The sequence below is a fragment of the Hyperolius riggenbachi genome, chromosome 3, assembly GCF_040937935.1.
Source record: "Hyperolius riggenbachi isolate aHypRig1 chromosome 3, aHypRig1.pri, whole genome shotgun sequence".
Classification (NCBI taxonomy): Eukaryota; Metazoa; Chordata; class Amphibia; order Anura; family Hyperoliidae; genus Hyperolius; species Hyperolius riggenbachi.
Window position 1 is genome coordinate 471,978,493 of NC_090648.1, and position 144,179 is coordinate 472,122,671.

Below are 144,179 nucleotides of genomic sequence, written 5' to 3' on the forward strand. Positions count from 1 at the left end.
TCCCATTCCAATCATTAGATTACTGGTGTCCTATGGGGACTGGTAAAGTATATTCAGGAATGGTGAGGGGTAACAATAACAATGACATTTCTATAGTGCTTTTCTCCTATAGGAATCAAAGCACTTAGGCTCTCTCAGATCCAGTAATTGGTAGTAAGATGAAGTATTTAACACTAATAAAATTATAAGTCTGGATGTAAACATGTCCAGGGATGGAGCTGTCCTGATCTGCTGAGGTGAGGAGTGCCATAATGTAGGAGGCAGCATGACAGAAGGCTCCAGGACCAAAAGCTTTCAGGTGGACTCTGAGTATGACTAGATTATTAGAACCTGTGGATCTGAGATTGGAGGGAATGCTTTGCAGCTGCAACATTTCTTTCCTGTATCCAGGGCCCAGATTATGTAGTAAATGTCAGTAGGCCGATCTAGAATAGGATCCTCTATTTTATAGGTAGCCAGTGAAGGGAGTGCAGGAACGGTTTTATGTGGCAGTGATGAGGTTGGTTAGTTAGCAGTCTGGCAGCAGTATTCTGTATCAGCTGTAGGCTGAACAAGTCCTTGTTTGGAAGGCCAGTGTAGAGGGGTATATTGGTTTCATATCATTATACAGTCCTGCCATAGTTGTGGGGAAAGATGTATTGTGTCTGGGGATGAGGGGGTGGTCTGGGGAAAATTGTCATTAGGCATTATGGACCCTGTTACATGCAAGTCTCCTCTTCCCCCAAAGCTGCACATTCCTCTCTGGTTGCCTCTTCCGGGTGGGCATCTTTCGTTGTGCTGCCAGCTCTTTTTTGCACCCCATTTTCAGGAGACATTCTCTTCTTAACCATACGTATAAACCAGAAGATTAGGAAAACGGTTGGAGCTCTGATGCCTAATATGAGGCCCAGGAAGGTGTTTCTGGAAAAGGGAAGACACAGAAAGTAGCGTTACCATCTGCAATCGAAAAACTTAGCATTGTGTATCTTAGGTCCCTCCATCCATACACCACCTAATCAGATTTAGGAATCCATATTTTGGGGTCTGCTTAACCCTTTAGCAGCAAATTTATTTAGAGGCTTGCAAGTGCTCCAGGCCAATTTATTTTAACACATTTTTTAATGTCTTATTTGTTACATTACCGTGCTTCTAAATAGTACTGCTGTAATGTGTATTTATAGCCACTTGTCACTAGGGGCAGCATGAGACAATAACATAGGTCTTCTGCTTTCAGTTTCTATATCTTTTCTGCTAGTAGAGCTCTCTCTACTAGCAGAAAAGATATAGAAACTGAAAGCAGCAGAGATCAAAGCATTCCAAGAATTTACGAGTTTTGCCAACTGAGATCAAAAGCAGTGCACTTCTCTCAAACGAGATAACTCTAATAAAGTTGCTAATGGGTTAAAGGGAACCCGAGGCGATGTTAAAGACAAAAATTAGATACTTTTCTAAGAAGAGTACTGTATACTATATTAGAGTATTCTAGTACTATATACTAGTACTATATACTAGTATTCAATATAAGCAAGTTACAGTATTTATTTAATTGAAGCAGAGTAGAAAAGAGCTGTGCACCGATGGGTTAATGCTGAATTAGCTTAATTCGTAGGGTACATCAAACAATGGCAACAAAAAGGGAAAAGGAAGGCCAGACAGCTGTTTCACAGGAAACACCCGCTTCGTCAGAGGCTAAAAGGACATTTTGGCCTCTGACAAAGTGGATGTTCCCCGTGAAATGGCTGTAACACCGCCCTTTTCCCTTTTTGTTGCCTTTGTTTGGCACACCTTAATGATTAAACTACTTCAGCATTAACCCATCAACTCTTTTCTACTCTGGTTCAATTGGATTGCTGCACTGCTGTGAGTACGATGGAGTTAGTGAATCCGGAGTGAGTCTGCCAGTCTGTGTTTGGTGCCAGTCACATGTGTCTAGCTTTCATTTTAAAGCGGATTGAAACCCAGCATTTCTTCTTTGCTCTAATAGATTATTTACAGCATATTATATACAACCAGCATTTTTTTTTACTAGAACAGCATTCAAAGGGTTAAACACAGGCCTTAGAAGTTCCCCTGCAGGGAAATCTGGACGAATTGGAAATAGAGATAATGTTAACTTGTGTTTAACTGTATCACGTGAGAAATGTAAACAAACCATTCCCTGACACTGCAAACTCTCCCGAAGACAGTGAGACAATCAGAAAACATCAGGAAGAATTTCTGCTTACGTTAGAAGATGAATAAAGCAGTTATGAATAAAATGCAAAGTCAGCTTTCAGAGCAAAAAAAGTGTACTTTGGGAATGTATCATTTCTAAATGAAGAATACTTATGCACAAAAGCAAATATGATAACCGTATGGCATATAAAAAGTAGGAAAACATTTTTATTGAATAGTATGCCAGGGTTTTATACTACTTTAAGTTATTTATTGTGTGCTGATATAGTAAGTGCTGACATTTTCATTTCATTCATTTTCGGTGCTTGAAGCGGAATATAACCCAGAATTTCTTCTTTGCTCTAAAAGATTATTTACAGCATATAATATACTAACAATGGTTTTTTTTTTTTTTTTTTTAGTAAAACCGCATTCACAGGGTTACATCACAGGGCTGACTTTCTTCTGCAGGGAGAACCCACATCTGAACTGCTGTTAAGCTTATCTTGTGTACACATTTTTTTTTTTGTATTAAAAAGCTTTATTGAGCATATCAACAAATATACAAAGCTTTTGAAAGCAGAACAGATAAAACATAAGGTATAAGCATACCAACTAAACATCAAGAAAATATGGGGGAGCATCTAGAGGACATAGTGTAGATAGTTGGGCCGTCCGGCCTGGGAAATGGGGTACTCGGAACCTCCTTCTGAGATCCCAGGGGTCAGTCCATCCTACCTGTTTTGGTGTAAGATTATATTGCTCCCTCTAACACATACATAAAACTTAAAAAAAAAAGAAAAAACCACATACATAAAAATAAGAAACAGGATAAAAAGAAAGAATGAACTATCAAGATACATTCCTGCATAAGGTATTTGGTTACAAGAGTCCTGAATAAATCCAAACCTGAACATCATACTATAATGAATGAACACATATGTCCGAGGGAAATTAAGCACTCCTATATGTTTTCCAGGATTCCCAAATGAGATCAAATCTTGCCATATTTTCAATGCTATAAAAATAAACCCGATCCATTATCATCATTAGGTCCAGACGTTGGGTAACCAGTGATAACTCTAGTTCTGTGGTTTTCCATTTGAAGGCTATTGACCACTGAGCGGCTAGTAGCATGTATCTATATAAAGGTCTAAATCTGCCTGGCACATCATCATTAAAAGTATACAACAGGGCCTGGGAGGCGGATAACGAAACCGGAAAGCCAAACACTTCTCGGATCATGGTTTTCCATGAGTTCCAGAACCGCTGTGCTCTGGGGCAGTCCCAAAAGACATGCAGTATCGTTCCTTCCAATCCACATCCTCTAAAACAAGTCGATGGGACCGAGGGATATATTTTATGAATTTTTGCCGGGGTGTAATACCAGCGAAATAAGATCTTGAGTGCCGTGTCTTTGACCATATTAGATTTGACTACACCAGAGACAGCGGTCCGGATATAAGACCAATCTGTTGGCTCAAATTGAGTACCTAAGTCGCGCTCCCAAGCTCTCATATATGTCAGTTTATTCTCACTGTCACAACCTATCAGCTGGGCATATAAAGATGAGATTAATCCTTTTTGTCGTGAAGATCCAAAATAGAGTGACTCAAACAGTGAGGGTTCAAACTCTGGGGGTGAAGAAAAGATGGAAGAGAAGTAATGTTTTATCTGACAAAAACGAAAAACCTCCTCTGGGGGGGCATTTTGACTAAATCTGAGCATATTAAAGGTAACTGGAACATCTCTAATCCAAAATTTATTGGCAGTTGAACGGCCTTTATCTCTCCACCAGGAAAACAACTGTGGGTTCCTAAAAGCCGGAATAAAGCGAGGATTTCCAAAGATGGAGATCCTGGAGGAGGGAAAGGTCATAAGCTTATATGATGAGGCAATCGAGATCCATAGCTTAGTCAGTGACGAAACAATCCTGTTCCTGCCAGCAAGAGTTGATGTATCTCTTTTAGTTACAACCGTGACCAAAGTAGATAGGTAGAATGGGAAAATTGTGGTAGATTCAAATTGGTACCAGGTGGGAGGGTTAGATTTTATTCCCCAATCTAAGATTTGACTGAGCTTAGAGGCTAAGTAATAATGCCATAGGCTGGGTAAGCCGATACCACCCTGTAAAGGGGGTCTGTACAGGACTTGTGCTCGAATTCTGGCTGGTTTGCCGTCCCAAATAAACTTGTTAATTTGTGACTGTATGCTAGATAATGATTTTTTAGTAATAGTTATTGGGAGCATGCGAAACAAATATAACAATTTGGGGAGAATAATCATTTTACATGCTACACATCAGCCTAGCCATGAAACCTTAAATGAGGACCATGTTTTCAGGAGTTGAGTAATATTATTGACTGTATATGAGAAGTTAGTTCCATATAAATCCCCATAGCTGGGTGTAAGAAAGACTCCCAAGTATTTAAATTTAGTTTTACTCCATTTGAACCCGTAAGTAGAGTCTAACCATTTAATTGTATGTGGATAGAGATTAATCGGGAGGGCTGTAGATTTAGCGGGATTTACCTTAAGGCCAGAAAATTTTGCGAATTTATCCAATATTTGGAATAAATTGGGCATGGTTGTTATAAGTCTAGTCAAGAACAGGAGAGCATCGTCAGCATACAGAGTTAATTTGATGTTGTCGATTCCATAACCATGGATGTCAGGATGTCGTCTAATCGCCACTGCCAGAGGCTCTAAAGCAAGAGCGAATAGCAATGGGGAGAGAGGGCAACCCTGACGGGTTCCACGTTTGAGCTGAACAGGAGCGGATGATGCGCCAGGGATGCGGATCACTGTTGATGGGGAGTCATACAATGCGGAAACTGCTGTAATTATAGGGCCAGTTAGGCCAAAGCTTTCCAAAGCAGCGGTCAGATACTGCCAACCCACTGAATCGAATGCCTTGCTAATGTCTAAACCCAACATCATAAATCTAGAGTTTTTGAGTTCAGCATCCTGTAATATGTTAACAGCTAGCCTAACATTATCAGAGCCTTGCCTACCTGGGATGAAGCCAGTTTGAGTGGGAGCGACGAGACCGTGCACCATGGAGCCTAATCTTGTAGCCAGGATTTTAGCAAAAAGTTTGATGTCATTGTTAAGGATAGATATAGGTCTGAAACCTGCCGGGGTAGAGTGATCAGTATCCGGTTTAGGAATCAGGGTCATATTGGCCAATAGCATATCTGAGGGGAGTTTTTCACCTTGGAGAACAGCATTAAACATAGAGGTCAGAGGGTGCAATAGTGTGTCAGCAAATTTTTTATAATATAAGGGTGAAAACCCGTCAGGGCCCGGGGCAGTAGAGGATTTAAGCAGCTTAATTGATGCTAATACTTCTATGGGGGTGATCGGAGCATTAAGAGTATGCAACTGATCTGGTGAAAGGGAGGGCAACTGCAGAGTATCCAACCATGCTTTAAGTTCCATATTGTTAGTTAATATATCGGTTCCTAGTAAATTTTTATAATAGTCCTCAAATATTTTTAAGACTTTGGGAGGTAGTACCTCCTCTCTGCCTCCAGGGCTTTTTAATTTATAGACATGTGGGGGTTTATAGTATTGGTTTAATTTACGTGCGAACTGAGTAGAAGGGTTATTGCCTCGGAGGAGAAACTTTGCTTTGGAAAACTTCAACGCTTTAGCATGAGAGTTGTCTAGTATAGAGTTCAATTCGGTTCTTTTCAGATTAATTTCATGTAAAATTTCTCTAATTGTTGTGCCATAATGCCGTTTATATAGTAAATCTAGCTCGGCAGTTAGTACCTGAATTCTTTGTGATTTTAGTTTTTTTGCCCGTGCTGCTTTTGCCATAAAGATACCTCTCAGAACTGGTTTATGTGCTGCCCATCTTAGGATAGGGGAGGTGTTATCCTTATTATTAAACAAAAAATATTCCTCCAACTCTCCCACCACGGCTTGTCTATCTGAATCCTCAGCCAAAAGAGAGTCGTTAAGTCTCCAGTTGCCGGGATTGAAGGGTATACCGAAACCAGTTAAGGAGGACTGAACCATATGATGGTCAGACCAGCTACAGGTGATAATATCTGTGGAGGTAGAGTTGGAGGCAATTATTGGGGACAAGTAAATATAGTCTAAGCGGGCATAGGATTGGCGAGGGTGAGAAAAAAAGGTATATTGCCTACAGCCGATGTTATGGGCTCTCCATATATCTATTACTTTATTTCTGGAAAGAAAGCTAGTAAGTTTTCTCGGGAAAGTTTGTGCGAAAGGGGATTGAACCGATCTATCCAGAAGTGGGTTAGCTACCGCGTTGAAGTCTCCTGCAACTATCAAGTGTGTTGAGGATAATCTATCCAGTTGGGATGATAAAAGTTGTAAGAAGGCAGTTTTAGAGGCATTGGAAGCATAACAATTAATCAGTGTAACAGCTTTACCCTCCAGAATACCTTTAAGAATTAAGATTCTGCCCTCCGGGTCCATGAAGGAATCAATATGTGTAAATGAGACTGAGTTATGGAACACTATTGCAACTCCTCTAGCTTTTTTGGTAAATGAGGCATAATAGGCCTTGTTATATGCCCGGTGCAAAAAAGTGGGTGGTTTAGAGTTAATAAAATGCGTCTCTTGTAAAAACAACAAAAATCTATTAACCCTTCGCACACTCACATGCAAATGTTCACACAATTGCATTCACAGATTCACTCATCCAGGCACAACTGTTATCCCTACAGCTAAATTAAAAGCCAGGGTTTTAGTTCACAGAAGAATGCATTCTTATGCTTAATCACCTATACTGCGCAGAAGTACCCAGGTAAACATAGGTGTCCTAACTCTGGCCCTGTAACATGCATAGTGCAGACATGCAAACACATTCATTGCATCAAACCTATCAATGGATTAGGAGCACACGTCCTAACTTCCTCTCCTGGGAAAGACAGTGCATCTTACCAATCGCACAAGGGAGCTAATGTTATGTGTCCATGTGCACAATGCGCATACACCAGCATAAGCTGTCTGCATGCTGACAAACATACAGGGGAAGGGGGAGTGCACCGAATTGGACCCTAGCCACAGGGGTCAATGATAAGAATAAACATACATATATCCAGGCACATCGCCTCTAGTTAGGACATTAAATAAATTATTAGGGAAAGGGAGGTGCTGAAGGGGGTGTGGCTAGAAAACAGCAAAAATCTATTAACCCTTCGCACACTCACATGCAAATGTTCACACAATTGCATTCACAGATTCACTCATCCAGGCACAACTGTTATCCCTACAGCTAAATTAAAAGCCAGGGTTTTAGTTCACAGAAGAATGCATTCTTATGCTTAATCACCTATACTGCGCAGAAGTACCCAGGTAAACATAGGTGTCCTAACTCTGGCCCTGTAACATGCATAGTGCAGACATGCAAACACATTCATTGCATCAAACCTATCAATGGATTAGGAGCACACGTCCTAACTTCCTCTCCTGGGAAAGACAGTGCATCTTACCAATCGCACAAGGGAGCTAATGTTATGTGTCCATGTGCACAATGCGCATACACCAGCATAAGCTGTCTGCATGCTGACAAACATACAGGGGAAGGGGGAGTGCACCGAATTGGACCCTAGCCACAGGGGTCAATGATAAGAATAAACATACATATATCCAGGCACATCGCCTCTAGTTAGGACATTAAATAAATTATTAGGGAAAGGGAGGTGCTGAAGGGGGTGTGGCTAGAAAACAGCAAAAATCTATTAACCCTTCGCACACTCACATGCAAATGTTCACACAATTGCATTCACAGATTCACTCATCCAGGCACAACTGTTATCCCTACAGCTAAATTAAAAGCCAGGGTTTTAGTTCACAGAAGAATGCATTCTTATGCTTAATCACCTATACTGCGCAGAAGTACCCAGGTAAACATAGGTGTCCTAACTCTGGCCCTGTAACATGCATAGTGCAGACATGCAAACACATTCATTGCATCAAACCTATCAATGGATTAGGAGCACACGTCCTAACTTCCTCTCCTGGGAAAGACAGTGCATCTTACCAATCGCACAAGGGAGCTAATGTTATGTGTCCATGTGCACAATGCGCATACACCAGCATAAGCTGTCTGCATGCTGACAAACATACAGGGGAAGGGGGAGTGCACCGAATTGGACCCTAGCCACAGGGGTCAATGATAAGAATAAACATACATATATCCAGGCACATCGCCTCTAGTTAGGACATTAAATAAATTATTAGGGAAAGGGAGGTGCTGAAGGGGGTGTGGCTAGAAAACAGCAAAAATCTATTAACCCTTCGCACACTCACATGCAAATGTTCACACAATTGCATTCACAGATTCACTCATCCAGGCACAACTGTTATCCCTACAGCTAAATTAAAAGCCAGGGTTTTAGTTCACAGAAGAATGCATTCTTATGCTTAATCACCTATACTGCGCAGAAGTACCCAGGTAAACATAGGTGTCCTAACTCTGGCCCTGTAACATGCATAGTGCAGACATGCAAACACATTCATTGCATCAAACCTATCAATGGATTAGGAGCACACGTCCTAACTTCCTCTCCTGGGAAAGACAGTGCATCTTACCAATCGCACAAGGGAGCTAATGTTATGTGTCCATGTGCACAATGCGCATACACCAGCATAAGCTGTCTGCATGCTGACAAACATACAGGGGAAGGGGGAGTGCACCGAATTGGACCCTAGCCACAGGGGTCAATGATAAGAATAAACATACATATATCCAGGCACATCGCCTCTAGTTAGGACATTAAATAAATTATTAGGGAAAGGGAGGTGCTGAAGGGGGTGTGGCTAGAAAACAGCAAAAATCTATTAACCCTTCGCACACTCACATGCAAATGTTCGCACTATGCATGTTACAGGGCCAGAGTTAGGACACCTATGTTTACCTGGGTACTTCTGCGCAGTATAGGTGATTAAGCATAAGAATGCATTCTTCTGTGAACTAAAACCCTGGCTTTTAATTTAGCTGTAGGGATAACAGTTGTGCCTGGATGAGTGAATCTGTGAATGCAATTGTGTGAACATTTGCATGTGAGTGTGCGAAGGGTTAATAGATTTTTGCTGTTTTCTAGCCACACCCCCTTCAGCACCTCCCTTTCCCTAATAATTTATTTAATGTCCTAACTAGAGGCGATGTGCCTGGATATATGTATGTTTATTCTTATCATTGACCCCTGTGGCTAGGGTCCAATTCGGTGCACTCCCCCTTCCCCTGTATGTTTGTCAGCATGCAGACAGCTTATGCTGGTGTATGCGCATTGTGCACATGGACACATAACATTAGCTCCCTTGTGCGATTGGTAAGATGCACTGTCTTTCCCAGGAGAGGAAGTTAGGACGTGTGCTCCTAATCCATTGATAGGTTTGATGCAATGAATGTGTTTGCATGTCTGCACTATGCATGTTACAGGGCCAGAGTTAGGACACCTATGTTTACCTGGGTACTTCTGCGCAGTATAGGTGATTAAGCATAAGAATGCATTCTTCTGTGAACTAAAACCCTGGCTTTTAATTTAGCTGTAGGGATAACAGTTGTGCCTGGATGAGTGAATCTGTGAATGCAATTGTGTGAACATTTGCATGTGAGTGTGCGAAGGGTTAATAGATTTTTGCTGTTTTCTAGCCACACCCCCTTCAGCACCTCCCTTTCCCTAATAATTTATTTAATGTCCTAACTAGAGGCGATGTGCCTGGATATATGTATGTTTATTCTTATCATTGACCCCTGTGGCTAGGGTCCAATTCGGTGCACTCCCCCTTCCCCTGTATGTTTGTCAGCATGCAGACAGCTTATGCTGGTGTATGCGCATTGTGCACATGGACACATAACATTAGCTCCCTTGTGCGATTGGTAAGATGCACTGTCTTTCCCAGGAGAGGAAGTTAGGACGTGTGCTCCTAATCCATTGATAGGTTTGATGCAATGAATGTGTTTGCATGTCTGCACTATGCATGTTACAGGGCCAGAGTTAGGACACCTATGTTTACCTGGGTACTTCTGCGCAGTATAGGTGATTAAGCATAAGAATGCATTCTTCTGTGAACTAAAACCCTGGCTTTTAATTTAGCTGTAGGGATAACAGTTGTGCCTGGATGAGTGAATCTGTGAATGCAATTGTGTGAACATTTGCATGTGAGTGTGCGAAGGGTTAATAGATTTTTGCTGTTTTCTAGCCACACCCCCTTCAGCACCTCCCTTTCCCTAATAATTTATTTAATGTCCTAACTAGAGGCGATGTGCCTGGATATATGTATGTTTATTCTTATCATTGACCCCTGTGGCTAGGGTCCAATTCGGTGCACTCCCCCTTCCCCTGTATGTTTGTCAGCATGCAGACAGCTTATGCTGGTGTATGCGCATTGTGCACATGGACACATAACATTAGCTCCCTTGTGCGATTGGTAAGATGCACTGTCTTTCCCAGGAGAGGAAGTTAGGACGTGTGCTCCTAATCCATTGATAGGTTTGATGCAATGAATGTGTTTGCATGTCTGCACTATGCATGTTACAGGGCCAGAGTTAGGACACCTATGTTTACCTGGGTACTTCTGCGCAGTATAGGTGATTAAGCATAAGAATGCATTCTTCTGTGAACTAAAACCCTGGCTTTTAATTTAGCTGTAGGGATAACAGTTGTGCCTGGATGAGTGAATCTGTGAATGCAATTGTGTGAACATTTGCATGTGAGTGTGCGAAGGGTTAATAGATTTTTGCTGTTTTCTAGCCACACCCCCTTCAGCACCTCCCTTTCCCTAATAATTTATTTAATGTCCTAACTAGAGGCGATGTGCCTGGATATATGTATGTTTATTCTTGTAAAAACAAGACTGAGGCTTTCAGACTCTGATAATGTTGGAATGCTTTTCTACGTTTGACTGGCTCATTTAACCCCTGGACATTATGTGTTATCATATTGAACATTCTAGGCATGAGAGAACTGTAACGATGAAAAATACAGCATTTACACTTAGTGGCTCATGGTCTTTATGAATAGACAGGACTCCTGTGGAATGAAAAGAGAGATTCGAATATCCTAAGATTGCAGGAACATAACTACTTAAACCAAACATATAAAACAGACATAAAATCAACATTATCTCTGGGCAATCACTCCTAACTGTCCCACGACTAGTAGGCCCAGAAACTCTCAGTGGCTTAACCCGGACCACACTGAGAGGGGGGGTAATACCCGTATCACTAAACCCAAATTGGGTAAAGAACAGTTAAAGTGGTGCAGCGGTGAAGGACCGTTTCCCTGCCATTTTAAGTATTAGAGCGCCAAGAGCGGGGAGTGTTGTTCAATGGTTGTTTACGATATTTCTCCAATTGGGCGAGAGTGACTTGTAGGCCTAGTGAGTTTAAAAGAGAAACTCCTTGCTCCAGTGTAGCTATGACGTGGATTTTGCCGTCACGGGAAAGTAAAAGCTTAGTGGGGAAACCCCACTTATACTGCAACTGTTGCTCTCTGAGAAAGGCTGTTAGAGGAGCCAGGGACCTGCGCCTTTGTAAAGTGAACTGCGACAAGTCAGTAAAGACTTTGATGTTGCTGTATGGAGCCGGAAGTTGCGAATTCTGGTGCATGTAAGAGGAAAAGGCATCTTTAACATGGTAAAACTGAAAGCATGCTATAGTATCTCTGGGAATCCTTTCAGGTAGAAAGGCGGGCTTAGGCAGTCTGTGAGCCCGTTCGATTGTGTATTCAATGCTGGAAAACTGAGGTACTGCTGACCTGACCATTTCTATCAAGTAGCTTTTCAATTGTGCGCTGTTTATCGATTCATCGATACCCCTAAATTTAAGATTACAGCGGCGATTACGGTCCTCTAGGTCAACAATCTTCAACTGCGTAGCCTCATTAGCTGAGTCATGTCGTTCAAGCTCAGTGACAGTCTTATTGTGTTCCTCAATTAACATGGAGACACTGTCTTCAGTAAGTGACACACGAGCTCCCAGATCATCATGAAACTGTTGCATAGAATTTGCTATAGTCAGTATCTTGTTTGACATGGAGGTTTCCAGAGCAATCATCATATCCTTAAGAAAAGCACGGTCCACTGGCTGGTTGGAGTCAGGGATCTCTGCAAATGCACTGCTGTGGCCTGTGACTGCTGTGAGAAGGGAGAGAGCTTCTGCCTGTGAGTCTGCCGGGCCTGACAGCCTGGGCTTAGATTTGGCTGGGCTAAGAAAGGTGGGGGAGGGTACCCCCTGTTCAGAGGACTCTGAGGCTGATGGACTGCGGGGCAGGGCCACATTGGATGCCTGCTTTGCGGGTATTTGTGAGGCCCCTCCGCGGCTGGATGCGGAATTTTGTACGCTTGCCGCCTGTTTATTGCTATGGGATGCGTTCGTCATGCGAACTGGCAATGCGGACTTACGCGTCCCGGAGGAGCCGGCGCCATCTTGCTCTCCATGCGGCCCAGACCTTCTCCGTTTGAACATGTCGGGGATGCGTTGTGGACGCTGGGTATCCTGCTGTGAGGTGCTGGAGGCTTCCATCTCCTCCTCCGCTGGGGTTTGGGACTGAATTTCCCCGTCTGGCATGCTGTGTGATGTCGCTTTAGCTGGCTGGGATCAGGAGCTCTTCACACTGCTGCCATCCACGCTGAGCTCCGGCCACGCCCCCCGTACACATTCTTTACTTGATACATTTATGTAAACATTCTCTGGCTGTGCAGGACTTCAGCTGATGAGTCCTGGGGTGAAACACAGGTCAGAAATCACTGGTGCTGCATTCACAACAGAATTACAACAGTTATGAATAAAATGCACCAGCAGCTTTAAAAATAAATTAACTGAACTTTGGGAAGTTATCATATTTGCTTTTGTGCACAAGTATTATTATTCATTTAGATATTATAACTGTATGGGTTATAAAAAGTAGGAAAACACATTTTTGTTGAAAATTTTGTCAGAGTTTTAAACCGCTTTAAAGACTGGGTTCCACGGCTCCCCCAAGGTTAATATACTCTCAAACTCTATATACATACCATGAACTCTGTATTCAATGTTAAAATACAGAGTGGGGTATAGTACTGTATTAGCTTAGCCTATTTTTTCTCAAGCAACCAGAAAGCACACTTATCCTGCATCAGCCAATCCCGCTAGTGTAAAATAACCGAGACTCTACTGTAGTTATGTTACCAAGTGTCCCTCAGAGGCGCTCATATAGCTCATATAGGCGCTCAGATAGCTCACAACTGTCCCTTTTTCAGAGAGACCATGTGCACCTTTCGCCTGCAAGTAAAATGCAGCCAAATAGCAGTGTCTGTAACATCACAGGTGTCATTGATTTGCATATGGTGGTGCCACCTGGTGGGAGGAAAACTGCAACATGTCACCTTTGTGACTGTATAGGGGGGGGGGGGGGGGGGGGGCTCTTCACTGCTGGTACAGAATGCCACTAAGCACCCGACCGGTGAATGGGAGCAGCTGTCAAGCAGCCAGCGAATCAACAACCTTTAGCATCCCATATGAAAGAGGACCAAAGCCTGCTACACACATCCAATTTTGATGGGCCAATGAAGGGCCAATTTTACCACTGTAATGTCCTATTAGAGCTTACCTGCACGGTCTGTTCATAGTAGTTATTATCTGTTGGCCTGCATACTACACGGAGGTGGTAAAGTTGATCAGTGATCAGCCAATCAAAATGGGATGTGTAGGCACCCTAAACCTCTTCAGTGCCCCCAGTTAAGCCTGCTACATACTTTCAATTGTGATTGGCCAATCACATACCAATTTTACCAGAGAATGAGTGTCAACCGATATTGAACATTATGAGCAGCTTGTGTAGGTAAACCCTCATACTACGTGGAGGTGGTAAAATTGGTCAGTGATTGGCCAATCATAATTGAATGTGTATGCCAGGCTTTAGAATTGAGTGAGATGGTCAAATTTATGCAAATAATTCCAGATTGCCAGCAACTTGGTGTTGTGCCACTCATACTCACCTACTGCTGTTTTTGACTGGCCCGCTTCCCAGCTGCATGAAATTTGCATGCAAGCTGGATTTATTTGCATCTGATTGGCAGCAGCATTTGAGTGTAATAGAATAGTGAATGTTATGGCCAGAACCCGAAGTCTGGCAACATCCGAGTTCTGGCCGGTCAAAATGCGAAGTGGCCGTGCCCCGGCGGCCAATGTTAGAAATAAAAAGATTCCCGGCCGCATAAATGCATTTGGTGGCCGGCTCCAACGCAACGTTGGCAGCCGGGGGACACGCGTGTCCCTCAGAGTCATTCGTAGCAGCAGGGAATCCTGCCGTTCATTCCTGCGGAGCGGGTGCTGGCAGTCTGGCAGAAGCGATGTCTGCAGCCTTCCCGCTCTGCTTCCCTGCCGCTACGAACGACTCTGAGGACACGTGTGTCCCCTTGCTGCCAAAGTTGCATAGGAGAGGGGCAGAGGGAGGAGGCAGAGCCGAAGAGGCGGCTTCATCTGATAACATTGCCACCAGAGGAATTAATTCAATTACCCCATCGGATACATTTGGGCGCAGCGAGGCGGCCACCAAAAGCATTTATGTGGTCGGGAATCTTTTTATTTCTAACATTGGCCACAGGTACACGACCACTTCACGTTTTGACCGTCCAGAACCCGCAGTGGCCAGACTTCAGGTTCTGGCTGTAAAACAGATCTATATCGCGGGTCCTTGGAACTGCTCACCGGAAGGATTCGGCATCGTACATCCGACAAGCCCCTCTCCCTCCGCAGAACTTTGTCCCCCATTTCAGGCACGTTTTGTCTATCAGAGCGCCAGAGTAAACCGGTGCTGGAATCCCACCTGTAGAATGGAGAATAGAACAGATGAGCAGCCAGCAGCCTTATAGCCTAGAAGTCATAAAATAGGTAATAATTAATCATACACACCCAGCGCTCTCACCAGTAACATATAGACACCCATCGCCAGTGACTTCAGCTCCGGACCGACCACCCTGCAATACAGGAAGTAGTATTGGTAGAATTAGCATATGACTCATCTGTAAAAGGAACCCAAAAGCCAGTGGCATAGCTAAGGAGCTTTAGGCCCCAGTCCAAGTTTTACATTGGGTGTCCGCAGAAACTTTTCCGGGGGGAGGGGGGTTCGGCAAAAATGAGGGGGGCGGGAGTGAGAGTGAGTGAGAGAGTGAGTGAGTGAGTGAGAGAGAGAGCAGAAAGGCAGAGAGAGAGAGAGAGAGAGAGAGAGAGAGGGAGAGAGAGAGCAGAAAGGCAGAGAGAGAGAGAGAGAGAGAGAGAGAGAGAGAGAGAGGGAGAGAGAGAGCAGAAAGGCAGAGAGAGAGAGAGAGAGAGAGAGAGAGAGAGAGAGAGAGAGAGACACTGGCTGGGGGGAGGCAGCAGCTGGCCAGGTGGGCGGCACATGCCCCATTTTGCCCAACGTACGGACGCGCGTGCCAAGCAATCTATACAATTGATACAGCGCACCAAATCCTGCCAAGGACATCCACAGTGTCAGAGGTGCAAGAAGGGGGTGGGGAACAGTTTGTTAATGATTACTACTGTTCAACGCATCTATAGAAGTGATCATTACCAGCACAGGACAAATAGAGGGCAAATACTGTGATTAAGAGAGGGCCCCGATGCAGTCGCAACTTGTGCATCCCCTATTGCTACACCACTGCCAACAGCCCTCTACTAAAAACACTGCAGGGTACAATGGGTGTATGCTCTAAACTGCAATAAGCAGAATAACACAGCTAAAGTTTTAGAGCCTGCTTCCACTGATGCACGCCGGCAACTGCAGTAATGCAAAAACGCATCCGAATAGGCTGTGTTTCACCATCCAACTTTACGCACAATGGGCTTGATGCACAAAAGGGTGCTAACTTAGTTAGCACGCCTAAAGCCCTTTAGGGCGAGCAAAGTTTAGCGCTGCCTGTAGAGCGCGAAACGTCGCACCAGGTGCGCCTAAAACGTTACACCGAATGCGCCGGAAATGCCACAGTGTGTGATGTTTCGGACGCACCCGGTGCAACGTTTTAGGCGCACCCGGTGCGACGTTTCACTCGCTACGGGCAGCACTAAACTTTGCGCGTAATCAATAAAAGCTTTAGGTGTGCTAACTGAGTTAGCACCCTTTTGTGAATCGAGCCCATTGAGTAGAGTGTATTGTATTGCATGTACTGTATTGCACTACGCTCTACTCAATGGGCTTGATTCACTAAACCGTGATAGCTCAAATATCACACCTTATCAGAGACATCACACCTCATCAAAGTTAGCACACCTTATCAAAGGTAACACACCTTATCAGAGTAGTATAGCAAGCGCTACGAACCCGCAGGGGCTCAGGGCAGGATGAGTGCCATTGTCAATTAGCAGGCATAAGTTCGTAGCGCTCGCTATGCTACTCTAATAAGGAGTGTTAACTTTTATAAGGTGTGATATCTTTGATAAGGTGTGATATTTTAGTTATCACGGTTTAGTGAATCAAGCCCATTGTGCAGTAAGACTACAAAGGATATTCTGCTTACCGCAGTTTAGTGTATACACATCTACAGTATATTGCCTTATTAAAGCAGAAGGTAATTATATGTAATTGTTACTCAGTGTCCATGAGGCTGAATCCAAAATGCATCACGGAATCTGTAATCTGAGAGCTCACCAGTGGAGTCCCCAGAGGAACAGAAGACACAGATACCAGGAGAACAACAACAACGCAGGGACGAAGCAGTAAATTTGGGCACATGCGGCAAGTGCACTAATTGGGCGCCGCCATAGGCAGCAATGTATTTTATTGATATTAGGACATCCGAGCAGAAATTTGGGAGCTAGCGCCCATTATATATCAGACACTGCGAGCACCCAAATTGAGATATTTCTATAGGCGCCAATGGCAGCATCCGAGAATTTGCATGTTTTTTCTCCTTTGTGGAAGGGTGTGTGCGTATGTGTGCGGGTGGGGGAGGCTTGGGATTTAGGCAAGTAGTGTTTTGCGGGGGGGGGGGGGGGTGTTAGGTTTAGGCATTAGGCAAGTAGTGTGGATGGGTAGGGAAAGGTTCAGGCAGGTAGTGTGTGCGGGGGGGGAGAGGGTTAGGTTTAGGCAGGTAGTGTGTGCGGGGGGTTAGGTTTAGGCAGGGCCGGAGCTACCATAGAAAAAAATTGGCAATTGCCCCAGAGCCTGTAGGGGCCCCCAAGTTGTCCCTCCATCATCTTAACTGTTGCTCCCCAGGGACTCTGCAGAGTCTAAGTTAGGAGGTGGTTGGGGGAGGGTCAGCAGCCAGCTCATGGGTCCAGGAGGCAAGTTTGGCTGCAACAAAGGGCCTCTAATGACGCTTTTTGGTCAGGGGGTGTCTGTTGGGGGGCCCAGGCTAATTTTGCCCTAGGGCCCAATTGTTACTTGAACCGGCCCTGGGTTTAGGCATTAGGCAGGTAGTGTGTGCAGGGAGTGTGTTGGGGGTTAGGTTTAGGCATTAGATAGGAGGTGTGTGTGGGGGGGGTTAAGTTTAGGAATTAGGCAAGTAGTGTGTGCGGGGTGGGGTTAGGTTTAGGCAATAGGCAGGTAGTGTGTGTGAGGAGGTTAGGTTTAGGCATTAGGCAGGTATTCTGTGCGGGGGGGGGGGGGGGGAGGGGAGGGGTTAAGTTTAGGAATTAGGCAAGTAGTGTGTGTGGGGTGTGGCAGGGGGGGGGGGGGGGGTAGGTTTAGGCATTAGGCAGGTAGTGTGTAGGGGGGTTAGGTTTAGGCATTAGACATGTAGTGTGTGCGGGAGGGGAGGTTTAGGCATTAAGCAGATAGGCCTGGTGCACACCAAAAACCGCTAGCAGATCCGCAAAATGCTAGCAGATTTTGAAACGCTTTTTTTCTTCTTTTTCTGTAGCGTTTCAGCTAGCATTTTGCGGTTTTGTGAAGCGTTTTTGGTGTAGTAGATTTCATGTATTGTTACAGTAAAGCTGTTACTGAAGCTACTGTAACAAAAAAACCCTGGCAAACCGCTCTGCAGTGCCGTTTTCCAGAGCGGTTTGCGTTTTTCCTATACTTAACATTGAGGCAGAAACGCATCCGCAATCCAAAATCTGCAGCAGCCCGGGAGTATGCGTTTCTGCAAAACGCCTCCCGCTCTGGTGTGCACCAGCCCATTGAAATACATTACCCAAGCGGATCCACACCCGCAAGCGGATCGCAAACCGCAGCAGAACCGCTCTGGTGTGCACTAGGCCGTAGTGTGTGCGGGGGGTTGCTAGGTTTAGGCATTAGGCAGGTAGTGTATGTGTGGGGTTAGGCATTAGGCAGGTAGTGTGTGTGTGGGGGGGGGGGGTAGGGTTTGGCATTAGGCAGGTAGTGTGTGAGGGGGGGGTGGGTTTGGTCTAGGCATTCGGCAGGTCAGTGTGTGCATGCAGGTGGGGAGCGGGTGGGTGAGTGAATGATACCCAAGTATTTTTTAAATATCAACAGATCACCTCTGCGTAGATAGAACCTTTATACTGTAACACTGTAACATCAAAGCCGTTGAAACTTGCAGACTCACCAGAGGACAACAACATGGAATCCAGATGTTCCTAGAGCAAACACAAACGTTGAGAAGAACTGCAAGATGACGTAATATAAAAACATCCTTGAGCAGCTGTCCCCACGAGGACACATCCCCAGCTTTACAGAGGAATTCATAGAGGCAAAGCCCATTGCTTCAGCACAGGAGCAATTGTGATGGATCTGGAAGCACACAAAACAGAAATGTTGATTTCAAAGTGACAAAGCTGTGATACCCGTCTAGTTTATATAACGGACATTTTGTTCATATAGCTCCATTTGGTGATGTATAAATCATTTCAGTTAGAAGAAGGCCACAAAATGTGTACGTGTTCAGGGACACTGGCTGTTCTTGAGCATGTCCTAATAGTAGATTTACCGTTATTTTGCAATGTCCTAGCTTCCTTGACTTTTAGTGGAAAAGAGGCCCCAAGGACAGATTTAGACAAGTGATGTGTTGTCCAGACTGGACCACTTCCCCTTGTGACCTTAAACAGAAGGTTGAGTAAGAGAACAGTGGGTGGTGAAACTCATTATAATATGGGTGGAGAGTTCTAAGAATTAAATGTTAACTGCTTCATGTCTGCACTGATTATTGAACTGTGATTGGTTTTTGTAACACTGATGGACATCCTGAACTGCCCAGAGGCATGTATATTTTTGCATAACTGTAACTGATAAAAGTCATTGTAACTAGTGAAATTGTAGCATTTGTCTCCTACACATGCCTCATCAACAAGCTTCTTGATGAAAATAAACGAGCCGTCCTTTTAAGAGGTGTGCCTTGAGTCATTACTGTCAGTATATTGCTTTGACAGTTTTGGTGGAGAATGACGGGCACAATAGAACTATAAATTGACTTTGTGGCACATCTCTGAAGGGATCCTTTTGATTTTGGGAGAGCGGAGACCGGACTAGCATCAGCTCAGGGGTCCAAGTATTGGATCTTCACAGCGCTGTAAAAGGTGAGCTTTATTACCTTAAATCTGATATTGCACCCCTGTGCTGCGTGCGAATTCATCCTCTGCTCGGCCGATATCTGATATGGATCTCCTTCTGACGGCTTCCTCCTAGTCCTAGAATGTGGTATGTTCTGGTATGTTTTATAATTTTTTTTGTGTGCATACCATGTCTTTTTGTTAACTAGCTTGCTGCTTGAAAAATATAGAGAATAAGCATAAGTGATATATTACTGTACTGCAGTTTCTGATGTAAATGTGTGAATGACTCATGCCATTATTTGTGTTCTAAGCATCGCCTCAGGATACATACTGTTGAGACACTTCGGACATCCCTAACAGAACTTTAGAGTAAAATAGGATTCTTAATTGGTATCGCTGACTATCAGTAATGTTAGTAAATTAACATATAGGGACACGAGGTGTTCTCGGCAGAGTGTAATCTGAAAATAAGGTCAAACTGTGTTGTTCTTATCAAGTTTCTGTTGCATATAGTGAAAGTATTTTGTTGGTCAAGATATAGGTGCTTACACTTAGTGCTGATCATTGTGTTCACCAGTATATGTTGGTGGGTTGTTTTCTCCTTTCCATTGGTCACCTTAATAGCATAAAATATCAGTGATACATCGCGGTGGAAGGCATTTAGCCAGCTAGTCACTGCGGTGCGCTGGGATGATGAATGGAGAGGAGGAGAGTGAATTTACCAGCTTTGTGTCCGGCTTGTACAACACTGTATAAGAAATTTTACACATGTCCTGAGTGCCTAACACCGTTACGAAAAATATCTAGTATTGTTGGTTATTTGGTCAGAGGAAGAATAACCTGTGGTATCCCAAACACCTTTCTAGATAAACGTAAGCCAGTTGTGATAGAATCTTACAAGCCACCTGGCTCGCTGCAGCCACCAGTCAGCTATACATTTCCTTTGTATTCAGCACCCTGGGAGTGCAGCGAATTAGGCATTAAATTTCGGCCAGTGCTGAATGCACCCTGGAACCTATCCAATCCTCAGATACCAGGGGAACAGGCACAGGACTCAGAAAGCTCAGCGGAATCTGACGAGTTTGAGAGTCTGCCAATAATTGCTCCCTGCCACCGCCCTATCCCACAGGTGCAGGAAAGTGTTGAGCGCTATCTGAGGGTTAGACGGGCTCAAATAATTCAAAAACCCGAAAATCTGTAAATATGAACTCTACATAAATTACTCTGCATAAATTACTGGCTAAACTGGTGATGCCACTGGCAGGTTTCTTCCTTTGACTAAATGACCATAGAATATACGCCCTATTCTGAACAAGGCTGTGGTGTGTGGACTTATGGGTTTGCTGTTGCAGCCTGCGCTGTGGTGTTTCTAGTGGTTGCCTGGTGTTATTGTCGCTGGAGGGAGTTGTGTTGTCCTGATTTGGTTGAAGTATACGGAACCAGGGCTGAGTCAGAGAGAGCATTGAGGTTCGGTTTTGGTATCAGGGCATCAGGAGAGCAAACTCAGTGCCACTTCAGAGAAAAGCCCAATCAGTTAGACTCGGTCAGTTGCCATTCAATAGAGATTGTAGATGGTGGTGTCGAGGTTAGTCCATCGGGAGGGGACCCTCTATCAGACCAAGCCAGTGAAGGGTCCACTCAGCCAGATCTAAGTGTTTGTCACCCGCACAATTATTGCAGTTTGGATTTCACAGGGTTGGCAATGTTCACCAGACCAATGCCTACTGGGCAACAGTAAAGGATCGGGTGACCAGTTGGGCAGCAAGGACAAACATAACTGTTTGCCAGACCACGTGAGACAGTGTGACTATTGTGACTCCCTCTACTGTGTGCTGGAGTGAGCACAATATTGCCAGACCACGTGAGACAGTGATTATTGTGACTCCCTCTACTGTGTGCTAGGAGTGAGCACAATATTGCTGAATAACAAACATAAAACCTTGCTGTTTGCCAGACCACGTGAGACAGTGTGACTATTGTGACTCCCTCTACTGTGTGCTGGAGTGAGCACAATATTGCCAGACCACGTGAGACAGTGATTATTGTGACTCCCTCTACTGTGTGCTAGGAGTGAGCACAATATTGCTGAATAACAAACATAAAACCTTGCTGTTTGCCAGACCACGTGAGACAGTGTGACTATTGTGACTCCCTCTACTGTGTGCTGGAGTGAGCACAATATTGCCAGACCACGTGAGACAGTGATTATTGTGACTCCCTCTACTGTGTGCTAGGAGTGAGCACAATATTGCTGAATAACAAACATAAAACCTTGCTGTTTGCCAGACCACGTGAGACAGTGTGACTATTGTGACTCCCTCTACTGTGTGCTGGAGTGAGCACAATGTTGCCAGACCACGTGAGACAGTGATTATTGTGACTCCCTCTACTGTGTGCTGGAGTGAGCACAATATTGCTGAATAACAAACATAAAACCTTGCTGTTTGCCAGACCACGTGAGACAGTGTGACTATTGTGACTCCCTCTACTGTGTGCTGGAGTGAGCACAATATTGCCAGACCACGTGAGACAGTGATTATTGTGACTCCCTCTACTGTGTGCTGGAGTGAGCACAATATTGCTGAATAACAAACATAAAACCTTGCTGTTTGCCAGACCACGTGAGACAGTGTGACTATTGTGACTCCCTCTACTGTGTGCTGGAGTGAGCACAATGTTGCCAGACCACGTGAGACAGTGTGACTATTGTGACTCCCTCTACTATGTGCTGGAGTGAGCACAATAGTGCTGAATAACATCAGTAAAACCTTGCTGACCCTTGTGAAAATCAACAGAGGGGTGACGGGATTGGCTGACTCCAGTGTGCTTAGTGGTTCACACGGTAGCAACAGGGAGAGAACCTGTTGCTCAAGTTGCTCCCAGGCGAAACCAGAGATTGGCCATCTCTGGTGTGAGAATTGCTTGGAATTCAAGGGGAACACATAGTCCATATTATGGGGAATTCAATTGCTCAGAAGCGAGCGTCAAATCGCGGTGAGCCGCAGCATTTGACGCCGCGAGAAGAGATGTGTAGCAAGTATGGACCGTGGGTCTCCCGATACTTGGAGGACTGGGAGCGATGGACTAACCAGAAATATGCCAGAAAGGGAACTTTTAAACCAAAGGTGTGGGAAAATTTGTGGGATGTCCATAGGGTAAGGATGACTCGCCCAAACGAGCGAGAAGCATGGAGTAGGTGGATGATGGAGGCGATTCGCCGATCCGAAGACGTCACCATCATGACAGTAAAACAATCAGGCGCAGGAGGGTCACCACAGCTAGAAGATGAGGAGACTGAAGACACTGATGTGCTGGATATGGGAGCACATCAGGCTTGGACAGCACTTATGTCCAGGTCTTCTCGTAGGCGGACTGATAAGGCCGTGTCTCGGCATGTGAAATATAGAGCTGCTGCAGAAGCTCTTGATGACAGTGCTGACACACGGCCACCAGTTGATCTCACTGGGAAAGAGGAAGTACAGGCACACAGCGACAACGGACAGCTAACGCAGACCTCATTAGAGACAACACACAATAGCAGTGACAGGCTGGCCCACATACTACCTGACTCAAGAGAGACTTATATTTGGACTCAACTGCAGTGTAGTCCAACAGGCCACCTGGTACACACATAATGAGAAAGTTAGACTTAATGCATATGCAAGCACCCTGGTGTTGCACGTACAAACAGATGCTAGAAATAAGAAATTTGAGCATATCACTCCAAAAGAAGGTGTAACAGTACAACAGTATATGATGAGGATCATGAGAGAAGCCTGTACATCAGACATTGAGGGTCACTATATTATTGACACAGCACATTGGGCATCTAACCAATCTCTTGTCTTTAATGGACCAAACCCGTGGAAATGGGAAGTACTGTGTAACGGAATAGACACACCAAAGGTAAATGAATGGATGTATGGGGTTCCCATGTCTGAAGGATTGAGAGGATTGTATCACACCACAGACTGGAAAGACCCTCATGGCTATGAGTTAGATTTGGATTTAAACTTGGATGGACCATTTGTTTGGCCTTTCTGCGATGAGTCAGATGAAGGATGCTGGACTTTTACCCAATCTGTCCAGTTGAACAGAGAAAGTCCAGTCCCTGGTGTGAACAATCCATCAATAAATAAACGAGGGTGGTATACATGGGAAGGGAGAGGCCAGGTATGTGCAACTATAGTCCGGGTGGAAAGAGAAAAGGATGTTGTGGTCCCTGTAAAAATGAATCCAAATATATGTAAAGTCCCAGCTGTCAAAATAGCAGACCTAATAGTCCCTCAACTGGCCTCACCTTGGGCAGTATTGTTGGATACAAAGTTTGTTTTGTACACGTGGAGAGTAACATTAACTGATTTTAGGGTAGATATGTGGGACAGGAGGTGTGGTGTATATATTAAAAATCAGATCTACATGTTGAAAGGATGGTTGGAATCGGGGTATAGTCACCATAAGTCTAAAAGGGATTTGATGGATAAAGCTCTGGGGCGGGAGGTCTTGGTCTAGGGGCCTTGAATACTATGGATTTAGAAGTATTAAGAAATAAACTTGGAGGGCTGGCTCAACATGTAGGGGAGGGAGTGAAAACTCAGTTAGATATAAATCATGTGTTAGAAAATCTACAACATGATCACATTGATGCTACAGCCTCACTGTCAGAGGTAATGAAGCAGAAATTTAAAGGGTTAGTAGCAGGTCTGGTTAAACAGCAGGAAGAAGTCCAATTAGCATTGTCTTGTACACAGGTTCAATCTGAACTATCACAGGATCTAAAGCTAATGATAACCTCACTGCATGCTGGTCACTTTCCCATAAATTTGCGTAGACAAGCTGAGAGATCTGTTCCTAAATTTGCAATGACGCATGAAAAATGGTGGCTTACTCAATTCCATGGGTGTCAAAACCTCACATGCACTATTTCTTCTTTAGTGCCAGTTGCAGGTGAGGAGCATCAAGCTTATACAGTGGTAAATTTGGGTTCTGTTTTGTCAGCAGGTGTAGTTTTGCTTCCCAGAGTAAACCATGACATAATGATTTATGAAGAAGGTGAGCCCAGGTTGTTAGACACAGATGGGTGTTGGAGAAAGGAAAATGTACTGTTATGTCAAGGACAGCAAAACAGGATTATAAGGCAACAATGTTGGGATGAGGAAGGATCATGCTTGATGGATGCAAAAGAGAAGATGCCGAGCCGGATGAAGTACCTAGGACAGGGTTATTGGTGCTGGTATCAAATGGAGAATGCCACCTCTTATGCAGTATATACATTCAATTGTACTCAGAGTGGAACACTGACCAGAGGGGTGTACTGTACCACTGGCCCAGTCCTGGGAGTTGATCTGGCACAGCAGAAGGGACGTACACCCATAACACCTGAAAAAAGACTAGACATCAAGCCTGATACACCTGTCCGTTTACAAAAAATTCCTTTAGGATTTGGAGCAGAATTGAAAGGATGGTTATTGGATTTTGGGAGGGAAGATGAGATCATAAAAACACTCAGAGCTTCAGAAAGGCAAGCAACAGTGCGTTTGGAGCACGATCGTGAGAAACTAGTACAAGTCTCACATGCTCTAGAACAAGATGCTAAAGTATCATGGTGGGAAAGTCTATTTGGGTATAGTCCAAAAGCAAGTGCCTTTCTGAACCTCATGCTCCATCCAGTAGTGGTGCTCATTGTCCTTACATGTTTACTATACATTTTCCAGGTACTTGTGTTTTGTAAAATCAAAAGATTAGGTGCTAAAATGAGTAAGAAACAACAGAAACCCAGGGATGTTTTGGTGGTAGTTTCACAAGGTGAAGAATATATCTAAATGTTATATGGGTAGTTTAAACTTTCTCATGTTCCCTTAGTTAAAAGGAAGTGCATGGAAATGAGTAAATGGAAGTAGTAGACGCCCTCCATGAAAGGAGAGAACCATATAACCTAGGTATGAATGAAACCAATATAATCAATACAGGCTTATCCTGAACTATGCAGCTGGTGGTCAGACTACCAGGTGAGGGGCGGGAGAAGTCTGTCATGGATGAAAGGGTAGGTTTGTTAGGTATTGTAATTCCCTACTAAATCAACTTATTATTGTGATTTAATTACTACTATACTTACTTGGTGTTATACTTTATAATAATCATACAAACATATATATATATAAACAAAATAAGAGATTAAAAGGGACGGCATTTGCAACGTGTAAAAAAAAAAAAAAAAAAAAAAAAAAAAAAAATCACATGCCTCTCAATGAGTTAATTTCCTTCTTTATGCATTATTGTTGTATCTCCCTATGGTTCTACCCTTCTACCTCAACAAGACATATTGTGCCTCAGCTTATCACCAAGAAGACACTTATGGATCAAGGTCTGTGGTATGAACTCTACCTCCTGATTTAAAATCTACCTCATGTTCATAATGTTCTACAATAAAAGGCAAAGAGGTCCTAAGGGTGCAAGGGAAGAAAGACCCCAGCTGGGAAAGACAAAGATGGATGAATCCTTAGTAAAACATCGCTCTACGATTGCATCACTACAGATCAATACAAGAGCACTCTTGTCCTGACATCATCACCTGCTGTACTTGAAAGGATCAAAGGAATCTACTTGATACATCCTGGCAGGAACCATAATAAACGTTCCACCAGAATGCACCGCCTTAAGAGGAGTTTTTAGCCAAAAGGTGGCTCTGACTAAGGTGAAGAGGATGCACTGCCTTAAGATGAGTTCTTAGCCAAAAAGGTGGCTCTTATTAAGGTGAAGAGGATGGCACTACAACATATGTACCACAGAGCCAGAGGTGATATAGCTGGAGGCCCTGACTACAAGAATACTGTGATAAAAACTTTTTAATATGAGTAGTTCACAGGGATGAACTAGAGGAGGGAGTGACAAAGCTGTGATACCCGTCTAGTTTATATAACGGACATTTTGTTCATATAGCTCCATTTGGTGATGTATAAATCATTTCAGTTAGAAGAAGGCCACAAAATGTGTACGTGTTCAGGGACACTGGCTGTTCTTGAGCATGTCCTAATAGTAGATTTACCGTTATTTTGCAATGTCCTAGCTTCCTTGACTTTTAGTGGAAAAGAGGCCCCAAGGACAGATTTAGACAAGTGATGTGTTGTCCAGACTGGACCACTTCCCCTTGTGACCTTAAACAGAAGGTTGAGTAAGAGAACAGTGGGTGGTGAAACTCATTATAATATGGGTGGAGAGTTCTAAGAATTAAATGTTAACTGCTTCATGTCTGCACTGATTATTGAACTGTGATTGGTTTTTGTAACACTGATGGACATCCTGAACTGCCCAGAGGCATGTATATTTTTGCATAACTGTAACTGATAAAAGTCATTGTAACTAGTGAAATTGTAGCATTTGTCTCCTACACATGCCTCATCAACAAGCTTCTTGATGAAAATAAACGAGCCGTCCTTTTAAGAGGTGTGCCTTGAGTCATTACTGTCAGTATATTGCTTTGACAAAAGCCTAGCCAGAATTTAAATCCTGAAATGAACAGGGGAGGCAGTCCTGGACAATAAGACATTTTTACTAAAAACAAAACAAAAAAAACCCCTGCATTCAGGCCCAGATTTACATCACAGGAGTCTATAGGCACAGATGTCCTGGCACGTAAGATTTCATCCTCCATGAACATCAGCCAAATTCACTGCGCTCCTCAATCAAATGGCCCACACTACGGGGGTTACACTGATCAACCCTGGAAAGAGTTAAAAATCGCACATAGTGCTCAATACTGCTTAGGTAATAAAACACCTACACCACATCTATGCACTCCACCGGGATGTGCCCTTTGAATGGGATTCACAATTGTACACCCCCCTCTGGGTACGCAGTCACCATCACGCCACTTGTGCTTCTGATTATCAGTACTCAAGGTACTCCTTATGTCACCCTCTGGTCATAGATCCAACTCGGCGATCATGGCCGGATTTCCGCACAGGCCACCTAGGCCGGTTCCTAGGGCGGAAACCTGCCGACAATAGAGCTGGGGCGGGTGTCACACACAGGCAGCAGATCAGCTGTTGAGCTGTCTGCTGCCGCACTGTCCTCCAGTTCCTGCGTGGTACTAGTGCACAGAGAAAAGAGCGCCCTGCCTCTCCTCTCTCTCACTCTGAGGGGCGGGGCTGAGCCAGCAGCAGACCGGGAGATTTGAGCGAAGGAAGAAGATTAATTCACAGACAAGTAAGCTATTTTTTGCGTGGAGGAGGCACTGCTGACAGCGTCAGGGACAGGGAGTTAGTTATGTGATTGCACTGTCTGCAGCGAGGATTACTTGTAGCGTCAGAGGGGGGAGATCATGATGTGTGTCTGTGCATATTACAGGCATTTTCCTCACTTGCAGCACGGCTGCCTATTGCTAAACTTCGGTGGAGAGAGTGACCAGCTGTCTAACGTCTCCCCCCTCTTCTTTTCTCTTCTCCCCCCTCCCTTCCACAGCAATTAACCGTTCATTCCCTGACTGGTTTCTTTGTTACTTTTTTTTTTTGGTCTTCTGGGCACAGATGAGAGAGAGAGAGAGGACACTATCCTATCCTTCGCTGACATCTTCTATAGCACCTTACAGGTTACATAGGCATATCCCTGACTGTCCTCAGAGGAGCTCACACTCTAATCCTACCATAGTCATAATCTAATGTCCTACCATATTATTATTATGTATTTATATAGCACTGACATCTCCTGCAGCACATTACAGAGCACATAGTCATGTCACTGCCTGTCCTCAGAGGAGCTCACACTCTAATCCTACCATAGTCAGTCTAATATCCTACTATATTATTATTATTATGTATTTATATAGCACTGACATCTCCTGCAGCACATTACAGAGCACATAGTCATGTCACTGACTGTCCTCAGAGGAGCTCACACTCTAATCCTACCATCGTCATAGTCTAATGTCCTACCATATTATTATTATGTATTTATATAGCACTGACATCTTCTGCAGCACATTACAGAGCACATAGTCATGTCACTGACTGTCCTCAGAGGAGCTCACAATCTAATCCTACCATAGTCATAGTCTAATGTCCTACCATATTATTAGTATGTATTTATATAGCACTGACATCTTCTGCAGCACTGTACAGAGTACATAGTCATGCCACTGACTGTCCTCAGAGGAGCTCACAATCTAATCCTACCATAGTCATAGCCTAATGTCCTACCATATTATTATGTATTAATATAGCACTGACATATTCTGCAGCACTGTACAGAGTACATAGTCATGCCACTGACTGTCCTCAGAGGAGCTCACACTCTAATCCTACCATAGTCATAGTCTAATGTCCTACCATATTATTATTATGTATTTATATTGCACTGACATCTTCTGCAGCACTGTACAGAGTACATAGTCATGTTACAGACTGTCCTCAAAGAAGCTCACAATCTAATCCTACCATAGTCATAGTCTAATGTCCTACGATATTATTAGTATGTATTTATATAGCACTGACATCTTCTGCAGCACATTACAGAGTACATAGTCATGTCACTGCCTGTCCTCAGAGGATCTCACAATCTAATCCTACCATAGTCATAGTCTAATGTCCTACCATATTATTAGTATGTATTTATATAGCACTGACATCTTCTGCAGCACATTACAGAGTACATAGTCATGTCACTGCCTGTCCTCAGAGGAGCTCACAATCTAATCCTACCATAGTCATAGTCTAATGTCCTACCATATTATTAGTATGTATTTATATAGCACTGACATATTATGCAGCACTGTACAGAGTACATAGTCATGCCACTGACTGTCCTCAGAGGAGCTCACACTCTAATCCTACCACAGTCACAGTCTAATGTCCTACCATATTATTATTATGTATTTATATAGCACTGACATCTTCTGCAGCACCTTACAGGGTACATAGGCATATCACTGACTGTCCTCAGAGGAGCTCACAATCTAATCCTACCATAGTCATAGTCTAATGTCCTACCATATTATTATTATGTATTTATATAGCACTGACATCTTCTGCAGCACATTACAGAGCACATACTCATGTCACTGACTGTCCTCAGAGGAGCTCACACTCTAATCCTACCATAGTCATAGTCTAATGTCCTACCATATTATTAGTATGTATTTATATAGCACTGACATCTTCCGCAGCACCTTACAGGGTACATAGGCATATCACTGACTGTCCTCAGAGGAGCTCACAATCTAATCCCTACCACCGTCATGGTCTAATGTCCTACTATATTGTTATTATTATGTATTTATATAGCACTGACATCTGCAGCACATTACAGAGTACATAGTCATGTCAATGACTAATCTCACAGGAGCTCACACTCTAATCCTACCATAGTCTGGTGTCCTCCCATATTATTAGTATGTATTTATATAGTGTTGACATGTTCTTCAGCACATTACAGAGTACATAGTTGTGTCGCTGACCATCCTCAGTCAGTTTAATCACTATAATCTTTTAATCAGTAACCCTAACCTAATACTTAATGTTATCCCTTTTCCCATAACCCTATTCTCAAATTTACTAGCCTCACCCTAAATTGCCAAAAGCCCTAGCTATTAATTTCCCCTAAAGTTTTTTTTTCATCAATTCCATACTGAAATATCCTGATCCTGCAGAATTTCTAACTTCTGTCCTTTCCTATGTCCGATAACCCTATCCGTGGCCATTAACGATACAATTCTCCAGATAATATTGATCAAAAATGATTATTCGAAACCACTAATGGAAAAGGAATTTGATCAGATTCATGGAAAAATTAATGGAACAACTTTGTCAATCTTGAATAGCAGCTTTCTTTCCATTTGTGGTCCTGAATGATTGTTTTTTGATCGCTATTAAGATTGAATTGGACTATCAATCATCGAGAGAATTGTATTAAATGCTACCTTAACCCCGCTGTTGTCATGGGGCAGCTGGAGGTAGTGGGCCTTGGGCAGTAAAAAGTACAAATCCGGCCCTGTCGGCGATACAGTAGAAAAAGTTGTTTATTACAATAAAAATCCGTTTTAAAAACAAAGTACAGGCTAAAAAGCGCTATGAGGATCAGAGTCCAGTATGACAGCAAGCAGCAGCGGCTGCACCGTGGTATACAGCCTGCTATTGCCGTGCCTTGCTTCCCCTCTTAGTAGACGTCAGACGAGTCACCAGGCTCCTCCCCTATGCGTTTCGACATAAATGACTCATCAGGGGGCTGGTGACACGCTCTCCTGACGTGAATTAAAAGATACAGTCCCACTCCGCCTCCCTCTGCCCGTGTCTCGCCCCCCCCCCCCCCCCCCCCGGCTTGTCACTAGGCAATGGCGAGCTGCGGACTGTGTAACACGGATAGATCAGCCCAGGGCCGGGCCGAGGCATAGGCTGGAGATGCTCCAGTCTCAGGGCGCAGTGTAGGAGGGGGCGCAGAATTCATTCAGCTGTCATTCCTAATTGTGTTTGAAGCAGAAAGAAATAAGAAAAGTGGATACATGGCAGTGACTGCAAGCCAGATAACTAGATATTAAGGTGTTGGGGAGGTTGTGGGCAATGTGGCACCTCTTAGTCTATAGCAATCAGTGTGTGATGGCTGGGGTGGCAGGGATGGAGGGGCGCACTTTGGTGTCTCAGCCTTGGGTGCTGGAGGACCTTGTCCCAGCTCTGGATCAGCCTTACACATCATATATACAAACTCAGTCCAAATTATTGCGGGCCCATAAAGAAACAGTGCAGAACTTTACAACCCCTGTAATACACTATCCATTACTGTGCTTATACGCACCAATTTACTAAGTGTGCATCATCTTATACTCCTAAATCGAATAAATTTATCCCCCTACCATCACCTCCCCATCTATCCCCCATTATAATTTTCCACATCATACCGCCTATCCTATTGCTACCTAACAGCTAATGGTACACTCAAACCTTTTAGGGCCCATTTCCACTATCGCGGATTCGCATGCGTTTTTCGCATGTAAATTCGCATAGCAATACAAGTGAATGGGACTGTTTCCACTTGTCAGGATTCCTTTGCGTTTTTCTGTGCAAAAAAATTTGCATGGCAGAGCCATCAGAATTCGCATACCGCATACCGCTATGCGAATTGCATACAATGGCCTCGATTCATAAAGCATTCCCGCATTCGGAAATGCTGAAAACGGCTCACTTTACCGACCACACAGCAAAATCTGTATTCATAAAGGCTTTTTCCGCATGAAAAGCCGACATTCGCGAGCAGAGTGATAAATCACCGCCTTGCGCGGTGATTATCATAGCAAAAATAACAAGTAGTCAATTCATAAAGATTAGAGGTAGCGGTATGCGGACGGGTATTACCGCTACCTCTGATGTGGCGAGAAGCGTGCGGAATACAGTGCAGTGAATGGGACAGACCTCCCAAGCAGCTGCAGAGAGAACACCGCACGGAGGGACTGCGCCTGCTTCTCCTGTTTCCGCATGTCTCCCGACAGCCTTACGCCTGCCTACAGCGGAATATCTCCGCACGCCTGTCACAACTAGCAACATTTTTATGAATTACCACCCTGAAGGCGGAAATACCGACAGCGGTGTTTCCCCGCTCGACTTTACCTTACCGACAGCACTTTTATGAATCGCGGCCATTGTATGGAATAGGAAATTCGCATGCGGTTTGGGTATGCGAATTTTCATGCGAATTCGCATAAAAACAATGGAAAAATCACACCAGCACTGCCATGGTTAAATTCGCATACATAGTCATCCATGTGAATTCGCATTAAAATTCGCATGGAACCGCATGCGAAATTCGCATCCGCATGCAAATTTTTACCGAGGCGATTCGCACCGCACAAGTGGAAATGCAGCCTAAGTATATAGTGTGAACCTTCCCATATAAATTGTGCCAGCAACATAAATTGTGCATTGCTCCACATAAATTACACCCCTGTATATCCCCCTTTATACTTATACTACCTTGCGCTTATAACGGCGCATCCAATTCACCCTCACCATATGATTTGCGCCCAAAGGGTCGCATAAATAAAAGTGCAACTAACATTACAAATAGTGTGAAATAACACCCCCAAATGGTGTAGGAGTGATTGGTGTGATACCACCCCAGACCACAATCCCAACTGGACTTAGGAAAGGCATCTTTATACCCCTATAGCTACGCACCCAAATACCACTCACCATATTATCATGTCAAAAAGAGCGCATATATTATAGTGCAACTACCACTCATAATGAGCAAACACCACCCCTAATTGTGAATCACACCCTCAGGTGAACAGTGCAATCCACCCCAGGCCTCACTTGTCTCGGAGTAAGGCATCATATACCCCACCACCTGTCATGTTCTTATATTACCCACCATATTCATTGTTTGATCCCCTCTAGTGTGTTATGATCTTTTCAATCGGTGTGACCTTAAGAGTGTTAGGATCACACTTGTGGACTTCCGCAAAATATGCGGAGACACTATGATTCTTATAACCTTTGCGTATATTATATATATGCTGATAAATCAGTTTTTTTAAAGGCCTGGTAGTCCTACCTATGTACTGTTTGTTACATTCACACGTAACAATAGCAGGCATGGGGAGGAGCCAGGTGACGCGCCTGACGTCTAGTGAGGGGGAAGCGAGGCACGGCAATAGCAGGCTGTATACCGCGGTGCAGCCGCTGCTGCTTGCTGTCATACTGGACGCTGATCCTCATAGTGCTTTTTAGCCTGTACTTTGTTTTTAAACGGATTTTATTGTAATAAACAACTTTTTTCTACTGGATCGCTGAGTTGGATCTATAACCAGAGGGTGACATAAGGAGTACCTTGAGTACTGATAAGCAGAAGCACAAGTGGCGTGATGGTGACTGCATACCCAGAGGGCGGTGTACAATTGTGATCACCATTCAAAGGGCACATACCGGTGGAGTGCATAGATGTGGTGAAGGCGTTTTATTACCAAAGCAGTATTGAGCACTATGTGCGATTTTTAACTCTTTCCAGGGCTGATCAGTGTAACCCATGTAGTGGGGGCCATTTGATTGGGGAGCGCAGTGAATTTGGCTGGTATTGGTACAACAAAGAGACAGTGACTTTGTATTAACTGCGAACCCCTGGTGATAGACTGGATCCATCTGGAGCACAATCTCTTTTCCTTGGATATCCTCCATGAACATACAAACCCCCACCAAACTGAAGTACCCTCAATGTTAAGTAGCTAGAGGTGCCCTCTAGTGTTAGTTACCTAGAGGAACCTCAGTATTAAGTAGCTAGAGGTGCCACTGACTGAAGGGTGATCTCTCCAGTGGAAGGCCAAGAGCAGGGTGAGTAACCTCTCATTTACACCATCATCAGGACTCTGCATAGGTAAGGCAGGAGGGAGGTGCTTGGGGAGGGGAGTGAGCCGCCTTTCCGTCATCTGGTGCCTGTAGGAACATGCCTACACTGCCTTATGGTAAATTCAGCCCTGCCTGCATTAACTGATGCATGATGAAAGAAGTTGCATGAAGATGTAATATGTTGCTCCTCTTGCTTGATTGGTTCCTCATCCATACACACCAAAGGCCTTCAGCTGATTTTGTCCAAACAGTAAATGTAGGAGTCAGGCTGAAATTAAGTATCCCAACTTCCCTGCAGCTGTATCTCCTATTATCATCTGATTTCTGTCTTACACTGCCTTCATTTCTCCACTTCCCTCACTTGTAGAGACTGACGTATGGGAGTGTAGAGGTCCTGTATGTTAATAGTTATCTGCTCAGAGTTTTTCGGCAATGCATTTCCAACGTCCCATGTTTTTTCTCTCTTTTTTTCCTGATTGAGTCCTAACTGGATTAGCTCCATCCTGGTTTCAGGTGTTTGATTCAGCCACCACTGACCAGAAAGATGAGCAGGGCTGCCAGGCAAGTGGTATTGTAACTCCTAAAGTCCTGCAGTATTTATGTTTATGCACTTGAAAAAACAGGCTAATAACGGTGCATTACATCAGCAGTAAACTACTACCACCATATCACTGTATTATAACCTAGTAATACAGTTCAGTGCCTTGGTGAGGGTGATCGTGACATGCAAACCCTGTCCCTAGCACATAATGCTCACTAGATATCAGTATAAGCAAGCTTTGTACATCATCCGTCAATTGTGTTATATCCTTGCAGCTGGAAGGGAAATATTTACAAAGAAAAGCTAGATCATAGCCAGAGATGGCCCGAACCTCCGATTTAAGGTTTGCGAATCCTGCTCTCGAACCTCCGCAAACATTCGCGAACTTGCGAACGTTCATGAACCGCCATAGACTTCAATGGGGAGGTGAACTTGAAAAATTAGAAAAAAATTAAGCTTGCAAGAAAAGTCATGGAAAACATGTTTCAAAGCATCAAACACCTGGAGGGAGACATGGTTAAGTGGGAAAGACTTCAAAAGTCCTGGAATTTTTTTTAGTTTTCACGCAAAGCAGTGTTTTAAGGGCAGAAATTACATTCAATGCTGAATTGCAGGCCTAAACTACTGCCTCTGTATACATCAATCAGGGAATATAATTCTTCCACCCTCCTCCTTCTTCCTCCGCCCTTCCTCTCTCTTGCTCACTCTCTCTCTCGGATTTTGTCTTCCAGGGATTTGAAGGCTGTCAAAAGCAAGCTCACATACACTGGCCTGGAATCAAACCCAGGTCAACTGCTTGGAAGGCAGCTATGCTCACCACTATACCACCATTGGCTGGGAATCGAATCCAGGTCAACTAACATTACAGGCTGAAGCCAGCCATTTCACTCATCTCTTCAACTACAAGAAAGGCCTGGGAGTAGTCTTAGCTACCGTAATATCTATGTTACGGCAGGGCCCTTATTCCAGAGAGGAGAGAGAGAGAGGAGAGAGAGAGAGAGGAGAGAGAGAGAGGAGAGAGGAGAGAGGAGAGAGGAGAGAGAGAGGGAGAGGGAGAGGGAGAGGAAGAGGAAGAGGAAGAGAGAGAGAGCGAGAGAGAGAGAGAGAAATAACCACAAGAACAAGATTAGCTGTCCAAAGAGCTGTTGTGGGGTGCTATTTTAGGAATAACAATCAGCCAGGAGCAAGCTAGCAAGCTTACAAGAGCCTAACTAATCTTTCCCTATGAGAGACTGCCAGCAGCTTTCCCTTCACTAATTACTACAGGGATACGAATGACTATAATGGCCGGCGCTGCCTGCCTTATATAAGGGGTGGGGTGGCTGCAGGAGATAGTGTAGCCTGATTGGCTACAACGGGCCTGCTGACTGTTATGTAGAGGGTCAAAGTTGACCCTAATGGTGCACTATGGGGGCGAATCGAACTTCCACCCAAAGTTTGCCTGGAACCGTTCGCTGGCGAACCGTTCGGGCCATCTCCAATCATAGCGTACCAAACATATTTAATTAGAAAAGCATGCAGCCGGCACCATCCAAATGTACTTAATGCTCTTTTATTGATAGCTCATAGATCCAGAACCATCACAATAAACACAACGTTTCTGGGCATAGCCCCTTTATCAAGTAAGTGACAGTATGGTGTATTCACAGTATTCATCACAATATATACCCCCCCACTCAATTCAAATTGACCAATCCTGGGCTGGAGCGGACAACCAGCCAATCATATCTCAAAGATCACAAACGGACCCTGTGGAGAACTTCTCTAAATACAGAGGAGCCAATAGAAAATGAGAGCCACTAACCTGTGTGAGTAAACAGTACTAGCAAGATCAAACTCCACGCCAGGCCAGACGCCGACGAAACATATTTAATTAAAAATTTTAAACAGATGTGCACTCACAAATGTATGTTGGTATATGGCCATCTCTTAAAGTAAAAACATGCAAAAGAGAGAGCGCTCTGAGTGACAAATAAATAAGAGCATCCACCCTGCCAAGGACAGGTCTCACCTGTTCAGAAATGGCTGCTCGTAGGACACAGCCTCTGATAGCGTTTGTCCCTTTAGGGGCCAGGGACCAGGCTCACGATCCAGCTCCAGGCGGGGAATCCGGAGGGCCACCAGGGAGTCACGGTCTCAGTTTGGACACTTCCAGGGAGGCTGTAGGCAGGCCAAACGTTAGATCCTGGCGCACGCTCACCTTGCGAGACCAAACGGGAGTGAGCGGTGTCTATGCGATGTCAGTAGCATACTGAGTAGTATTGTGCGGCTAGCAGATATAACCGCTGACTTGCCGCAAATAAAATAGAGAGTGGTGAGGTAGTAAGGTATGAAAGGGGGGCTTATTTATTAGTAAAAACAACGCGTTTCTCAGAGAAAACGTTCTCTGTTTCATCAGGCTAATATAAAACAAGATGGCGGCATCTCTTTTTATAGGAAATGCTAAACATTGGTTCTTTGGGATTGGCCAATCCACATTACATGGGAAGTACTATGCAATCTTATGTAACGTGCCAGAGCACCTACGTCATCTATCTACTAACCTGTCCTTGCAATTTGTTCTACATAGGAAGGACTTCCCAAAAATATCAAACGCTACTGACATCAGATAGACGCCTGGAGCTGGATCGTGAGCCTGGTCCCTGGCCCCTAAAGGGACAAACGCTATCAGAGGCTGTGTCCTACGAGCAGCCATTTCTGAACAGGTGAGACCTGTCCTTGGCAGGGTGGATGCTCTTATTTGTCACTCAGAGCGCTCTCTCTTTTGCATGTTTTTACTTTCTCTAGTGGATACTGAGAGCTGCCTAAGGAGGATTGCCAGATCGCACCAACAGGGAACTGTCTACATTCCCGATTTGCATCTCTCAAAGTAGGCGCCCTCCTATTTCTCAAAGTAGGTGGCCTCTTATAAGAAAAATTACAGGGACTCTTAAATTCTTTAACCTCAGGAAAGCTAACTGTTATTAGATGCCAGTGTTTCACTATCCTAGCAATATTATTGCTCCCTGTGTTAAATCTGGTCACTAATGTAATCCAACCTGTCATATCTCTATGGGAACCATGATATTTCCTCTGTCAAGTACTGATCCTATCCTGGGCCCTATCTATAACCTCTAATGGGTAACCTCTCTGAAGAAATGCATTGTTCATATTATCAGGTCTTTTCTCTCTTGGTGTCTGGTCCATCACAATTGTCTGGAAGCTGACGTATTGGCACGGACCTCTCCGTAGCCTCCAGATAAAAACTCCCGAAATGCAACAGAAAGTTGACATCAGTAGGCTTGGTATGGAGTTCAGTAGCCAACCTATCATCTTGTCTCATGACCATTGTATCCAGGAAGCAGATCTGTTCCATAGAACTATGTAATGTCAGTTTGATGTCAGTGCATCTGGACATAACCTCAGTAACAAAGGCATCAAGGGTCAAATGTGGCAACGCCCAGATGCAAAGAAACATCATTAATATATCTATACCATTAAAGGGCATATTTTTGAAACTACTGATTCGATAAACGTACATCTCCTCATAAACACCCATGTAGATGTTTGCTTAGGATGGAGCCACATTCGACCCCATTGCCGCCCCCCTTATTTGCATATAGAACTGATCGTCAAATCAAAAACAGTTATTTCTAAGTCCCACCTCAAGCAATGTGCATACAAAGCTGTTCTGTGCACAGGGAAAAACTGATGCTGTCTCCAACATATATCTAACTGCCTCTATGCCCCCATTGTGTGGGATGGAGATATAGAGGCTCTCCACGTGCAAAGTGATGAGGAGGTAGTAGTCTGCTTGCATATTCTGGATGACATTAAGGAACATTTGGGTGTCTCGCAGGAAAGATTTTGGTGAGATCACAGATGGTCTTACAAGTCTGTCAGGATATTTAGCTAGTGGGGTAAGAACCAAGATCATGTCGGCTACGATGGGACAGCCCGGTGGATTGCCCAGTCTTGGATTTTAGGACATATGTATAGCACAGGGGTTATAGGATATGGTTGAATCAAGTAAATTACCAGTTTATCATCAATCACACCCTCAGTCAAAGCTGAAGACACAATATGCAATGTTCTCCCTTGTATGTCTTGTATGAAAGAGGATGGACTGTGCGGCCACTCCTGTCAGGTCTGACTGACTCCACACCATTGAATACAGCCAGCGCCACTGTGACTGAATGTGTGTCAAGCAGAGGGGCTCAGGGGATGGTGTGGGACATTGGGAGAGCCTTACTACTTTGGTTTAGTATTATTGTGCATTGCTGGGGGGTAAGGTCCCCCACCACTTGTTGGAACTACTGCGTATTTTGGAGGGGGGTGGGGCTTTTTAAATTTGAGCATCCTCCCCCACCTTCAGGACAACCTGCATGGCCCTGTAGACAAGGCCATTTTTTTTTATTTTTTTTGCCCCTAGGCCAAGTATGTTGGGGCTCTCCTTCAATGTGTAGCCCCCTCTTCCATGTTTAACATCTATGTTCTGCAGCCCCTCTCTTTCATGTACCTTAGATATCAGCTTCTGTTATCATGTGTTTCTCCCCATTTTCAGCCAACTATTTCATTTGTAGCAACCCCTATTTCATGTCCAGGTGCCCCCTTGGGCTGCAGCCACCCAAGGCCTGGGCCTTTGTGGCCTTTTCAGAAATCCAGCCCTGAATATAGAACATTTCCACAAACCTTCAAGCACCACTGTACAGAAGATATAGTGAGCTTCAATAATTGGCTGGTAGAGGAGAAAATCCAGCTCTAGACCTGACCATGCAGCCTCTATCACCCACAGTTAACACAGAGCCGAGGACATCTATGCAAAGGATTATGGGAATTGGCTTTATTCTTTAGCTTACCATGGCTTTTCCAGCACCTGAAGAAGATGTGCAGCCTGCCAAGCATGCCGACATATAGGTGATTCCATTCTCTCCACACACCGGATCCCACTGGTTGGTGGAACATTGGCAATGTAAGTTGCAGGAGGAGAAGAAGTTACCTTCATGAAATGCCTGTACTTTACTCCTGAAATGAAAGGGGAAAGCAGGATGTTACATACCAATACAGATTACCAATGCTGAAAACCAGGCCAGGATTGGGGGTGGGCAGTAGAGGCACCTGCCTTGGTGCATCTCAAAGAGGGCAGTGTAGGAGGTGGTACATTATCCTCATGTTGTTGTCTGATCCAGAAACTTCATTGGTGATAAAGTGCTTATCACCATTACCACAATGAGCTATACTAGGGTTGGGCTTCAGACTGCCCTGCTGGCCACATCTTCTTAGTGACCTGGTGGTATATTACATAATAACATGAGCCGGGTCATGTGGGAAAGGCTCCCCTGTGAGGATGAACATGGGAACGCACTGACTCTATGCTGGCAAAAACATTTCAGGGGCAACTATAAAGTTGGGGGTAAAGGAAGGGGGGGCTGCAGTGCTTTGGGGGCCTTGGGTTGGTGGGGAAATTTGAGAGCAACAAAGAGGCCTCTAATACCATTGAGTGGGGGGGAAGGTCTGTCAGGGAAGGGCGGTCTGTCAGGGGGCCTCCAGGTTAATTCAGCCCAAGGGCCCCATTGTAACTCCAGCTGGCCCTTCTGTTTATTCCTGAGGAATCAAGAACTTATCCAGTTGTGAACCACTGGTTTTACCAGTTGCTGAGTTGTTGCAGTATCAAACTCAGCCAGCGGAAGTGCCCCAGAACCACCCAGGTCCCACACTTGGTTATCCTCTCAGTTGGCCCGCTAGCACTTCTGCCCCTCATTCCCCATTATACCCTGGGAAAATCTCAGGCTTGCTAAGTAGTGAACCACAAGAGCAGCTGACTTTTACACTTCAGTCTCCTACAAATCAGGTGAGTGGTCTGTTCCGTAACAGGGAAGTTCTGTGGGTTTGCTGTATGCAATCGGAAGTCTCACCTAACCGGCACTCCTGAGGGATAACAGGGACCTCTTTTGGGGGGCTTTATGTGGGTGCTGGCAGGCAGTAAAATACTTATGGAGGCTTCAGTGATGCATAGCAGCTTCCCTTTATCTCCTTGTGGGCTCTGAGCCGCTTCCGGCATCTGTGTACGGAAGCTGGAGTGTCACATGACCTGATGCAGGTCAGCTGACACGCTGGCTTCCGTGCACTGGGGAATCTGGAAAGCCGCTTCAAGCTCGTGGGGAGATAGAGGGAGACTATTAGCCATTGCTGGAGCCTCGGTAAGTATTTGCTGTGGCGGGAGGTTTGTGCTATTTCGGCCGGTTGCACAAGCAAGCTGCAAGTACATGTAACCGGCATCAGGAGATGCCCACCACAGCCGGATACCAGGGACTTTGCTGTACTTCCTACTACAATTATATATTGTACATTATGTAAGCTGTACAGGATGGGGGGTTGGGTGGGGTTACTTGGCTTTCTTGCATTGGGAGCTAGAGAACTAGGGATGAGTGTGAAAATCTCTTTCTCATTGAAATTGACATTTTCAACTGCTGCAAAATTTGCGCAAAAAGAATGGATTTTCACTGGCTTACCGCCAGGGAGGTTAAAAGTAAAAGTACCGACTAATGAGGTAAATTACTAACTTGTGCAGTAAACACACCAATAAATCTCAATTCACTAAGATTAATGCATTCGGAACAACAAGTGAGCCTGGAGCTGTTGGTAACTAACAATCAGACGTTCAGTAAAATAAACAGGCAATGGAGCTAATAAGAGGCCCACCCAGTCCTACTCCTCAAACCATTGGTGCCAATATACTGCTGTGTGGGACATCAGAAAGTAAAAAAAAAAAAAAAGATGCAGGAGAAGGGCACATCCACAGAGGCTTTCCTTCAGAATATCCCACAGGTGTCAAACTTCAAGGCCCACAGACCAAATGCAGCCCTTGTGATAATCACAATTGGCAGTGGCAATACTAAATGGTAGGACATACACTCCCAATATCTCGAAAAAAAATATCCAATTTAAATAATTGTATCAAAGTTTATTCCAAAAAATAGACCATTAAAAATATATAAAAAATACATGGGATGGCCACCCCGTCACGATACATCCACTCAGACCACCTCACCACACAACAAACACACGCCGGCATCTATCGGTGATGGTCTAACTGACTAGTTGGTACAGGTATTGTGCAAGCTCATAAAGTCCACTGTTGTAAGCACTTCAAATGCAAAATGGTAAGGAACAAAGGAGAGGGCCAGTTGCATGCGAAAGGCATGCAGTGCACAGAAATATGGCAGCCAGCAAGCAGAGTCAAGCAGTGTTAAAATTAAGCCTCTTTGTAGGTATTGCAATGGCCAAGCAAGTCAGACAGCATATAGTCCATCCAGTGAAACGGCAGATCTGTAAGCACTGATACCAGATCGCTATAAGCACAGGACATTAATACTTGTTGAATGTAAGATAAATCTCAGAGTTTCTCATCACTGAGGCATATCCGCAGAACACTGCAAGCTTGATGACCATGACAGATATATAAGGCAATTCATCTCACCATATCCTTGGATACAGGCAGTGCATCTTCCCATGCTTACTCATGGCCCAGGATACTCCTTCTGTGAGTGCTCTTAGTCAGAACCATGTGTAAAATAATCCAAGGCTGGTAGGGAGTAGTGTTAGCCTTCCCAGGTCCGTAGCCATTACCGTGGCCGCACAGTGTGTGTGTAGCAGAGTGGTGGACGAGAGCTGTTGGAGTGGGCCTCAGCGTGGATCCAGAGCAGGGGTCGGGAAGGCGTGGCGTCCCATGCGTCAGGCAAACAGCTTCCCCAAATGCAGCCCACCTTGCCATTTAATGTGGCCTTAAGAGCTTAAAATGTCCATCATTGTAAGCAGTAAATGAATGAAATGAATGACAGCACACTCCATTCCCATACAAAGGAGTACACTGGTGACAGTTTTCTGGTTGAAACATTGACAGTTTGCAGTGGGGTCCAACAACAACCCACAAGACCCCACAGAGAAATAAGTCACACAACTTAGGCTATGTTTGAAATTTTGGCCCCTTGTGTAATTCAGTTTGACACCCCTCCTGTATCCCTTCAGACGTGAATGTTTACATTATGGACTGATACAGAGAATCAGAGGGACTAGAGGAGCCATGTAGTCTAAAGGGATGCCTTTTACTATTGTAGCTACCAGAAGCAGCAACTTGCAAATGAATGTCTCATAGCAGACCACCTGCACCAGAAGAACCATCGCAATTCGGGCCAGAAGTGAGAGATCATCAGCATAGCAGAGCAGAGCACAGCTCACTGCCAAGACTCACTCTTCAGCTAGTTAGACGTCTACTTTTTACCCAACAGGTTAGTGAAGGCATGTTTTTAATAAATTACCAAACTATTACTGCATGTGTGAAAATCTTAGTGAATGGTTAGTGAATTTGAAAAAAAACTGAATGCAGTATTCTACCAACTTATTATTTTTTACCTAACAGGTCTTAGTGAATTTAAGCCATAGCTGCAATATGTCATTCAAATGAATAGAATGAAAATTATCAGCTTGCCCGTTGTAGGTGATGGTGATGCCGGCCACGTCGTTATTCTCACAGCTAATGATGAATACCATCAGGAACACGAGAAGGGCGATGATTGTTGTGATGAATGACATTTTAGATGCGGACAGTAAACCAAATTTATATTTCTTCATGATGAGCCCTCCAAGGAAGATGCCGAGAGCTGTCGCTGGTATGGTGGTCACACCTGTAGGGGACAAGATCTAACTGTTACAACAACAGGAGCCTATAGGCACAGTTACAACACAGAAGCCTATAGGCACAGATGTCCTGGCACCCTAGACTTTGTCCTTCATAAACCTACAATTCCCCAGCAAACTGCATCCCAAGCGTCCTGGCTGGCCCCTTATTTCTCTTGCCTGTCAGGTAGATGCAGATGCCCCTTAGTATTGGGTAGTTAGAGCTGTCCTCAGTATTAAGTATATTCACCTGAAGAACATCAAAAATCAAGCACCTCATCCCCCCATAAGATCTGCCAACCTCAGTCCATGCCTTCATTACATCCCGACTGGACTATTGTAATGCTCTCTAGACTGACCATCCAAGCAAGGACTTGTACCACCTGCAGCATATACAGAATACCGCTGCTTTGACATACTACAAATCTTTAAGCAAACTAATTTTTCTCTAGGATATATCATAATGGTACATGGTAGGCTAGCTTCAGCATGTAGTGTTGGTGTGGGTATAGTGGTGAAGTGAGCTACCTACCACGCACTCAGACCTGGGTTCTATTCCTGGCCGATGTGAGTTGGCTTTTGACATACTACAAATCCTTAAGCAAGCTCATTTTTCTCTTGGATATATCATAATGGTACATGCTAGGCTGGCTTCAGCATGTAGTGTTGGTGGTGGTATAGTGGTGAAGTGAGCTACCTACCACGCACTCAGACCTGGGTTCAATTCCCGGCCAAGGTATGTAAGCTGGCTTTTGACATACTACAATTCCCTGGAAGACAAGACCCTCCTCCCTTCGGGAGGAGGGAGAGAGATAAGGAATAACAATCAGCTAGGAACAAGCCTACAAGAGCCTACTAAACTCTCCCTAGCAGAGTCTGTCAGCAGCTGTCCCTTAACTAATTACTGTAGGCAGAGGAGTGAGTAAATCGACAGGAAAACCTTGCCTTTTATAAGAGGGGGGGGGGGCTCCAGGAGTAAGTGTAGTTTGATTGGCGACCATGTGCCTGCTGACTGTGATGTAGAGGGTCAAAGTTGTGCTCAATGGAGCATTATGTGGCGATTCGAACTTCCGCAAAAGTCTGCCTTCGCCGGCGAACGCGAACCACCCTAAGTTCGCCTGGAACCGTTCGGGCCATCTCTACTCAGCGATCATTCCCCTATTGTGTTTGAGACAAATCAGAAAAGGGGATACATGGCAGTGACTGCAAGTCAGAAAAGTTATAGCTGAATGCTTTGGAGGAGCTTGATATGTGAAAATTGCTGTGCTTTTTAAAAAGACAAACTCTGGTAGAGAAGTGGTTAATTTAAATACATCAATAAATCAAGTTTAAAGAATACCGCAAGTGATATGTGGGACAAGATGAGATAAACTTGTACACATATTACCAATTTTTTCATTACAAGCAGAGCCAGGACAAGGTCCTCCAGCACCTGAGGCTGAGACAACAAAGTGTGCCCCTCCATCCCTGCCACCCCAGCCTGATTGCTATTAGAGTAAGATGCGCCCCAGGGCCTCCAACCACCTGCAGCACCTGAATCTCTAGTTTATCGCTACTTATTATATATAAATGATCTATATATTGTTTCGGTTTGCTTTTTGGAGGGACAAACCAGACTTTCTCTGGGTGATACGCTTGCTATGAATAAAACGATTTCCTATGCATTTTTAACAGAAGAAGATTTTTTTTTTTTTCTAAAGTAATTATTTCTTCGTTTTCAGCCATTATATTTTGAAAATAAAAAGTGCTACTGTAGATAAAACCCACACATTTGATTTGCTGATTCGTCCTGGTTACTACAACATTTTAATTAATATTTTATGGTGACAATATTTTATTTGGAAATAAAGGTGTATTTATTCCATTTATGTTTGTTTATACTATATCATTGATTACAAGCCCTTTGCAAAAATGACATACATAATAAAAAATAAAAAAAAAACAAGGTAACCAGTAATGTTTAGGTTTTTTTTTCTCTCTCTCTTTTTTTTTTTTTTTTTTTTTTTTACAAATGTTTTATTTTGGTAACTGGGGGGGGGGGGGGGGAGGTGAGGGTAGAAGGGGTTAATAACTATAGGGGATTTATGTATTTTAAATGTATTTTAACTTTTAGTCAACTGGATGTTCCCACACTTTATGTGAACAGTACACAGGAAGTGAGTAGGTGTTCGTTTTTACTTGTATGAAAAGGAAGTACATATATTAAGTACAGATTCACTGCTAAAATAATTGTGCATTATTTTACTACAGATGTATTGTTTCTACAGTATATTGTGCATTGAGGAGTCTGGGCACGGAGAGAAAAAGCTTTCTATTCTCTGCACAATTGTTCTAATGACTGCGTCGGGGGAGGGGGGGGGTTGGCAAAGGGGGCCCCATCCAAATTTTCACAGGGGGGCCCAGTGATTTCTAGTTACGCCCCTGAAAGCATACCCAAAGTTACATGTAACATGATGAGATAAACATATCCACATATAGTACTAGCCCATGCATGGGCAAACTTGGCCCTCCAGCTGTTAAGGAACTACAAATACCACAATGCATTTGCCTTTATGAGTCATGACTGTGGCTGTAAGACTCCTGCAATGCATTGTGGGACTTGTAGTTCCTTAACAGCTGGAGGGCCAAGTTTGCCCATGCCTGTACTAGCCCTACTAAGAAATTATCTTAGGTTCCTTTCTGTTTTCCAGTACAGCAAGAGTTAAAAAACAACAACTTTGTTATCTGTACAAAAGAGCTTGTCAAATTCAGTCTGGTTTCCAGAAAAGTACTTAGAAGCTAAAAGACTTCTTGATATCTGTCAGGGAAAAGAGATCATACTGTAATTTGTTTACTACAGGAAGGTTCAAAGGGTTATTACTTCTGATCTTTTTTTTTTTTTTTTTTTTCAGCTTAAAAGTCAGAAATTTGAAACTGCAGTCTGTGACACTGAGGCAATCTTAGAAATTAAGCTATAAAGCGGAAAATACAAATACAGTATGAGTCTCTTTTCTACACTACTTATGTTCCATTTATCACCCGTTCTACAGACACAATTCAATAGCCCATGCAGGTGTGCTCATAAATTTACATACCCTGGCAGAATTTATGAATTCTTAACCATTTTTCATAGAATATGTATGTTAAAGTAAACCTCCGGACTAAAAATCGACTCAGCAGCACTGAAAGGGCCTGGTGTTTCTTTCACAGTTTCACAGCATCAGAACTTTGTTTCCCTTATAGAAGCCTCATTTTTAGCTGCACAGAAGAAAACTGCCCGGGTTTTTTTTCCCCTGATGCTGTGCAAAGTATGATGGGATTTCTGATATTGTTCTCGTTCTGCTGTTTTGGTGCAATTTTTTTTGTTTTTACATTTTGAATTTGACATTTGAAGCCTAGCGTGTGCAGCTGGGAGGGGAGATCAGGACACAGGACAGTTGGAACTGTGTCTCATGCTCCCTGTCACCTCCTTTCAACCCAAAAGATGGCTGCCCCCATGAATCACAAACATTTGCCTGTTCTTTTAAAACAGGGCGAGTAAGAGATTATATTACTTATCTATTCTAATTAACATAACTAATGTAACTTGATGACAGTATGTTTGTTTAGGCTGAAGTTCCCCTTTAACACAGACTTTTTTTCACTCATGGTTAGTAGTTGGCTGAAGTCATTTATTGTCAAATAACTTTGTTTGCACTTTTTAAATCATAATCACTACACAAACTTCCCAATTGACCCTGATCAAAAGTTTACATACCCTGGAGATCGGGGCTGATAAGATGCACACAACTTGACGCAAACGGGTTTTAATGGCAGTTAAAGGTAACCACCTTCACATGTGATCTGTTTGGTTGTAATTAGTGTGTAAAAGGTCAACAAGTTTCTGGACTCCTGACAGACCTGTGCATCTTTCATTCAGTTCTGCACTGATGGTTTTGGGATTTTAAGTCATGGGGAAAGCAAAATAAATGTCAAAGGATCTGCTTGAAAAGTTAGTCACGCCATATCACAGAAACACAGTTTGACAGTAAATGGCTTCTTGATCCCTTGGTAGATCTGGGTGTGGACTGGACTCCCTGGTGAAAGCTAATTTGCAGTGTGAGCAGTGGGACTGCCCATTTTGTTTGGATTTATTGTGCTTTCCCCATGACTTAGAATCCAATAAAAATCAGTGCAGCACTGGATGAAAGATGGAAAGGTCTGTCAGGAGTCCAGAAACTCATTGACCATTTATACACACCCACTAATTACAACCAAACAGGTCACAGGTGAAGATGGTTACCTTTAATTGCCATTAAAACCCATTTGTGTCAAGTTGTGTGCATGTAATAGAGCTTTCACGCAAGAGTGCTAACCATTAAAGAGACTCTGAAGCGAGAATAAATCTCACTTCAGAGCTCATAGTTAAACCGCCGCTATCGCGCCGCTAAACGGGGGTCCCTTCACCCCCAAACCCACCCCCGCAACACTTGGTCGCTCCTGGAGGCAGGGCTAACGGCTGCAGCCCTGCCTCCAGTCGCGTCTATCAGCGGCGCATCGCCACCTCTCCCCCGCCCCTCTCAGTGAAGGAAGACTGAGAAGGGCGGGGGAGAGGCGGAGATACGCGCTGACAGACGCCGTGGGGCAGGGCTTCGGCGGTTAGCCCTGCCCCAACCAGGAAGCGCTCCCCGCTGCACCGAGGGGATTTGGGGGTGAAGGGTTTAGCGGCGCGATAGCGGCGGTTTAGCAGGGGCACACATGCCCCTGCTATCTATGAGGTCTGAAGCGAGATTTATTCTCGCTTCAGACTCTCTTTAAGGCCCCGTATTGCTGTATGTATGTATTGCTCCTATAATTGTATGGGATTTCCTATGACATAACTATGTACTCTGTGAAGTGCTATAATAATAATGGGAAACAGCTTCAGTATATATCTATGGAATGCTGTGGAGCTGTGTCTGCCCACCTACCAGTGATGAAAGTGGCCCTTGTGATGGACTGGCCATACTGCTGCTCCATAAATTTGGCTTGGTAGGTGAGGAACCCCATGAAGCTGTTCACCTGCAGAAGCGTCACACACAACAACAGGAGGTAGAGCCGGTTACATAGCAGTGTCTTCAGGGCCAGGAAAAATCCTGAGAGAGGAGAACAGCAAAGGTTAAAGTGGATCTGAGATAAACTTTTACTCATTGCATAATTGTGCACCTTACATATATAGTTTATAGGGCATTCTTCACGCCAAAAGGGGGTTGAGAGGGGAGGGGAGAGGAGTGGAGTTTTCACAGGCTGAGAGGTGGAGATGCAGAGCAGCTTGCCTGTGTGACAAGAGAATATGGCTGCTCTCATTGTATCACCGGAAGAAATAATCATATACTGTTGATGCTGTTTGCAGCTAGATTTACTGTGTAAACGATCTAAACTTTGGAAAAGATATAGACAAGTTACTTGTTATAGTTTTTCATCTCTGATCCGCTTTAACCACTTCCCTTCTAACGGTTTTGCCTCTTCTGTACCAGAGCGATTTTCACCTTTTAACGGTCCTTCCATTCATTCGCCTATAACTTTATTACTACTTATCACAATAAAACACTCTACATCTTGTTTTGTTTCTTTTTTTGCCACCAATAAAACTTTTTTTGGCTGGTACGTTTCTGCCAAGTATTATTTTATTGTAAATGCATTTTAACAGGAAAAATAAGAAAACATGGAAAAAAAATCACTATTTCTCAGTTTTCAGCCATTATAGTTTTAAAATACTGGTAATACATGCTGCCAAATTAAAACCCACACATTGGCTATTATTCATAAAGCATTTCCGCATGCGGAAATGCTGAAAACAGCCGACTTTACCGAGCACATAGCAAAATCTCCATTCATAAAGGCTTTTTCCGCATGAAAAGCTGACATTACCGAGCAGAGCGATAAATCACTGCCTTGTGCGGTGATTATTGTAAAAAAATGTAACAAAATGTCAATTCATAAATATTACCGCAAGCGGTATGAGGACGGGAAATACCGCTCCCTTGGATGTGGTAAGCCCATGCTGAATTTATGGAGACACAGACCTCCCAGGCAGCTGCAGTAGAGCGGAAAACAAAGTATGGTGCCAATATTTAATTTGGAAATAAAGGTAAATTTTTTTCAATTTTGAGTCCATCACTAATTACAAGCCCATGATTTTATAAATAACATTAATATTCCCTTTCCGTCCCTTTTTCCACCCTTATAAAACCAAGGAACAGAGAAATCCGTACCTCCCGCGCTACCGCCGCTGTCCGCGCTCTTGCCGCTTGTGCGCACGCTGCCGCCGCTCGTGCGCGCCGCTTCCCGCTCGCCCGGAGAACACTGAACGGGGAAATCCATTCCCGTTCGTTGATCTAAGCCCCCGCTATTTTCCCATTAAAACACATTTAGATTAAAATAATTCTTGGCATAATGTCCCACCTAAAGAAAGCCTAATTGGTGGTGAAATAAACAAGATGTAGTTCATTTCATTGCGATAAGTAATAATAAAGTTAAAGACGAATGAATGGAAGGAGCGCTGAAAGGTGAAAATTGCTCTGGTGTTTCAGGGGTAAAACCCCTCGGTGGGGTAGTGGTTAAAAAAGTTCAGTCCCTAAAGTAACTATTTAAAAAAAAAAAATTGTCATTTTTTTTATTTTTATATGCATATTATTTGGGTACAATGGGAAAGTGTGTGAGGGAAGAAGTTAATTTTAAATGTATATAAGGGTCTTTTTATTAAAATAAATGACTGTAGGTGTAATTTTACTATTTGGCCACAAGATGTCCTCTCGCATTATTTTCTATTCACGTACTATAGGTACGTAAAAAGGAAGTAATGCGTTCACATGTTACTTTGGTGGTTACAATGATCGCGGTGTCTGGTGCCGGCGATCATTGGCGCGGGGGCTTAGATCACTGTGTTCCCATTCATTCAACTCCCCTCTATGGGGTGGCGGCAAGTACCAGCACGGTTGCGCGCGTGGGAGCGAGCGGCAGCCATCCGCCACAATAGACAAATATCGACGCCCTTGTGCAGGAATTGAAGTCCTGTGGGGCATAGATATACCATCCACACCGGAGTAATTGGTTAAAAAGACTCTGTAACAACATTTCCAGCCTTATTTCTTGTATCCTATAAGTACCTATACCTGTTCTAATGTGCTCTGGTTTACTGCAGCCTTTTCTAGTTGCACTGTTTCTGTAATATATCTAATCTTCCTTTGTCAAGGTTTGTCGGCCCAGAGAGGAATGCACTGCCTTCTGCTGTGATAGGGAGAAGTTATGCACACCTCCCCCATGCCCCCTGCAGGCACTGTGTGTGTGCTTTGTTTATCCCTCACAGACAGGTCTCTGCTCTCAGCCAGGGTGTCTGACCTTGTGAACAACTGTGAGTGCAGAAAGATAAGTTCAAAGCCCAGACAAGCAGCTAAGGCAACAAGTGGGAGAAACATTACAGCAGTAAAATCACGTTTGAGAGGAGCCACTGCAAACAGGCACCTGCTCTGGTGTATTTCCTGTTTGGCGGCCATCTTCATTGTTTACAAAAACAATGAATAAAACAGTGATTTTATCAAAAAGAAAGCAGCAGGAGCAGCGAAAATGTCACAGAGGGGGCTAAGAGAAGACAACAAACAGACTGGCACTTGTATTTATGTAAGATTTTCACAGTACAGATTCTCTTTACTGTACTGTACCGAACGGTTCCACCGGAAGTTCGCCTGGAACAGTTCGGGCCATCTCTACTTACTGTAAGTAACAGCAACATAGTAGAAAAGTAATGTATGGCTGATTTTACTATTGAAGAAATATACTTCTTATTTGTATGTGTTTATACTGTATTTTACATTTTAAGATTTTTGTGACAGAGGTCCTTTAAGAAGCAAGTTAAATGCATCATTGTTTCTTCTGTCCATAAACAATTCCATGCTATGTCTAAGTCCACCACGCTTCCTCCTTATAGGCTTCATCCACAATTGGGTGCTTTTATGCTATTTGTTGCGTTTTGCTGATCGCTGGGGATGAGCAAAACGCTGCAGCACATGTAATCCTATGGGACTACTCACTAACTTGCGATTTCTGCTGTTCCATAACATGCTGCATTCTGCATTTTTGGAGCAAATTGCATTGGAATTCTAATTCACTAGAATAAAGAACCGCTGGTGTATAGCAAACCTATAGCCTTAAATTTTACACAGCCACATCAACCCCACATGTAGACAGCCTGTTTTGGACTTTTGGTCCTCATCAGTACATGGCAGGGATTGATATGACTGTATGGGATAGGGCTTGGACCAGTACAACAGAGTAACCAAGCAGCTCGGGAATTATTGCAGGTTTCCGTCTGTTTTAAGAAGGCAAATTACACCAAGCATTGCTTTTTAGTAGGAGGGCTTTTTCTGTCTCTTTTTTGTCCCCTATACATTCCTAATGGTTTGGGTCACCCAGAGCTGCTTGGTTACTCTGTTGTACTGGTCCAAGTCCTATCCCATACAGCCATATCAATCCCTGCCATGTACTGATCAGTGATGAGGAACAAAAGTCCAAAACAGGCTGTCTACATGTTGGGTTGATGTGGCTCTGTAAAATGTAAGGCTATAGGCTTGCTATACACCAGCGGTTCTGGATGCTCGCCTGGCTTACAGGGGCATAAAGAGATAATTTGCATATTCAGTAGTGGTGCATTGTGGGTAACCACACATGTTAACTTATAGCTGAATTATTGCAAGTTTCCTGCTGTTTTAAGAAGGCAAATCACACCAAGCATTGCTCATTAGTAGGAGGGCTTTTTGGTCTCTTTTATCCCCCTATACATTCCTAGTGGTTTAGGTCACCCCGAGCTGCTTGGTAACTGTTTTATTCGAATAAGAATCACAAACGGCAATTGTGGAAAAATAGCTGAATGTCTTCATTCAAAATTACAATCGCTTGGCAATTGTGATTTGCGTTTCCAAGAGTGAACGTGTCCATAAACTTTTTTACCATTATTAGAATTCGGCGCCTTCTAGCAGTGGACTACTGCAAATTTCCTAACTGACTCGGGGCTGAATATTGGGCAAACCTGCCATCCTTACTTTATAAATAGATCCTGCCTTTCACACTATGGGCTTGCTTTACAAAAGCGTGATAATCCCTATCACACCCACACTATACGTTGTACGTGGTTTACTGCGCACAAAGGTTTACGCGATATGACAAAGGTTGTCACGCGTTAACGTTTGTGCGCTAAAGTGCGGGTTTGCATTTGTGAATCAAGCCCTATGAATGTTGCATTGTGATACCATTGCAATGCAGCGGTGCTGAAAAGTCACATCATGTGTTAGACTGACTATACAGCAAAGCATACGGTATAATGAAAAGTTCACTGCCACTGTAAATGCACAAGGTGCCCGAATAACGCATCGGCCGGGACACACCACACCGCACTCAATGTGAAACCAACAGGGCCACCATCAGAACTTTTTGGGCCCCATACTGGGCAAACCTACTGTGTCCCCTCCCCTCTATCTTTATCTCAATCTTTGAAGGCCTGAACACACTAATGTCCGTTCATCCACTTTTCACGTGCTCCCATGGCTGGAAGTATTCTGTGTATGCTCAATACTGTATCTGCACTTGCTTAGAACACATATAGGGGTAGGATGGAGGAGGCACGCGGCCCAGAACAATGCATGTGCAGTGCCCTGCAAGCCAGCTGGATTGTGCAGACTTCACAGGAGCACAATGGATCAGACTGGAAGGGTATAGAGGGTGCTGACTGTCTACAAGGTGCTGGAAGGGGCCCCAGATCAGTAAAAACCCTTTTCTCCCGTTTGTCTCGGGTTTACTTTATTTACTAACTGACTAAAGTAATTCTTGGATGAGCCTTCCGGCACCTCTCACCACTATAATGGGTAGCCAGAAGGACTGACACTGTCAGACACAGACTTCAGCTGGGGCCAGTGTGTGGCACTTTCTCGGGCCTCAGATTCAATTTGGCCCCATACAGCAATCCCACCTGTGATGCCCTGAAGGCGGCCCTGGAAAGCAACATAGGAATCTCATTGCAATGGACACAGCATAAAAGGACCCTTGGGGGGTAATCTGGAAGATTCAGTATTATTTTCTTTTTTTTTCCAATTTGGATACACATATTTAGAATTAATACCTTCTTTTGATTGGTTGGGTCTCACCTCTCACTGTTGCCTTTTTCTGAGGTTCCAACTTTTCCTTGTCCTTGAAGGTCAGCAAGTCCGGGGCGCTCTGCTCATCCTTTTTCTCCAAAGTCTTAGGCAGGAACCAGAAGGGAATTGCCGCCAACAAGTTGAGCATCCCGGCCAATAGGAAGCCCATCCACCAAGCTCCAACCCAACGGGTGTCTTGCAGAGTGATGGTGATCGTATCTGGAAGAGGGAAATGCATGGTCTTTGGCCTAACAATCTATGTAGTTTAGATTTAGTCAACCTCTACCGGCATTTTAGAAAAAAAAATTGTTCCTGAGCAGAAATGCTCAGGAACAATTTTTATTTCTAAAATGCCGGTAGAGGTTGACTAAATCTAAACTTCTGTAATCTAAACACATATGCAACCTAATGTTAGTCTGGGTAGAGCAGACTTTCTCAACCAAGGTTCCATGGATCTCCAGGGTTCCTTGAGGACCTTGTAGGGCATTCTTCCTTCCAGTGAGGGAGGTTTCAGGAGTAGAATAGTTTGGATAATGGGGTGAGAAAATTGTAACTCTATCTCCTATGTGACAAAGGGCAGCTTAAAATAAAAGGGTTGGAGCCCCCACTGTAATATAGTCACTAAAATGGGGAATGGGGCACAAAAATGACAAGCTCTTTCTGTGTTTTAGAGACAGGATTATTAATAGCACTATAATAAAGGGTAGTTTGACCACTTTACATTCCAGGGTTTTTACCCCGTAAAGTGACACTGAAGCATGATATAATGAATTGTATGTGTTGTACTTATAATTAATAGAACATTAGTAGCAAAGAAAATAGTAATATTTTTTTTCAGATACATAGCTTTTTATAACATTGCATAATTCTATCATATTTGCAATTACCAGCCACATATTTATGTATTTTTACAATCAGAGCTCTGACAGTTATTTATTTAATTGAAAATCAATAATTTCACCATAGTGCCCCTTTAAACTGTAAAACAAGCAGTGCTAATGACCCTTTTAACTTCCCAGCAGTAAAACTCTTATCTAAATCTTTCTCTGACCTTTTCTTTGATGTATAAGTGCTCCAGAAAACAGCACTGGGTTGGAGTGCTCAGAGAAGCTCTTTTGCATAGATAACAACAGACGTTTCTTAACTATTCCTGTACTGGAAACAATACAAGAATAATTTATTTGCTACTAAAGCTCTATTTCTTAGCTGTACTCGACACAGACAAGACACAGAACATTTATAATCGCACTTTCTCCTGGCGGACTCAAACCGCCAGAGCTGCAGCCACTAGGACGCGCTCTATAGGCAGTAGCGGTGTTAGGGAGTCTTGCCCAAGGTCTCCTACTGAATAGGTGCTGGCTTACTGAACAGGCAGAGCCTTTTCAGACCCCACTACAACACATATAATTCATTGGCTCATAAGTTTATTTTCACTTCCGTGTCATAACGCTTCAGATTTGGAGGCTCTTTTTTCTCTGTGGTTGCTTTATGTTTTATTATCCACCTGGTTTCCCTTCCTTATCAGTCCCTATGTCACTAAAACAGGTAAGTAATTTTGGTGTTAGACTCCATAAACTCACCCATATTCACAAATCCAACATCGACGTAGAACTTTGAAAAATAAGAGCCCATCATGAATCCCACCATTGGTCCGATCAGCCCCACGGTGTGAAGACAGGCTGCATGGAGAGGAAGAAATGGCACTGATGATTTCCCCACAGTACTGTGTGATGTACTTGTACTTATAAACCCCTGCACACTGAATTAACAGAAGAGCCATTTACTGCTGGCAAAGTGAAGCAAGTAGAACCAGGCAAAATATCAATCACAGACCATACATGGAGAAGTCCTGCAATTTTCTACATAACTCCCATAGCCAAATACATAGGCAACAATTCATTGTGATAAGAATTGTACTTGTAAAATTAATTCTTTCCATATGGCATGGACATGTTCCAAGACGACAATGCCAGTATTCATCATGCTCACACATGGATTGGCCACCACAGAGTCCAGACCTTAACCCCATTGAGAATCTTTGAAAAGTGCTGGTGAAGAATTTGCACAGCAGTCCAACTCTCCCATCATCTCTACAAGATGTTGGTGAAAAATTAATACAACTCTGGATGGAAGTAAATGTTGGGACATTGCAGAAGCTCATCAAAGTTTTGCCACAGTGAATGCGTGATGTCATCAAACCTAAAGATGGTCCAGTGACATATAAGAGCGTGACCTTTTTCTTTGAAAGGCAATATACAGCTAGAGATGTTCACTTGGATTCCACGGAAATGGAATTTCTGCAAAAATCAGAAAATGGAAATCGTATTTTGGTGGAAATACCGCATTATCGCAATGCGGTCATTTCAGCCCAATCACAGAACTCGGAAGCATGTGACCAATCAGAGAATGCAGAGTCAACTCAGAAGTAATTGGCTCATCAGAAAATGCCCCCCAAAAAAGACTCCTTGGAAAACAGAATCAGAAAACAGAAATCCGCAGAATCCGTAACCAGGATGGGCGAAAATTGGAATTTTCTCAGAATCAGAAATCGGCATTTCCAGCCATCCTTTTGTATAAAGATAAAGAAGGGGATCCGCCAATTCATGTGTGTTAAAACGGCATCTTTAGGGCTGATTCACAACAACGTTTTGCTGGCATTAAATGTGGAATTTTAACAGTAACGTTTTTAGGCATCTACTGCATTCCTATGCAAGTGAATGGGAGTGTTTAGCAGGAGCTTTTGCAGGCTTTCATGAAAGCCTGTCAGTAGATCATGGTGTGTCTCATCTCATCTTATCTCAAAAGCAACATGCAGCTTCTATAAGTTGTTTGCTGTTGCTGGTGTTGCATTTGAAAAGCCAGAAAAAGCCATTGAAAGCCAAAAAATCCAGCCCTTTCTCTACACCCACTTCCTGCCACCAAAAGCCCCGAAAGCCACCAAAAGCCCAGAAAATGCAAAGCACTTTTGAAAGCCATTAAAAGCCTTCAAAAGACTTTAAAAGTTTAGCAGTTAAATGCTGGCATTCTTGAAAAAGAAAACACAGTGTTTGAACGAGACGCTGAGCAGAAGCTCAGCAGAAGCCCACGTGAACTAGCCCTTATTCGTAGAAAAGTTGAAACAGCTGCATCTGTGTATGTTCTGTGGCCTGTTTCAAGTTTTCTACAAATAATGCCAGTGACACACATGTGAGTTGGTGGACCCCTCCTTTTCCTTTGTATTCAAATTGTGGCCGATTTGGATCAGGACCAGTGATTTATACACAGGGGCATTAGGACTCCTTTCTCCATCCCTATGTATAGCCTCCAGGCCCAGATTTATATCACAGGAGCTCAAGGGCACAGATGTCCTGGCACTCTAGATTTCGCCCTCCATGAACTTACAAACACCCGCACTGCAAATGTGCTGGCTGGCCCAGCTGTCACTTCTCCCATACTTCCCTTGCCTGTCATAGGTAAGGAGATTTGGGCGCATGAGACAAGTGGACAAAAAGGGCGCCCCATTCACTCCCATTATAAATATCGTTTAATGGGCGCCGAACAGGGAAAAAAGGGTGCCAGAGATTATTAACGTTTTACAAACGGCGCCCGGAGATTTTTAATGTTTTATAACTGTGCTTGTGATGATTTAACTTTACAAAATGACCCCGTGACGAATAACGTTTATAAAAATACTAAACATACTGTATTTATCCTATTTAATTAAAACATTATTTAACATTTTAACCCTTACTGTTTGTAAAACATTATTATTCACAAAATAAAGCGATCAGTACCTAACGTAAATTGCAATATATTTTTTACAATCACCATTTGTAAAAAACATTTCTAAAACATTATTATCCACTCAAAAAAATTATTTACATTTTTGTATTTAATTTTTTTATTTATTAATGTTTGTAAAACATTATTATCCATAGGGGGTCTTAGGTTTAGGTACCACCAGGGGGGTCTTAGGTTTAGGCACCACCAGGGGGGTCTTAGGTTTAGGTACCACCAGGGGGGGGTCTTAGGTTTAGGCACCCCCAGGGGGGTCTTAGGTTTAGGCACCCCCAGGGGGGTCTTAGGTTTAGGCACCACCAGGGGGTCTTAGGTTTAGGCACCACCAGGGGGTCTAGGGATAGGTACAGGGAGGGTTCTGTGTGAGAGTAGGGTTAGGTATAGTTTTAGTACAATTTTAATAATACTAATCAACAGTTATTATGAATGTACTTATATTACTATCATTGTTATAAACAATATTTTCACATTTTATTATAATAATAAACGATAAATCAAGATTATTCATAACAATATATAATTATAATGTTTAAACAAATATTACTGTTTTTTTAACAAACGTAATTATAAGTTTCAGTTTACAAACAGGGAAGATTAACGGTTGAAGAATTGCCGATTTCATACACATTATTTAATGATTTATAAATTGTTAAAACACTATTTGTAAACGAAATTCTATACAATATTTTTTATAAACGATAATGCTGCTTATCGTTTACACCACGCGCCCTTTTTTCCCCCCGACGCCCTTTTTTGATGTACGCAGCTACAGGTGTTCCTTAGTATTAGGTATCCAGAGGTCCCCTCAGTATTAAGTAGCTAGTGGTGCCCTCGACTGCAGAGAGATCTTGTCAGTGAATTGCTGAGAGCTGTGTGAGTAACCTCTCATTTATGCTCTGCTCAGGATTCTACATAGTGAAGGAAGGAGGGAGGGAGACACTAGGGAGGGAGCTGAGCCACCTTTCCATAATCAGGTGCCTGTAGGAACGTAATAAATAAAAATATGTTTCTTAACTAAGTATAAACTGGCCAGTTTATAACTAGGCCAGGCTTTCCTAACCAGGGTTCCTTGAGTAATCTGCAGGGGTTTCTTGGAATTTTCCCCCATCGTGGCTGAAGTATAATAGAGCACAATATAATAGGGGGTACTGTAACAAGAAGCACCCAGTTGGGGGTCAGAATAATAATGAGCACATTAATAAAAAGCACTAGGATAAGGAGACAGTATAATGAGTGGTAGTGTAATAGTGGGTAGTGACACAGCCTCAACTACTTTTAAAGGGAACCAGAGAGGAATGGCTTATTAAAATAGAAAAAGCTTTTATACATACCTGGGGCTTCTTCCAGCCCCATAAGCCTGGATCGCTCCCACGCCGCCATCCTCCGCTTCCTGAAACCGCCGGTACCGGGCCCGTCACTTCCGGCGGACGCGGACAATTGTCCGCATCACAGGTGCTCCCTCCATACCCGTACGCATGAGGCTGCGCAGTAGGTAGCCTCATGTGTACTACTATAGAGGGAGCTCCGTGTGATGCGGCGAATCGGTGGCGTCCGCCGGCCGACTCACGGCAATGACGGGACCCGGTACCGGCGGATCCAGGCGGAAGAGGACGGCAGTGTGGGAGCGATCCATGCGTATGGGGCTGGAGGAAGCCCCAGGTATGTATAAAACCCTTTTTTTTCCTCTCTGGTTCCCTTTAAAGACCATGGGCTTGATTCACAAAGCGGTGCTAACCTACTTAGCACATCTAAAGTCTTTAGACGTGCTAACCAGGGTGCTAAGTAGGTTAGCACCAGATTTCTCAATCAGATCTCGCACAAAGTTTTGTGCGCAAAGTTTTGTCCCATAGGCTTTAATGGGCACTTCACTGTGTGCAGTGCGCGCATAAAGTTTTATACGCATAAAGTTTTACGCGCGAAAAGCTCGTTTAGACGTGCTAAGGGGGTTTTCACAGGCGTGCTAACAGTTAGCACCGCTTTGTGAATCAAGCCCTTGCCTCCTGAAAAATAAATGCAGGGGATCCTTGTGATTCAAAAGTTATTTGCAGGGTTCCTCCAGGGTAAAAGGATGAGAAAGGCTGAACTAGACAATGATTTAATTTTTTTTTTAAGCGGTGCAGGGAAGGCAAAGAAGGTTGCTTCTCACACAGCATCAGTCTATAGTGCTGTGACAGCGCTCCTCTTCTTTTCTACAATTTAAACATAGAAAAAACAATCGCACATAGTGCATTACTGTGAATCACAAAGTACAGTTCCCCACACGTGCATAAGTGCTCAATTGTGCATCACTCGTGGTCTCTACAGCCCCTCCACACTAGCAGCTCACCAGATTGACACCACCTCACAGTCCAGGTGGGTCTAGCGCTTAGCCTATAGAGCGGCCAACTCCAATGACACTTCCACGATAGTTTAGTTCACAATTGGATGATCCATATTTAATGACAAGTTCCACATGAAAAACATATAAGAACACACATAGCATAAAACCGTTGGGCTAAAAGTTATGGCCTGCGCAATATCAGCGCACTCACTTGTGTAGGAAGATAACAGGCATTTCAGGCATTGCAGCCTAGCAATAAAGCTTCTCTGCTGGCGGTGTCGGCGTCCCGAACTTCCCCGCTCCTCGTGGCAGCCTGTCTCCTGACCTTCCAGATCTCAGTGACGTCAACGCTCCTGGTCACGCCCGACGCGTTTCGTCCAATGGACTCATCAGGGGCTGACGTCACTAGGGCGCTGACGTCTTTTATACTGAGGGCTAGCTCTATTGTGTAGTCTATGGGTGCCTAGGCATCCACTACTTCCTTATTATGCCGTCATCAGTGGCCGTCTGGAACACGGCCCTATCTGATGACTAAAACCTGTGATGAGGGTTAATGCCATCTTGTGGCCAGATTACTAACTTCCACCCTTTTGGCTGAAGAAAATCTTACAGTCTAAAACAGTGCCATCTTGTGGCCATTTAGCTAACTTATTAAAGCTAGGTTTGCCAGTATATCAACTCTTGATTGAACATAAGGGTGGAACACCCTTGTTTAAGAATATATTTTATGGGGGGCGTGGCTAGCCATGGAGCTGTGAGGACGCAGACTTCTCCAGCTCTCCTGACACCGCCGAAAACTGCAGCAATCCTGCTTTCTAAGTGCGCACCTCCTGATCTCCCGTGGTCCCTACGACAGAGGGGAACACCGGGGCCTCACAAGATGGGGAAATCGGACACCCAGAGACCTGACGGACCGGCGGAGCGGCTGGCGAGATTCGCCCACGGAGCTTCCCAAGATGGCGCCGACGGCCAGGCGGCCGAAAGGATCAGTGGGGGAGCGGCTGGAAGCTCACAGTCCCGCAGGCAGCGGCAGCTCACGGACACGGCGGGGACCTCTCCTCCCGGTAAGGCGCATGTCACTCCTGCCTCAGACCCAGCGTCCCCAAGAGCACAGAGCGGCAACTACAGCCCAGCTCATGCACCTAATACAGGCCCCGGCTCACATCATCAGCCGCAGGCCGCGGCTGGCCTCTCGGATAAGGCCAAGGCCACGAACACTCCTCTCCCCGCCCGAGGGAAGCCCCAGAAAGGGAACTATAGTCCTGAGGGTGGGATGACTGTAGCCCAAATACATCATGCTGATCCAGCGGCCCTTACAACAGGAGAATCGCAACATGCTATCCCTCCCTCCCCGGTGACAGAGAGGGAACAAAACGGAAACACCCCTGTCTCTCCGGAATCCGTCTCCCTAGTTAAAAACACTGACACAGCAGAGGAACCTACAAGGGCAGAAATCATGGCAGCGATAGTAGCCTTACAGCTATCAGTGACCAGCAGGCTAGACTCCATACAAGCCGATCTATCTTTTGTCAAACATGACTTGTCTAAGGTCAAAGACCGCACAACTGCAGTTGAACGCAGAGTCTCAGACCTAGAGGATACTGTAGCCCCTTTACAACAACGCATGCAAGGGGTGTCTTCTACTTCGCAAGATAACTCTGCCAAACTAGATGACCTTGAAAACAGGGCACGCCGATGCAATCTCAGGCTGGTTGGGGTTCCAGAAAAAGCTGAGGGCTCTTGTCCAGAATCCTTTTTTGAAGCATGGTTTAAAGAATCGCTCCCTGATCTTCGGCCTTCACAGGTATTCATCATCGAGCGGGCCCACAGAGTTCCTGGCGGTTCACCTAAACCCGGGGCCTCACCACGCCCGATAGTCATGAAATTCCTTAATTACAGGGATAAGTTTGAAATCTTGAGAGCGGCCAGAAACCAGCCGGATTTATTTATTGACGGGACCAAAGTTTCTATTTACCAGGACTTTTCCCTAGAAGTACAAAAAAAGAGAGCCACTTTTATTCATGTCAAGAAAAGACTGCGCGACAAGCAGCTGCAGTACAGCATGCTATTTCCAGCTAAATTGAAAGTTCTGCATAATGGCAAAGCCCATTTTTTCTTTGCTCCAACTGAGGTCTCACAATGGATGGATGCACAAGGGTTTGCTAACTGATTAGACAAGCTACCATGTTGTTCTGACTCTACAACAAGTTTAGGAACTAGGACTGTGCTCTTTTTGGATGCACCAGCTCGGGTCCTATCCTTAAAGCGGCACTTTTATCATTCAACGATATGGAGTGGTATGCTCCTCTGTTCAGTTTGGTTTTTGCTACTGCAGTTGTAAATTCATTATTTGTTCATTTCTCGCTGTCAGTCGCAGTGCAGCCACCAGAAGACACTTGTAATGTTTTTGAGTACTTTTTCATCGGGTGGCTCTCTGCCGCTGTTAATAATACAGTAATTTCTGGTTAAAAACAAATGTATAATGCATTTCTCCCATCATACCCTCCATGTAGGGCATATAATATGATACATAAGGCTCCACAAGGCTCCTAGGCAGCACATTGTAATTAACAATAACACATTTAGTTTGCATGACTCTAAGCACTGTTAATATCCTTCTGTACGCGGGTCAGGAGGGCTGGCCACAATTCTTACCCGTGTTCAGTAAGTTCGGGGAATGATACTTCCTGGTGTTTGGGGCAGGGAGTGGGGTGGGTTAGGGGTTAAGGGGCTTGTTGGTTGGGGTAAAAAAGGGAAGGGTGCATGGTCCACACTTTGTAACACACTCAGACACAACGATATGGTTGCTCATGTAATCGCTGGTACCTCCACGATATGTTTTCACCTTGACTATGGCTAATTTACGTATAATTTCTTGGAATGTCAGGGGTCTCAATAACAACATAAAACGAAGACTAGTATTTGACCACCTGAAAAAATTAAGTCCTCATATCATCTGTCTACAAGAGACACACCTTACAGGTGGGAAGGTACTTTCTCTCAAAAAGCCGTGGGTGTCCAGCTACCATGTGTCCCATTTCTCTACCTTCTCCAGAGGCACCGCAATTTTAATTTCTAAATCTTTCCCGGGCACGGTGCAGGGTGTCCAGGTGGACAGGAGCGGCTGTTTCACAATAGTTACTATCAATCTAGAAGGCAAAATTTACACCCTGGTTTCATTATATGTTCCCCCACCTTTTAACGTTGCGGTGCTTGACCACCTGGCCACTAAGCTTCGTAGCTGTATGGACAATCCTGTCCTCATAATTGGGGATTTTAACGCGGTCCTTGACCCAGTCAAGGACAAATTAAGCAAAAGTTCACGGGCCTTCCCACATTTTACAGATTGGATATCCAGATATGCCCTTACAGACATCTGGCGCTGGAGATATCCAGACGGCAGAGAGTACTCCTGCTATTCAGATCAACACAAATCCATGTCACGTATAGACATGTGCCTGGGGACCCAAGACATACTCCCCCTGGTCGAAGACATTAGATACCTACCTCACGGCATATCTGACCACTCTCCCTTGCTATGTGAACTTCATTGCCTTAACACCCAAAGCAACAATTGCTGGAGAATGGGCGCGTGGTGGCTGGAGGACCTAACAGTTCTAAACCCCTGTGTAGAAGCTATGGGTAACTTCTGGGTAGAAAATTTAAGCTCAGCAGAATTTGGGGTATGCTGGGACGCAAGTAAAGCGGTCCTACGGGGCGCCTTTAGAGCATCTCTCTCAATTATCAGACAGAATAACCTGGCTACTAGTTATATGACAGAATCCAGGTTAATGGAGGCTAAACAGCGATTACTGGCGGCACATGACGATCAATCATACGGGGAATGGGCATCAGCCCGCAGGCTCCATGAGCTTGCACTTCTGAGGCGCACAAAGCGTAAGGATGTCATTTCGAAACAACAATCATTTGAATTCGGTAATAAATGTAGTAAGACCCTGGCATATATGTTGAGGACATCTGAAGGATCTGTGGCTATACCCAGAATCCTATCAGGCACAGGCAAGTTATGCACGTCCTCGGCAGATATGGCAGGAGCATTTTATGATTTTTACAGTGATTTATATACCAGTAGGTTTGATGGCAATCTAACCTCCATTAAGGAATTCTTAGATGCCGTTGAGCTCCCGAAACTAACGCAGGAAGCAGCGTTGGCTCTGGATGCGCCTATCTCAGAGGAAGAAATACTCATAGCCATAACGGGCCTGAAGAAGGGTAAAACGCCCGGACCTGACGGTATTCCGTCAGAATGGTATCTTAAAAGTAGAGCAGTGTCGGTCCCTAAACTGGCAACGCTATACGCGCAATCCTTGGAGAGGGGCACATTTCCACCAACCCTGTACGAAACACTAATTATTCTTCTCCCTAAGCCAAACAAAAACTTAGAACTCTGCGAATCTTATAGGCCCATCTCATTAATCAATGCAGATGCCAAGATTCTAGCTAAAGTCCTGGCGAATAGATTGATCCAAGTTATTCCTTCACTTGTGCATGGGGACCAAACGGGCTTTATCCCGGGCAGATCTACTAAAACAAACATCAGAAGGTTGTTTTCTAACATCCAATACCCCCACAAAAACGCAGGCTCTAGAGTAATCTTATCCCTAGACACGCACAAGGCCTTCGACTCCGTGGAGTGGCCTTACTTGCAAGAAGTCTTAGCAAAACTAGGATTTGGGGTAAAATTCAGGAAATGGTTCAATGTCCTTTACGCAGACCCTAGCGCAAAAATTAGAGTCAATTCACACATCTCCAATTCTTTCAAAATCAGGAGGGGGACGCGGCAGGGGTGTCCTTTATCGCCACTGCTGTTTGCCCTAGCCATGGAGCCCTTAGCGGAACATGTCCGCACATCCACTGCCCTGTCCGGCCTTATAGTAAACAGTATGGAGGAACGAGTTTCTCTATACGCGGACGATGTTTTACTTTATTTAGCAGATCCAGGTCTCTCCTTGGTGGAGGTCTTCCGCATTTATAACATTTTTGGTAAAATCTCCGGCCTTCGAGTAAATTGGACTAAATCTGCTTTATTCCCGCTAGACTTAAACGCTAAACAGCACATTGACCCTTCCTCAAAACTAGAGGTAGTCGACACCTTCAAATACCTAGGAGTCACGGTGACCAGGGATTTAAATAACTACAGCTCTGCTAATATTCTTCCCCTCATGGTCAGCATAGATTCTAAATTTAACTTATGGAGCAAGCTCCCATTAAATGTAGCCGGTAGAGTAGCAATTCTCAAAATGATAGTCGCCCCCAAGCTACTATATGTCACCCAGATGGCCCCATTAACAATCCCCAAAAGTTTCTTCAAAAAACTAGACATTAAAATTAGCAAATTCATATGGGGAAGTTCAGCACCTAGACTAGCCCTAGCTACTTTAAGACTTCCATCCGCACTGGGGGGTTTAGCTTTACCAGACTTTTACCTATACTATTTAGCAGCTCAACTAACGTATATAAAGCGCTGGATGAGTTCTGACAGATCCGATGCCTCGCTGAATCTGGAAGCGGATATGGCCACTTCGTACGAAGCTCTGGGTAATGTAATCTATAGGGGGGTGGCCCCTCACTCAGAAGGTACCCTACTTATTAAATCCTCTGTTAAATTATACAAAGCGGCCATCAAAATAATCCCCAAAAAGGAGAACACAGTTTCTCCTAGCACCCCTCTTTGGATCAATCCTAATTTGCCGGAACTATATAACTTCAGTAACGTCCAATTTTGGTTTAAGCACGGAATCAAATACATCAACCATATTTATAATGACGGGACCTTTAAATCCTTTGTGCGCCTCAGAAACGAATGCGGTCTCCCAAGGGGCTCACTCTTTCAATACTTCCAACTTAGGGATGCGGTTAGAACTCAATGGGGCACATCTGGGGTACGGATTGAACCTTCGGAATTGGAACTTCTCATGTTAAACAAAGACACTACTAAGCAAATCTCTAATCTCTACTCTATCCTGTCTTCCAAAGGGGGTTTCCAAAGGTATGAAGCTGCCAAACTTAAATGGCAGTTGGATACCTACAACTTCGAGGAATCAGATTGGGGGGAATTTGAAATTTATTATATGTCATCAGTTATTAGTACGCAAGATAAACTAATACAGCTCAAGTGGTTTCATCAGGCATACTACACCCCGCTTAGATTAGCCAAACTGGGATCTAATACCAGCTCAGCATGCTTTAAATGCGGTCATCAGAAAGCTGATTTTATCCACTGTGTATGGGAATGCTCACACATTCAGGTGTTCTGGAAATCCGTTGCTTCCCTACTTTCTAGGGTTATGGGCCGGCCAGTAGAGATGTCCTTTAAGGCCATGATGCTTAGCATCATTGACAATGCCACTTGCAGCGCACACAAGAAAAAATTTATACGCATAGTTCTTTTTTATGCCAGGAAATGTATTATGTTTAAATGGAAACAACCCATCACCCCTCAGCTGTCTGACCTTACAAGACTGGTTAATCTCAACCTCCCATTATATAACTTAACTTACCAGACTAGGGGCCAGATTGGGAAGTTCGACAAAATTTGGGGGGCCTGGGTGGAGGCCAATGACACGGTAATACCAAACCTGGACATAAACGTCAGTGTCTCGGATGTGTATTTGTAGAGCCTATCAGATAGTGAGTAAAAGCGCCAGTTCAATTGTGTAAGTCAAATTGCTGAAATGTGTCAGGGCCTACTGGTTACCAAAACAGTCTCTCGCTGTAATGCACAATGTATGTATGTAAGACCATGTCATGTACTTGTAATTTATGTGACTAACAAGTGTGGATCTAAGGGGGGGGGGGGGGGGAGGGGTAGGGATTATTTCATGTTTGTAATGTTTATAAAAATTTTCAATAAAAAATCTCTTTTAAAAAAAAAAGAATATATTTTATATTTTAAAAAGTCCCAATGTTCCAGTTTTTTCTTGTTTTTTCTGGTTCAATGATTTTCATTATCTTTTTCATTCGGAATAAAAAATCTTGTTAATAAAAACCAAAAACTAAAAACTAAAAAGGACACATTTAAGATTTAATAGAAATCAACTCCTCCATCCTGCCTATTAATTTCAACATGGGGGACTGGTTAAAAGTGGCCACTATCACCATCCCTATAATACTCAAGGGGTCGACAAAGCCCAGATGAAAGGGGGCTTTGCACAAGGAGCTCAATATCTTTGCTTCTATTACTTACATGTTTCCATTAAGGATCTTCTACTTGAGGCACCTTGTTGTTTAATTGGGCAATAGCTGTTTATTCCTGGGCTGTTTTGGTTAAAGAATCATTTGATATCTCAGTAAGGTTTCCAAATGCAAAATTGTGACGGCAGCCTTCTTTGTGGTTGCGGGCGAAACATTTGTAAAAAATATACATATATTTTTGGCCATCAGCAAATCAATCCCATAAATTAAAGAGGAATGTTTTTATTTATTTGTGAATCACGCTGTACATCACACCAGTAAGGCTCAGTGGAATGGCCAAGGAATTTAAATATCACACTTTCCATGGGTGCATTGGGTTCAAATCTGGGAACCTAAGGATCCTCATGCTTACCTAAGTAGAGGGCTGTGTTCCCAGCACTGGTGAAATCATCAATGTATGCAATGCCCAGCGGGGCGATGGGCGTCTCCCCGATCCCACGCAGCATGTTTCCGATGAAGAGATAAATCCACATGTAGCTGTCATTATTATCCTTTGCACACGCTGAAAACATAACGTAAGAAGGAGATGTCACTGTTCACCAGTCACCACTAACTCGTATTTTAGTTAAGGAAATGTGTAGTAACAGAAGTGGGGTTCCACATTTCACATCAAACTCACAGTCCCTTAAAGAGAACCAGAGGCCCCAGGAAAAAGATTCTATACATACCTGGGGCTTCCTCCAGCCCCATACGCACGGATCGCTCCCACGCCGCCGTCCTTTGCTGCCTGGATCTGCCGATACCGGGTCGCGTCATGGCCACCAGTCCGCCGGCAGACGCAGCCAATTGTCCGCATCACACGGGGCTCCCTCCATATACGTACGCGTGAGGCGGCTTACTGCGCAGCCGCATGCGTACTGGTATGGAGGGAGCCCCTGTGATGCGGACAATTGGCCGCGTCCGCCGGAAGTGACGGGACCTGGTACCGCCGATCCAGGAAGCAGAGGATGGCGGCGTGGGAGCGATCCAGGCTCATGGGGCTGGAAGAAGCCCCAGGTATGTATAAAAGCTTGTTCTTTTTTTTTAGCACCGTTCCTCTCTGGTTCCCTTTAAAGAGACACTGAAGCAAAAAAATTAAATATGATATAATGAAATGGTTGTGTACTATGAATAATTACTAGAAGATTAGCAACAAAGAAAATATTCTCATATTTTTATTTTCAGGTATATAGTGTTTTTTCTAACATTGCAGCATTCTATAATATGTGCAAATTACACAACACTCAGCATTCAAAATGATTCTTTCAGAGCAGTCTGTGAACTAATGACCTCTCCTCTGGCAGAGAAAAATAAATTTGTTCACTAACAGTTGAGATAATAAAAGTCAGAAGACAGCCCTCTCCAGGACTTTGAAAGTTGTAGAGCTTAATGGCTTTTTTTCCATAGAGATAACAACTGGAGTTTCTTAACTCTTACTGTACTGGAAACAATTAGACTGATGTATCTGATCTTAATGTTTTATTTCTTAGCTGTACTACACATACAAATCATAATATCATAAAAAAAAATTTCACTTCAGTGTCTCTTTAAGACCAATATGCATCTATAACTTAGGATGCCTTAAATTATTCTTCCCTAAAATGAAGGGATGTGCGAGGAAGGGTGGGAGCAAGCTGTGGCAGAAGTCTTAACCACTTCCACCTGTGGGTTGTTTTTACCTTAAGGACGGAAGCAATTTTCCTCTGTAGTGTTCCTCCCATTCATTCACCAATTACTTTATTACTACTTCTGACACCTAAATTATCTTTTTTTTTTCTCACAAATTAAGCTTTTTGGGGTGATACTTTTTTTCAGAAATTACTTTATTTCCTATGCATTTTATAGAGAAGTACAAGAAAAAAAAATTGAAAAAAATACACCATTTCTCCAATGCCATCCCCTATAGTTTTATAATAAACAATGCTACTACAGATAATACCCACACATTTTATTTGCCCATTTGTCCTGGCTATCATAACATTTAAATCATGTTCCTAGTACAATGTTTGGTGTTAATATATTATTTGGGAATAATAGCCCTTAGGTAACTATTTATGTATTTTTTAAACTGACATTTTTTTTTAAACATGTATTTATGTTTGGTAGCAATGGGGAAGAGGAGGGGGTAATATGGTTTTATCAAACTGTGTTCCCATTCATTGATCACCGGGCTAACAGAAGGTGGTAGTAGCGCACGCAATCATGCGTGGGGCCAGCGGGAGTTAGTGTAGTCTATCTGGATGGATATATCTATCCAAATAGAGTTAAGTGGTTAATTTTACATTTTGGCAACTAGATGCCACTACACACTATCCTCGAAGTTAACTTTACATTTGTACTTTTACTTTTATGAATCAACATGCCTTGTGATTCGAGGCATGTTGATTCATTCTCAGAGGTTTCAGTTGGCTTTGGGAACATATGTTCTCCTTTACCAATCGATCCCCTGTAAGTGCCACCAGGAATGAGCGGCAGGAGCATGTGCATGTGCGTGCACCCACCGCAACAACACGGGACGCATCCAGATAGACTAGCGCGGCTCCTATAAGGATGACTATACTCGTCCAGATAGGATTAAGAGGTTAAAAATGTGAATTGTAACAGCTTAATGTACAGGGAGGGCCATTTATATGGATACACCTTATCTATGAATACACCCCATACACCACACCATACCCTACATTTTTTTGTTCCAACAGTCTTGGAGTGATCTATCCAATGTGGGTTAGTGTCAGACCAATAGCGGTGGTTTTGTTTGTTAACTTCACCATTCACATACAATGGTGTATCCATATACCGTATTTTTCAGGATGAAAAAGTCCCTGCATCTTATATTCCAAAGGCAGGGAATCCCCGACCCGCCGCTACGTCGGGGACTCCTTGCCTTGTCCCCGTGTGGTCTGCCGGCCCCCAGCATGTCTCCGTTCCCCTTGTCAGTGCTACCCCTGTATAGGAATTGTTAGTGGCAAAGCGGCTCACCTTCCTCCAGCGTCGGCAATCGGCTTCCCCTAATGACGGGTTATGTTAATGACTCATTGAGTCATGGGGAATGACTCATTGAATCTTTAACATGAGTCATCACTAGGGGGAGCCGCGCAGTACGCAAGATGACTGCAGATCGCCGCCGCTGGAGGTAGCTGAGCCGCTCTGCCGCTATTGATTCTTTTACAGGTGTAGCGCTGACAAGATGGAGGCGGAGAGGACCACCCAGCGCTGGAATCCATAGGGAGGTGAGTCCCTCTGCATTTATTATTACCCGAGGGAGCGGAGACATGTGGGGGGAGGGGGGCGAGTGAAGACATGCAGGGAGGAGGGGGAGTGGGCTGGAGTGGAGACATGCTGGGAGGGGGCTGGAGCAGAGATATGGGGGGGGGGGGGGAAGAGGGCTGGAGCAGAGACATGGGGGGGCTGGAGCGGAGACTTGGGGAGGGGAGGGAAGGGGCTGGGGGCTACAGCAGACACAGAGAGGAGGACAACATGGGGGCTAAATTGCGCATGGAAACACACAGAGGAGCAGGAGGGGACACAGACACACATAGGAGGGGACACAGGGAGTGGAGAACCACACAGATGGGCTGAAGGGGACACACACACAGGACAGGAGGGGACACATGGGGTCAGGAGGACCACACAGGGGGGCAGGAGTGGACACAGGGGGACTGGAGGACCACACAGGGGGCCAGAAGGGGACACAGTGAATATAGGAGGACAATGGGGGAGGACATGTACAAGACGCTCCTAGAACATGGACGCACCAGGTTTAGTATATATTTTTTTTTCCCGATTTTTGCCCTCTAAACCTAGGTGCGTCTTATATTCCGGAGCGTCTTATATTCCGAAAAATACGATAAATGGACATATTAAAGGGACTCCGAGCAGTGCAGTAACTATGGAAAGATGCATACCATTTTGAAGCTCGCTTTCTCCTGTTTCCAACAATATATAAACCGCCACCCTACACCTTTTAGTTTTCGCTATTTTCGCGATCGAAATCACAAAAATAACGAAAACTAAAAAGGCTTGGGCGGCGGTTTATGTGTCGTTGGAAAGAGGAGAGAGAGAGCTTCAAAATGATATCCATCTTTCCATAGTTACTTGTATTACACAGGACGACTTTTCCCCAAAGTCGGCAGCTCCATTCAGATGCCGACTTTGGGGAAAAGTCGTCCTCTGTAATACAAGCAACTATGGAAAGATGCATACCATTTTGAAGCTCTCTTTCTCCTCTTTCCAACAACACAAACTGCCATCCTATGCCTTTTAGTTTTCAATATTTTCGCATTTGAAATTGCGTTGGCCGCGAATTCGATCGTGAAAATAACGAAAACTAAAAGGTGTAGGGCGGCGGTTTATATATCGTTGGAAAGAGGAGAAAGAGAGCTTCAAAATGGTATGCATCTTTCCAAAGTTTCTGCACTGCTCGGAGTTCCTTTAAGGTTTATCCATATAAATGGTCCACCCTGTGCAATTAACCATGACAACAATGCAGCAGATGAAATGAAAAAAAAAATAGTTGTAGTCAACAGAAAATTCTATTTTATCATGGATAGATAAGCATTCTGTTCTACCCTACTCAACCCCAGACCATACGCAAGGCTGCTAAAGAGCATCAAGTCAAATAACAAATACAGGGAGCCTAAGCTGGTACATCACCCAGATCATCATTTCACTTTAACAAGACATAACAGTGCTAAAAGAATAAAGAACTACAAAGCAAATATAAGGCCGGGAGTCACTTATGGATGTGAAGAGTTGACCCTGATGCATTAAAATATTAGCATCTGATTTATTTTTATTTTTGAAAGAAGATAAGGTTCCTAGAAGATCTGTTGGTCCAGTAAGATAAGGTAATGCTTAGAGGAGATGAAGGAACACAGAAGAATTATTAGAGATAATGAAAGGAGAAACAATATTTATTGTTAGTAGTCCTCGGTTAACAAACGAGTTAGGGACTGTAACCTGAATCTGTTCTTAAGTCGAAATGCTGTGCCATCTCTGTCCCCTTTGCATTTTATGTGGCCCCTCTTTGCCTCCAGTGTCCCCCTCTGTGCGGTTTGTCCCCCTCTGCCTCTCTATGTCCTCTTTGTGCCTCTGTTCTTGCTGGGCCCCCTGTGTGCAGCCTCCTCTTTGCCCCCTCTGTGGAGCCACCTCTATGCCCCCTCTGCGCAGCCTCCTCTTGCCCCCCCCCCCCCCCCCCCAGACTCACCTCCTTACGAGTCCAACGCTGTCTGTCCTCCTCTCTCAGCATCCATCTCCCTCTAGCCACGTACAGCACCGCTTCCTGAATGTCATGTGACATACAGGTTCCTGTATGTCACATGACATGACATTCAGGAAGTGGTTCTGTACGTGGCTAGAGGGATCTGGATGTGGAGAGAAGACGACAGAGTCCAATGCTGCAGCTGCACGTGCCGGCACTTGGGGGAAGTTTGAAGCCGCTTCTTCAAACTTCCCCCATGCAGAAGTGACGTCATTGTGACGGGATCGAGCCGTTCGTATCGGCGGGTCATTTGTAAGTCGGGCGTTCGTAGCCCGAGGACTACCTGTATTTAAAGGACAACTGTAGCGAGAGGTATGTGGAGGTTGCCATATTTATTTCCTTTTAAGCATTGCAATACCAGTTGCCTGGCTATCCTGCTGATCCTCTGCCTCTATACTTTTAGCCATAGACCCCGAATAAGCATGCAGCAGATCAGACGTTTTTGACATTATTGTTAGATCTGACAACATGCTTGTTTCAGGTGTTATCCATTACAGCCAGTAGAAGACCCGTAGGGCTATCTAGTCAACTGGTATTGTCTAAAAGGAAATACATATGGTAGCCTCCATATTCATCTCATTTCAGTTGTCCTTTAAGGCGCTAAGAATAAGTTAACTGGGGCATCTGAGTAGGTTGTACAAAGAGTGTGTAAGTGTACAGTCAGCTTTAGAACGTAACTCCTTATATATACAATTCAAGAACTACAAACAATTTTTCTGATTGATTGCAACATTTTAAAAATCTTAAATCTCAAAAAAAAATGTAAAACTGAAAAAATTGCTTATATATATATATACTAAGAAATTGACAATCTACCCTACACCATTCAATTCTCATAAAAATTGATCAGAAAAATCTACCATTCCCGATCAAATTATTTACAGGAAAAATGGGAAATCTAATTGCATTTCTTGCTCGAATAAAATTTTTTGCCACAACTGATTGGATCTTTTCATTGTATCGTGTGTGGCCACCTTAAGTCTGGAATTTTCACCTCCTATTGTGTATTGTACATTGCTGCATAGTACGTTGATGATTATTCAATTTATCGATTAATAGTAAGTGCAGAGAATTTTGCATGTGTGTGTTTTTAAATAACTTCCTATGAGACACTTACCAAGTTTGGATTGCTCAGTGAATGTTCGGTTGGCCATACATGGTGAGACGCTCTCGGTGACGTTGTAGAGCAATGATGCTGAAGTCCTTGCTGATTCATATTTATACCTGTGAGGGTGGAAATATGTTTCATATGTCTCCTGAAAAAAGAATGACCTCCATTACACATCACAGAGCCACGTGGCGGGTGTCACCTACGGTCCCATGAAGAAGTGCGGCATGGCAGTCAGGAAGCTCCCCAGTGACATCACAATGCAGCCAGCACCAATAATCCGCGGTCTGTGCATCTTCGCCCCAAAGTAGCTGACAAATGTGATGACCAGTAAATTTCCTGCAGAATGGAGAGCCATTAAACACAGAGGACACTAGAGTTTAAACAGAATATGAGCATGGCCCAATATTTACCAATTTCAAAACTTCCATCAACCAGTCCCGCCGTGGAGGAGGAGATGTCAAAACGCCTCTCGATCTGGATGATGGTGCTTTTCATGTACATCCCTGAGTACGCCTTTGTGAAGTAGGAGAAAGAAAGAGCAAACAGGAACATCTGCAATGCACCGGGAAGAGAATAAAATTCATCAGCCTCTTTAACCCTTTAGCAGCAAAGGTATTTAGAGGCTTGTAAGAGCCCCCAGCCAATTTATTTTGCACATTTTTTATTTCTTTATTTGTTACATTTCCTGGATTCTTATTAGTACTGCTGTAATGTGTATGTATGGCCAATTGTCACTAGGGGGAAGTGTGAGACAATAACAGAGAATTCCTACTTTCAGTTTCTATGTTTTCTGCTAGTAGAGAGAGATTAAAGCATTCCAATAATTTACAGCACAATGAGTTCTGCCGACTGAGGTCAAAATCAGTGCACTTATCTTCGAGAGATAACTGTATTGAATCTGCTAATGGGTTAAGGGTCACCCCACCTTGTTCCCGAAACTGGTTCATTGGCTGAACTTGATGTAAGTTTTGTTTGTACAATATGACTATGTTGTTTGAAAGGCTCACAACTGATACGTCAGTATTGGGTGGAGAGATGCGTCAGCAGTGCTGGAGAGATAAACCAGCATGAAATTTCTGCTCACTTGAATTTTTAGCTCTCCACAACCATAACCAGGGACTCTCTCTCTTTGACCTCCACATGGTTGGATATTGGAATAGTAAAGGGCTCTACCTCTGTCATAGGAGACCGGGGTTCAAATCTCAGCCCTTCCTATTTCAATAAGCCAGTAAGGAGTTTTTGGCACAGATGGATTAAGATGTAATGGGGCCCTATTAAAGGTAGTAGATTGAATGCCTCTGTGTGGTCCTTTTGGCAAGCAGAAGTGGAGAGACGTCAAAGAAGGTGGCAGGTAGGCCGATTAAAACCCACAAGGCCAAGCATCTGCCTGATAAAAAATCCTGCTCTGTTTCTTGGGCGAGACTTCCTAACAGTGCTACTGTCTACTCTGTGTGCCCCAGGGCTTCAGCTCTGCTCTGAGTCCGACAGGAGAAAAGCGCTACACATATACTGGAATTATTATTATGGAGACTAACAGGAAGAGTGAAGACATCTCAAGCTGGGTGGGAACACTCGGGAGATATGGTTGTAAGATGTGACTAGTGGAGTCTCCAAGAGGTATAAAAAACTGACTTTCTATTCCGTCCACCACAACACAACTGAAGCTGAATATATTTCCTGGCCGAACTACGTTTTCAAAGGTGGATACATTGATGTCAATGTCATGGCCAGGGACGTGTATTATTGATTAGAGCTCTTTTTTCATTTTTTTTTTCAGGGCCTACCACTAACATTTGTTGGCAGTAATTGTTGATCACTAGCAAGGAGTGGAGAGGTAGTTCAATAGGGATGTGTGGTAAGGTACAAGCCAGGTCAATAATAGGTGATCAGAAGAGACGTAGTCAGGTGCAAGCCGGGTCAACAACAGATAATCCAATCTGCAAGAAGCTGGATCAAGAGACGGAGGTCCGCAGCAAGACAAACATTTGGTGTGAGTGCAATCTCAGCTACAAGCCCAGCATAGGCTTTCACGGGCAGGGCCGGCCCTAGACTTTTTGCCGCCTGAGGCAAATTTTGAAAAAATTGCCGCCCCCCCCCCATGGGGGGCCGCCAAGCTGGAGGGGTAGCGGGCAGGACGGGGGTATTGGGCCTAGCGGTGGGGGGGGTCGGACCCCCCCTCCCTCGCCTGGGTCCCCCGATCTGCGCTCCCCTCCAGCTTTAAATAGTGAGTAAGCAGCCGACAGTAAGAGGCACGGGCGGGGGATCACTCACCTCTTCCTCGTTCCAACGTGCGCTCCACTGAAGTCATTTCCTGCAACGCCGGCCACTTCCAATACAGTGGGCGGCATTGCAGGAAGTGACGTCAGTGGAGCGCACGCTGGAACGAGGAAGAGGTGAGTCATCCCCCACCCGTGCCTCTTACTGTCGGCTGCTTACTATCTAAAGCTGGAGGGGAGCGCAGATCGTGGGACCCAGGCGAGGGAGGGGGGGGGGGTCAGACCCCCCTCCCCACCGCTAGGCCCAATACCCCCGTTCTGCCCGCTACCCCTCCAGCTCCAGCCCCCCCGCACCCACGGACGGGCGGATGCCGCCCCTAGAAGTTTGCCGCCTGAGGCAAAAAAGTTTCACCCCGCCTCATGAGCGGGCCGGCCCTGATCACGGGCGAAGACTGAAGGCGCTCACCTTTCTTTTATACAAGGACTAACCAATCAAAAGTAATGGAATCCCCCCCAAAAAAACAATAATTCTGTGGCGTGTCAGCAAATCAGCTGACACGCCGGTACGCATGCTGCTACTGTTCTGTTTACAGCGGCGGAGTGCATCCTGAGGATGCGTCCGCCGCTTAGCCAATAGAGAAGGAGCGCCATGCACTCCACTGACATTAGAGCCTCGCCGAGACCCAGAGGCTTGCGCCTCAGTGTGGGTCTCGGCGTTCAAACCGCCATATGCGGCAAGGTTTTACACCATTAGGTGTCTGTACCAGAGGTGTAGCAATAGCCCCTGCAAGGGATGCGGGTGCAGGAGGCCCCCCCAAGCCTGGTGGGGGGCCCGTCCAGGGCACTTTTTAGTGGCAGGAGGGGGGTGCAGTGCAGGAGAGGGACAGTGGGCACACTCAGGCCCCCCCTTCAGCGCTCCCAGCTCCCCCATTCCAGAAATGATGGTAGTGGGTGGGGAACTCACCTCTTCCTCTTCTGCGTTCCAGGCAGTGATGAAGCTTTGCGTGCCTATGTCTTCTATGTCTCCAACACCGCTGACTACTTTCAGCAGTGTTGGAGACATATAAGATGGAGGCATGCAAAGGGGTGGGGGGCGTCCAAAGTTTTGCAGGGGGGCTCAGTGATTTCTAGTTATGCCTCTGATCTGTACATTGCTGAGGATGAAATAAACAGGTGATTTTTGTATCAGAATTAGTCTAGTGCCTGGATCTTTGAGTCCGCTTTCCAATTTAATGAAGGAAAGTTGGTATTTGCATATTAAAGGTCCCTCTGTTTGGAGTCCCTGGAGGACCTCAGAGTGGACCAGGACAGGGTGTGTGCAGAAAGGTCTGTGCATCCGTCTTACACTGTCACACTCAGATTTTATTTTAGACAAGTTTATTTTGAATAGGGAACAGGTTTGGAAATATTATTTGTCATGAAAAAAATAGCAACATATATTCAAGCGTGATGAATGGAATCCTAAAACGGCAGATAAGGAAAATTACTAGAACTGTGAAGGAGGAGTATTCTGCTTTACTCTGTTATGTGATCCCATAGCTAAGACCTAAAGGTGGCCACACTGGCCATGTGTGCCCAACAGATTGATCCTGATCAGAGGGGGATCAATCTAATTGAATCCCTCCACACATTGTACACAGGGTTTCAATTAATTTCAGCATGAAATCCATTGAAAATCTGGGTGCACTGCTTGCTGAGTCTCCCCATATATGCCCCACCCCGACCCATGCAGAGTGTAGGGGCAGCGGAGCTACCCTCACTTGCCCGCAGGGCCGGCCCTGGACTTTTTGCCGCCTGAGGCAAATGAATGAAAAAAACGCCCCCCCCCCCCCAGTATAATAATAACCCCCCAATAGGTAGCCAGGAGGGGGTAGCGAGCAGGAAGGGAGTATTGTGTACAGTGGTGGAGAGGGGGGTTGGACCCCCCTCCCTCACCTGAGTCCCCGATCTGCGCTTCCCCTCCGGCTATTAATGCGTCAATGAATGTTTTCAGTTCACGCTCAGGGAGGGAGGACTCGCCTCTTCCACGTTCCAGCGCTGTGTTCCACTCTTGTCACTTCCTGCAATGGTGGAACGCACGCTGGAACCCGGAAGGCGAGTCCTCCCTCCCTGCCTGCTGCATGATAACAATGCCGCATTAATAGCTGGACAGGGAGCGCAGATCGGGGATTCAGGTGAGAGAGGGGGGGGGGCGGCCCCCCTCTCCGCCACTGTGCCAATACCCCCTCCCTGCTCAATACCCCCTCCAGCTCGGCGGCCCCTCTCACGCACGGCCGGGGGCGAGGGGGAGGGTGCCACCCCCCCAAATCTGCCGCCTGATGAACCCGCCTCACTCCGCCTAATGGGCGGACCGGCCCTGCTTGTCTGCCGATGCTTCCTCCACCACTCTGTTGAAAGTATCAACAGGATTAACTAAACTGCAGTATAGTAAAGCAACCACAAGATATCACTGTCTGTAAAATGATGTGATGATCTCTATGGTATTGTTATTTCCTGTATTCATTCGGTGTTCCTCTCTGTTCTTGGTAACTTGCATTATCTGATGGTTGGTTGTGTATGATTTATCCCTGCAAGCTTTCTTCAGTTAAGTATAACTTATTATACTGGGTGCCTGTGTACTGATCACGCTACTCCAGGGCTTCCCACTGTCTCTTCCCTCCAGGAAGTTGTGTGTCCCATGACTAAACGCTAGAGGCCAAACACTGGGGGCACCGTAGCACGTACATCACATGACCACTAGAGGCATCTACTGTTTGGCCTTTAGTGTTTGTCATGTGATGTCACACAGGTGTCCCAGGAGGGAAGAAACGGAGAAGGCCCGTTACTTGATAAAATAAACTGGAGAAAGCACCGCAATGTTGCTCCACTGAGAATAGCTCCACTGCTGCATCAGGATGAAATTGAGCTCTGGCAGCGACGCCACTCACAGCCAATAAACCTAACCAACTGATTTTGGCCAAAAATCGATCAGACATTGTTTGTGCCATACATTTCTAGCAAAATTGATCAAATGATCGAATTGGACAGATATATGCAAAAAATATTGATTAGTGTATAGCCAGAGCCAAAAGCAATTGGATAAACACCCACACATAAGGGAAGCTGCCCTCATGTCCACTGCTCCCCCTGTTCTCCTTCGCCCCTGCCTTTGTCACCTAAATACCTCCCTGCATCCTCTCAAGGGTTAGTGAATCGCACATCTCAGATCATACGGCCACCGCCAGGAGTACTCCACACATGCGCAACTAACTGACTCAGAAGAGGCTGCAGGGGGAATTTAGGAGAGAAGGGAGGGGGAAGGAGGAGAACGGGGGGGGGGGGGGGGGGGGGAGCTTTACATAAGGACAGCTTCCCATACATGCCTGCTACCCTCGTTTTTCCAATTGCTCTCGGCTCTGGTATTCTTTATGGGGGTTGACTGATTGTTGCAGGCCTGAGGTGAGAGGCCCATAGATAGTTGCCAGCAGTGGACTTGCTGGTAAATGGTGGTCAAGTAACTGAATAATTCCCCATAGCAGAGATGGTGCAGTTCGGTGCATATTGTTGAAGTCTATTGATTATCTTAATTCAGCTGGAAATTACACATCATCAGTCAGAGGTCCCTGTAGAGATTAAACATTATCTCGGCCTTCTTCCACCCTCCCTTATCCTTCTATCTATAGCAAACAAATTGCTGGACCTCTGACCTCCAGCCCCAACCCACACGTGGACCTGGGAAGGGCTTGGCACTGGACTGTGTATAGGAGGTGGTGGAGAAGGTCTGATAGAAAACACGATGTAACTCAGTCTTTCCATCTGAGTGGTTTGTGTACAGCACAGGGTACCATCACAAAGTGCGTGTACCCCAATAGCGACATCTCTTGGGCTCAGGGGATATTTCTGCTTCTCAAAGGGAACCTGTGAGTGAGAGGGCTATGGAGGCTGCCATATTTATTTAATTGTAAACAATACCAGTTGCCTGGCTGTCCTGCTGATCCTCTGCCTCCAATACTTTTATCCATAGACCCTGCCCCCAAGTCTCTTGGGCGCAGCAGGCTTATCCTGCTGTTGCACAAGTTTCCGGCGACGTTAAAAACTATCCCCCCTCTAGGTCCACGTGGATGGTGGGGAATGAAATAATTCGGCTTCCAGCAATTGCTGACGGCCGAATTATAGTGTTTTATAAGTAACTTCAGCTCCGTCTTCTGACAGCGCTGAAGTTACTCACTTTGCATCGCTATAGCCGTAATTCCTATTATGGCCTATGGTGGCGCCGGCTGTGCCCCAAGTCTCCTGCGCTGGATTGCCGGTGTTCGCCACCTTCACTCTTGTTACTTTCACCACTCAAATCTGTATTAGTAGGTGTCTGCAGGTGTCGTGTTACCTTCAGAGAGGCGCAGCAGGACCGTTTCTGATTGGCTGGTGGCACATTGTACTCCGGGGAGGAGGGGTTGCAGTTCAGGTTGTTCGTCTCGTTATTATCTTTGTCCGTTGCCATCTTTACCAATTCAACTGAGAGCCACATACCAAAGAGATTAAAAATAATTATTTAATTCAAACATTGAATTGAAGTTTACAAGCAGAGAATTATGTGGATAAAATATTGAATGTTTTATTATAGTGCATTTATGTGGTGCCAACTTGATTTCAATTTTTCATAAATGACTGTTATGCTGATCCACTGTCTCTGATGCTGTCCCTGTCACTGACTCAGAGTCAGGTGATCTGACTCCACTGGCATGGCTATTTAACTCTTTGCAATACTCAATCAATGACATCCCAACTGGCCATGGCAGCTTACACTCACATGGAATATGCAGTCCATACAGGACATGGACACAGATCTGTAAAGTCACACGGTGGTGAACACATTAACCCTTTCACTGCCAGCCAATTTGTCCTAAACGTCTGAACATCTCCTGTCAAGCAGTTTTTAGACATTTTGCACTCAGTAGGTTTATTTAGGATTTTTGACAAGAAAACCTAAAAGAAACAGGACATACTATATATTTTTTTTTTCCCATAATAAATTGGGCTTGAACACTGAAACAAAATTTTATATTTTATCTGGAGATATAACAAACATGTTTTAGTGAAATGTGTTAAAAAAATAAAAAATAAATTAAAAAAAATAAATAAAAAGGAAAGTGAAATTAAAAATAAAAATTTGTTTTTTTTTGTTTTTGTTTTTTCCAAAGACGAATTATATTGACTGACAAAAATGTTTATAATTGAAAAAGCCCTGATTCTGCTGAATCCAACTATACCAGATATGTTTTGGTATCCCCCTTTTCCTGTCCTGGAATAGGTGTGCCCGTACAGGTAGCCAGATATAGGTGCAGCAAATATAGGTAGTCAGGAATAGATGCCCCCAGTACAGGTACAGTACAATTTTTTTGTGTTCGCTACATTACTGTTTATTTCATAAGCTTATTTTTAGCTCGGGTTCACTTTAAGAATGAATAATGATCTACATTTTCTCCTTACTCCTTCCTAGTTCTTGTTCGTAGCAATCACCGCGACGTCAAAGCACGCAGGGCTGTCCTGCCTATGACGGGGTGACGCAGCTTTCGCCAGGTGTCTGAAGTGTGGGGGCAGCGCCAGGCAGAAACAGGAAGAGAAGAATGCGCCTGGACTGCTGCTGCCGCCTTACGCGTTTGGAAAAAGGGCAAAATCCGCCTTTAGTGTGAACGAGCCCTTATAGTTTGAAAATGAAAAGTGCTACAGTAGATAAAACCCACACATTTTATTTGCGCATTTGTCCTGGTTATTACAACATTTAAATTGTGTCCCTAGTACAATGTATGGTGACAATATTTTATTTGGAAATAAAGGTGATTTTTTTTTTTTTGTGTCTTTGTTTTTCATTATACTCCATCCATTGACTATCATTGTATGTGCAGCCAATATGTCTTCACAATTTCGAACGTGATTTTTGATAAGTGTGAACCCTTCCTAAATGGAACATTTTTTGTGTGTTAAAATTAGCGTTCATATGCAAATTTTCAGAGGTGATTTTTTTTTTTTACTGCAGATAGTCAAAGCCAGTGGGAATTTTCATGTGATATTGGAATTCATGCTGCAAGACATGACGGTTTTATATTGCAGCACATCCTGAGCTGTGAGTGACGGGCATCAGGTTGTATGTTAAAGGGTTACTTAGGAGAGATTAAAAAAATCAGTTTAACTTACGTGGGGCTACTTGCAGCCCCCTGGAGTCATCCTGTGCCCACGGCATCAGTCAGCGTCCCTCCGGAAAGCAGTGGCGACCCCTGCAAAGTTGGCAGGCCACCAGAAGGCCAGCCTGTTGTGTGGAAGTCGTGGCCTGTGGCTGCTTGCTGGAGCAACTCGGACAGATGCCAAGGGCACAGGATGACTCCAGGGGGATACAAAACGCCCCAAATAAATTAAACTGATGTTTAAATTTCCCTTTAGATTTTCTTTAGTACAACAATCAAGAATGGTCATGTGCTCCTGTGCATAGGCACAAAACAAAATTACTCAATAAGTAGTGATGACCAGAAATTACACCTATGCGTAATTACGCATCGTAATTCCCATTTCAGAGTGTAATTGTAATGCAGGGAAAAGCGTAATCAGTTTTGTATGCAATTGTAGGCATTCGTAATTACTCATGAATTTACACATAATGTATGTGTAATTTCGTGCCGAGTTTGGCAGTGAAAAGCAAAGCCCCCATACACGGTATTGCTACCAAAATTGCTACATACGTTAAGGAGAATATTGGGTGCAAGTCAAAAAAAGAATCTTTCAAAAAGATTTTCTCAAAAACTACAAGGTCTTTTTGAAAAATTATTTTTTTGTACCCACTATTCTCCTTAATATGTGTAGCAATTTTGGTAGCAATAGCATGTATGGGGGCTTTGCTATTCACCGACATAGTTGGCACAAAATTACATGTAAATTACACGTAAAGTCATGCGTACTTACAAATGCTTATACAAGATCAATTGAATTCACAATTAGTAAATACGTATAGGCATGATTGAGAAAATTTGCAAAAATTTTTGCGTAATCGTAATTACTTTTTACGATCATAACTATCAATAACTACTGCCTGCATTGGATAAAGGCCCAGCAAAAAAAAAACAAACAATAAATTCATTAAGTAAATCTACCAATTTAGCACTGCTAATTTAACAAAGCTGACTAGTAATACAAATATGCCTAGACAAATATTACACATAGGATAATGTTCTCATAGGATAATACACTAGGTGGTTAACCACCCCGCTAGAATATTAAAAACACTGGGCAATGTGGTTAAATCCCATCAGTCTGCTGCCTCAAGCCATGTAATTATAACAAACGTGGCACAATGTAAAATTATAAAGCAAGGGCCAGAGAATACAAGCTCATTCTCACTCGCTAGTGATCACTAGCACTTCTTAAAGCACTAGCGCAATGTTAACTAAATAGCAGTGATCTCACTGCCGCAATCACCAGCGATTTGCGATTAGCGCTAAACAACATAAAGCGGTACATGCAGCATTTTTAGCGCTTTTTGAGCGATCGCGATGTATTTCATTTGTGAATTGAAATTGCTCAAAACACTCAAAAATGTCCAGTGATTTTTAAGCATTTTTTGCGTACAAATCACTAATCGCTAGCGTTTTGCATTTGTAAGCGAGAACAAGCACTTATGCTAGGTACACACCATACAATTTTCTGGCAGATTTACCTGCGAAATCGATTATTTCCAACATGTCCAATCTGATCGATTTTTCTATTTTCTGATCGTTTAATTGTTTTGTTTTTTGTTTTTTTTATCAATTTTCATAGAACTGTATGAAAATCGATCGAAAAAAAAAAAGATCAAAACAACGATTAAAAAAAAAACAATCAGAAAATCGAAAAAAAAATCGATAGAAATTCAGATCGGACATGTTGGAAATAATCGATCTGGCAGGTAAATCTGCCAGAAAATTGTATGGTGTGTACCTAGCATTAGACCAATACTGCAAACATTCATAGGTGCCTGGCTAATTGTTCGACCTTTGGAGGACCCCCATAACAATATCCACTATGGAAGGAGAGGCTGATAATCCAGCAGTCTGTCCAAAGGCAATCAATCAAGATAGAGCTGCACAGTTCCACCCAAAGGACACAGGCAACAGCCCTAAATTATGGGTTAATCTCACCATTCCATCAGCAGCCCAGGATCAAAGCATCTTCTGAAGATAACACTCTTCTGCTGGCCATTCAGATTCCAACTTCCAAGTCTTCCTTCATTCACTCTACTATTCAAACACACGGGCACATCACATGGTGGGAAGCCAGCCTCAAACACAGATCCTGCTTGCACGGATCTACTGTGTTTGCTGAGAGAGCAGAGCTTCTATCTTGTGATCGATCACTAGTCCCGGCCACCCGCTACTATGTGCAAGCTAAGCAGGGTAACTGCGGGCGAATGGGTTGTCACTGCTGAAACACCTCCCGTGAAAACTGACTGAGAAGAACCCACTAGACACTAGTGATGCTGATGTAGCGAAAAATTTTTAGCTCCGCAAATGTTCGCAAACGTGACGTTCGCGGTGGGCTCCATAGACTTAAAGTGAACCAGAGACGAAGCACCCTCATGTATTTTACCATATATATATATATCAGTGGGAACATAAGAGAAAACACTTACCATGCTCTCTGTTTCATCCTCACTGCTAAAAGTGTCTATTATCAGCTGTGATAAGAATCCCGGACTGAGCATTCAGTCTGGCTTTGCAGGGAATAATTATAGCTGAGTCATTATAGCAGAGCCACAAGGGGCAGGCTTGGGCTTGAAAAGACACCAGAGAAGACAGACTCCGCTATAATCTTTCCCTAGCAAAGCTAGACTGAGTGCTCAGTCGGGGATTCTTATCAGAGGTGTTAACAGCCAGATTAAACAGAGAACAATGAAACAAAGAGCAGATTAGATGTTCACTGTCATATTCCCACTGATTTATAAAGTAAAATACAAGAGGGTGCTTCATCTCTGGTTCTCTTTAAATGGCAGGCGAACGACCACTGACTTTAGCAGTTAATAGCAAAGCCCCCGTATGTGCTATAAACACCAAAGTTGTAAGGTATGTTAAGGAGGAGAGTGGGAAAAAGAGGAAAATATTTTTTTTCAAAAATACCTTATAGTTTTTGAAAAACGTTTTTGTTCTGAGTGTGGGAAATGTTTCAACAGCCGCAGACTTTAGCAGTTAATAGCAAAGCCCCCGAACGTGTTAGAAAAATTTGTAGGGTAGGTTAAGAAGGACAGTGGGAACAAGAGGAAAAGAAATCAAAAATACCTTATAGTTTTTGAGAAAATCTATTTTAAAGTGGGTATCAGATACTAATTGGGATGATTTTCAATCCTTGGTCACAGTTCCTCTTTAAAGAGGACAGTGGGAACAAGAGGGGAAAAAAAATTCAAAAAGACCTTATGGTTTGAGAAAATCGATGTTAAATGAGGAAAAATGAGGAAAAAAAGTATCAAAATTACTGCGGTAAAATGACAGATAATGTATTAACATGTATTTCTTTTTCTTTTTTTAATATACCGTATATACTCGCATATAAGCTGACCCGCGTATAAGCCGAGGTACCCACTTTTCCCTCAGAAACCAGGAAAAGTGATTAACTCGCGTATACGCCACCTCCCCAGTATAGCCCGCTCCACAGTAGTCAGATGTGCCCTCAGTGCAAGTCAGCCCTCCTCCCCATAGCCAAATGTGCCACAAGGATGATAGTTGTGTTTCAATTCGCCACTAGATGGGGTCATAGATATGAGACAGCGAATGCCACACTGGAAGAATCCCTGATCATTGCATCCCTGACACGTTGCTTGCACGCTCTGCTCCACAAGCCAGGGGACACAGGTAGTCTTGAGCAGTGCACTCTGGACTCCATGTTGCAGGGGATATGGGGCACGGACACAGCAGGGAGCCAGCTGGTAAGAGCAGGATCACTAGTGCAAGGTCCTTATGCTCCTCTACCAGTAACAAAATCTGCTCCACCATCCATTCTGCTCCACTGACCGTGCCCCCCACAGGTGCCCCCCATATAGAAATCACCTTAGGCATAAGTGCCCCCCACATAGACAGCTAGGCATAGGTGCCCCCCTCTCTCCACCAACCGCCGCACTCCTCCACATTGTCACCCCCCTTCACTGACCCTGCATGCCCAGAGGGGCATGCAGCACTGAGACCTCAGATTAGCGGAGACCAGCAATGGATAGAAGAGCGGAGGGTAATGGCGTGTATACAGGTAAAGCACTTCTTGTATACACGCTGTTACCCTCCGCTCTCCTGTCCACTGCGGATGGCCGCTAATCACAGGTCTAAGTGCTGCACTCCCCTCCGGGCATGCAGGGTCAGCGAGAAGGATCCCAACAATGTGGTGGATGAGAGCGGCGGACTGAAAGGAATGGGGGCGGGCCGGGAAAGGAAGGAGGTGGGCAGGGAAGAAAGCGGGTGGACAGGGAAGAAAGGGGGTGGGCAGGGAAGAAAGGGGGTGGGCAGGGAAGAAAGGGGGTGGGCAGGATGAGGCTCTCGCATGCCACGCCTCTCCCCTTTGCCTCTTCTAATTGGCTGTGTGCTACTCTGTGTAGGGCAGCAGAGCAACACAATTAGATGGTACACCAGCGCTGCATAGTCAGTGTCTGCTGTACTAATTTAAAATGCCAACCGCAATCTACCCAGCAGTCCTTCGCGATCTACTGGTAGATCGCGATCTACTGGTAGATCGAGATCGACGCATTGGGCAGTCCTGCTCTATAGATTTCACAATAAAATTTAGAGAGAATCTCTGGGCAGTGTGTGGCAGTAACCGATCCCTTCGATCAGATTCTGATCTGAGAGGGATCGATCTCTCTGCCACATCAGGTGGCCATCTAAAAATGTATGGCTACCTTGACTGTAGAAATTTTAAAATAGCTCTCCCTCTACGGGAGCCTTCAAAAAGGGGTGTCAGTGGGGTCAAGGCAATCAGTACCTGTGGGCTGATTTGTAGCTCCCCAGCCCAGGGCCCACTCCATGCTGCCTCCTCTGCTTTCCATGAATAATGAGGCAGGCAGAGCAATGCGCATCAGGAGATGCAGTGTACCAATGCACCATTGTCTTTTCCTGTAATACATGAGTGTACTACATCTTCCGGCGTGCATTGCTCCAGCCATGGGCGTAACAATCACCCCTGCGGCCCCTGCCATCGCAGGGGGGCCCAGAGGCTTTGGGGGTCCCTCCTCCTCCCTATCACAAAACGCTAGTGCAGCCAATTAGCGAAAAAAACCTCCTTTTTGTTTACAAAAACTGTGTGCAGGAGCAGTCTAGTTACGCCCCTGCGCCTCCAGCACTCATTATTGGTGCAAGAGTACAGTATCAGCCCTGCAATGTCACCCCAGGGATCAAGTAACGCTCTCTCGTTGGCGTCTTTCCTCGTACGTGCTGCTGCTGACAGTGAGTGGCGTGGGTGATGGCACTGCCGTCCCCTACAGGCTCCAGCTCCCTGGTACTGCAGTGGCACTGGTGGGTGGGTGGCATCCCTGGCAGGTAGGTCTCTGCCCCTTCAGAGTTCAGCTTGCCAGCAGGTGAGGTGGGGAACTGGCAGGCAAGTGAGGTGAGGTGAGGTGAGGGGGGGGGGGGACTGACAGGCAGGTGACTGAGGTGAGATGAGGTTAGGCTGAGGGCTGAATCTCACAGGCTGGCAGCAGCAGCAGCTGAGAACATTAGTGTCCTGCTGGCTGCTGGTCAGTGAGTCCCCCTGCAGCTCCTCTCTCATCTCCCTTCTTTCCCTCTCAGTGTGCCCCATGGCCATTGCTCCATCTTCTAGGTGTTGTGACTGGCCAGACAGACGAGAAGGGGTGGAGCTATGAGCAGGAGGGGTGGGGCCACGTCCAGCACCATACGGGAGAGGCGGAACCCTAAACAGGAGGGGGAGGAGCCACCCACGGGAGTGGGGCCATAACCAGCACTGCTCTTCTGTGTCGGGGGAAATTAATATGCAGAGAGGCAGCGGATGGAAAAATAGTCCCATTCCACCTGCCAGCCTCTCTGCAATGAGCGGCAGTGCGGGGCCCGTGTGGAGGGGCATGTCACTCCTGGCTTGGTTGTGAACCCATGGATTAAGGGGAAAAAAAAAAGGCAGAAAAAAATAGGCAGCAGGACAGTCGGGTCCCCTGTTGTGGTTAAGGGCTCTGGGCCCCATGGCAAAGGCTATGGTTGCTATGGTGATCCCTACGCCCATGGGCACACATTCGTGAGTAAGGACCGGTCCACAAACTGATCCATTTGACACGGATCTGATCTGGATGCCTATGCACGTTACGGTCCGCACAGATGTCAATCGTGTTGGTACATACGCGTCAAAAGAGAGTTTAAATGTATTCGTGGCCATTTTGAATACTCGGCATGTTAACCCTTGAGTTTCATGCTAATCACCTGCATTTCCTCGATGTGGACATACATTTAGATGGAGTTGGTTTTTGTACAGATCTTTATAGGAAAAGTACAGATAGGAATAATGCTCTGTTAGCAAGCAACTGTCATCCTCGGCCTCTATTGAGAGGGCTCCCAAAGAGCCAGTTCATACGAGCAAGACGAATCACGTCAACGGATGAGACCTATTCTAAACAAGCAAAGAGACTTGTGGAGAATTTTACAGCAAGGGGCTATAAAAAAAGAGGAGGTTGAAAAAACCGCTCAGACAGTGGCGCTACTAGATCGGAGGGCATTAACCTCCTGAGCGGTCTGGACGAGCTCAGCTCGTCCATCACCGCCGGAGGCTGCCGCTCAGGCCCTGCTGGGCCGATTTTTATCAAATAAAGTGCAGCACACGCAGCCGGCACTTTGCCAGCCACGTGTGCTGCCTGATCGCCGCCGCTCTGCGGCGATTCGCCGCGAGCAGCGGCGAAAGAGGGCCCCCCTAGCCGCCTGAGCCCTGCGCAGCCGGAACAAAAAGTTCCGGCCAGCGCTAAGGGCTGGATCGGAGGCGGCTGACGTCAGGACGTCGGCTGACGTCGATGACGTCACTCCGCTCGTCGCTATGGCGACGATATAAGCAAAACAAGGAAGGCCGCTCATTGCGGCCTTCCTTGTTTATTCTGGGCGCCGGAGGCGATCGGAAGATCGCCTCCGGAGCGCCCTCTAGTGGGCTTTCATGCAGCCAACTTTCAGTTGGCTGCATGAAATAGTTTTTTTTTTATTTAAAAAAAACCCTCCCGCAGCCACCCTGGTGATTTAATCAGAACGCCAGGGTGGTTAAGACAGAAACGTGATAGACAGTAACATGATAGAGGTGTACAATTTATTTCAAAATTTGATAATCATGCTGGACTTGTGAGAAGAAGCATTTTGGACAATTGGAACCTTATTGAGGCAGACCCGGTATTGTCCAAGGCGTTTTTGAGACCCCCATCATTTGTCTATAAAAAAGGCAAAAGCATCAGGGACTTACTAGTGAGAGCTGATGTGAAAAAAACCCCAGTTCAGAGGGACACTTTCATACCTAAAAAAAATGTGGACGTTTCCATGTTTAAGCTGTCAGAATTGCTCAAGTATTATAAAAAGGGGACCATATCAGACACCCAATGAGGGGGAATTTGATTAAAATTAACGGCAATTTTTCCTGTGTGACACCTAATGCTATCTATCTGTTAAAATGCCCCTGTGGTATGGGGTATGTGGGGCAGACTTCACGACCTGTACGCATATGGATTAATGAGCACCGTAGTAACATTAGATTGTACAGTAAATATGTGAATGATCCTAACAAAAAAATCGACTCACCTGTGGGTAAACATTTTTTTGAATGTAACCATAGAGTGAGCGATCTACGTTGGTGCGTACTGGAGAAGGTCATTATGAACACAAGTGTGGACGAACAGACTGCCCTTTTGAGACGGGAGAGTAGATGGATTGTTAAAGAGAGACTGAAGCGAGAATAAATCTCGCTTCAGACCTCAGAGTTAGCAGGGGCATGTGTGCCCCTGCTAAACCGCCGCTATAGCGCGGCTTAACGGGGGTCCCTTCACCCCCAAATCCCCCTCCGTAATGCGGGGGAGCGCTTCCTGGTTGGGGCAGGGCTAACCGCCGCAGCCCTGCCCCACGCGCGTCTGTCTGCGCGTATCTCCGCCTCTCCCCCGCCCCTCCCAGTCTTCCTTCACTGAGAGGGGCGGGGGAGAGGCGGCGATGCGCCGCTGACAGACGCGACTGGAGGCAGGGCTGCAGCCGTTAGCCCTGCCTCCAGGAGCGACCAAATGCACGACCAAGTCGTGCTGGGGTGGGTTTGGGGGTGAAGGGACCCCCTTTGTGCGGCGCGATAGCGGCGGATTAGCAGGGGCACACGTGCCCCTGCTAACTTTGAGCTCTGAAGCGAGATTTATTCTCGCTTCAGAGTCTCTTTAAGCTAAGTACAATGACTCCAAATGGACTTAATGATGAATTTAGCTTAAAATGCTTTTTATGATATATTGATGTACTGTCTCTTTAAATTGGTCTCTCTCTCTTTCCTTTTAAGTTTGTGCCCGCCCTCTGATGGGTGTGTTATTTTAATCTGTATGTCATATATATGAGAGCTCTTGATGTATTTGGTAACACTTGACAAAGGCTTTGTGCCGAAACGTTGTGTTTTTTACTGCTTTGGTATAATTAAACTTTTGCTATAATTGCATAAATCCAGGTCGAGACCCAGTCAACTTTTTTATTTTGTTGGTCTACTTCAGCACTTTTGTTGGATCCAGGTGCCGACTGGTTGACTCCCTGGTCTTCTAATTGATCAGGGGTTGAGCTACTGGACTTTTTTTCATGGTACATACGCGTCAGCCAGACACCTGTCTCGCCACTACCGCTCATCCAGCCGCTAGGTCCCTTCCACAGCCTGGAGGCCAGCAGAAGCGTGGCTCTCCATGGGCTGCAACAGGCCAATTCTGCCTAGCAACAGGGAGAATTTTCATTGTTCAACATGAACTAATGAGAATTCTCTCTGTTGCTGAGGATTCCCATTGGTCTATTGCAGCCCAATAGAGAATCCTCATGCTTGTGTCAGCCTTCAGAATGGACAGAGCGGTGGTGATGGACAACGGGACGCATGAGTATGATGTCACGACGGCGACGAGATGCGGCTGAAACGGGCGACGCGGATGCGGCGACTAGCCTAGTGAGAGCTGACAGTGTCTGTTCTCATAGGCTTGCATTGGACTAGTTTTCTTGTCCAGTCCAGGTGAAAGTGTCAAATCCGGACTGTCCCCGACGCTTTCTTTCCGTGCAACACGGATTCGTGTGCCATCCGTGTTTCTGCATGAGTGGAAGCGGGTCCTATTTTTAACATTGGATCCGCTTTCACCGTTTCTGCAGATCTTTTCAAAACATGTCCGTGGGATACGTTTTTAAAACAAGTATGAACCAGCCCTAAAAGTTATTTCAGAAATGACTGAGGTGACACAATGTTCACACTATGGATGGGGACAACCTGTTACAGAGTTACTACTTTCATATACAGGTATTTCCTCAGGGAACAGTTAATCTGTGCGCAGAGCCGGGACAAGGTCCTCCAGCACCCAAGGCTGAGACACCAAAGTGCGCCCCCCATCCCCCCCACCCCAGCCGTCACACACTGATTGCTATTAGACTAAGAGGCGCCACAGGGCCTACAACCTCCCCAACACCTTATCTAGTTATCTGGCTTGCAGTCACTGCCATGTATCCCTTTTTCTTATTTCTCTCTGCTTCAAACACAATTAGGAATGACATCTGAATGAATTCTGCGCCCCCTCCTACACTGCGCCCTGAGGCTGGAGCCTCTCCAGCCTATGCCTCGGCCCGGCCCTGTCTGTGCGCATTATACAGTCACAATCCTCTCTGACAGGAAAATCTGCAAGCATACATTTTATAAGAGAGTAAACCTTTGCACAGTGGTGTACCTAGGGCAATTGACACCCGATGCTGGGTATTAACCACTTAAAGAAAACCTGTACTGAAAAAAAAGTTCCCCTGAGGGGCAGGGCCGATTTTGTACTTTTTACCGCCCAAGGCCAATGTCACCAGCCGCCCCCCTTCAGTATAGGTAGCGAGATGAACCCTTCCCGCCCCATCTCTCTAGTATAAGTACCCTTATGACCCCCTTAATCCCCTCTCTTTCCCACCCCCCATCTTTCAGTACAGCTCGCCTCCACACCGTAGCAGCCATTAGTGTTGGGCGAACATCTAGATGTTCGGGTTCGGGCCGAACAGGCCGAACATGGCCGCGATGTTCGGGTGTTCGACCCGAACTCCGAACATAATGGAAGTCAATGGGGACCCGAACTTTTGTGCTTTGTAAAGCCTCCTTACATGCTACATACCCCAAATTTACAGGGTATGTGCACCTTGGGAGTGGGTACAAGAGGAAAAAATTTTTTAGCAAAAAGAGCTTATAGTTTTTGAGAAAATCGATTTTAAAGTTTCAAAGGGAAAACTGTCTTTTAAATGCGGGAAATGTCTGTTTTCTTTGCACAGGTAACATGCTTTTTGTCGGCATGCAGTCATAAATGTAATACATATAAGAGGTTCCAGGAAAAGGGACCGGTAACGCTAACCCAGCAGCAGCACACGTGATGGAACAAGAGGAGGGTGGCGCAGGAGGAGAAGGCCACGCTTTGAGACACAACAACCCAGGCCTTGCATGAGGACAAGAAGCGTGCGGATAGCAATTTGCATTTTGTCGCCATGCAGTCATAAATGTAATACAGATGAGAGGTTCAATAAACAGGGACCGGAAACGCTAACCCATCACAGATGTTCATTGTTCATGTTACTTGGTTGGGGTCCGGGAGTGTTGCGTAGTCGTTTCCAATCCAGGATTGATTCATTTTAATTTGAGTCAGACGGTCTGCATTTTCTGTGGAGAGGCGGATACGCCGCCGATCTGTGACGATGCCTCCGGCAGCGGCCTGTCAGACGATGCCTCCGGCAGCGGCCTGTCAGTCACCTGACAGGCAGGTGACTGAGGTGAGATGAGGTTAGGCTGAGGGCTGAATCTCACAGGCTGGCAGCAGCAGCAGCTGAGAACATTAGTGTCCTGCTGGCTGCTGGTCAGTGAGTCCCCCTGCAGCTCCTCTCTCATCTCCCTTCTTTCCCTCTCAGTGTGCCCCATGGCCATTGCTCCATCTTCTAGGTGTTGTGACTGGCCAGACAGACGAGAAGGGGTGGAGCTATGAGCAGGAGGGGTGGGGCCACGTCCAGCACCATACGGGAGAGGCGGAACCCTAAACAGGAGGGGGAGGAGCCACCCACGGGAGTGGGGCCATAACCAGCACTGCTCTTCTGTGTCGGGGGAAATTAATATGCAGAGAGGCAGCGGATGGAAAAATAGTCCCATTCCACCTGCCAGCCTCTCTGCAATGAGCGGCAGTGCGGGGCCCGTGTGGAGGGGCATGTCACTCCTGGCTTGGTTGTGAACCCATGGATTAAGGGGAAAAAAAAAAGGCAGAAAAAAATAGGCAGCAGGACAGTCGGGTCCCCTGTTGTGGTTAAGGGCTCTGGGCCCCATGGCAAAGGCTATGGTTGCTATGGTGATCCCTACGCCCATGGGCACACATTCGTGAGTAAGGACCGGTCCACAAACTGATCCATTTGACACGGATCTGATCTGGATGCCTATGCACGTTACGGTCCGCACAGATGTCAATCGTGTTGGTACATACGCGTCAAAAGAGAGTTTAAATGTATTCGTGGCCATTTTGAATACTCGGCATGTTAACCCTTGAGTTTCATGCTAATCACCTGCATTTCCTCGATGTGGACATACATTTAGATGGAGTTGGTTTTTGTACAGATCTTTATAGGAAAAGTACAGATAGGAATAATGCTCTGTTAGCAAGCAACTGTCATCCTCGGCCTCTATTGAGAGGGCTCCCAAAGAGCCAGTTCATACGAGCAAGACGAATCACGTCAACGGATGAGACCTATTCTAAACAAGCAAAGAGACTTGTGGAGAATTTTACAGCAAGGGGCTATAAAAAAAGAGGAGGTTGAAAAAACCGCTCAGACAGTGGCGCTACTAGATCGGAGGGCATTAACCTCCTGAGCGGTCTGGACGAGCTCAGCTCGTCCATCACCGCCGGAGGCTGCCGCTCAGGCCCTGCTGGGCCGATTTTTATCAAATAAAGTGCAGCACACGCAGCCGGCACTTTGCCAGCCACGTGTGCTGCCTGATCGCCGCCGCTCTGCGGCGATTCGCCGCGAGCAGCGGCGAAAGAGGGCCCCCCTAGCCGCCTGAGCCCTGCGCAGCCGGAACAAAAAGTTCCGGCCAGCGCTAAGGGCTGGATCGGAGGCGGCTGACGTCAGGACGTCGGCTGACGTCGATGACGTCACTCCGCTCGTCGCTATGGCGACGATATAAGCAAAACAAGGAAGGCCGCTCATTGCGGCCTTCCTTGTTTATTCTGGGCGCCGGAGGCGATCGGAAGATCGCCTCCGGAGCGCCCTCTAGTGGGCTTTCATGCAGCCAACTTTCAGTTGGCTGCATGAAATAGTTTTTTTTTTATTTAAAAAAAACCCTCCCGCAGCCACCCTGGTGATTTAATCAGAACGCCAGGGTGGTTAAGACAGAAACGTGATAGACAGTAACATGATAGAGGTGTACAATTTATTTCAAAATTTGATAATCATGCTGGACTTGTGAGAAGAAGCATTTTGGACAATTGGAACCTTATTGAGGCAGACCCGGTATTGTCCAAGGCGTTTTTGAGACCCCCATCATTTGTCTATAAAAAAGGCAAAAGCATCAGGGACTTACTAGTGAGAGCTGATGTGAAAAAAACCCCAGTTCAGAGGGACACTTTCATACCTAAAAAAAATGTGGACGTTTCCATGTTTAAGCTGTCAGAATTGCTCAAGTATTATAAAAAGGGGACCATATCAGACACCCAATGAGGGGGAATTTGATTAAAATTAACGGCAATTTTTCCTGTGTGACACCTAATGCTATCTATCTGTTAAAATGCCCCTGTGGTATGGGGTATGTGGGGCAGACTTCACGACCTGTACGCATATGGATTAATGAGCACCGTAGTAACATTAGATTGTACAGTAAATATGTGAATGATCCTAACAAAAAAATCGACTCACCTGTGGGTAAACATTTTTTTGAATGTAACCATAGAGTGAGCGATCTACGTTGGTGCGTACTGGAGAAGGTCATTATGAACACAAGTGTGGACGAACAGACTGCCCTTTTGAGACGGGAGAGTAGATGGATTGTTAAAGAGAGACTGAAGCGAGAATAAATCTCGCTTCAGACCTCAGAGTTAGCAGGGGCATGTGTGCCCCTGCTAAACCGCCGCTATAGCGCGGCTTAACGGGGGTCCCTTCACCCCCAAATCCCCCTCCGTAATGCGGGGGAGCGCTTCCTGGTTGGGGCAGGGCTAACCGCCGCAGCCCTGCCCCACGCGCGTCTGTCTGCGCGTATCTCCGCCTCTCCCCCGCCCCTCCCAGTCTTCCTTCACTGAGAGGGGCGGGGGAGAGGCGGCGATGCGCCGCTGACAGACGCGACTGGAGGCAGGGCTGCAGCCGTTAGCCCTGCCTCCAGGAGCGACCAAATGCACGACCAAGTCGTGCTGGGGTGGGTTTGGGGGTGAAGGGACCCCCTTTGTGCGGCGCGATAGCGGCGGATTAGCAGGGGCACACGTGCCCCTGCTAACTTTGAGCTCTGAAGCGAGATTTATTCTCGCTTCAGAGTCTCTTTAAGCTAAGTACAATGACTCCAAATGGACTTAATGATGAATTTAGCTTAAAATGCTTTTTATGATATATTGATGTACTGTCTCTTTAAATTGGTCTCTCTCTCTTTCCTTTTAAGTTTGTGCCCGCCCTCTGATGGGTGTGTTATTTTAATCTGTATGTCATATATATGAGAGCTCTTGATGTATTTGGTAACACTTGACAAAGGCTTTGTGCCGAAACGTTGTGTTTTTTACTGCTTTGGTATAATTAAACTTTTGCTATAATTGCATAAATCCAGGTCGAGACCCAGTCAACTTTTTTATTTTGTTGGTCTACTTCAGCACTTTTGTTGGATCCAGGTGCCGACTGGTTGACTCCCTGGTCTTCTAATTGATCAGGGGTTGAGCTACTGGACTTTTTTTCATGGTACATACGCGTCAGCCAGACACCTGTCTCGCCACTACCGCTCATCCAGCCGCTAGGTCCCTTCCACAGCCTGGAGGCCAGCAGAAGCGTGGCTCTCCATGGGCTGCAACAGGCCAATTCTGCCTAGCAACAGGGAGAATTTTCATTGTTCAACATGAACTAATGAGAATTCTCTCTGTTGCTGAGGATTCCCATTGGTCTATTGCAGCCCAATAGAGAATCCTCATGCTTGTGTCAGCCTTCAGAATGGACAGAGCGGTGGTGATGGACAACGGGACGCATGAGTATGATGTCACGACGGCGACGAGATGCGGCTGAAACGGGCGACGCGGATGCGGCGACTAGCCTAGTGAGAGCTGACAGTGTCTGTTCTCATAGGCTTGCATTGGACTAGTTTTCTTGTCCAGTCCAGGTGAAAGTGTCAAATCCGGACTGTCCCCGACGCTTTCTTTCCGTGCAACACGGATTCGTGTGCCATCCGTGTTTCTGCATGAGTGGAAGCGGGTCCTATTTTTAACATTGGATCCGCTTTCACCGTTTCTGCAGATCTTTTCAAAACATGTCCGTGGGATACGTTTTTAAAACAAGTATGAACCAGCCCTAAAAGTTATTTCAGAAATGACTGAGGTGACACAATGTTCACACTATGGATGGGGACAACCTGTTACAGAGTTACTACTTTCATATACAGGTATTTCCTCAGGGAACAGTTAATCTGTGCGCAGAGCCGGGACAAGGTCCTCCAGCACCCAAGGCTGAGACACCAAAGTGCGCCCCCCATCCCCCCCACCCCAGCCGTCACACACTGATTGCTATTAGACTAAGAGGCGCCACAGGGCCTACAACCTCCCCAACACCTTATCTAGTTATCTGGCTTGCAGTCACTGCCATGTATCCCTTTTTCTTATTTCTCTCTGCTTCAAACACAATTAGGAATGACATCTGAATGAATTCTGCGCCCCCTCCTACACTGCGCCCTGAGGCTGGAGCCTCTCCAGCCTATGCCTCGGCCCGGCCCTGTCTGTGCGCATTATACAGTCACAATCCTCTCTGACAGGAAAATCTGCAAGCATACATTTTATAAGAGAGTAAACCTTTGCACAGTGGTGTACCTAGGGCAATTGACACCCGATGCTGGGTATTAACCACTTAAAGAAAACCTGTACTGAAAAAAAAGTTCCCCTGAGGGGCAGGGCCGATTTTGTACTTTTTACCGCCCAAGGCCAATGTCACCAGCCGCCCCCCTTCAGTATAGGTAGCGAGATGAACCCTTCCCGCCCCATCTCTCTAGTATAAGTACCCTTATGACCCCCTTAATCCCCTCTCTTTCCCACCCCCCATCTTTCAGTACAGCTCGCCTCCACACCGTAGCAGCCATTAGTGTTGGGCGAACATCTAGATGTTCGGGTTCGGGCCGAACAGGCCGAACATGGCCGCGATGTTCGGGTGTTCGACCCGAACTCCGAACATAATGGAAGTCAATGGGGACCCGAACTTTTGTGCTTTGTAAAGCCTCCTTACATGCTACATACCCCAAATTTACAGGGTATGTGCACCTTGGGAGTGGGTACAAGAGGAAAAAATTTTTTAGCAAAAAGAGCTTATAGTTTTTGAGAAAATCGATTTTAAAGTTTCAAAGGGAAAACTGTCTTTTAAATGCGGGAAATGTCTGTTTTCTTTGCACAGGTAACATGCTTTTTGTCGGCATGCAGTCATAAATGTAATACATATAAGAGGTTCCAGGAAAAGGGACCGGTAACGCTAACCCAGCAGCAGCACACGTGATGGAACAAGAGGAGGGTGGCGCAGGAGGAGAAGGCCACGCTTTGAGACACAACAACCCAGGCCTTGCATGAGGACAAGAAGCGTGCGGATAGCAATTTGCATTTTGTCGCCATGCAGTCATAAATGTAATACAGATGAGAGGTTCAATAAACAGGGACCGGAAACGCTAACCCATCACAGATGTTCATTGTTCATGTTACTTGGTTGGGGTCCGGGAGTGTTGCGTAGTCGTTTCCAATCCAGGATTGATTCATTTTAATTTGAGTCAGACGGTCTGCATTTTCTGTGGAGAGGCGGATACGCCGCCGATCTGTGACGATGCCTCCGGCAGCACTGAAACAGCGTTCCGACATAACGCTGGCTGCCGGGCAAGCCAGCACCTCTATTGCGTACATTGCCAGTTTGTGCCAGGTGTCTAGCTTCGATACCCAATAGTTGAAGGGTGCAGATGGATTGTTCAACACAGCTACGCCATCTGACATGTAGTCCTTGACCATCTTCTCCAGGCGATCGGTGTTGGAGGTGGATCTGCACGCTTGCTGTTCTGTGTGCTGCTGCATGGGTGTCAGAAAATTTTCCCACTCCAAGGACACTGCCGATACCATTCCCTTTTGGGCACTAGCTGCGGCTTGTGTTGTTTGCTGCCCTCCTGGTCGTCCTGGGTTTGCGGAAGTCAGTCTGTCGGCGTACAACTGGCTAGAGGAGGGGGAGGATGTCAATCTCCTCTCTAAAGTCTCCACAAGGGCCTGCTGGTATTCTTCCATTTTGACCTGTCTGGCTCTTTCTTCAAGCAGTTTTGGAACATTGTGTTTGTACCGTGGATCCAGAAGGGTATAAACCCAGTAATTGGTGTTGTCCAGAATGCGCACAATGCGTGGGTCGCGTTCAATGCAGTCCTAGGCCGAAGAGGTCATAGCCTAGGGTCACAAAACCTGTTTATTGGGCAATTTCAATGGTGGCGAGTCTGACGTACATAAATCGCAGCAATGGCCGTTAGCAACGTCTGAATCTCACGAAATGTCTCATGCAGGTAGAAGACATATTGTTAGACTTGGGCTCCAAAGATGGGTTCCCTACATCTCTGCAAACCAGAGTTACAGGGCTCCAAATTTGGTAAAATCCCCCATAGGCTTTCATTGGGCCTCCTATTTACAGTTCCAAAATCTCACATCTTTTCAAAGGGCAATTACTCAGCAGTGGCAAATTTTCTAGCATTGTAGGGACCCTTAGGGGGAACATGACTGGTGAGTTTCGGGCCCCTAGGCCAAAGAGGTCATAGCCTAGGGTCACAAAAACCTGTTTATTGGGGCTATTTCAATGGTAGTGATGGTGACGTACATAAATCGCAGCAATGGCCGTTAGCAAAGTCTGAATCTCACGAAATGTCTCATGCAGGTAGAAGACATACCCTTAGGGGGATCATGACTGGTGAGTTTTGCCACTGCTGAGCCATTGCCCTTTGAAATGGTGTAAGATTTTGGAACGGTAAATAGGAGGCCCAATGAAAGCCTATGGGGGATTTTACCAATTTTGGACCCCTGTAACTCTGGTTTGCAGAGATGTAGGGACCCCATCTTTGGAATCTAAGTCTAACAATATGTCTTCTACCTGCATGAGACATTTCGTGAGATTCAGACGTTGCTAACGGCCATGGCTGAGATTTATGTACGCCACCATCACTACCATTGAAATAGCCCAAATAAACAGGTTTTTGTGACCCTAGGCTATGACCTCTTCGGCCTAGGGGCCCGAAACTCACCAGTCATGTTCCCCCTAAGGGTCCCTACAATGCTAGAAAATTTGGTACTGCTGAGCCATTGCCCTTTGAAAAGATGTGAGATTTTGGAAAGTGAAATAGGGAGGCAATGAAATCCTATGGGGGATTTTACCAATTTTGGACCCCTGTAACTCTGGTTTGCAGAGATGTAGGGACCCCATCTTTGGAATCCAAGTCTAACAATATGTCTTCTACCTGCATGAGACATTTCGTGAGATTCAGACTTTGCTAACGGCCATTGCTGCGATTTATGTACGTCACCATCACTACCATTGAAATAGCCCCAATAAACAGGTTTTTGTGACCCTAGGCTATGACCTATTCGGCCTAGGGGCCCGAAACTCACCAGTCATGTTCCCCCTAAGGGTCCCTACAATGCTAGAAAATTTGGTGCTGCTGAGCCATTGCCCTTTGAAAAGATGTGAGATTTTGGAAAGTGAAATAGGGAGCCAATGAAATCCTAAGGGGGATTTTACCAATTTTGGACCCCTGTAACTCTGGTTTGCAGAGATGTAGGGACCCCATCTTTGGAATCCAAGTCTAACAATATGTCTTCTACCTGCATGAGACATTTCGTGAGATTCAGACTTTGCTAACGGCCATTGCTGCGATTTATGTACGTCACCATCACTACCATTGAAATAGCCCCAATAAACAGGTTTTTGTGACCCTAGTCTATGACCTCTTCGGCCTAGGGGCCCGAAACTCACCAGTCATGTTCCCCCTAAGGGTCCCTACAATGCTAGAAAATTTGGTGCTGCTGAGCCATTGCCCTTTGAAAAGATGTGAGATTTTGGAAAGTGAAATAGGGAGCCAATGAAATCCTATGGGGGATTTTACCAATTTTGGACCCCTGTAACTCTGGTTTGCAGAGATGTAGGGACCCCATCTTTGGAATCCAAGTCTAACAATATGTCTTCTACCTGCATGAGACATTTCGTGAGATTCAGACTTTGCTAACGGCCATTGCTGCGATTTATGTACGTCACCATCACTACCATTGAAATAGCCCCAATAAACAGGTTTTGTGACCCTAGGCTATGACCTCTTTGGCCTAGGGGCCCGAAACTCACCAGTCATGTTCCCCCTAAGGGTCCCTACAATGCTAGAAAATTTGGTACTGCTGAGCCATTGCCCTTTGAAAAGATGTGAGATTTTGGAAAGTGAAATAGGGAGCCAATGAAATCCTATGGGGGATTTTACCAATTTTGGACCCCTGTAACTCTGGTTTGCAGAGATGTAGGGACCCCATCTTTGGAATCCAAGTCTAACAATATGTCTTCTACCTGCATGAGACATTTCGTGAGATTCAGACTTTGCTAACGGCCATTGCTGCGATTTATGTACGTCACCATCACTACCATTGAAATAGCCCCAATAAACAGGTTTTGTGACCCTAGGCTATGACCTCTTTGGCCTAGGGGCCCGAAACTCACCAGTCATGTTCCCCCTAAGGGTCCCTACAATGCTAGAAAATTTGGTGCTGCTGAGCCATTGCCCTTTGAAAAGATGTGAGATTTTGGAAAGTGAAATAGGGAGCCAATAAAATCCTATGGGGGATTTTTACCAATTTTGGACCCCTGTAACTCTGGTTTGCAGAGATGTAGGGACCCCATCTTTGGAATCCAAGTCTAACAATATGTCTTCTACCTGCATGAGACATTTCGTGAGATTCAGACTTTGCTAACGGCCATTGCTGCGATTTATGTACGTCACCATCACTACCATTGAAATAGCCCCAATAAACAGGTTTTTGTGACCCTAGGCTATGACCTCTTCGGCCTATGGGCCCGAAACTCACCAGTCATGTTCCCCCTAAGGGTCCCTACAATGCTAGAAAATTTGGTGCTGCTGAGCCATTGCCCTTTGAAAAGATGTGAGATTTTGGAAAGTGAAATAGGGAGCCAATGAAATCCTATGGGGGATTTTACCAATTTTGGACCCCTGTAACTCTGGTTTGCAGAGATGTAGGGACCCCATCTTTGGAATCCAAGTCTAACAATATGTCTTCTACCTGCATGAGACATTTCGTGAGATTCAGACTTTGCTAACGGCCATTGCTGCGATTTATGTACGTCACCATCACTACCATTGAAATAGCCCCAATAAACAGGTTTTTGTGACCCTAGGCTATGACCTCTTCGGCCTATGGGCCCGAAACTCACCAGTCATGTTCCCCCTAAGGGTCCCTACAATGCTAGAAAATTTGGTGCTGCTGAGCCATTGCCCTTTGAAAAGATGTGAGATTTTGGAAAGTGAAATAGGGAGCCAATGAAATCCTATGGGGGATTTTACCAATTTTGGACCCCTGTAACTCTGGTTTGCAGAGATGTAGGGACCCCATCTTTGGAATCCAAGTCTAACAATATGTCTTCTACCTGCATGAGACATTTCGTGAGATTCAGACTTTGCTAACGGCCATTGCTGCGATTTATGTACGTCACCATCACTACCATTGAAATAGCCCCAATAAACAGGTTTTTGTGACCCTAGGCTATGACCTCTTCGGCCTAGGGGCCCGAAACTCACCAGTCATGTTCCCCCTAAGGGTCCCTACAATGCTAGAAAATTTGGTACTGCTGAGCCATTGCCCTTTGAAAAGATGTGAGATTTTGGAAAGTGAAATAGGGAGCCAATGAAATCCTATGGGGGATTTTACCAATTTTGGACCCCTGTAACTCTGGTTTGCAGAGATGTAGGGACCCCATCTTTGGAATCCAAATCTCTAACAATATGTCTTCTACCTGCATGAGACATTTCGTGAGATTCAGACTTTGCTAACGGCCATTGCTGCGATTTATGTACGTCACCATCACTACCATTGAAATAGCCCCAATAAACAGGTTTTTGTGACCCTAGGCTATGACCTCTTCGGCCTAGGGCCCCGAAACTCACCAGTCATGTTCCCCCTAAGGGTCCCTACAATGCTAGAAAATTTGGTACTGCTGAGCCATTGCCCTTTGAAAAGATGTGAGATTTTGGAAAGTGAAATAGGGAGCCAATGAAATCCTATGGGGGATTTTACCAATTTTGGACCCCTGTAACTCTGGTTTGCAGAGATGTAGGGACCCCATCTTTGGAATCCAAGTCTAACAATATGTCTTCTACCTGCATGAGACATTTCGTGAGATTCAGACTTTGCTAACGGCCATTGCTGCGATTTATGTACGTCACCATCACTACCATTGAAATAGCCCCAATAAACAGGTTTTTGTGACCCTAGGCTATGACCTCTTCGGCCTATGGGCCCGAAACTCACCAGCCATGTTCCCCCTAAGGGTCCCTACAATGCTAGAAAATTTGGTGCTGCTGAGCCATTGCCCTTTGAAAAGATGTGAGATTTTGGAAAGTGAAATAGGGAGCCAATGAAATCCTATGGGGGATTTTACCAATTTTGGACCCCTGTAACTCTGGTTTGCAGAGATGTAGGGACCCCATCTTTGGAATCCAAGTCTAACAATATGTCTTCTACCTGCATGAGACATTTCGTGAGATTCAGACTTTGCTAACGGCCATTGCTGCGATTTATGTACGTCACCATCACTACCATTGAAATAGCCCCAATAAACAGGTTTTTGTGACCCTAGGCTATGACCTCTTCGGCCTAGGGGCCCGAAACTCACCAGTCATGTTCCCCCTAAGGGTCCCTACAATGCTAGAAAATTTGGTACTGCTGAACCATTGCCCTTTGAAAAGATGTGAGATTTTGGAAAGTGAAATAGGGAGCCAATGAAATCCTATGGGGGATTTTACCAATTTTGGACCCCTGTAACTCTGGTTTGCAGAGATGTAGGGACCCCATCTTTGGAATCCAAGTCTAACAATATGTCTTCTACCTGCATGAGACATTTCGTGAGATTCAGACTTTGCTAACGGCCATTGCTGCGATTTATGTACGTCACCATCACTACCATTGAAATAGCCCCAATAAACAGGTTTTTGTGACCCTAGGCTATGACCTCTTCGGCCTAGGGGCCCGAAACTCACCAGTCATGTTCCCCCTAAGGGTCCCTACAATGCTAGAAAATTTGGTACTGCTGAGCCATTGCCCTTTGAAAAGATGTGAGATTTTGGAAAGTGAAATAGGGAGCCAATGAAATCCTATGGGGGATTTTACCAATTTTGGACCCCTGTAACTCTGGTTTGCAGAGATGTAGGGACCCCATCTTTGGAATCCAAGTCTAACAATATGTCTTCTACCTGCATGAGACATTTCGTGAGATTCAGACTTTGCTAACGGCCATTGCTGCGATTTATGTACGTCACCATCACTACCATTGAAATAGCCCCAATAAACAGGTTTTGTGACCCTAGGCTATGACCTCTTTGGCCTAGGGGCCCGAAACTCACCAGTCATGTTCCCCCTAAGGGTCCCTACAATGCTAGAAAATTTGGTACTGCTGAGCCATTGCCCTTTGAAAAGATGTGAGATTTTGGAAAGTGAAATAGGGAGCCAATGAAATCCTATGGGGGATTTTACCAATTTTGGACCCCTGTAACTCTGGTTTGCAGAGATGTAGGGACCCCATCTTTGGAATCCAAGTCTAACAATATGTCTTCTACCTGCATGAGACATTTCGTGAGATTCAGAATTTGCTAACGGCCATTGCTGCGATTTATGTACGTCACCATCACTACCATTGAAATAGCCCCAATAAACAGGTTTTTGTGACCCTAGGCTATGACCTCTTCGGCCTAGGGCCCCGAAACTCACCAGTCATGTTCCCCCTAAGGGTCCCTACAATGCTAGAAAATTTGGTACTGCTGAGCCATTGCCCTTTGAAAAGATGTGAGATTTTGGAAAGTGAAATAGGGAGCCAATGAAATCCTATGGGGGATTTTACCAATTTTGGACCCCTGTAACTCTGGTTTGCAGAGATGTAGGGACCCCATCTTTGGAATCCAAGTCTAACAATATGTCTTCTACCTGCATGAGACATTTCGTGAGATTCAGACGTTGCTAACGGCCATTGCTGCGATTTATGTACGTCAAACTCGCCACCATTGAAATTGCCCAATAAACAGGTTTTGTGACCCTAGGCTATGACCTCTTCGGCCTAGGACTGCATTGAACGCGACCCACGCATTGTGCGCATTCTGGACAACACCAATTACTGGGTTTATACCCTTCTGGATCCACGGTACAAACACAATGTTCCAAAACTGCTTGAAGAAAGAGCCAGACAGGTCAAAATGGAAGAATACCAGCAGGCCCTTGTGGAGACTTTAGAGAGGAGATTGACATCCTCCCCCTCCTCTAGCCAGTTGTACGCCGACAGACTGACTTCCGCAAACCCAGGACGACCAGGAGGGCAGCAAACAACACAAGCCGCAGCTAGTGCCCAAAAGGGAATGGTATCGGCAGTGTCCTTGGAGTGGGAAAATTTTCTGACACCCATGCAGCAGCACACAGAACAGCAAGCGTGCAGATCCACCTCCAACACCGATCGCCTGGAGAAGATGGTCAAGGACTACATGTCAGATGGCGTAGCTGTGTTGAACAATCCATCTGCACCCTTCAACTATTGGGTATCGAAGCTAGACACCTGGCACAAACTGGCAATGTACGCAATAGAGGTGCTGGCTTGCCCGGCAGCCAGCGTTATGTCGGAACGCTGTTTCAGTGCTGCCGGAGGCATCGTCACAGATCGGCGGCGTATCCGCCTCTCCACAGAAAATGCAGACCGTCTGACTCAAATTAAAATGAATCAATCCTGGATTGGAAACGACTACGCAACACTCCCGGACCCCAACCAAGTAACATGAACAATGAACATCTGTGATGGGTTAGCGTTTCCGGTCCCTGTTTATTGAACCTCTCATCTGTATTACATTTATGACTGTATGGCGACAAAATGCAAATTGCTATCCGCACGCTTCTTGTCCTCATGCAAGGCCTGGGTTGTTGTGTCTCAAAGCGTGGCCTTCTCCTCCTGCGCCACCCTCCTCTTGTTCCATCACGTGTGCTGCTGCTGGGTTAGCGTTACCGGTCCCTTTTCCTGGAACCTCTTATATGTATTACATTTATGACTGCATGCCGACAAAAAGCATGTTACCTGTGCAAAGAAAACAGACATTTCCCGCATTTAAAAGACAGTTTTCCTTTTGAAACTTTAAAATCGATTTTCTCAAAAACTATAAGCTCTTTTTGCTAAATTTTCCCGTTCGGCCAATCACAGCGCTAGCCGAACGTTCGGGTAACGTTCGGCCATGCGCTCTTAGTTCGGCCATATGGCCGAACAGTTTGGCCGAACACCATCAGGTGTTCGGCCGAACCCGAACATCACCCGAACAGGGTGATGTTCTGCAGAACCCGAACAGTGGCGAACACTGTTCGCCCAACACTAGCAGCCATCAGTGTCACTCACTTCTCTGCTCATCTCCAGTGCAAAAGCTTCCTCTTTCTCTATGTCTCCAATGCTGCCCAAGTGCATAGCCGCCGGTCACAATGCAAACGTGCACAGAGAGTAAGGTGGCTGCTGCACAAGTGGCTGGCAGCAGAGTACCGCGGTCAGGCGCTCACCTGATCTCCCTGCATTGCAGCATTTTCAGGCTTGCCAATGCTGCACCAGTTTAGCCTGCTGCTTTGGTGCCATTGCTCCTGTGGTGCCCTAGGCCATGGCTTAAGTGGCCTTGGCCTAAATCCGGCCCTGCTGAGGGGTACTCACCTCAGTAGGGGGAAGCCTGTATCAAGGCTTCCTCCGTCCTGTGTCCCACGGCGGTCTCGCTGCAGGCGACAATTTGTCGATCTGTGCAATATTTACCTTTTCGAGCTCCAGCGGGGCGCTGTTGCGGCTCTTCCCACAGAGATAGGCGAAAATAGCCGATCTCCGTCGGGTCCACTCTACTGCGCAGGTGCAGGAGACTTGCACCTGCGCAGTAGAGCAGCCCGACGGAGGTCGGCTATTTCCGCCTATCTCCGTGCAGAGAGCGGATACTGCGCTTGCGCTAGAGCCCACGGAGGTAAATATTTACATCGCCGCTGCTCCGGGAGGTTTTTCGCCGCCGCCATGGGACCGAGGAGGACGGGGGAAGCCTCAATAGGATCCAGAGACTTCCCCCACCCGAGGTGAGTACCCCCCAGGGGAGGTTTTTTTGTTACAGATTTTCTTTAAAGAGAATCTGTATTGTTAAAATCGCACAAAAGTAAACATACCAGTGCGTTAGGGGACATCTCCTATTACCCTCTGTCACAATTTCGCAGCTCCTCGCCGCATTAAAAGTGGTTAAAAACAGTTTTAAAAAGTTTGTTTATAAACAAACAAAATGGCCACCAAAACAGGAAGTAGGTTGATGTACAGTGTGTCCACACATAGAAAATACATCCATGCACAAGCAGGCTGTATACACCCTTCCTTTTGAATCTCAAGAGATCATTTGTGTGTTTCTTTCTCCCTGCAGTTCTCATGCACTGAAGTTTCAGGCTGCTCTCTTTTCTCCTGCAAACAGCTTTGCCCTTGTCTGTAATTCTTCAGTATGTGAAAGCCCAGCCAGCTCAGAGGATGATTTATCCAGCTTGTAAAAGATAAGAGAGAAGAGAGAAGCTGCCCTAATCTAAATAACACACAGGCAGTGTGCATAGAGGGGCCTGGAAGGGGGAGTTCATAGCAGAACCACAACACTGAAGAACTTGGCAGCCTTCCAGACACAGGCCGACAAGTCTGACAAGGGAAAGATACATTGATTTATTACAGAGACTGTGCTAGTAGAAAGTGCTGCAGTGAGCCAGAACACATTAGAATAGCTTTTGGAACTTGTAGGATGATAAAAAACAGGATGCAATTTTTGTTACGGAGTCTCTTTAAGGACCACAGGCTTAAACCCCCCTAGTGACCAGGCGATTTTTTACAATTCAGCACACTTTAACAGTGTGCTGCACGGCCATAAAACTTAGCACACAAATGAATCTTGCCTCCTTTTCTTGCCACCAACAGAACTTTCTGTTGGTGGCATCTGATTGCTGCTGCGATAATCCCTTTTTTTCAATAAAAGAAAATAAATAAATAAGTAAAATAAAAAAACTTTTCAATTATTCTAGTCCCCCCTCCAACCCCCCCCCCCCCCCCCCAAATTGGCCCTAGGCAGCAATCAATACTTTTTCCATTCTCTCGTAGGCATCAGCCTATGAGAGGGAAATGATTGTGAGCCACTCGGAGAGACAGCTAAGTGTCCCTTGTAAAGCACTGTTCTAGATTGCAGCGCTGTACAGATGTAAACAAAGAGGTTTTTTTTTTTCATTAATAGCTTGCCAGCTGTGATCACGGGCTGGCAAGCTGATGATGAAGTCTCTGCAGGGAACAATCGTGCATGCGTGTGTGCATTCCCTGCTAAACCCCGCCCACCACTCTTGACGCCTTAGGCGGAGTCCCGCCACCGGTCGGCGTTAGGCAGCCTGGAGCAGTGTGGGACTGGGAGCTGGGAGAGCAGAGGAAATCCACCTGCTGGCCAAGCAGCAGTAATCAGGTGTTGCTGCTCACAGTGAAGACTTGCTGCAGGCTTCTATTGGGAGAGATAACACAGGGTTACTGCTGCTTGGCCAGCAGGTGGATTTCCCCAGTTTTTCCACCTCCCAGTCTGACACTGGTCAGGAGGGAGTTAAATGCCCCCCCACCTAAAAAAGGAATGGAGTGCGTGCAGCATGCTAAACGTGCATAGTGGGTTATGCTAGGTATAGGTGCCCCCAGTATAGGTAGCCTGGAATAGCTGCCCCCAGTATAGGAAGCTTGGAATAGCTGCCCCCAGTATAGGTAGCTTGGAATAGTTGCCCTCAGTATAGGTAGCCTGGAATAGTTGTCCCTCGTATAAGTAGGCTGGAATAGTTGCCTCAGTATAGGTAAAGTCCAAGCCCTGCTTATAGAGCCCCTTGGAAAGAAGGCCACACAACCTCAAAAAGCTTCAAACTGATGAATCTACAGCTGGTGCCTAGCGTGTATGGGACCTATAACTGTGTGATACTCCATACGTTTATTGCCTGATGAAGCGGGATTGTGCCCGTGAAACGCGTTGCGAATTATTGTGGAGTATGTGAATAAATTGTCTTTTTCTCAAGCGACAATTTCATGTCCTTTTTGGAGTGACCGGTCCACCACCGCCACCCGAATGTTTTAAACTTTTTTTTAGCATATTTTATCCTCTTGGCGCCTCTGTACATCTTTTGATCTACAAATTCCACCCTGGTGGAAGGGTGTTACACCCCTCTTTCTTCTTCAGAGAGCGACATCTTAATCCTGAGTGGGGACAGGTCTAATCTCCTCACCTGCGTATACAGTGGTTACCTATGCGGTAACCCATGTTTGTGAGTATAATACTTGCTTGTCATATTTCCTCCTGGTTCCAATACATACTACACTATATTGGGCTCTCTGTTTCTTCTCTGTTTATAATTAGCCTTGAATAGTTGCCCGCAGTATAGATAGCCTGGAAAAATGCCTATACTAGGTGTCCCCAGTATAGGCATTTTTAACGCATCTATGTCTTTTGGATTAATAACATTTGTTATGGATCTTTTAAGTATAAATTTGTGTTGAGTACATTAATATTGTGCAATTAACTTAAAGAGAATCTGTATTGTTAAAATCGCACAAAAGTAAACATACCAGTGCGTTAGGGGACATCTCCTATTACCCTCTGTCACAATTTCGCCGCTCCTCGCCGCATTAAAAGTGGTTAAAAACTGTTTTAAAAAGTTTGTTTATAAACAAACAAAATGGCCACCAAAACAGGAAGTAGGTTGATGTACAGTATGTCCACACATAGAAAATACATTCATACACAAGCAGGCTGTATACACCCTTCCTTTTGAATCTCAAGAGATCATTTGTGTGTTTCTTTCCCCCCTGCAACTATCTTCCACTGAAGTGTCAGGCTGTTTCTTCCTGCAGAGTGCAGACAGCTTTGCCCTTGTCTGTAATTCCTCAGTATGTGAAAGCCCAGCCAGCTCAGAGGAGGATTTATCCAGCTTGTAAAAGATAAGAGAGAAGAGAGAAGCTGTCCTAATCTAAATAATACACAGGCAGTGTGCAGAGGCCTGTAGGGGGGAGATGCATCACAGAACCACAACACTGAAGAACTTGGCAGCCTTCCAGACACAGGCTGACAAGTCTGACAAGAGAGAGATAAGTTGATTTATTACAGAGATGGTGATAGTAGAACGTGCTGCAGTAAGCCAGAACACATTAGAATAGCTTTTGGAATTTGTAGGATGATAAAAAACAGGATGCAATTTTTGTTACGGAGTCTCTTTAAGATAATTCAATTGGACAAGTATGTTCCACTGCCCCATTGCCACTTCTGAATAAATTTGCGCTGGTCTAAGAGTAATTACTTCAGAAATGATTACACTCTCGCTTTAGTCTCACTTTTTCTTTAAATGGTTTGCTGTGTAAAACTGTGTTTTTCTGTCCTTTTTATTCAATATCTCTCTCCCTCCTTCTCTCCTCAGTACACTTCACAATCTGATGTCACTGAATTGGATCTAATGCTGTGCCCGTGTCTTTTCTCCCGTCAGATTCAGCTTTCCTCTCTTTGGGCTCCATTCACATTCGCCGCGCTATGCTAAAACTTTACGTGCGTTATAACAAACGTTTGCGCGAATTGACACACGCAAAAGTACGCGTTACGCTGTGTGTACGCACCCAAACGTTTGTTATAGCGTGCGTAAAGTTTTATGCGAAGCATAGCGTGGCCGTGCTATGAGTTAGCACGGCTCTGTGACTCGAGCCATATGTCAGCGCTTAGTACCGTCTCCTTTCCTCTGCGATTCTCCAATCTGCTCTCTCCACTTTTGCCTCACTCTGTCCCCCTTTTTTATGGGTGCTCACTGCGGCTGTCCCAAGCCTTCCTCTCTCTTCCTGCATTGCCCCTGTCTGAGGTAAATCCGGTTCTAGCCGCCTCTTTCAACTAACAACCTCGGGCACTCTCTGTATCAGCTGAGCTGCACAAGGTACCTGACAGTGGAAGCATGTGCGAGTCTGCAGATCAAGCAATATAAGAAAGTATACAAGTCTTATTTTCTCTTTGTAACTTTTTAACCGGGTTACACTGCTAAAGGCATGTGTCTGCTTGTACAGGGTGGAGCCGCTGGCTGAAATAGCATGGCCGGCGCCCAACCACTGTGAATGTTCGGGAGGTTAACTGCCAATACTGCCTGCTCCCCACAGCCTGCCCCTTGCAACCTGGCACCCTAGGCCAATGCCTATGTCAGCGCTGGGCAAACTATGGCCCACCGGCTGGTGTGCTGTTACTCAGGCGCCCGGATTTGTCTCCTTCCCCCTTCCCTCCCTGCAGAGTTGCGACCGGGTGGCGGGAGATTTGAAACTCACCTTGATCACAGATTCCCACGTCTCTATGGCAACAGGACATCACATGACGAGACGTGCCTGTGTATTACACACTGGCAGCCAACGTGTAATATGCTGGCATGTCCTAACGTCAAGTCATGTGATGCCCTGTTGCCAAGGAGACGTGACGCGGGAATCGGTGATCAAGGTGAGTTTCGCATCCCACACCGCCCGCAACTCTGCAGGGAGGGGGGGGGGGGGGGGGTTGGAATTTAAGGAATGCAGCCCGCGGTCAGCATGCGGCCTGGGACGCTTAAATGACTTCTGATGCAAGAAGGATTAAACCGGGACTCCAGTAGCGGGTTGGCTCTTCTGCGACTGTGCAGGTGAAGTACGCAAAAGATGATGTGGACGCAACAGTTCCCGCACAGGTGCAGAAGTACCGAGCCAGCGGTGGGGTCCCGATCAATACGGGTGGCGAGGGGGACTGAGACGGCTGCTAGGGGCTGGAAGAAGCCCTAGGTGAGTAAAATCTGTTTAATCCCCCTCACATCGGAAGTCCTTTAAAGTTTGCCCAGCCCTGGCCTAGGTATTTTTGCCAGAAATCTGGCCATAAATTACTTTTCTCCTATGTTGCGGTCACTTACAGTAGGTAGTAGAAATCTGACAGAATTGACAGGTTTTGGGCTAGCCCATCTCCTCATGGGGGGTTCTCAGGGTTTTCATTATTTTCAAAAGCACTTAGTGAATGGCAGTTGCTCCGTCCAACTGCCAGAAAGTGTGCAGGGAGTGTCTTTATCCTATAGAATAACACCCGTGTCCATTCTTCCAGACCTGACAGTTTGCTGTCTGTGAACCTCATTGCATTGTGGGAAATAACAGCTTTTTCCAACTGCCAAGCAAGCAACATCTCCCTGTGTGCATATACTTCGGACAAAAGTGAGGGACGGGCGAGCGAGACGCGTCAGTGTGCACGTTGTGGGGGGGGGGGGGGGGATTGGCTGTGGCCTAGCACTCGTTTTTTAACGGGTGGGTCTTTTTACTAGTAGAGAATAAAGGCCATGCTCAGAATCTTCAATGGAGACAATGGAGGTACACTCACCACACACCCAGCTACACTCACCACACACCCAGCTACACACCCAGCTACACTCACCACACACCCAGCTACACTCCCCACACACCCAGCTACCCACCTAGCTACACTCACCACACACCCAGCTACACTCCCCACACACCCAGCTACACTCCCCACACACCCAGCTACACTCCCCACACACCCAGCTACACTCACCACACACTACACAGCTGTCAGCTCGGTGTTGCCGTGCAGCAGGTCATGTGCCGAGTGCCCATAGGAAGCTGAGCGCTAAGCCTCAAGGCATCGGTGACCAACAGGCCCCGGCAGTCCAGGTGCGCAGCTGTCCGGGTGCATCTCCCGCCTGCGGGAGAGGGAGGAGCTGCGGCAGGTAAATGCCTGTGGGTAGTCAGCGAGCGGGAGGAGTAGCAGTGGGTCATGTGTTGCGCGCTCATAGGAAGCCAAGCGCTAAACCTAAAGGTGTCCCCGACCCCACAGCCCCCGGCAGGCCAGGTGCGCAGCTGTGTGGATGCATCTCCTACCTGTGGTAGGAGGAGAAGCCGCGGCAGCTAAATGCCTGTGGGTAGTCAGCGAGCGGGAGGAGTAGCAGTGGGTAATGTGCTGAGCGCCCATTGGAAGCTGAGCGCTAAGCCTCAAGGCGTCCACAACCCCACAGCGCCCGGCAGGCCAGGTGCGCAGCTGTCCGGATGCATCTCCTGCCTGCGGGAGAAGGAGGAGCTGTATGTATGTAAAATGCCTGGTCCTTAAAGGATACCCGAAGTGACATGTGACATGATGAGATAGACATGTGTATGTACAGTGCCTAGCACACAAATAACTATGCTGTGTTCCTTTTTTTCTTTCTCTGCCTGAAAGAGTTAAATATCAGGTATGTAAGTCGCTGACTCAGTCCTGACTCAGACAGGAAGTGACTACAGTGTGACCCTCACTGATAAGAAATTCCAACTATAAAACACTTTCCTAGCAGAAGATGGCTTCAGAGAGCAAGAAAGAGATAAAAAGGGGAATTTCTTATCTGTGAGGGTCACACTGTAGTCACTTCCTGTCTGAGTCAGGACTGAGTCAGCCACTTATATGCCTGATATTTGACTGAGTCAGCCACTTACATGCCTGATATTGAAAAAAAGGAACACAGCATAGTTATTGGTGTGCTAGGCACTGTACATACACCTGTCTATCTCATCATGTCACATGTCACTTCGGGTATCCTTTAAGGGAGGTTAGGCAGCCGGTCCCCAAATGGTTAAAAAATGCCTCAATCATAACATATTTACAACACAATCCCGTCAGTAAGCAGCCTTGCCAACAGCTCCTTCATCCTCCACCCCCACCCCCCGTTCACTTGGGGTCTTCTAACTGTTAGGGCCCATTCACACTTAAAAGTGCAAAACTATATCGCTTAGCGCTACCATTTTACGCAGGTGATTTTACCACAATTAGCCCGGCAAAATCAGTTTACACTCTTGCGATTCCCGGTGATCACAATCAGCGCTTTTGTGAGAAAATGCTGCAGACAACACGTTTAGCGATTGCCGTTAATCGCGAAATGCCTGCGATCAGCGGCAATCGTGGCAGTGAGATCTGCCATAGGGTTAATATTGTGCCAGCGCTTAGTGGGAATCACCCGCTAACCGCCCTAGTGTCAATGGGTCCTTACTGCTTTCCCCTCTGCACAGCTGTTCCAGGAGAGCATAATCCATTGTATAATGTGGAAGTGGAACACACAGAATCTCTGTTTAAATAAAAAAATGTGTTTCCTCCGGGCACTCCAGTTTCCTCCCACATCCCAAAAACATACAGACTATGATACATACACTACACAATATAGACATGGGGCTATGGTAGGCATTCAATTGTGAGCCCCTCTGAGGGACAGTTAAATAGGAATTGTAGTGAGAATAATAAAATTGCTGATTGTGAGTTTCTCAAACCTGTCCTTGTGACTCCCCAGCAGTGCATGGTTTGCAGGCAACCTAACTTATGCAAAGATGGGGTAATTAGTGTCTCAGCTACATGAAATCCACAAAGCTGAGACACATTAGTTAGTCAATGTTTGCCCATTGTAAAATCTTTCCTCTCCCTGGTTAACATTCTGAAATGTATCACTGGTGTGGACGTGTTTAGTTCTGCCAGGTGATCTATGCAGAATGTTCATTACTTAGAGTTCTATGCACAGAGTGAAATACTGATTGCTTGACAGTTGGAAAAAGCCGTTATTTCCCACAATACAATGAGGTTCTCAGAGAGCAAACGGTCAAAACCATGGTCATGACATTACACTGTGGGAGGGGTTTCACCACAATATCAGCCATACAGACTCCCCTGATGATCTATTAGAGAAAAGGTAAAGATTTCTCATGGGAAAGGGGGTATCAGCTACTGACTGGAATGGAGTTTATTCCTTGGTTAACATTCCTCTTTAAAGCCAATGGGTACCGCTATAAAAAAAAAAAAAGTCAGATACTCACCTAAGTAGAGGGAAGGCTCGGTCCTAATGAGCCTTCCCTCTCCTCTCCCGGTGCCCTCAGTGCTGCGCTGGCTCCCCCGTTCGTGTCCGCCGCCGCAGGGAATTCGGAGGTGTTCAGGAGCACTCGGGCTTCCGAAGACGGGCCGCTCCATACTATGTATGCGCGAGCGCGTCATAGAGGGCGCTCGCGCATGCGTAGTATGGAGCGGCCCCGTCCTCGGGAGCCCGAGTGCTCCCGAAAGCTCCCTTCGGCATGCGGAAGTGGCAGTATTTGACCGAACTGGTCGAATACTGCCACGGGGGATCCTGCGCAGGACCGGGCACCGGGAGAGGAGAGGGAAGGCTCATTAGGACCGAGCCCTCCCTCTCCTTAGGTGAGTATCTGACTTTTTCTTTTTTTAAATGGTAAATATTCACTTTAAGTGACAAGACAATATACTGTGTACAGCTCTGCGTAAGGTGTCGGAGCTATATAAATACTAAATAGTAATAATAAAAACTTTATAACTGAATGGGTTCACTTTTGATTACATACAAATTATAATATGCATCAGAGTCAGAAATTGGTTCGAAATGTAAACACCATTATCCTGATCTGAACGCATGACTCTGATATGAACCCATGACTGACGCCATGACTAGTGTTGGGCGAACACCTGGATGTTCGGGCCGAACAGGCCGAACATGGGCCAGATGTTCGGCATGTTCGGCCCGAACCCCGAACTCAATGCAAGTCAATGGGGACCCGAACATGCCGCAATACGGCCCCCCTATGGGGTCGCAGGCATAAGGGGGGAGCATGCCCCGATCACGGGGGGGGGGGTCGGAAATTCCCCCCACCCCCTCCGCTAGCGCTCCCCCCTCTGCCCGCTTCCCCATAAAATTTTTTGCGTAAAGTTAAATAGTACCAGTAGTGGCTGGCTGTGGCTGGCAGTGGTGTGAGTGAGGAGGAGGAGTCCGAGTAGGACGCGTTATAGCCGGGCAGCGGGCGGTTCAGCGGTAGTACCCTTGTGGTACTTCCGCCCTTTCTCTGACCTCACGTCCTCTACGTGATGACGCATAGTTCGCGCTCCAGCCACGCTAGCCAGGGTCCCCCCAGTCATTGTGTCACTGCTGGGAATAGTAGTACACCGCTCGCTCAGCCACACTATATAGCATTCTGTTTACTGCCACTCTGTGTACCTCACTCAGCCACACTATATAGCATTGTGTTTACTGCCACTCTGTGTCTGCTGGGAACAGTAGTACACCGCTCACCCGCCACTGTATAGCATTGTGCTCTGTGTCGCTGCTGGGAATAGTGGTACACCGCTCACCCGCCACTGTATAGCATTGTGCTCTGTGTCACTGCTGGGAATAGTGGTACACCGCTCACCCGCCACTGTATAGCATTGTGCTCTGTGTCGCTGCTGGGAATAGTGGTACACCGCTCAGCCACACTATATAGCATTCTGTTTACTGTTCTGTGTCTGCTGGGAATAGTAGTACACCGCTCGCTCAGCCACACTATATAGCATTCTGTTTACTGCCACTCTGTGTACCTCGCTCAGCCACACTATATAGCATTCTGTTTACTGCCACTCTGTGTCTGCTGGGAATAGTAGTACACTGCTCGCTCAGCCACACTATATAGCATTCTGTTTACTGCCACTCTGTGTACCTCGCTCAGCCACACTATATAGCATTCTGTTTACTGCCACTCTGTGTCTGCTGGGAATAGTAGTACACCGCTCGCTCAGCCACACTATATAGCATTGTGTTTACTGCCACTCTGTGTACCTCGCTCAGCCACACTATATAGCATTCTGTTTACTGCCACTCTGTGTATCTCGCTCAGCCACACTATATAGCATTCTGTTTACTGCCACTCTGTGTCTGCTGGGAACAGTAGTACACCGCTCGCTCAGCCACACTATATAGCATTCTGTTTACTGCCACTCTGTGTACCTCGCTCAGCCACAGTATATAGCATTGTGTTTACTGCCACTTTGTGTCTGCTGGGAATAGTAGTTCACCGCTTGCTCAGCCACAGTATATATCATTGTGTTTACTGCCACTCTGTGTACCTCGCTCAGCCACACTATATAGCATTGTGTTTACTGCCACTCTGTGTCTGCTGGGAATAGTAGTACACCGCTCGCTCAGCCACACTATATAGCATTGTGTTTACTGCCACTCTGTGTCTGCTGGGAACAGTAGTACACCGCTCACCCGCCACTGTATAGCATTGTGCTCTGTGTCGCTGCTGGGAATAGTGGTACACCGCTCACCCGCCACTGTATAGAATTGTGCTTTGTGTCGCTGCTGGGAATAGTGGTACACCGCTCACCCACCACTGTATAGCATTTCTGTACTGCCACTGTACTGCTGCCAGTCAGCGTGTACTTTAAGGATAAGTGAAATGAGGAAGAAATCCGGTGAAAGAGGGAGGGGCAAGGGAAGAGGTGTTTCCCCTGACGGTTCACGTACAGGCCACAGGGGAGCACCCAAAAAAACCCACTCAATACCGCCCATGTTGTCCAGGACAACAACCCTCACAAATCCAAAAGAACAGGACCAGATAATTACTTGGATGACCTCTCAAGCGTCCAGCAGTGGGTTAAGCAGCACCAGCACATCACGCACGAGGTCCGAGTCCTCAGCCAGTTACAAGGAGCCAGTGGGCACAAAGCTGACACAACCGGCAGCGACACCACGCACACAACTGCCAGATAACCAGTCCGATGAATTACCTCAGGACACAATGGGGTATTCGCAGGAGCTATTCCCAGCCCAACAAACTTCCACCTTTCAAAGGTCAATGGAGGAACAGCCAGAAATGTTGTGCCCGGATTCACAACCATTAACTGTGGGAAATGCACCGCGCACTGAAATACAAGGCGAGTCCGAGGAGGACTCGGAAACCCAAATCCCAGAGCAAGTTGGGCAGGAGGGGTTGCAATTGCAGGAGGTCGGCCGACAAGATCTGGAAGACGACGTTGGAGTGAGCTGCGCAGAGGTTGTTCTGGGGAGCTCTACTCCACGGCGGCGGCCCCCCACAATGACATATGACGAGTTTCAGGAGATGGAAGAGGAGGGTATGGACAATGTGGACAGAGACCCAGATTTTGTTTGTGAACGAGAACATCGCCGTGGTAGCAGCAGCACAGATGAGTCTGTTGAAGAACCCACTGCTGCATGAGTTCGCCTTGTGCCACAAGGTAGGCGGCGCGCAATTTCAGGCACCACAAGCGTGGAAGTTCAAGTGAGAGGCAAAAGAGGCGCAAACAGAAATCGCCAGCAAGGCAGGTGCTCCAAAGTCTGGGCTTTCTTTGAAGACTGCACTGAGGATGGTACTATGGCGATTTGCAAGGTGTGCAAGACCCGCCTGAGCAGGGGGAAAAGTATTAACAACCTCTCCACCACCAGCATGAGCCGCCACATGCTATCCAAACATCCCACTCTGTGGGCAAACGCGGCAGGACAGGGTACCAGCAACACTACCTCCTTTGGGGTCACCAGACTCACCACCAGACCCGCCTCAGCAGCAGCAGTAGCCCAGCCATTGCGTGGTTCACAACATTCACAAACATCAGACGCTGACACTGTCACTTTCCGGAGAAGTGCTCTTGAGGTCTCCCAGTGTTCATCAAACACAACAACCAACAGCCCTTCAGTGTGCAGCCCTACGATTCAGTTGTCTGTCTCGAAGATGTTTGATCGCAAGAGGAAATTGCCAGCAAATGACCCCCGGGCAGTGGCAGTAACAGCCAGCATAGCCAAGCTTCTGGCCTGCGAAATGCTGCCATATCGAGTGGTGGAGACAAACAGCTTCAAGGGCATGATGTCAGTGGCCATCCCACGTTACGTGGTTCCCAGCCGCTACCACTTTGCGCGCTCTGCAGTGCCTGAGTTGCATGAGCACGTGGTCAGCAAAATAACCCGAAGCTTGAAGAATGCCGTTGCCTGCAAGGTTCACCTCACCACTGACACCTGGACGAGTGCGTTCGGCCAGGGTCGATACATCTCCCTTACCGCGCACTGGGTGAACCTTGTGGAGCTTGGCAGCGATTCCTCACCTGCTACGGCGCGGGTGTTGCCCACGCCGCAAACAGCTGCACCGCCGTCCCTCCCACTGGATAACAACAGCAGCACCTACCTCTCTGACTCCTTCTCCTCCAACGCATCTCAAAGCTGTACCTCATCCGGAAACGCTAACCCAGCAGCAGTAGGATCGTGGAAGCAGTGCAGCACAGCTGTTGGCATGCGTCAGCAAGCGTTGCTGAAGCTGATCTGCCTTGGGGATAAGCAGCACACAGGGGAGGAAATTTGGAGGGGAATAAAGGAACAGACGGATTTGTGGCTGGCACCGCTGGACCTGAAACCGGGCATGGTTGTGTGTGATAATGGGAGTAATCTCATTCGCGCTTTAAGGTTGGCTAAGCTGACACACATCCCTTGCCTGGCGCACGTGATGAACCTAGTAGTTCAGCGGTTCCTGAGGACATACCCAGGCGTGGCCGATCTTCTGTTGAAGGTGCGACGAGTGGCCAAACATTGCAGAAATTCCAGTACTGCTTTGAAGGCACTCGCCAAGATGCAGGAGCGCTTCAATCTCCCCCACCATCGCTTGCTGTGTGATGTCCCTACGTGCTGAAATTCTACGCTGCACATGCTAGCCCGCTTTTGCGAGCAGAAGAGTGCAGTGGTCCAGTACATGACGGCGCAGTACCGAGGCGCATCCGGACAGCTGCCAAGCTGCTGTGGATCCGATTGGGCCAACATGTTGGACCTCTGCCAAGTCCTCCAAAATTTTGAGCAATCCACGTTGCTTGTGAGCAGTGACAACTCTTCAGTCAGCATTACCATACCACTGCTGTGTTTACTGAAGAGGTCAATGTTGAAAATCAAGGAAACAGCTGTCATGATGCAACTGGGGGAATCTGAAGGAGAAAACGATCAGCGTGATGGTACCAACATCAGGCCATCCGCATCAGGAAACGCTGGCCCCAGCAGCTATGACGAAGAAAAGGAGGAGGAACAGCTGGAGTTGGAGCAGGAATTTCCTGCCACCACTGACGAGGGCCAGAGCGGTGCACTTTGGACTTCCACAATTCAGCGCGAATGGTCAGCAGAAGCAGACCAGGAAGAAGGTGACGACTATGATGCATCACAACAACTATCACAACGTTCACAAGAGGATGATGAGGATTCTGGCAGGACTCTGGCACACATGGCTCAATTCATGCTAGACTGCATTGAATGCGACCCACGCATTGTGCGCATTCTGGACAACACCAATTACTGGGTTTATACCCTTCTGGATCCACGGTACAAACACAATGTTCCAAAACTGCTTGAAGAAAGAGTCAGACAGGTCAAAATGGAAGAATACCAGCAGGCCCTTGTGGAGACTTTAGAGAGGAGATTGACATCCTCCCCCTCCTCTAGCCAGTTGTACGCCGACAGACTGACTTCCGCAAACCCAGGACGACCAGGAGGGCAGCAAACAACACAAGCCGCAGCTAGTGCCCAAAAGGGAATGGTATCGGCAGTGTCCTTGGAGTGGGAAAATTTTATGACACCCATGCAGCAGCAGCCCACAGAACAGCAAGCGTGCAGATCCACCTCTAACACCGATCGCCTGGAGAAGATGGTCAAGGACTACATGTCAGATGGCGTAGCTGTGTTGAACAATCCATCTGCACCCTTCAACTATTGGGTATCGAAGCTAGACACCTGGCACGAACTGGCAATGTACGCAATAGAGGTGCTGGCTTGCCCGGCAGCCAGCGTTATGTCGGAACGCTGTTTCAGTGCTGCCGGAGGCATCGTCACAGATCGGCGTATCCGCCTCTCCACAGAAAATGCAGACCGTCTGACTCAAATTAAAATGAATCAATCCTGGATTGGAAACGACTACGCAACACTCCTGGACCCCAACTAAGTAACATGAACAATGACCATCTGTGATGGGTTAGCGTTTCCAGTCCCTGTTTATTGAACCTCTTATCTGTATTACATTTATGACTGCATGGCGGCAAAAAGCATTGCTATATCCGCACGCTATTTGTCCTCATGCAAGGCCTGGGATGCTGTGTCTCAAAAAGCGTGGCCTTCTCCTCCTGCGCCTCCTCCTGTTCCATCACGTGTGCTGCTGCTGCTGCTGCTGGGTTAGCGTTTCCGGTCCCTGTTTATTGAACCTCTCATCTTTATTACATTTATGACTGCATGGCGGCAAAAAGCATTGCTATATCCGCACGCTATATGTCCTCATGCAAGGTCTGGGATGCTGTGTCTCAAAAAGCGTGGCCTTCTCCTCCTGCGCCTCCTCCTGTTCCATCACGTGTGCTGCTGTTGCTGCTGCTGGGTTAGCGTTTCCAGTCCCTGTTTATTGAACCTCTCATCTTTATTACATTTATGACTGCATGGCGGCAAAAAGCATTGCTATATCCGCACGCTATTTGTCCTCATGCAAGGCCTGGGATGCTGTGTCTCAAAAAGCGTGGCCTTCTCCTCCTGCGCCTCCTCCTGTTCCATCACGTGTGCTGCTGCTGCTGCTGGGTTAGCGTTTCCGGTCCCTGTTTATTGAACCTCTCATCTTTATTACATTTATGACTGCATGGCGGCAAAAAGCATTGCTATCCGCACGCTTCTTGTCCTCATGCAAGGCCTGGGTTGTGTCTCAAAGCGTGGCCTTCTCCTCCTGCGCCTCCTCCTGTTCCATCACATGTGCTGCTGCTGGGTTAGCGTTACCGGTCCCTTTTCCTGGAACCTCTTCTCTGTATTACATTTATGACTGCATGGCGATAAAAAGCATGTTACCTGTGCAAAGAAACATGACATTTTCCGCATTTAAAAGACAGTTTTTCCTTTGAAACTTTACAATCAATTTTCTCAAAAACTATAAGCTCTTTTTCAAATATTTTTTTTCCTCTAGTACCCACTCCCAAGGTGCACATACCCTGCAAATTTGGGGTATGTAGCATGTAAGGAAGCTTTACAAAGCACGAAAGTTCGGGTCCCCATTGACTTCCATTATGTTCGGAGTTCGGCGCGAACACCCGAACATCGCGGCGATGTTCGGCGAACGTTCGCGAACCCGAACATCTAGGTGTTCGCCCAACACTACTCTGGAGCCACACCCCTGATCTGAACCCACGACACTGTAGCCATGACCCTGTTCTGAACCCACGACTCGAAGGCATGACTTATCTGAGCTACTGACTGGAGTCCTGACCCTGATCTGACACCATGAACCTGATCTGAAGCAATGACTCTGTAGCCATGACCCTGATCTGAACCTATCACTTTGAAGCCATGATCCTGATATAGAAGCCCTTATCACAAAGTGATCTGTTTACAAAGTGAAGTGTCAACTGGCTCCACACTGTTATTAACATTAGCAACATTTCTCTACGGCCTGGAGGTGCCTTGCTGGCCCCGACTATTGTCTATGGTTATGAAAATAACTTACCTAGGTGTGGATCCAGAAGGTGAGGCTGCTCGCCTGCGCCCGATAATTGTCCAGAATAACCACAATGAAAGAAGAGAGGATGGTGAGACTCAGACTAGGAACATACAGGCTTCTCGTCTCCTACCCCTGCCTAATCCCCAAGCGTAGAGTTTAATCTATTACCCCATCAATCCCCCCTCCACCTCTACTCCCAAACAGATTCTGGATCAGCAGGACTCACTATGTCCCGCAGTCACACACATATGGATCTAGCGATTCGCAGTCTGGTTCGCTCACCTTTAAACCTCTGTGCGCACACCTCTCTGCTCACCGGCTCCATACAGGACATCTGTAGGTTGACAATCAGGTCTCGTGTCTGTTTGCTCTCCATAAAATATCCCAAGATGTTACCGCTCAATACAATCTCCGGGCTGCCATCTTCCTCTCGCTCAGCACGGTCTGCCGCCATCGTGAGGATTCTGAACTAGAGACGCTAACGGCTCCCATCTAAACACACAGAACAAAGGCTTTCCTGAGCAGTCATTATGTTGCTAGTTACAGTTGAATGACCCCTGTATGAGCACAGCACCATCACAGGAATATATTCTCCTCCACATCACACATTGCAGAAGTCTAACTTGGTCAGGCAGATCTGGCTCCTGATTGGCTGCTACGGATGTCAGAATAATGCCAGCAGCTGCACATACAGAGGGGGTTATTCAGTTCCAAACACATCCAAACGCCAGCAGGAAGTATGCGGCCCCTTTCACACTGCATGCGTTTACATCTGATTATTGAGCCACATGCAACCGCAAGGACACCAGCGCTGATCCCAGATCCCGAGAACAGCTGATCCCATTCTCTGAATGTGCCATTTCTGCCATAATGTCATACAACACCATTCAATACAACTTTTACTGCTGGTACAATGGCAAAGTACAAGTGCACAGGAAAACAATTGCCCCCTTCCTACACACTTTATACTGTGAGAGGGCCCTTATTGTCTGGTTCAAAAAGAGTGGGGAGAGACTGAGAGACAATATAGTGTAGTAAGTAGGTCCTGAGGTCCTTTGTCTTAGCCATGACTGTCCACAAACCAACTGCAGAGAGCCACTGATTTTCATCTGTTGAGTAGATTACAACAGCTGTTCCACATTAATCAGGGTAATAAGTGTCAGGAATATACTGGGGTGCTTATGATATAAGGATAACAGGAACATATTCTTTCATTTTTCTGCATTTGTTCCATGTAGGTCTGCTAGAAGGGAGCTGTTGCCGTTGATTGCTTGGGGCAAAGAAGTGGGTATTGTCTTGACCACATGAGGTGCTTTGAGTTTCTGCTAATGGGATTATCTGCCTGGCTTTTTGAACTCAGAAGATGGCCCATTGTCTCAATACACAAAGCAAGCCTAGTCAGGAAAAGTCTAACACATGTCAGCTGGTGGTGAAGAAACACTATTTCACTGTGATGAAATTAAATTATTGGTGGAGTTGAAAAGCCTTACTTAACAATCTCTTGATGTATAGACATTGTAACCTGGGGAAATTGGGCTAACAAAGTCTTTTGTTGGGTGTGGGTACTATAGTGGATGTTGGATCTCTGGAAAAGGAATTGCTTTGAAATCTGTAAGTGTCAACAGGATATTTGTTGTTCTCAAGATTATGACAAGCGTTCGGTGATGTCACAAACGGGGAAAGTGCATTAGTTCCTGGGGGCTGGACATTAAATGTCCCAGGGGACACTTCAAACTATTTAAGCTGGCCCAGGACAGCCACCGGGATCTTCTCTCGGAGGTAGGAATAGCTAGGGATGATCGCGACTCCTGGTCGAAACGGCGTCCTCCCGTCAAACAACGTTCTAACCTAAGCTGGTAACGTTCTTTTTTCCCCCGTTTATTTTTACGCAAATATCCGTGTGTGTTATCTTTGTAACTCTTAATTTTGTAACATTTTTACTTTGTCTTTTTGTAATCTTTTGTATATATTAAGTTCTGCATTGTTCTATGTTTTTATGGAATATTAAATCATTATTTAATAAGCTTGACTTCTGCCGTACTAAACTAACACTCATAGCCTAGAGGAGACTGCAGTGTAGCTGTGTATAAGTCCGTGCCTAGTTGTATGTTTGAGCAACACTACCATATGAAATTGTAATTGCATTGTGTGTGGGGGCGTTTGTCATACGTTGGCCTAAAGCGTGCAGCTGGCCCAACGTACGAAACGCCAGTGCGAGTAGCTAATAGTATCGTTCGGAACGACTGTTAGTGGTTTTGCGTCACTATAGTGTAAGATTGCAACGGTGTGTGTGTGCGTGGCGCTCTCGTATTTGGCCTAAGCGCAGAGCTGACCAAAATACGAAAACGCAGATTGCGTATTGAGCACTCGATAGCTGAGTGAACGTGTCTAGCAACGCTAGTGGTGGCAGTGGGAAGTGTTTGAGGGGTTCCAGCCTTGTTTGTAGCTTAAATAAGGCTGTTCCCCGCTTGATCTGGTCAAACCCGCAGTCGGGAACCGTATACGCAGGCGTGCCGCGGGCTGGTTCCTGACAATAAGGATGCTTTAGAACAGCTTGGACTATTTGGAATGGTATAGAACTTTGGATTTCCCCTCAGACTGTGACGGTTTGAAGGGTATGAAGAATTTTGGACTTGTCACTTTTTGTTTAAATGTATGTTATTTTTCCCCACAATAATGCCTCTTGTACTTCAGCTTATCTTTTGGGAGACACCTATGTCCTTTCCCGTAAAAAAAAAAAATTACTTGTTGGTTGAATAAAAGCAACAAAGTCATCATTTCCCAGGGGTATGAATAATTATGGGCAGCACTGTGTATGACTAAGCCTTTCTTTTAGTGGTCTTTGATAGCTGCTGCAATGTTTTTTTGTTTTTTATTTCTACAGTTATTTCTCCCTCCCCCCCCTCCCCCTCAAATTGGCCCTAGGCTGCAATCCAGTTTTTTTCCCACTTCTCATTGGGCATTAGCATGGGGTGAGCTGCGATTCTCATTCTTTTGAGCGGGACTCTCATCACAGTGAAAACGTTAAATTGTGTGCCGCAAAATCAATTCACGATTTGTGCTCCCAATGTGAACTCGCCCTTACAGAGCTGGCTGCTGCTGCTGCCATGTGGTTCAGTGAGTCAGGCTGTAATTACTGTTTACTAATATGACCATGCCATACTATCACAAGAATGTGACGGACTCTGACCTGCTGTAGCATGGTTGGAGGGGATTTGTACAATTGAGAGATTGAGAGGCGAGGACCACTGGTGACGAGCAGGGGAGGCTGATATCCCATGGCAAGAGGGAGGAGCAGCAGATTAACATTACTGCAGCTGCAATAGAGACTGGGAAGCAAATGTTATATTTGAACAGACACACAGCACAAAATAGCCTTTTTATGCACTACCTGTCTACTCAACAGCACTCCAAGAGTTCAAAAAACGCACTGCAGTTCTCCACATTATTTTAGAATTCTCAAAAAGCAGCTGAAAATGCGCAGGCCTGGGGTGCCGACGCTACGGACCGCAAGTCGGGGCCAGCGAGGCACCTCCAGGCCGCTCATGGTTCCTGTCTGTACTCTAAACCTTAAACGTCTTGTCTTGTCTACATACATACATACATACATACATACATACACATATAGATACACAGATACACATACATATACACATACATACTATTGTGGCTACTAAGATTGCACCTAAATCAATAATTTATACGATCATCAAGAACGTCAAGAAAAGAGGTTCAGTTCTTTTTAAGGAGGCTTCAGAGCGTCCAAGAAAGTGCAGCAAGCTCCAGGATTGTCTCCTAAAGAGGTTTCAGCTGCGGGATCAGAGTGCAACCAGTGCAGAGGTTGCTCAGGAATGGCAGCAGGCAGGTGTGAGTGAGCGCATCTGCATGCACAGTGAGGTGAAGAATTTTGGAAGATGGCCTGGTGTCAAGGGCAGCAAAGAAGCCACTTCTATACTCCAAAAAAACATCAGGGACAGATTGATCTTCTGCAGAAAGTATGGTGACTGGACTGCTGATGAGTGGTGCAAAGTCATATTCTCCAATGAAGCCCCTTTCCAATTGTTTGGGGCATCTGGAAAAAGGCTTGTCAGGAGAAGATAAGGTGAGCGCTACCATCAGTAATGTGTCATGTCAACAGTAAAGCATACTGACACCATTCATGTGTGAGGTTGCTGCTCATCCAAGGGAGTGGGCTCACTCACAATTTTGCCCAAAAAAAGAATGCTACCAAACCACCCTCCAACAGCAACTTCTTCCAACAATCCAACAACAGTTTGGTGATGAACAATGCATTTTTCGGCACGATGGAGCACTGTGTCATAAGGCAAGTGATAACTAAGTGGCTCGGAGACCAAAACATTGAAATTTTGGGTGCATGGCCTGGAAACTCCCTAGATCTTAATCCCATTGAGAACTTGTGGTCATTCCTCAAGAGGCGGGTGGACAAACTAAAACCAACTACTTCCGAGAAACTCAAAGAAATGAGTATGAAAGAATGGGTTGCTAATCAGTCAGGATTTGACCCAGAAGTTGATCGAGAGCATGCCTAGTCGAATTGCAGAAGTCCTGAAACAGAAAATACTGACTCTCTGCATAAATCTTATGTAATGGTCAATAAAAGCCTTTGAAAAAATGTATGAAGTGCTTATAATTATATTTCAGTACATCACAAACAACTGAAACAAAGAGCTAAAAGCAGTTTAGCAGCAAACTTTGTGAAAGCTCATATTTTTGACAGTCTCAAAACTTTAGGCCAGGACTGTATACATAGTATATACACTATATTCATACATTATATAATTACACAAACATGTATTGTGTATACATACTACATACAGACATAGTATATACAACCATGCATAGTGTATGCATAGAATACACACACACACAATATATACAAACGTGTATTCATAGTATATACACATATGTACAAACGTATTGTGTGTATACATAATAAATAAACACAATATACACCAACATGTATTGCGTATACACACAAACACGTATTGTGTGTACATAGAATATACACTAACATGTATTGAGTATACATACTATGCAATATGTGTTTTGTATATATACTCAATATATACAAACGTATTGTATATACGCCAACATGCAATGTGTATATATAGTATATACACTATATTAATACATCATAATTATATAAACATGTATTGTGTATGCATAGTATACACACACATATACAAACATTGTGTATTTATAATATATACACATACATGTACAAACATTTGTGTGTATACATAAGATACACTAACATGTATCGAGTATACATACACACAATATATACAAACATGTATTGTGTATACACACATAATTTACAAACATATTGTGTACACATAGTGTACACACACACACACACTATACACAAACGTACTGTGTATACATAGTATATCTATATTCATACATTCAACATGTATTGTGTATACATACTATACACATATTGTGTACTCATGCATAATATATGCACACACACACACACACATTAAGGGCTGGTGCACACCAAAACCCGCTAGCAGATCCGCAAAATGCTAGCAGATTTTTAAACGCTTTTTTTTATTTTTATGAGGCGTTTTGCTAGCGTTTTGCGGATTGCTGCTGCGGTTTTCAGTATAGTAGATTTCATATATTGTTACAGTAAAGCTGTTACTGAACAGCTTCTGTAACAAAAACGCCTGCAAAACCGCTCTGAAGTGCCGTTTTTCAGAGCGGTTTGCGTTTTTCCTATACTTAACATTGAGGCAGAAACGCATCCGCAATCCAAAAAATGCCTCACCCAGGCATTTTTCGTTTCTGCAAAACGCCTGCCGCTCTGGTGTGCACCACCCCATTGAGATACATTGACCAAGCAGATCCGCAGCCGCAAGCGGATCTGAAAACGCCCAAAAAGCCGCTCGGTGTGCACCAGCCCTTAGTTGGCATTTGTAACTTAATCATTCTATATTTTAGACATTTACATAAATACATACAAAAAATGCTGTCAAAAATGCTTTAATAAAATGCAAGTATTTATTTTCATCAAAAAAAATAAAAAAATGCATTGAATGAATAGATGAAAACTCTATATCAAAAGTTGGTGTGTGGCTGCAGTAGGCTTCCTCACATCCTTCTGTCTCTTCATGTAATCCCAGACACACTCCATGTGGAGATCAGGGCTCTGTGGGGGCCATACCATCACTTCCAGGACTTCATTACGCTGAATATACTTCTTACTCAATTTGGCTGTGTGTTTGGGGTTATATTCCTGCTGTAGATTACATTTCAGGCCAATCATACGCCTTTCTGATGGATAAGGAGAACAAAATTATGCAGAAAGTCTTGCATGCAAGCACATGCAAACCAAAATACACGTCAAACTATGCACTGGAAAAATTTCAACCCCATTGGAGGAGGTGCAACACAGACAAAAAAGATAAATAACTCGATTATTGATTACAAATTGTTTGACCCCATCTGACTATGGCTTCTTTCCCACTAAGACGTTGTGTTAGATGCCACGTTAAGGTCGCATAACGTGCCCCTAACGCAAAGCATAGTGGGGTTGAAGCTGGATGTTACATTGAGCGGCGTTAAGTGGCTCTTCATGCGTCCTGTGAAGCCGTGATGCGTACTCTTGGACGAATGCGGCATCACGTGTTCCTGCCAGCCCATCGCCGCACAGAGCAGCGCTCCCGGAAGTAAACACTGCACGTCACACCGTGCAGTGAATATTAATTAGCCATGTGCCTGGCAGAGGAGGAGGAGGGGAGACCTCCTCCTCCAACATCACTGGGCATGTGCAAACAGTCTAACGTGGCTTAGCTGCTTATAAACGCACAGCATGCAGCACTTTGTTTTTACCTGCTGCGTTACAATGCAACGCAACGTGGGCACTGTGAACAGCCCATTCATTTTTCATTACTGTGCGGTGGGCTGCGTTACAGGCTGCACTAACGTGCGCCTGTAACGTCTAACTATGAAAGCAGCCTTAAAGGAATCATCAGGGGAAAAAAAAAAACAAAAGAAAAAAAAAAAAAACACCTTACTCACCCGGGGTCTCTCTAGTCCTTTGCAGCTGACTGTCCCACGCTGACTGATCCGCTCTCTCCGCTGCAGTCCCAGACTCTGCACAGTGCAGAGAGCCCGGGACAGCGGCGGAGAGTGGAGCGGTCGGTGTGGGACAGTCGGCTGCAAGGGGCTGGAGAAAGCCCCAGGTGAGTAACGCTGAATTTTTTTAATTTTTTTTGCCTGACTATTCCTTTAAGTAAAGATGAGGAAGTCTTTAAAAAAGGTGGCCACTAATGGTACAATTTGCCAAACTATTGTTCACAAACAATCTTTACATGAACATTTGGAAATGCTACCTTGGGACCACTAAGACAAAAATCTCCTAACCAGTTCTATCAGATTGACAGAATCCTTAAAAAATAAAAATATATGTCATTAATCTGATCACATTGGTTATGAGATTTTTGTCCATTAGTAGTGCCAAACAATCATTTCCAATCATTCATATGAGGAATCGTTTGTAAACAAATTGTATCATTAGTGGCCTTACCTAGTAGATATCACTTTTTGTGCAGTAATTAAACTTCTTGGATCCACCCAGTGCACACCCTGAAACCTCTCCTACCCAATTCATCCACCCCCCACCCTTCTGACAGACCAGTCAACATATTTAATATAATGCTAATGGTTCTGAGCTAATACAAAATGTTATCTTGCTTAGGGTACGTACAGACATACGATAACGATCGTTCGTTCTGAACGACGAACGATGTTAAAGGAGGTATCGGCCGATGATCGTTTGAAGAAAGGCTACTTTGAACATCGTTCATGTACGAACGATCTTGGAACGAGCGTTGCGTGCGCAACATAATGTATAAACTGATTTCAAACACAAGTGTCAAAAAGAACTGTTTGAGCATGTGCAAAGCTTTGAGAACGAACGATCAACGATCGATCGTTGTACAGACATTACTTTTTGAACGATGGTCGTTGGAAAAGATCTGGCAGAATGGATCGTTCTTTACCAACGACATATCTCGTTGGTCGGTCGTTTTAATGATCGTTAGTGCACTTTTTACGAACGATCGTCGGGCAATGCCGTCGGTAACGATTGTTTTAAACGACTATAGTTGCATGTCTGTACGCACCCTTAGATCTGAGCCGGGTACACACACACACACTTTAAATTATAATTGGCTAATCAGTGACCAATTTTACCAACTCCATGTTGTATGGAGGTAGGAACAGAATCGCATATGCGTTTTCCATAGCTGTCGACCCTTAGACCGTTTTCACACTGCAAAAAAGCAGGGTGCCCCCGCCGCCAAAATCAAGCCTTCGGGAGAATACCTCGTTACTACGCAGTATTCCTCATCTGGCCAAGCAGGAAGTGCACGGAAGCGTAATATAAACAAAAAAAAAAAAAAAACACATCTATGATAATGCGTTTGGATATCCTTATGAACGCGGATAGCAGAACGTTTCGATGTGGATATCCAATCCGGATATCTGGATCATTTCGGATTTTGAAAAGGGGTATCAGAGCACCCCTGAAAACCAATAGAAAGTGTTTTATATTGCTCCAGGTCCCATATAATTTATATCCAATTGACCATATATATCTATGTCTATCTATATACATATATACACACACTTAATAAAGACCTGTTATCCACCACAGCAGCATATCCACCATGTATACTGCTGTGTAACCCACCCTCCTTCCATAATAATACATCCCCCCCCCCCCCCCCCAAAAAAAAAAAAAAAAAACACCCTTCAGGAAGACCAATTCCTCTGGTGGTCAGAAACCAGCTTTGGAGCTAAGACCACCTGTGTGCAGGAGGGAACTCCCACAATGCAGTAGTAGGGAGGGTCAATTAGATGCAAATTCTAACAAGTTGATGCAGGATCATGCAATTTTATATGCAAATATACAGCTTGGAAATTGACCAGATAAATCCTGCCATGGCGATTGTCCATTTTCAAGATGCATACATTTGCATGTAAATTTTGCATAATACTGCACCAGTTTGCTACCATTTGCATTTCATTGCCGATCCCTAAGGTGCATACACACATGCGACTATAGTCGTTTGTAACGATCGTTCCCCGATCTTTACCAACGACGATCGTTACAAAAAACGAACCACCGACTATTAAGGCAAACGACGAACGAGCCAAATCGCTACAAAAGAAAGTTCTGTCTCGGCGGATTTTAACCAACGACGATCGTTTGCAAAAGTAGTACATCGTTGGAAACGATCGTTCGTTCTAGGCTTGACATGCGCATTTCACTATTTCTCCATGGAACTTCTCATTTTTATGCGCAGGCGCAATAGTTGCTTTCTGTGATGTAACGTTCGTTCTAACGATCAGATCGTTACACACATTTTAAAACTACCTTTACTTAGGTCGTTCTTTCATCAATTAAAAGTTCGTTCGTCGTTCTTAACGAACGATCGTTGTCGCATGTGTGTACGTAGCATTAGTCAGGGACTCTATAACAAATACTGGCTATATTTTAATGGTCAAATTCTAAGCAGCAAAAAAAATTGCCTCCAATCAATATAAAATTGACAACACAAAATTGTTACCATTTCATTGACCAGGGGTATTGCTAGGGCCCTGGGAGATCTGGGGCACCAGGCCAGAGTCAAGCTGTGACACGTGTTCCCACATAGAAATACCATAAACAGGCAGCATTTTACAATAATGGCAGAGCTTCTGTGTTGGCCTGAGTGTTGTGCTCGGCTGGCCTGCTGGTGATGTTGTGCTGGCTAGACTGGCAGTGATGGGAGCAGTGCTGGCTTAACAAGCTTGTGGAACTGTGCTGCCTGGCTTAATGAGCTGGTGATGCGGACTGTGTTGTGTCAGCTGGCTGAGTGACCAACTGACCTGGTGATGCTATGCTGTGTGAGGCCCAGTGCACACCAAAAACGCTAGCAGATCCACAAACCGCTAGCGGTTTTTGGTGCTGATTGCAGAGATTTGGCCCAGTGCACACCGAGCGGATTTGGATGCGATCCGCCGGCTGCATCCACCTGTAAATATGCTTGGCTATTGTATTTCAATGGGCTGGCGCACACCAGCGGTTTGAGGTTTTTAGCAAACTGTGCTGCAGGAGGCACGTTTGCGGTTTGGAAAAAAAAAAAAAAAAAACCTCAAACCGCCAGTGTGCACCAGCCCATTAAAATACATTAGCCAATCTGATTTACAGGCGGATGCAGCTGGCAGATCGCATCCAAATCCGCTCGGTGTGCACTGGGCCTGACCTACTGTGCTGCAGGATGGCTGACCCATACCAACTGGCAGGCAGTAGACGGGACCCTGAACTGACCAACAAGCACATAGTTCAACCTCCTGTCTATCCTAAAGGAAACCCAAGACTTCCAGACTGCAAGCATTTATAGTTACCTGGGGGCTTTCTCCAGCCCCCTGTAGGCTGAGGGCTTCCTCACCATCCTCCCAGTCCCATCCATTTATCTGCTGTCCAGCTCAGTAGTCTGGAAGTTCTGCAAATGCATGACTGTGAGCATCCGTGGCCGCACTCCTGTGGCTAGGAGTATTCTGCGCAGACCACCGGCCATAGAAACACCATTGGGGCTGCACACAGTCAGGTATACACAGGGAAACAGGACTTAGGCCAGTCACAGCTTTAAAGGGAACCTAAACTGAGAAGTATATGGATTTTTCCTTTAAAAAAAAAATACAAGTTGCCCGACTCACCTGCTGCTCCTGTGTCTCTAATACTTTTAGCCACAGCCCCTCAACAAGCATGCAGATCAGGTGCTCTAAATGAAGTCAGACTGAATTAGCTGCATGCTTGTTTCAGGTGTGTGATTCAGCCACTACTGCAGCAAAAGAAATCATCAGGAGTGCCAAGCAAGTGGTATTGTTTAAAAGGAAACATCCATATCCCTCAGTTAAGGTTCCGTTAAACCAGGCCAGCCAGCAGAGGAACAGAGCAGCCCTGGAGGATGGCAAGGGAGCCCACAGGGGGCTGGAGGAAGTGCCAAGTATAAATGCTTGTAGACTTTAAAGTAGGGATGATCAATGAGATGCAAATATTTGAGGGTACTTATCCGTTAGCCGGGCGCATCCTCTAGGTGGCGACAAAACTCCACCAGAGTTACATCTTTCCTTACTATCCATGTCGGCCTGGAGGAGGAATAGTAATTAGCACCACCTGCCGGATGCGCCCGGCTAACAGATAAGTACCTATTTGAGTTGATGCAGATTTATGCAGAGCTGTGGAGTAGGTACAAAAATCATCCAACTCTGACTCCTCAGTTTAGTGAAACCAACGATTCCAAGTACCAAAACTGCTTCAACTGACTTCGGCTCCACAGCTCAGGATGTATGTAAATTTGTATGCAAATATATTCAGCTTGAAATTTGACCAGTCAAGTCCCACACAGGTTCAATTGATTGGTCCATTTTCAAGCTGCATATATTTGCATAAACATTTAGACAAATCCGCATGAACTTATTTGTGTTTCATTGATCATCCCTACTTTAACCAGTTTACCTCCGGGCAGCACCATGACTTACCTACTGGGGGCTACTTCAAAGAATCCTGCAGTAGAGTACACTCCCAGCCACAATGCATGCCAGCAGATGCATGCCGCAATGTATACTGGGAGCTGTAGTATGCAGTGCAGCCAGGAGCACACTCCAGTGGGATTCTTTTAGGTGCGGCAAGCTGCAGCTGGCAATCACAGGGACAAGGGGCTACACGAGCAGCTAGAGTTGAGCTGAAATTTTCGTAATTTCGCATTACTAAAATTACGCATGTGAAATTTGCGATTACGATGCGAAATTACAGTAGCGTAATTGCCATTAAAATCGTAATTGAAAATACCGTAAGCGTCATTTTCAACGCGTAATTTCGCGTTTCGTTCATGCCGTAATTTCGCATTAAACGCTACCGTAATTTCGCGTTAAACCGTAACGCTCCGTATAATATAAAAAAGCCGCCGACTTTAAGGGTTAATAGCAAAGCCCCCTTAAATGCTAAGAGCCTCAAATTTGGAGAATATATTCAGGAGATCAGGAGGAATAAGGGGGAAATTTTTTTTTTCAAAAAGACCTTATAGTTTTTGAGAAAATCGATGTTAAAGTTTCAAAGGAAAAATGTAAACATTTAAAAACCCGCCGACTTTAACGGTTAATAGCAAAGCCTGCTTAAAGTTTAGGAACACCAAATTCCCAGGGTATATTAAGGGGATCAGTGGGAATAAGAGGAAACATTTTTTTTCAAAAAGACCTTATAGTTTTTGAGAAAATCGATTTTTAAGTTTCAAGGGCGAAAATGTCTTTTAAATGCAGAAAATGTCAGTTTTTTTTGCACAGGTAACAATAGTGTATTATTTTCAAAGATTCTCCCAAGTGGGAAGAGTTTTACTTACTTCGTTCTGAGTGTGGGAAATATAAAAAAAAAACGACGTGGGGTCCCCCCTCCCAGACCTCTTTAACCCCTTGTCCCCCATGCAGGCTGGGATAGCCAGAATGCGGAGCACCGGCCGCGTGGGGCTCTGCACCCTGACTATATCAGCCCGCATGGTCCATGGATTGGGGGGTCTCGGAAGGGGAGGGGCAGCCAAGCTTTCCCCTCCCCCTCCGAGCCCTTGTCCAATCCAAGGACAAGGGGCTCTTCTCCACCTCTGATGGGCGGTGGAGGTGGAGGCCGCGATTTCCTGGGGGGGGGGGTTCATGGTGGAATCTGGGAGTCCCCTTTAAAAAGGGGTCCCCCAGATGCCCACCCCCCCTCCCAGGAGAAATGAGTATAGAGGTACTTGTACCCCTTACCCATTTCCTTTAAGAGTTAAAAGTAAATAAACACACAAACACTTAGAAAAAGTATTTTAATTGAACAAAAAACATAACCACGAAAAAAGTCCTTTAATATTCTTAATTAACCATTAATACTTACCTGTCCCTTTAAATAAATGATCCCTCGAAATAGCCTCGGAAATGTTCTATCAGTTACAATGTAACAAAGTTATTACAATGTAACAACTTTGTTACATTGTAACTACGCCGCACCCGACGTCACTCGCCGCCGCAGCATACGCGTCTGCGCTGCACGGACCCGACAGAGCTCTGAGCTATAGCTCAGAGCTCTGAGAAGCATCTTTGTATTTGGGCTCCAAGGAGCCCCATTGGTCCTTAGCAGACCAATGGGGTTCGTTCTGATTTGAAGGAACCCCATTGGTCTGCTAAGGACCAATGGGGCTCCTTGGAGCCCAAATACAAAGATGCTTTCGAGAGCTCTGAGCTATAGCTCAGAGCTCTGTCGGGTCCGTGCAGGACGCTAAGTCCCCGCAGCTCCCGCTGCCCTCCCCGCCTCTCCCACATGTCACCCACATGTCACCCACATGTGGGTGACAGATGTGGGCGGGGTGGACAGCGGGAGCTGCGGGGACTTAGCGTCCTGCACGGACGCGTATGTATGCGGCGGCGAGTGACGTCGGGTGCGGCGTAGTTACAATGTAACAAAGTTGTTACATTGTAATAACTTTGTTACATTGTAACTGATAGAACATTTCCGAGGCTATTTCGAGGGATCATTTATTTAAAGGGACAGGTAAGTATTAATGGTTAATTAAGAATATTAAAGGACTTTTTTCGTGGTTATGTTTTTTGTTCAATTAAAATACTTTTTCTAAGTGTTTGTGTGTTTATTTACTTTTAACTCTTAAAGGAAATGGGTAAAGGGGTACAAGTACCTCTATACTCATTTCTCCTGGGAGGGGGGGTGGGCATCTGGGGGACCCCTTTTTAAAGGGGACTCCCAGATTCCACCATGAAACCCCCCCCCCCCCAGGAAATCGCGGCCTCCACCTCCACCGCCCATCGGAGGTGGAGAAGAGCCCCTTGTCCTTGGATTGGACAAGGGCTCGGAGGGGGAGGGGAAAGCTTGGCTGCCCCTCCCCTTCCGAGACCCCCCAATCCATGGACCATGCGGGCTGGTATAGTCAGGGTGCGGAGCCCCACGCGGCCGGTGCTCCGCATTCTGGCTATCCCAGCCTGCATGGGGGACAAGGGGTTAAAGAGGTCTGGGAGGGGGGATCCCACGTTGTCTTTTTTTATATTTCCCACACTCAGAACGAAGTAAGTAAAACTCTTCCCACTTGGGGGAATCTATGAAAATAATACACTATTGTTACCTGTGCAAAAAAAACGGACATTTTCCGCATTTAAAAGACATTTTCGCTCTTGAAACTTAAAAATCGATTTTCTCAAAAACTATAAGGTCTTTTTGAAAAAAAAATGTTTCCTCTTATTCCCAATGATCCCCTTAATATACCCTGGGAATTTGGTGTTCCTAAACCTTAAGCAGGCTTTGCTATTAACCGTTAAAGTCGGCGGGTTTTTAAATGTTTACATTTTTCCTTTGAAACTTTAACATCGATTTTCTCAAAAACTATAAGGTCTTTTTGAAAAAAATTTTTTTCCTCTTATTCCTTCTGATCTCCTTAATATATTCTCCAAATTTGAGGCTCTTAGCATTTAAGGGGGCTTTGCTATTAACCCTTAAAGTCGGCGGCTACCTTACATTGATCCATGCGTCAACTTTTCCGCTTCGGGAGCATGGCCATACGCATTAATTTCATAATACCCGTTGCAATGCGAAAATTACGCGAAAATTATGCTTACGCGAAATCCTTCTTCATTACGATTATGTACTTACGGCCATAAACGTAATTACACTAATTACGCGAAATTTCGCGAAATCGTAATTACGCCATTACGCTCATCTCTACGAGCAGCCCCCAGGTAAGAAATGGTGCTCCCCAACCCCCATTAGCATAACAAGTTCCAAATCTTCCTTATAGAGAGGTTCAATTTGGTACAAAAATTCTACAGGTGCACTTAATGGAAACATGAGGCAAATGAAATCAATGTAGCCTTACTTCCCTTGGGCTTCCTGCAGCCTCTAGAAGTCTGTGTCCCTCACAGCAGTTCTGTTGTCGCCCATTCTTCTGTTGGCCACTCCATAGTGGTCACTGGCTTCTGCACATGCATGGGTGCATGCACCGCTCATGCGCCTGTGGCTGGGAGTGTTCTGCGCAGTAGTACTGCACTTGTACGGAATGCTCCCAGGCATGAGAACTCAGCATTGCACGCACACACCCGTGCTTGCACAGAAGCCACTGCTGAGGGGGACAAAGGAAGAATGGGTGGCAGCAGAACTGCAGCGAGGACTACACAAGACTTCTAGTCCTGGAGGAGGCTCCAGGTAAGTAAAGCTAAACTGAAGGTTAAAGGAAGAACTGTAGTGAAAATGACAACATAATTACTTATTGTTTACGATATTCATTATTGATCATTTAGAAAGTGGTTTCCCATTGTAAAATCTTTCCTCTCCCTGATTTACATTGTGAAATATATCCCTGGTGGTGAGTGACATCTTTAGTTCTGCCAGGTGATCTGCGCGGAATGTTCATTAGTGACTTCTATGCACAGAGGAAGATATTGCTTGCTTGTTTGTTGGAAAAAGCCACAATTTCCCACAATGCAATGAGGGTCAAAGCCAGCAAACTGTCAGGACATCACACTGTGGGAGGGGCTTCACCACAATATCCACCATACAGACCCTCCTGATCTATTTGAGAAAAGGTAAATATTGCTTGTGGGAAAGGGGGCATCAGCTACTTACTGGGATGTAGATAAATCCCTGATTTAAAAGGAACCCAAGGTGTGAGACCTATGGAAGCTGACATGCATTTCCTTTTAAACAATACCAGTTGCCTGTGCCTGGCAGTCCTACTGAGAATTCTGGTCAGTTGGGTGTAAATCACACACAGAACAAGCATGCAGCTAATCCTGTCAGATTTGTCATAGACATCTGATCAGCATATGGTTGTTCAGGGTCTATGGCTGAAAGTATTAGAGGCAGAGGATCAGCAGGACAGCCAGGCAAATCTGAATTATTTAACCACTTGCCGACCGCACGCTTATACCGTGCGTCGGCAAAGTGGCAGCTGCAGGACCAGCGACGCAGTACTGCGTCGCCAGCTGCAGGCTAATTAATCAGGAAGCAGCCGCTCGCGCGAGCGGCTGCTTCCTGTCAATTCACGGCGGGGGGCTCCGTGAATAGCCTGCGGGCCGCCGATGGCGGCTCGCAGGCTAAATGTAAACACAAGCGGAAATAATCCGCTTTGTTTACATTTGTACGGCTCTGCTGCGCAGCAGCGCCGTAAGGCAGATCGGCGATCCCCGGCCAATCAGCGGCCGGGGAACGCCTCCATGTGACAGGGGACGTCCTGTCACTGGCTGCACAGGACGGATAGCGTCCTGTGCAGCCTCGATCGCCGGGGGGGCAGCAGGTAGGAGAGGGAGGGGGGAATTTCGCCGCGGAGGGGGGCTTTGAGGTGCCCCCCCCCCCCGCATCACCCAGCAGGCAGAAGAGATCAGACCCCCCCAGCACATCATCCCCATAGGGGGGAAAAAAGGGGGGCAATCTGATCTCTCTGCCTGCTACCTGATCTGTGCTGGGGGCTGCAGAGCCCACCCAGCACAGATCAGTAAAAACAGCGCTGGTCCTTAAGGGGGGGTAAAGGGTGGGTCATCAAGTGGTTAAAAGGAAACAAACATGTCAGCCACCATATCCCTCTCACCTTGGGTTCCCTTTAATGCTCCTTTTTACTTCGCCTCCCATATATCATTTAAAGGACAACTGTAACAAAGACATATGGAGGCTGTCATATGCATTTCCTTTTAAAAAATGCCAGTTGCCTGGCAGTCCTGCTGGTCTATTTGGTGGCAGTAATGCATGAGTCACACCAGAAACAAGCATGCAGCTAATCTTGTTAGAACACTCAGAACCACCTGACGTGCTGCAAGCGTGTTCAGGGTCTATAGCTAAAAATATTACAGGCAGGGGATTGGCAGGATAGCCAGGAAACTGGTACTTCTTAAAAGGAAATAAATATGGCAGCCTCCATATACCTCTCACCTGACCTCAGGTATCCCTTTAAGCTGTGCTGGTGGCTGACCTTGCTGTGCTAAGCTAGCTGACACAAGCCCAGTCCTCATGCAGTTACCCACTTACCTACATTAAACTCATCTCTCCTCTCCCTGCTACACACTGCCTCTCCCCACATCTCCCTGTGTGATGGGGGGCTGCTGCTGTGTGATGGGGCAGCTGCGGCTGCTGTGTGATGTGAGGGCAGCTGCGGCTGCTGTGTGACCGGGGGAGGCAGCTGCGACTGCTGTGTGATGGGGAAGGGGGCAGATGCAGCTTCTGTGTGACCGGGGGAGGCAGCTGCAACTGCTGTGTGATGGGGAAGGGGGCAGATGCAGCTTCTGTGTGACCGGGGGAGGCAGCTGCTGTGTGATTGGGGGGGGGGGCAGCAGCTGCTGGCTGTGTGCTGGGGGCAGCCGCTGCTGGCCGTATGCTGGGGGCAGCCGCTGCTGGCTGTGTGCTGGGGGCAGCCGCTGCTGGCTGTATGCTGGGGGCAGCCGCTGCTGGCTGTGTGCAGGGGGCTGCCGCTGCTGGCTGTGTGCTGGGGGCTGCCGCTGCTGCTGGCTGTGTGCTGGGGGCTGCCGCTGCTGCTGGCTGTGTGCTGGGGGCTGCCGCTGGCTGTGTGCTGAGGGCTGCCGCTGCTGCTGGCTGTGTGATGGGGGCTGCCGCTGGCTGTGTGATGGGGGCTGCCGCTGCTGCTGGCTGTGTGATGGGGGCTGCCGCTGCTGGCGGTATGCTGGCTGGATGCTGCTGCATGCTGGGTGCTGGCTGCTGCTGTGCATGCACAATCTGTGTCCCACTTTCTCCCCCTGACAGAGAGTATGTGAGCTCAGCTAGGCCTCCTTTCCACGGACCGCTGATAGGCAGTGAAATGCCTCTCAAACTCTTTCAACTGCTCACTTCTGCCTGGTATCTGCTTGCTGAGGCATGAGGCTAGCTTCTGCTGCTGGCCCTGCTGGAGCAGGCATAAGATGGCAGGTACAGGGGAGACAGGCAGCACGCTGTGGGATTCCATGCCAAAGGAATCCATTTCAAACAAGTCAAGTGCAGGAGGCAGAGCAATTCAAGCTTTTTCCTATCTCCCTCCTTTTGACATCAAATCCACGCCCCCTGCCAGTGATTGGCCAAGGGGGCAGTGGAATTTATTGTGACAGGCTCAGTCTCAGCCCATAGTGATAGCTGTAGGCTGATGCTAGTGCCAAGCCCCGCCCACAACAATATGAGTTCCCTGCTGTACGAGACAGTCCCGCCCCTCAGTTTAGCCAGCCAGTTACTGCAACCCAGCCTCAGCCTTTGTCCCGCCCCTTGGCCAATGATCTCTCCAGTTTATTTTTCCCTCCGATTTGGCCCAGTGAGGATGTGACAATATGAGGATGGTTATGTGAGTGGCTGACTGCAGGAGCATTTCCCAGCATTGCAGAGGCTAAATTGGATGGCTAAGGAAGCCTTGTATAGACAATGGGCTCTTTGCTGCAGCTCACATTTCAATGGCAGCCCTGACAATAGAGAGGCTGCAGCTGGGATATCACACACACAGAACCTGTAACTTCAAAAATGTCCCCTGGGGGGGGGGGGTACTTACCTCAGGAGGGGGAAGTCTCTGGATCCTATCGAGTCTTTCCCTGTCCTCCATTCCACAGTGGCTGCGCTGGGCCCCCGAAACCACAAAGAAAGTCGGCTGTGGCAATATTAACCTTCCCCAGTGAAGGCGCAGTAGCGGCTCTGCTCGGGATCAGGTGGAAATAGCCGATCCTGATCGGGACCACTCTACTGTGCAAGTGAATTGCGCCTGTGCAGTAGAGCAGATCCGATTGGGATTGGCTATTTCCGAATGACCCTGAGCTTAGAGCCGCTACTGAGCTGGAGCCGGGAAGGTAAATATTTACATGGCTGCCATTCGGGGACCGCTAGCACTGCGAACGTGGGATGGAGGAGGATGGGGAAGCCTCAATAGGAGCCAGAGGCTTCCCCCTCCCATGGTAAGTAACCCCAGGAGACATTTTTTAAAGTTACAGGTCCTCTTTAAGGTGTCCATACATCAAGCAGTGATGGGCAGATTTGACCAAGGGATAGATCTCTCACTGATCAGAGAGAGAGCCATCAGCTGCCCATACACCACAGGCCGATTCCCAATCAATTTCATGCTAAAATCTTTTGGAAATCGACCCAGTGTGCAGCCTTGCCGCTGTTCCCTGGTGTGCACGTGTGCATTTATACATTACCTGTCCTGTGTCGCAGTGCCCATCCAGCGTCCAAATCCGCCGCTCTTCCATCACACACACTGATGGCATATATGGGGCTGAGGAAAAAGGGGCAGGACACCGTGACACGGGACAGGTAATGTATAAACGCTCGGGCATGCACTTGGCAGCACCGATTTCCGTCCGATTTGATTATAATCGAATTGGATGATCGATTGGCCACCAAGTCCCCTAATGTATGGCCACCTTTATGGATTATCCGTAAATATATGGTAACATTTGTAACAGTCATGGATCCATTGTTAAAACTGTTGTAGTCTGGGAAAGGCACCGGGGCCCGATGGGCTGTCGCCTGAATTTTTTAGACTCCTTAAGAAAGAAATATCGCCATGTCTAGCCTCGCTCTATAATGTAATTATTAAGACCCAAAGGCTAATGCCAACCGCAAACTTGGCTTATATTAAACTTATCCCGAAACCGGGCAAAGATATAACTGATCCATCCTCATACCGACCAATTTCACTCCGTGATCAGGATATTAAATTTTTGTCCAAAATCATGGCAGACAGACTGGCGATACTTCTTCCAAACCTACTACTTGATAACCAAAAGGGCTTTGTCCAGGGCAGGTGTGCGGTTGCAAACGTAAGAAAAGTTTTATCTGTACTGGAGCACTGCAGGCTGTCGGGGAGGAGGACGGGATCGGAGGCCTTCCTGGCACTAGATGCTGAGAAGGCCTTCGATAGCATCGAGTGGCCTTGGCTTCATAAAGTTCTGAAGGCTTTCTGCTTTGAAGGGCAATTTTCCTCATACATAAAAGCAGTATATATGTCTCCAGAAGCTAAGATATCAATGGCAGGGGGAGTGGGCCCGGGCTTTCCGCTAGCTAGGGGGACGAGGCAGGGGTGTCCCTTGTCACCACTTCTATTTAATCTGGCTTTGGAGCCCCTGTCTCGCTCCCTTCAGTGTTCTTCTTTATTTGAGGGAATTTCGGTAGGATCACAGCAGGTAAAAACCACCTTGTTCGCAGATGATATTTTGCTTTTTATGGCCAACCCAGAGAAGGACTTAGCAAATATAATGACGCATATCAAAAGATTTGGAACCTTTTCTGGCTTGGTCATAAATTACCACAAGAGTGAGATCATGTTTTTGTCAGGCCAAGCCAGAGCCTCTAAGGCAAGGTGGATATCTGATTTAGGTTTCAAACAAGCTCTCAACCATGTGAAATACTTAGGGATCTGCATTCCTAGAGACATTGGGCAGCTATACAGGCTAAATTTTACCCCCATATTGGAAAAAATCAAGGCGGAACTGCGGAGGTGGGAATCATTACCCCTTTCTTTGACTGAAAAGATAGAAGACCGAGAGCCCAATATAGTGTAATATGTATTAGTAAGATTGAAGGTTTAAATGACTTGTAAGAATTATACTCACAAACCAGGGTTGCCAAGAAAGCAACCACTGTAAAGGCAGGTGGGGAGAACAAGCCTGTCCCCACTCAGGAGTAAAACGTCGCTCTCTGCGGATAGAGAATTTTTAGGGTGGGTCACCCTTCCACCAAGGGTGGACTTCTGAATGCTTGCAGGTGTACAGAGGCGCCAGGAGTATAAAAATGGCTAAAACGTTTAAAATGTTTAGGTTGCGGCGGTGGACCGACTAACCACAGACTGACAACAAGGCTGTTGATTTTTCAAAAATAAATATACATAATTTATTCGATTGCTCCCAATAAAGTCGCAACGCGTTTCACGGGCAAAAAAACCCGCTTCCTCAGGCAATAAAGACAGGAGCAACAACACAGCGTCTGGTCTGGATGATGCTTGGCACCTCTGTGCCAAGCATCAACCAGACCAGACGCTGTGTTGTTGCTCCTGTCTTTATTGCCTGAGGAAGCAGGTTTTTTTGCCCGTGAAACGCGTTGCGACTTTATTGGGAGCAATCGAATAAATTATGTATATTTATGTTTGAAAAATCAACAGCCTTGTTGTCAGTCTGTGGTTAGTCGGTCCACCGCCGCAACCTAAACATTTTAAAAGTTTTAGCCATTTTTATACTCCCGGCGCCTCTGTACACCTGCAACCTTTCTTTGACTGGGAGAATCTACCTCATTAAAATGATTAGTTTCGCTCGACTCTTATACCCACTCCAAACTGTCCCATTACTTCTACGTCACAAAGACGTCCAAACGCTGGAGTCTGCGTTTACAAAGTTTCTATGGTTACATGGTAAGCCTAGAATTTCCCTGGCCAAATTAAAAAAATCTAAGGAGATGCTGGGCTTTAACTTTCCTGACGTGAGGGGGTACAATTTAGCCTCATTGATCCACTATTGCCCGTGATTGGTTGGGGGGCACATCTTTTTATTCTAACTACTCCCTGGAAACGGAAATGGTGGCTCCTTGGTCGCTAGGAGGCGCTATACACACTAAATTATCTCAGTTACCCACTTTCATAAAACAAAATGCAGTATTGCGAGATACTATTATAGCATGGAGAGACACTAGAAAATTATTTGGTCTACCTGGTCCCTTGTCTCCAAGAGCACCCCTTTTAGGGAACCCTGGTTTTCTACCAGGCGCCTTGCATCCAGTATATCAAACATGGGCAACACAGGGTGTGGAATATTTATCCCACTTGCTTCGACCAGATGGGTCCCTTAAAACCCATCCTGAAGCTGTTTTGCAATACCCCTTTTTAAAGCCGCACGCCTTTTATTATAACCAGATACAAAGCCTCTGTTCCACAGTTTTGGGGAGACATGGCAAATTCTTGCGAGTACAAGCCTTTGATAACTTGATGACGAACCTGAGCACCAAACAATCACTATCTTGGATATTTTGTTTTATCAGAGATAGATAGCTGTCTATGAAAAAAGGCCTGGCCTCACATTTTTTGAAATGGGCTGCACTGGGGGAAAAATCACTGGAAGACACCCAGGAATCTATTATAGATGCTTGGGGAAAAACTAGGAGTAATATAATAAGTGCAGATTGGCGGGAGATGCAGCTTAAAATAATACATAGGGCATATCTCCCCATAAAAGGCCCTTATAATCATCCGGATCCTACGAGGGATTTAATACAATGCCCTAAATGTCCTTCGCTGGATCCAAACTTAAACCATATGTTATGGACATGTCCCGCTATTCAATTAGTGTGGAAGGATTCCCTCGAACTAATCCATTCAACAGGAGGCTGTAAAAGAGAGTGTAACATGTTCTACTGTCTCTTCCATAGCTCAGATTATTTGGAAGGCGACCAAGTAAAATCTATCACACGTTTTGAACACCTAGTTCTCCTGGCGACCAAGAAGTTGATCCTCCGTCATTGGCTCTCTTCGACAACTCCAACTAGAGCCATGCTTAAAGAGAGACTTGGATTCTTGATAAGCATGGAGAGTATAAATATAGAACGAGAAAAAAAGCACTCTGTAAAGAAATTCTTTAAAACATGGAGAAGCTATATCCAAAAGGAATGCTCTAGAGAGCAAATCGTGGCTATCATGACACCTCTACAGAACACCACTTGGTACCTGACACAGAAGATAGGAGGCTATCTGGGGAGGTTAGAGATATGACCAATATTCTTGTGGTATATCAACATACGTGACGTGGGAGCTGAGGGGAGAGAGGAGAAGAGGGGTTCATATTAGGGAGCGTCCCAACTATGTAAATAGTTTATGTTATGTTTCTAGGTTGGTTTTCTATATATCAATAGTAAGCTTGGAAAATCGTATCTGGTGAATGTTACTTTTCTACCCTGAACTATAATCTTTTGCAGGAGGTCGAAATGTACCTTAATGGGTCGACCTCCTGATCTTTATTTACAAGAACTTCCTATCCTAAAGGGACGAAGCCTGACAAGATTATGCTTACATATATTACACCAGATAATAGTACAGGTGACTGCACCTGCTTAGCAATATTTGTCATTACTCTATGTAAAAACTAAAATATTGGGATATGATATGTTTTTTTGTTA

The 144,179-nt window shown here is 45.7% G+C and overlaps 1 protein-coding gene across 2 annotated transcripts; it reads right to left on the reverse strand.

Annotated features, from left to right (window-relative positions):
• Nucleotides 1-426: 426 nt before the first annotated feature.
• On the reverse strand, nucleotides 427-83,287 carry LOC137564304 (solute carrier organic anion transporter family member 1C1-like). 2 transcript variants are annotated; one of them, XM_068278030.1, is made up of 15 exons: nucleotides 83,216-83,287; nucleotides 79,438-79,565; nucleotides 73,269-73,410; nucleotides 73,062-73,194; nucleotides 72,865-72,971; nucleotides 66,861-67,010; nucleotides 54,777-54,875; nucleotides 53,206-53,415; nucleotides 48,001-48,165; nucleotides 42,885-43,080; nucleotides 39,256-39,421; nucleotides 18,610-18,794; nucleotides 15,017-15,081; nucleotides 14,813-14,930; nucleotides 427-900 (listed from the first exon to the last, which is right to left on the reverse strand). In XM_068278030.1, exons 2-15 carry the CDS (start codon nucleotides 79,549-79,551, stop codon nucleotides 699-701), a joined length of 2,052 nt encoding a protein of 683 aa, XP_068134131.1. In that variant the 5' UTR covers nucleotides 79,552-79,565; nucleotides 83,216-83,287; the 3' UTR covers nucleotides 427-698. The 2 variants fall into 2 exon arrangements, with proteins under 2 accessions (XP_068134131.1, XP_068134133.1); XM_068278032.1 differs by lacking the exons at nucleotides 427-900; nucleotides 14,813-14,930 and having other exon boundaries at nucleotides 15,043-15,081; nucleotides 18,581-18,794.
• Nucleotides 83,288-144,179: the final 60,892 nt, after the last annotated feature.

Bases quoted from the DNA above. Each gene is read 5' to 3' on its own strand.
- LOC137564304 (XM_068278030.1), bottom strand. From the start codon at position 79,551: ATGGCAACGGACAAAGATAATAACGAGACGAACAACCTGAACTGCAAC. The intron at 54,876-66,860 runs GTAAGCATGAGG...CTCTCCATGCAG, and splicing joins GAACACAGCCCTCTACTTAG to CCTGTCTTCACACCGTGGGG. The intron at 18,795-39,255 runs GTAAGCTAAAGA...GTGTGCTTCCAG, and splicing joins CAGGTGCTGGAAAAGCCATG to ATCCATCACAATTGCTCCTG.